This window comes from Carex rostrata, chromosome 14 (assembly GCF_964058835.1).
Source record: "Carex rostrata chromosome 14, lpCarRost1.2, whole genome shotgun sequence".
Classification (NCBI taxonomy): Eukaryota; Viridiplantae; Streptophyta; class Magnoliopsida; order Poales; family Cyperaceae; genus Carex; species Carex rostrata.
The window spans coordinates 1,102,227-1,241,161 of record NC_135931.1 but is presented as its reverse complement, the minus strand read 5'-3'; the positions used below and the strand labels follow the sequence as shown (position 1 = coordinate 1,241,161).

General features: G+C 34.2%; 16 protein-coding genes and 3 long non-coding RNA genes across 31 annotated transcripts; 15 read left to right on the top strand and 4 right to left on the bottom strand.

The window, feature by feature from the left end:
- Positions 1–1,379: 1,379 nt before the first annotated feature.
- LOC144565828 (protein PHLOEM PROTEIN 2-LIKE A9-like) lies at positions 1,380–3,168 on the bottom strand. The gene is made up of 3 exons (XM_078315676.1): positions 2,992–3,168; positions 2,685–2,770; positions 1,380–1,911 (listed from the first exon to the last, which is right to left on the bottom strand). The coding sequence occupies exons 1-3, from the start codon at positions 3,052–3,054 to the stop codon at positions 1,527–1,529; spliced, it is 534 nt and encodes a 177-aa protein (XP_078171802.1). The 5' UTR covers positions 3,055–3,168; the 3' UTR covers positions 1,380–1,526.
- An 8,354-nt stretch (positions 3,169–11,522) lies between these two features.
- PEX1 (peroxisome 1) lies at positions 11,523–23,534 on the top strand. Of its 3 annotated transcripts, none has more exons than XM_078315184.1 (17): positions 11,523–11,874; positions 12,420–12,593; positions 13,473–13,572; positions 13,845–14,288; positions 14,730–15,356; positions 16,252–16,343; positions 16,494–16,567; positions 16,899–17,118; positions 17,607–17,700; positions 17,825–17,979; positions 18,460–18,696; positions 18,955–19,155; positions 19,921–20,046; positions 21,118–21,179; positions 21,396–21,513; positions 22,201–22,491; positions 22,999–23,534. In XM_078315184.1, the coding sequence occupies exons 1-17, from the start codon at positions 11,665–11,667 to the stop codon at positions 23,035–23,037; spliced, it is 3,264 nt and encodes a 1,087-aa protein (XP_078171310.1). In that variant the 5' UTR covers positions 11,523–11,664; the 3' UTR covers positions 23,038–23,534. The 3 variants fall into 3 exon arrangements, 2 of the variants coding, with proteins under 2 accessions (XP_078171310.1, XP_078171311.1); XR_013514891.1 differs by having other exon boundaries at positions 11,525–11,874; positions 21,118–21,190; XM_078315185.1 differs by having other exon boundaries at positions 11,525–11,874; positions 17,613–17,700.
- A 659-nt stretch (positions 23,535–24,193) lies between these two features.
- On the top strand, positions 24,194–28,389 carry LOC144565779 (uncharacterized). 5 transcript variants are annotated; one of them, XM_078315614.1, is made up of 7 exons: positions 24,194–24,387; positions 25,264–25,399; positions 25,757–25,953; positions 26,470–26,550; positions 26,971–27,204; positions 27,478–27,555; positions 27,775–28,389. In XM_078315614.1, exons 2-7 carry the CDS (start codon positions 25,285–25,287, stop codon positions 28,048–28,050), a joined length of 981 nt encoding a protein of 326 aa, XP_078171740.1. In that variant the 5' UTR covers positions 24,194–24,387; positions 25,264–25,284; the 3' UTR covers positions 28,051–28,389. The 5 variants fall into 5 exon arrangements, with proteins under 5 accessions (XP_078171740.1, XP_078171741.1, XP_078171739.1 ...); XM_078315615.1 differs by having other exon boundaries at positions 24,194–24,397; XM_078315613.1 differs by having other exon boundaries at positions 24,194–24,477.
- A 5,901-nt stretch (positions 28,390–34,290) lies between these two features.
- Positions 34,291–40,198, top strand: LOC144565426 (protein CHUP1, chloroplastic-like). Its single transcript, XM_078315179.1, has 8 exons — positions 34,291–34,447; positions 35,273–36,121; positions 36,786–37,802; positions 38,094–38,225; positions 38,563–38,744; positions 39,219–39,330; positions 39,484–39,627; positions 39,740–40,198. Exons 2-8 carry the CDS (start codon positions 35,336–35,338, stop codon positions 39,821–39,823), a joined length of 2,457 nt encoding a protein of 818 aa, XP_078171305.1. The 5' UTR covers positions 34,291–34,447; positions 35,273–35,335; the 3' UTR covers positions 39,824–40,198.
- Positions 40,199–42,130: 1,932 nt separating this feature from the next.
- On the top strand, positions 42,131–52,789 carry LOC144565427 (phosphatidylinositol-3-phosphatase myotubularin-1-like). Of its 4 annotated transcripts, none has more exons than XM_078315180.1 (19): positions 42,131–42,340; positions 42,450–42,506; positions 43,178–43,252; positions 43,482–43,550; positions 43,910–43,970; positions 44,376–44,425; positions 44,915–45,192; positions 45,541–45,614; positions 46,219–46,282; positions 46,432–46,497; positions 47,098–47,197; positions 47,384–47,497; positions 47,734–47,903; positions 48,332–48,416; positions 48,830–49,075; positions 49,990–50,049; positions 50,160–50,224; positions 50,791–51,070; positions 51,628–52,789. In XM_078315180.1, the coding sequence occupies exons 1-19, from the start codon at positions 42,290–42,292 to the stop codon at positions 52,108–52,110; spliced, it is 2,448 nt and encodes an 815-aa protein (XP_078171306.1). In that variant the 5' UTR covers positions 42,131–42,289; the 3' UTR covers positions 52,111–52,789. The 4 variants fall into 4 exon arrangements, with proteins under 4 accessions (XP_078171306.1, XP_078171307.1, XP_078171308.1 ...); XM_078315181.1 differs by having other exon boundaries at positions 42,155–42,340; positions 46,432–46,501; positions 47,102–47,197; XM_078315182.1 differs by having other exon boundaries at positions 42,155–42,340; positions 45,541–45,618; positions 46,219–46,278.
- A 1,704-nt stretch (positions 52,790–54,493) lies between these two features.
- Positions 54,494–59,127, top strand: LOC144565838 (BTB/POZ domain-containing protein At1g30440-like). Its single transcript, XM_078315685.1, has 4 exons — positions 54,494–55,039; positions 55,819–55,888; positions 56,738–57,976; positions 58,615–59,127. The coding sequence occupies exons 1-4, from the start codon at positions 54,981–54,983 to the stop codon at positions 59,023–59,025; spliced, it is 1,779 nt and encodes a 592-aa protein (XP_078171811.1). The 5' UTR covers positions 54,494–54,980; the 3' UTR covers positions 59,026–59,127.
- A 369-nt stretch (positions 59,128–59,496) lies between these two features.
- On the top strand, positions 59,497–61,666 carry LOC144565839 (large ribosomal subunit protein uL10-like). Its single transcript, XM_078315686.1, has 4 exons — positions 59,497–60,038; positions 60,367–60,465; positions 60,702–61,094; positions 61,322–61,666. Exons 1-4 carry the CDS (start codon positions 59,712–59,714, stop codon positions 61,466–61,468), a joined length of 966 nt encoding a protein of 321 aa, XP_078171812.1. The 5' UTR covers positions 59,497–59,711; the 3' UTR covers positions 61,469–61,666.
- A 377-nt stretch (positions 61,667–62,043) lies between these two features.
- AAE14 (acyl-activating enzyme 14) lies at positions 62,044–66,948 on the top strand. Of its 2 annotated transcripts, XM_078314802.1 has the most exons (10): positions 62,044–62,414; positions 63,097–63,169; positions 63,498–63,669; positions 63,989–64,087; positions 64,371–64,468; positions 64,883–65,076; positions 65,358–65,485; positions 65,592–65,983; positions 66,318–66,526; positions 66,659–66,948. In XM_078314802.1, exons 1-10 carry the CDS (start codon positions 62,206–62,208, stop codon positions 66,783–66,785), a joined length of 1,701 nt encoding a protein of 566 aa, XP_078170928.1. In that variant the 5' UTR covers positions 62,044–62,205; the 3' UTR covers positions 66,786–66,948. The 2 variants fall into 2 exon arrangements, with proteins under 2 accessions (XP_078170928.1, XP_078170929.1); XM_078314803.1 differs by lacking the exon at positions 63,097–63,169 and having other exon boundaries at positions 62,054–62,414.
- Positions 66,949–67,459: 511 nt separating this feature from the next.
- Positions 67,460–71,474, bottom strand: LOC144565142 (Actin-like ATPase superfamily protein). The gene is made up of 7 exons (XM_078314804.1): positions 71,150–71,474; positions 70,629–70,776; positions 69,572–69,763; positions 69,107–69,235; positions 68,592–68,761; positions 68,130–68,260; positions 67,460–67,665 (listed from the first exon to the last, which is right to left on the bottom strand). Exons 1-7 carry the CDS (start codon positions 71,328–71,330, stop codon positions 67,597–67,599), a joined length of 1,020 nt encoding a protein of 339 aa, XP_078170930.1. The 5' UTR covers positions 71,331–71,474; the 3' UTR covers positions 67,460–67,596.
- Positions 71,475–85,384: 13,910 nt separating this feature from the next.
- Positions 85,385–88,853, top strand: LOC144565728 (uncharacterized). Its single transcript, XR_013514947.1, has 3 exons — positions 85,385–85,606; positions 87,330–87,438; positions 88,591–88,853. It is a non-coding gene; the product is annotated as an uncharacterized LOC144565728 (long non-coding RNA).
- Positions 88,854–92,125: 3,272 nt separating this feature from the next.
- Positions 92,126–95,460, top strand: LOC144565837 (Magnesium transporter CorA-like family protein). The gene is made up of 5 exons (XM_078315684.1): positions 92,126–92,929; positions 93,118–93,197; positions 93,609–93,873; positions 94,470–94,749; positions 95,186–95,460. The coding sequence occupies exons 1-4, from the start codon at positions 92,215–92,217 to the stop codon at positions 94,727–94,729; spliced, it is 1,320 nt and encodes a 439-aa protein (XP_078171810.1). The 5' UTR covers positions 92,126–92,214; the 3' UTR covers positions 94,730–94,749; positions 95,186–95,460.
- Positions 95,461–99,455: 3,995 nt separating this feature from the next.
- LOC144565237 (SNARE-associated protein-like protein) lies at positions 99,456–101,819 on the bottom strand. 2 transcript variants are annotated; one of them, XM_078314940.1, is made up of 4 exons: positions 101,598–101,810; positions 101,158–101,319; positions 100,803–100,870; positions 99,456–99,693 (listed from the first exon to the last, which is right to left on the bottom strand). In XM_078314940.1, exons 1-3 carry the CDS (start codon positions 101,773–101,775, stop codon positions 100,818–100,820), a joined length of 393 nt encoding a protein of 130 aa, XP_078171066.1. In that variant the 5' UTR covers positions 101,776–101,810; the 3' UTR covers positions 99,456–99,693; positions 100,803–100,817. The 2 variants fall into 2 exon arrangements, with proteins under 2 accessions (XP_078171066.1, XP_078171067.1); XM_078314941.1 differs by lacking the exon at positions 99,456–99,693 and adding an exon at positions 100,260–100,479 and having other exon boundaries at positions 101,598–101,819.
- Positions 101,820–102,167: 348 nt separating this feature from the next.
- On the top strand, positions 102,168–103,751 carry LOC144565832 (uncharacterized). Its single transcript, XR_013514987.1, has 2 exons — positions 102,168–102,289; positions 103,476–103,751. It is a non-coding gene; the product is annotated as an uncharacterized LOC144565832 (long non-coding RNA).
- Positions 103,752–106,360: 2,609 nt separating this feature from the next.
- Positions 106,361–107,913, top strand: LOC144565833 (uncharacterized). Its single transcript, XR_013514988.1, has 2 exons — positions 106,361–106,522; positions 107,588–107,913. It is a non-coding gene; the product is annotated as an uncharacterized LOC144565833 (long non-coding RNA).
- Positions 107,914–110,544: 2,631 nt separating this feature from the next.
- LOC144565263 (hydroxyproline O-galactosyltransferase GALT2-like) lies at positions 110,545–115,850 on the top strand. The gene is made up of 7 exons (XM_078314973.1): positions 110,545–111,700; positions 112,204–112,436; positions 112,527–112,817; positions 113,127–113,255; positions 113,733–113,906; positions 114,375–114,482; positions 115,046–115,850. Exons 1-7 carry the CDS (start codon positions 110,902–110,904, stop codon positions 115,250–115,252), a joined length of 1,941 nt encoding a protein of 646 aa, XP_078171099.1. The 5' UTR covers positions 110,545–110,901; the 3' UTR covers positions 115,253–115,850.
- A 335-nt stretch (positions 115,851–116,185) lies between these two features.
- On the top strand, positions 116,186–118,183 carry CYP703A2 (cytochrome P450, family 703, subfamily A, polypeptide 2). The gene is made up of 2 exons (XM_078314974.1): positions 116,186–117,245; positions 117,442–118,183. Exons 1-2 carry the CDS (start codon positions 116,304–116,306, stop codon positions 118,078–118,080), a joined length of 1,581 nt encoding a protein of 526 aa, XP_078171100.1. The 5' UTR covers positions 116,186–116,303; the 3' UTR covers positions 118,081–118,183.
- A 923-nt stretch (positions 118,184–119,106) lies between these two features.
- LOC144565083 (non-specific lipid-transfer protein A-like) lies at positions 119,107–120,142 on the top strand. The gene is made up of 2 exons (XM_078314717.1): positions 119,107–119,483; positions 119,930–120,142. The coding sequence occupies exons 1-2, from the start codon at positions 119,143–119,145 to the stop codon at positions 119,937–119,939; spliced, it is 351 nt and encodes a 116-aa protein (XP_078170843.1). The 5' UTR covers positions 119,107–119,142; the 3' UTR covers positions 119,940–120,142.
- A 4,222-nt stretch (positions 120,143–124,364) lies between these two features.
- LOC144565082 (syntaxin-52-like) lies at positions 124,365–128,216 on the top strand. 2 transcript variants are annotated; one of them, XM_078314716.1, is made up of 7 exons: positions 124,365–124,485; positions 124,911–125,127; positions 125,526–125,627; positions 125,889–125,992; positions 126,467–126,567; positions 127,031–127,075; positions 127,536–128,216. In XM_078314716.1, exons 2-7 carry the CDS (start codon positions 124,913–124,915, stop codon positions 127,665–127,667), a joined length of 699 nt encoding a protein of 232 aa, XP_078170842.1. In that variant the 5' UTR covers positions 124,365–124,485; positions 124,911–124,912; the 3' UTR covers positions 127,668–128,216. The 2 variants fall into 2 exon arrangements, with proteins under 2 accessions (XP_078170842.1, XP_078170841.1); XM_078314715.1 differs by having other exon boundaries at positions 124,471–124,611.
- Positions 128,217–128,514: 298 nt separating this feature from the next.
- On the bottom strand, positions 128,515–130,983 carry LOC144565081 (glycerol-3-phosphate acyltransferase RAM2-like). Its single transcript, XM_078314714.1, has 2 exons — positions 130,346–130,983; positions 128,515–129,526 (listed from the first exon to the last, which is right to left on the bottom strand). Exons 1-2 carry the CDS (start codon positions 130,946–130,948, stop codon positions 128,648–128,650), a joined length of 1,482 nt encoding a protein of 493 aa, XP_078170840.1. The 5' UTR covers positions 130,949–130,983; the 3' UTR covers positions 128,515–128,647.
- Between the last annotated feature and the right edge of the window lie 7,952 nt (positions 130,984–138,935).

Sequence of the window (138,935 nt, the reverse complement as noted above, 5' to 3'; positions counted from 1 at the left end):
GACTGATACAGGGACTAAACTACAAAAGTGATTACACCAGCATGTAGAGCATTCAAAAATACATAGAATTGATACAAATTCCAATTTATTTGGATTTTTCTACAGTTAGTTATGAATTTCCAAAGTTGAGCTTTCGAAAAAACTTTAAACAGGCATAACTTTGGCTAGGAAAGTCGGATTTGCGCATATAACCACTTTTCGAAAAGGAGAGGATGAGACAGATCCGAATATTACCCAGGGATCACCCCCGGGTATCTAAAGTATCAGAATTTAAAAAAAACGTCGTTTAGTGCCTCAAAAACTAAGTTTAAGTTTTCGTTTGACGGTAGACATACAACGATCGGTATTTTGTTTAGTCATAAGCCTAAGAGATTATTCAATAATTATCCATATAATTATTTTAAAATATATTTACTATTTATTGTATTCTTTACCTATCTCCAAGCAAATAGTATATGTTGATAGTTAGCAAATAATCCAATTATTCTCTAAAAAAAAAAAAAAAAAAAAAGTTGACATCATTGAAGCAATTTAACTATATTTTCTTGTGTATATGTAAATAAAATAAAAAATTTAGAATCAAGGCCAAGTCCTTAATTAGTGTTATCTTTAAACTTGTGATATCCAACTGACAAATCAAATCAAAGTTATAAAGAATTACGACATCACTTCATAAATATATCAAATGTCTTATTTTTTGACATACACTCTAAATAAGAAAAAATTTCTTTCACAAAATTATTTAAATAAAAAATATTAAGATCTCTAAAAAAACCAAAAAGAGGACTGCCCCAGGCAGAGGTGGTCTGGTTGGGGTGTGGCCCGCCTCTGTCTGGGGCGGTCTGATGGAATTTTGGGCCGCTCCAGGTCCAGACAGTTAGGGCATTTTAAAAAAAAAACATGTAGGGACATTTTTAAAATTAAGTTTTTTTTGTGGTATTCATAAAAATGGCCGATTATGCTGGTTATTGTTGTCGCATATTCAGGGATCATAACAAAAGAACACAGGAACTGCTCACACAAAGGAAAGAATCGCTACAAAGCAGATCCAGAGAACCAATTTTCTTGGTTGTCTTCTACCTTTTTTACACCTCTTTTTATTTTCAAAACTTTTTTCTTCTCCTTTGTATCACTTACCAGATTTTTTTTATCAGAAACCCTCTAAATGTAACCGATTTTGGTTAATGAAAATGAGAGCCTGATCCTTATTGTTTCTCAAAAAAAAATTAAGAAAAATCAGCCTTCTGAAATAATATATAAAGAGCATTAATTACCAGCAGCTGCAATATCTAATAACAGAATACTATATATTCTGTTTTTCTCTTTATTCACTATTTAATAAGACCACAACAATTAATTAATACTGTAAGCCACAATAATTAATTCATCGAATATAAAATAGTTATTATTGACTCACAAACTATTTCGTTTCTTTTTATTCTGGCACACTATGTAGGTAGGTAGCGCAGATAAAATTATATAAATATTCTCCCAAACCACATCAATAATATATATATATATAATCACTATACTTTTGAAATTATCACCTCTTGTATAACCAAACCTCCCTTCCATTTCCTTGCCCAAATCTCAAAGAGGCCAAAGGTGAGCTTGTCGTCATGAACTGATGATGGCGTGGTGAATTCCAGAGTTGAACCAGATGGTATGATCAAGTCGGGGGAGCTTTTTTGTTCTTCCTTTATTTTGCTCAAATCAGTGTTCTTCCATATGTAACTGTTATTCTTGCCAGGTCTTGCCATGATGTATACCGGGCTGTTGTTCCAGCCGAATGCATCTGGTTTCAGCGTGACCTTGAACTCCAGCTTGTATTTGGTACTAGCCTCTAGTTTTCCCATGTCTAGTGAACCATTCACTTCAAGCCAGCTCACTTGTACCAGCTCTGCGGTGTTACTGTTTAAATAAAAAAAGACATGATTTTCTATGCGCCAAATCACTTCAAATATATATCTGAATGGTGCATAATTTTTTAGATCAACTGATTTTTTACCTATCTAAAAAAATAGTAATTTTTTTTTTCAAAAAATATAAAATTTGGTCTCCAAACAGATATTAATATGGAGAACAGAATGAACAGTTCGGATCGACCGTTTGGATTTTAAAAACTCGAATATTGAACCGTAGCACCGTAGTCCTCTATGCAACCCATAGCAACTTAGCCTTACACCCATGGATATCATGTTGAATGATTCAGATCGACCGTTACTATTTTGAAAAGTCAAATATTGAGCCGTTGCACGGAGGCTCTTTATGCTACGCGTACGTAGCACCGTAGCCAGCTCCTATATATATAATATATCCACAGATTCCTGGAGAATATATAATTTTTCTCAAGAATAATTGGGATTTAGCTAGTTGTTACTTAAATTTGATTATATCTTAGATGGTATATCTCTGTGCTACTTATTTGTTATTTTATATGTATAATATATAATTGATTTTGGATACTGGTAGGATCAATCGATGGCTATGAACGCCTCTGTAAATAGATTGATACAGAATCAACACCAGTATTTGTTTGTACAAACAATAAATATAGTTCTATTATTTTATGGCTAGAACTAGAGAAAATCAAGAAAACCTATATATATATATATATATATATATATATATATATATATATATAAAGGAAAGTTAAAAGAAAGGCAGAGAGAATTAAGGCTTACTTTTCTATGCGCCAGTAACGGGGGTCTTTTCCCCAGATTATGTCAAGCGCAAGGGGTTTTATAGTCACGTTACCATCTTTATTCACCTAGAGATCGATAGATCATAGAGAGAGAGAGAGAGAGATGTTATATACCACTTGAGCATATATAGTTATGTATAAATTAAGAAGACTTAAAAAAGAATCAAAACTACCCATGCATGCATGGAACGAAATTGCCAAAATCAATTCTCCTTAATTAAAATCACAAATTCTTAATCAATGTTGAAAAATGGTGAAAAAAAAGCATGATGTATTGTAGAATTTACATGGATATATTGTTGGGCATTTGGTTGGGTGGAACCCTTGTAATGAGGACTAGGACTAGTCATTGCTCCAAAAGCTCAAACAAGTTCTTAATTTGTGTGTGTGTGTGTGTGTGTGTGAGAGAGAGAGAGAGAGAATGGATGCGATCGATGAAATTACTTTGAAGGGGTGCAATTAAGAGAATGGATCGATGCCTTTCTTATAGAGATGGCGTCGAATATTAATTGAGACTTTCAAGTGGCTATTATGAACCATACAGAATATATATATGTGGTCCCAGGGAATAATATAATTGTCGTTTCATAAAAGGTGGTGGGTTAGGTATAATCACTTGAGCCGTCTGATCAATTCTCGATATCCCGACAGATGATCGATCCACGAGCTGATGCCAATCCGCATGAACCAAGATGCTCCATCACCTTTCGGCACTAGCTAGCTAGTACACTTGTACATATCCTTAATTAATTTATCTGTTGTATATATAATTGGATCCGTATTAGGGCGGGGCAAAAAAGCTCGAACTCGTAACTCGCTCATTTACAGCTCGTTTAATTCGGCTCATTTACAGCTCGTTTAACTCGGTTCATTTACAGCTCAGCTCATTTACAACTCGAGTTGGCCAACTCGTTTAATAAATGAGTCGAGTTCGAGTTGGCCCCAACTCGCTCATTTATAACTCGAGTTGCAAATTATTGGTCACAATAAATTCCAAAATAATCAAACTCGAATCTCTAGACTGTTATTTGTGCTTTGAGATTCGTGCAAAATATGTTTGAACTTGTGTTGTAATATTATCACTGGTTAAACGAGTTATAAACGAGTTGTGAGCCAACTCCAGTTGATAACAAGCTGAGTTTGAACTTGTGTTGTAATACTATCACTGGTTAAACGAGTTATAAACGAGTTGTGAGCCAACTCGAGTTGATAACGAGCCGAGTTCGAGTTGGCTCTACAACTCGTTATTACCATCTCAACTCGAGTTGGCTCGCTCGTTTATTAAACGAGCCGAGTTCGAGTTGGAGGTAACTCGCTCAAACTCGGCTCATTTACAGCCCTAATCCGTATTAATTTTAGAGGTGGCAAAAAAAGCTCGTATTTCATGATTCGATCGTAACTTGCACCTGACTCACTCGTTAATAGCTTGTTTGTTACTGGATCGAGCTGTTAACGAGCCAGCTCGCCAATAGCTCGGTTCAGAATTAACGAGTTTAAGTTGGGATCTAGATTGTTCGTCAGCTCGCGAACTAGTTTGACTAGGCATCAATTTGTGAATTTGTATGAATTTGTGTGCATTTTATACTGTTTAGCTCGGTCCTGCTCTGTCCAAAAAATTTGTAAAATTTATTTTATTCTTAAAACAAGATCTAGCTCGTGACGATTTTAAGATGAGATTTCAGCTCCGAACCGTAAAATCAGCTCACTCGTAACTCGGACAAGCCAACTCGCTATGAGTTCAAGCTGAACCCAACTCATAACGAGCCAACTCGTTGCCATTCCTAATACGTATCCATTTGGATTTGCTGAACGCCCAAACTCACCAGAACAAGGATACATAATATTTTATTTATTTTTATTTAGAACTTAATATAAAATAATATAGAATATTAGAATGATCGATGTCCGATGGATTTAGATGTTATAGATTAATTCTTGAAACATATCGGCTCCAAAAATTGAAGCCGAATATATTTTCAAATTTATCAAAGACAAGCAATATAAAGCATCACACAAAGTGTCACACAAAAATTTTCTCGAAATTTTTATTGATATGAAATAAAAAATGGAATCAATGGAAAGACGATCATGGTCTATGACATTCACTAGAGAGACTATGGAATAAGGAGTTCGCGATGTAATCAGTGCGTCATCGATGTTTTTGTAATGAAACGTTGATGCATCATGGCCGGAATTAACTAGGGTTACAATATCGGTGGGTCATCAATGTTTTTTACAATAAAAAGTCGATGTATCCCTTTATTTAATTTTTTTGTTCACCAATGGAGATTCTTTTATTTGGCATCTTGCCTCTCTTTTTTTCCGAACGTCATATTCTATGGCGACCAATTCCTACTTCTTTTTTTGCAAACCCCATTACAAGATATATCTCTACTGGACGCCATATACCATGACCTTTTTTTCCATTCTTAAATTTTTCTTTCTACTGGTCCCCTTTTTATTTTTATTTTTATTTTTTATTTTCTATTTTTCCATCGATAAAAATTTCAGAAAAAAAAATCCTCCCTCTCTCTGTGTGCTTTTGGAAAAAAAAAGAGTTGAGTTACCGATAGCTTTTCAAAAGCATGGAGAGAGGGAGGTAGAAGAATTTCTTTTACGGATTCATCTATAATCTCTAAATTCAACAATATTCTAATATCGGATATTATTTTATATTAATTTCTACAAATTAATTAAACATTCTCCTCAGCTAGCTAGCTAGTTCTTCTCTCCCTCCTCCCTCGTGATTATGAATTTCTATCATTAATGTGTTTCAAACAGTGTTGTAAATAACAGTATGCGGTCGTCAGACGGATATGATACTGCCAAGCGATTAATCGAAAATAATTAGTCAGTTAATTAGAAAAATCCATAACAATTTGATCACCGCCAACGACTAATCGGCCGATTAATCGGCTGAAACAAATGTTTTTTACAACACGGGTTTCAAATTTATAATGGTAGCAAGTAGCAATTTGTAAAACGTTCTTAATTCACCGGGAATCAATTAATAGGGATACATATTTTCAAAAAGAAAAAAGTACATTGAATTTGAATTAATAGCAACCACATTTAATTTAATTATTGCATATTGCAGTAGACAATTTGAAAATGTTGGAGCAACATCAAAATCGGAACCGAATAATAAAATACATTCACAATTTGCTTCTTTCTTTCTGTAGCTTTCACAAAATCAATCGGGTTCGGAAGCCGTAAATATAGCATCTTCAATTTCTAATTATTATTCGCTTCAGACGTCAATCCGTGTAGGAAAAGGAAAGGAAACAATGAACGTCTAAAATTCATTCAAAAAAAATGCGGAAAGGAAACGATGAACGTGTAAAATTCATTTAGGATACGTTAGGATGAAACAAAGAATAGAGCTAATTTTAAATTTGAAAATAATAGCTAATTCAACTTTTGGTTGAATTAGTAAAATAGCGAGCTAACCCATATAAGACAAATAAAGAATAGTGAGTTAGTGTTATTCTTGCTCCATCCAAACATCGAATAGCTCAAAAAATAGTGCTATTCTTGTTTCATCCAAACGCACCATTAAAAAAAAGAAGAGCAATCGCTGATTTTTTTATTCATATAAAATAAGGAAAGGAAACAATGAATGTATATATAAAAAAAACAAAGCAATCGCTAGTTTTAGACTGAATTATCGCAAAAAAAAATTACGGTTTGGATAGATTTCGAAAAAACATGAAAACCTGTGTAGTTTTTGAAATTTCATATTCTTTTTAATATTAATAAAAATTTCGGATTTTTCTAAGACAAGTAATTGACATACAACTTTTTAAAATTGGTTAGCTCCAGTCTTTAAGATAAACAAATGAGATGGCATTTTTCTAAATTAGTTGGTTTAAAAAGGGCATGACTCATTTATTCGACCTATATCGTATTCGAAAACACGGGTAATAATATATTTTTTTTATTATAACTTATCAGGTACGGGTAAGGGTAACTATTTTTTTTCTGTTATTTTACCTGTTTTCATATAAGATAATTTAAAAAAAAAATTATATATATATATTTGTATAAAGATGATACACGATACAATAAAGTTTGTATTTTATTAAATTTTCATAATACAAATTAGATTTCGTTAATATTTTTTTTCTTGTTTTGAAAAATATTTTATTGAAAATACAGATCGAAATGTCAATGGTGCTTTTTTATCCGTTTACCCAACTCGTACCGTATTAAAAAAAACGAATAAGAGCAAAAACTTTTTTCATTATCATGACAGGAACGGATATAAAAATGCCTCTACCCGACTCGTATCGTATCCATTGACAGCCCTGTATCGATGGAAATTCAATTTGTCCTTGGCCCCTCAATTGTTGTGTTTGGTTCAGTTAGGTCATGTTTGGTTGTGGACTAAAATCAACGAGGCATAACTTGGTTATTCCAACTTAGGTTGATCTAAATTATTCATGTTTGGTTGATATCTAAAGTTATACCTTGATTTAAATTATTCCTTGTTTGATAAGAATTTGATGGCTTAAGGCATGATTTGATATTATAAATTATTTTGTCCTACAAAATTTGTAATAGCAATAATAAAACTCAAGGTTCTAAATAGAGCGCTATAGCGCGGAATAGCGCCACTATAGCATTTTCGAACCATAAAAGCTATGACGCTATCAGCGCTGCTATTTGATCATAGCGCTGTTTTTTTAGCCAGTCCGCTATGACGCGATAAACACTATTTAAAGCTTTGATAAAACTATTCTTTGTATTTTTTTTTTCTTTTCATTTTGATTGAAAAAAATTGTACAAGAAAATGAGTTATGTATAAATTAATTCTATATCTTAGAGAAGCACATTGTATTTAATGAATCTTATTTAATTAAAGTTATATCTGTACTAATTTATTTGTCAAAAATGTATTAGGTTGATGAACAAAAAAAATATTATTTTGTAGTACAATTTAAAAAATATTTTATTTAATTATTTTTCTGGATTGTATATTTTGTTGATTTAGAAAGTTATGTCATTTAAAAAAAATATTGATTCTATAATTGATAAAGTTATAAGTTTACATAAATGAAAAAAATAATTGTTTATTTTATATTTCTTAAAAAGTGGTTAAAAATAATAAAAAGTTAGGCCTCATACTCAATTAAAATTAAACCATCTAGAAAGGTGGTTTAGTCTAAGTCAATTTAGTCCTGCCTAAAGATCGGCTTATTCTGTCTTAGTCCGGCTCAATTAAACCACGTTTGGTGGAATAAGTGAGGTGACATTCCTTGGAGGAATTTCGTGTATGTCCCTAGAAAATTTTGAAATTATGTATTCCTCCCTCTGGAGTCTAGAGTACATAATATCATAGTTACCCTTCTATATTTAAAAATTTAAAAATTATTTATTTTATTGCCTTTTCAATTAAAACCCAATTTAAAGAGTATGACTAATATAACATCAGTGTCATTTCAGTCTATATAACACCAACTTCAAAACCTATCAAATCGAATTCAAATGATGAATCCAAACCGTTCAAACCGATCTACTTCATTAGTTGTACGTTTACATGTAAAATTTATAAGTTTTTGAGTTTATTTTGTATCAAGTCAAGCGGTCAAATGTGTGAGTTTTTAAATTAATCTTAATACATTCATTTTTCAATTTTTTTGCCGCTTGATTTGATACTAAAATAACTCAAAAATATAAAAAGTTTGCATGTAAATGCATCACTCATAAAGTAAATTAGTTTGAACGGTTTGAATTCATCATTTGAACTCGATTTGATAGGTTTTGGAGTTGGTGTTATATAGACTGAAATGACACTGATGTTATATTAGCTATACTCCAATTTAAATTCATCAAATACTTATTTTACTCTTTATTAAAAAAAGATGTTGTATTTAAATAAAAATATTAATCTTCTAATTGATCAGTTTTAGAAAACAAATGATTAATAAGTAATTTCTCCCATTCGCTTACACAATAATTTATCAACATTAATTATGACTCGAACAACACTTCCATTGCACGTGTTAAACTTCTAATAGGGAAAATATTAAATGTAAAAATAAATCAAGTATTTTTATTTTCTATTCAGTTTGGTAATTAGTAATTAACTTCGTGAATTTTTTCAAAAAATAAGTCTGATTAGTATCAACACTGCAGCTAACAGTGAACAAATTTTATATTTTTTGCATCGATAATTATAAGAAAATGGAAATGGAAACTCCTATAATAAGTAGATAGAATTGTAAATTAATTGAGCAAATAATCAATAGTCCGAAACAACACCGATCAACTACAGTGAGAGAAAAAAAAATTTAATTAAACAATTTTAATTTTTATTAGCTTTGATGATAAATATCTTCCTTTTTTATGCACGGCTTGAGTTAACTCGAAATTTGAGTTAAAAATTTGTATCGTCTGATCTAAATATGCACTAATATTAAAGGCCTCTGTGTGTTATATGTGTGAACTGGATTAATCTGAATTATAATCATACGGTTCCAAAATTAACTCAAACAATACGTTAATGCAGAGGATGCGGATTTGCTTGAGCATTGGAGTCAGAATTATTCTATGTTGAGTCTAATAATGTGAAATCGTATTTAAACTTGATTTTCTCTGAGCGTGAGAACAAGGACGGGTTTGGATTAATTAAGTCCCTCTATAAATAGAAATTAGCAAATTTGTCCTTTTCATTTTATAATTTTTGTAAGTGAAAACACCTTTGAGTCTTCTTCACATTCATTTTATACATTTACCCAATATTATATTAATATCCAAGTCTTTTTTAGGAGAGAAGAACATGAGAGGCTTTTCGCTTTCATTTTGGTTCTACACTTTTTCTAAGTAATACCAGTGTTGTAAATAATAGTATGCGTTTGTTAGACGAACGTGATACTATCAAATAATTAGTCAGAAATAATTAAAAATAATCAGTCATAATCAGAAATAATAGACCAATTAATCGAAAAAATGTGTGACAATTTGATTATCGTCAATGAATAATCGGTTGATTAATCAACTTCAACGGACATTTTTTACAACACTGTTAAATACATGAAAATACTTTAATGAATTAAGAAAAATCATTAGCTCTGATAATTTTTTTATTTTTTTGAAAATTCTGACAGAGGATGTCAGCGTTAAATAAACAAATAAATTATCCATATAGTATAGAATCCCGAATTTTTTATTAATAGAAAATAAATTAATAAAATATCGAGATTGGAGATCGGTTTTGATTTTTGTCGAGAACTAAGAAGTACGGGCTACGTTAACCCGTCCAGCGGACGGGTCTAATTAACCCGTCCGGGTTACATCCCTAATTAACCAATTCCTAATCTTAGCGGTTAAAAAAACAAAAAACTCAAAACCCGGACGGGTTTACCCTTCCCGTCCAGACCAGGAAAAAAAAAAAAAAAACCCAAAACCCGGACGGGTTCACCCTTCCCGTCCAGTCCAAAAAAAAAAAAAAAAAAAAAAGCAAGCCCAGACGGGGAAGTAAGACCCGTCCGAGAAACTTCACATTTCAAACATCATGCTTATATATTTTTTGTTTTTTCTATTATATCATTATATTATATTATATTATATTATATTATATTATGATTTTATATATATTATATTATATTACTTTTTGTTTTATATCGAATATAATAATATAATATAAAAAACAAAAAATAATATAATATAATAACATAAAATAATATAATATATATAAGTAGGGCTGGTAAAAAAATTCGTAGTTCGTGATTCGATTCGGGTTTGATTCTAGTTTAATTCGATTCAAAATGGGTTCGAATTGAAACAAATCAAACCAGGTTCGATTTCGAAATTAATTCAAACCAAACTCAAACCTAGCCTGGTTCGATCGAAATGGGTTCACGAACTTTGTTTTTTCCTGGTCTGGACCGGAAGGGTGAACCCGTCTAGGTTTTGGGTTTTTTTTTTTAACCGCTAAGATTAGAGATAGGTTAATTAGGGATGTAACTCGGACGGGTTAATTAGACCAGGCTAGGTTTGAACCCATTTCGATCAAACCAAGCTATGTTTGAGTTTGGTTTGAATTAATTTTGAAACCGAACCTAGTTTGATTCGTTTCAATTCGAACCCATTTTGAATCGAATTAAACTAGAATCAAACCCGAATCGAATCACGAACTACGAATTTTTTTAACAGCCCTACTTATATATATTATATTATATTATTTTTTGTTTTTATATTATATTATTATATTCGATATAAAACAAAAAATAATATAATATAATATAATAATATAATAGAAAAAACAAAAAATATATAAGCATGATGTTTGAAATGTGAAGTTTCTCGGACGGGTCTTACTTCCCCGTCCGGGCTTGCTTTTTTTTTTTTTTTTTTTTTTTTTTGGACTGGACGGGAAGGGTGAACCCGTCCGGGTTTTGGGTTTTTTTTTTTTTTCCTGGGTCTGGACGGGAAGGGTAAATCCGTCCGGGTTTTGAGTTTTTTGTTTTTTTAACCGCTAAGATTAGGAATTGGTTAATTAGGGATGTAACCCGGACGGGTTAACGTAGCCCGTACTTCTTAGTTCTCGACAAAAATCAAAACCGATCTCCAATCTCGATATTTTATTAATTTATTTTCTATTAATAAAAAATTCGGGTATAGAATCCGTATCCTCCCAGGTACCTGACTCAACACAATTGAAACAGACGGTTGAGATTTACACTCAGACGGTCGGGATTCGGGATGACAGAGGGGCAGGATTATTTGTGCTTTGAGATGCGTGCTAGTCCATTTTTAGACCGTCCAATTCAACTCTACTCAGTCAGGTAACTGGGATACGAATTCTATAGTATATACCAAGTCAAGTCAGAAGTCGTCCCTCTTCCCAAGTCCCAACCCTAAAATTAATTGTTTTTCTTTTTACTTTTTTTTTTCTCAAATAATTTCCTTCGTGTATTCTATTCGCCTCTGAGGCGAGACCGAGAGAGAGAGCACGAATGGAGGTCGAAGTGAGATTGGTGGCTGGGGTAGAGAGCTGCTTCGTGTCGCTGCCTCTGTTTCTCATCCAGACACTACAGAGAGGTTTCGAGAGAGACAACGGAGGCTTTGACTTGCCTCCGATTCTTGCTTTGGAGCTCAGTTGTATAGATGGCCACAAGTGGTTTCTCGCATGGTCTGGTTCTTCCTCCCGATCAAGTTTCATTGAGGTAATATTCTCTCGTTTTAGTGAGAACAATAATTTGGTGAATTTGTATGAATGCAATGTGTTCTTCTACAAAGAATCTGGCTGCTTGTTGGTTTCCCTTGGATAGGTGATGAACACTGTTAAGCCTTGTTGGCCCTGAATTGCAATCCACCCTCAATTAAATCCAAGTTTGCCTCAATTGTTCCTAATATGAACAATTCTACCTAAAAGAAGAGTTACATTTGCTTTAATTGTTTTGATTTAACAATTGCACAGTGCCCTAATTGAGAAATTTAACATAAAGGTAACGAGTTGAAATGGAAAAAAAGAAACAAACTAGTACCAGTATACCAAAATCCGGCATTTTGATCATTTTTGAGTCTTCAGATAGGCATGTGTAGAAGACCTTTTCTTTTTCTTTGTGAGTGTGGGAGGGTTTGGGGGTTGAGGGTGCGGGTGGGGTTTTGAGCTACATAACCAGCTCATAAAATCTTACGTGATATATATGTGGTTGAAAATTTTGAAGTATAAAACTTAGAGCATATGATAATGAGAGTTGCTCTGCAGGTACCCCAAAAGCTGGCAGCGTGCATCTCATTGCCAGACAAAACAAAAGCAAGATTGAAAGCAATTCCAGAACTGTCCAAAGCCCTTACAGTTAATATAGAACCCGCAACTGAAGAAGATTGGGAGATTTTGGAGAGCCGTCCTGATTCTGCTGAAGAGATTATGTTGACCCAGGTTAGTCTTTTATACATTCAGATGCTTATTGGTATCTCAGGTATTTGCATAATCTAAATAACGCCAAGCAGTTTTTTAGTGTGTGTGTATCTGCGGGGTATGGGAGGTTGCGTCATTTATTGTTTAGCGGGTTTTTTAGCAGCTTAGCAGTAGTTTAGTGACGATAAAGCAGTCAATATCATGATAGTATTTCTTTATAATAAGATTTTTTTCATGCAGCTTTAAGAAAAGAAAAGATCTCTTTCATGCTTAATTAATTTGAAATTGTCAATAACTCCTGGTAAGTATAAACGATTGACAGAATACCATTTCTACTACAATTCCATTATCCATACTGCATGGAGTAAATATCCTTCCGTAGTTAATTAGAATTTCTCAATTTTTATTTGAATTCGTGCCTTGTTGATTTAGAAAATTTGAAATAAACATACTACATGCTATATATTGACATATATGCTCTTCAAATAAGCACATTAATATGAGAGATCTAGTGCTAAATCCCACATGTTATTTACTCTGTATTAAGATTATGTTAGCTTCTACAATTGGGCCCACTTTTACAAAAACCTTTAATCTATCCCAAATTATTCAGCCTCAATAAAGCAGTGTAGCCTCCATAAAGCTCTAATTATGATTTGTGCCTTAATCCAACCCAAGTTATCCCAGATAACCTAAATGCTGTGCAAGTGCTATAATGCTTGTTTCATATCAGCATGTTACTCAACTATAAACATTCACTGATTTTGGCATGTATTAATGACTTCCAGTTGATAGGGACCATGCCGATAATATGTTACTCATGTATACTCCGACAAATATGTTATTTGTACTTTTATTGAACAATTAGTTGAATTGACAAACATGTTTGGCTCTCAATAGGTTGGTGTTGTTTACGAGGGGATGAAATTCCCCTTGTGGTTGTATGAGCATGTCGTGGTTGAATTTCTCGTCATCTCTTGTTCTCCTAACAAGTCTTTGGGTAAGAGAAAAGGCGTACTAAATTAATTAATTTTTTTTACACCAGAATTATCCTTGTTACCATCTGTTTTGCAACTTTCTTTTTCTTTTTTTTCTAATAGCATGTGGTGTTATCAGTATGGTAGGGCTAAAATACCAGGTGTACCGTAAGATTTAGGGCTACTCAAGCTTGTTTATGCAATTTTACTTTGGTTTTAATCTGGAAATAGCGTGGTACAAATTCTTGTGTCCTTTTATTGTTGATAAAACTAACTTGTATATCTCCTTTCTTAGTGCAACTTGTACCAGGTACAGAAATTGTAGTTGCACCAAAGACACGCTTCAAGCCCCCACCAAAACCTATTCCTCAAATCGAACAAACCAAGTCAAAAGCACTTCTTCGTGTACAAGCTGGGGATAATAAACATGTCCACCAATTCAATTATAGAGGTGTTGAACTTGGAGTATCTCTCACCAGCTGTGTCTTCATCCACCCTCAAACAGCATTGAATATAGGGTTTGGTAACCTTGACTTTGGTATAGTGTCAGCAAAGGTGGTACCGAAGGAAGGTAGCAAGAACGGGAAAGGAGAGATCAGTGTTGCAAAAAAGGGTTTGAATTCTAGAGAAAGAAATAGACATATTGCTGTGCGAGTGATTTATTCAAATTCAGTTGCGAAGGGTCATTTAATGCTTCCACAACCTACAAGGCATTTCATTCGAGCTGATGTCCATGAATGTGAGTTTGAAATACTTTCCTACTGTCATAATTACTTTCATTTGTTCTTTTATCATTGTTTGTTATTTTGTCATCATCATTCATTATGTGTAGATGCTTTTTCTATGTTTGCATCATTATCATTGATAACAAGTTAAAAGAATTAAATTTTCTGAAGGCTAAGTACTGATGCTGGTGCATGTACCACTTTGCTTTATCTCTCTTTCTTTTGTATTTGATGTCTGTTCATGTAAGTTTTCTAATGTCTTTATTCTCTTTGTTCATTTTTTTTATGATTGTACTTTATTCTCTTTGTTCATTATGTATTTGATTTTTTATTTGAGAACTTTATCAAACTGAAATCTTGCTGCTAGCTATGAGACCATACTTGTTTTAGTATACAATTTGTAAAAGAATTGTATAAAAAGTTGAATTAGATCTTTATTTTTCTTAAATTTACAGGGGTTTACATGAAGAAATACATCTTCAGTTCCAAGAAAGGTTCTCCTGTACTTACCATCTCACCTCTCCGGTTTAAAATCGCAAGGAAAAACAAGCCTGAAGAAAATACTGATTTTGACCTTAATGATCGAGAAAATAAGAACACATACCCAAGTAACAGTAATATCCCTCTAAACCTCATCGAAGACTTAATCGCTTCTCTTTCTAAAGAAGAAGGCCTTATAAAGAAAGATAAGGAGTTTCTAATCAAGTCATGGCTTATTGGCCAAGTAAAAGCCATTACCTCACAAAATGACGAAATAGATGCTCAAACTTTTGTTTTTGCAAATGAATCCTTGCTTCATTTCGAGGTACTAGATCACAAGTTCGGAAATAGAAAACTGGAGCTGATGTACCTTCTGGCTGTTCAATTTGAGGGATTAAATGGTGGGAGTTTGAATGAGAATTTTGAAATTGGGCTCGAAACTGATGTGGCAAATTTGGAGTTCGAGCCTGGCCTTGGGAAGTTGGAGTTGGGAGACCCAGTTTCCCTGGAGACATCTGTAGAGAGCAAACTGAGTGGAGGTTTCAAGTTGGATGTGTCTTCTCTGAGCTGGATGGAGATGACTATTTCAGATGTTAGCAAAAGTAACTCTCTCTCTCTCTCTCTCTACCCTCCCCTCCTCCCTTCATAAATGTTTGTTTGCCATATGATATGTACCTTTAGTTTAATTTTACTAGTAGAAGAGTAGAGTGATGAAATATGGCTGGTTTGAGTCTTTTTAAGAGGATTGAGAGATAATAGAAGGAAAGAACCAATTTCCTTTCGACAACCAGTTCTCTCTCCACAAAACTGGTGATATTTGCTCAGAAAAGGACTCGATACTAATTATATCTCATTTACACTTGAAGCAAAGAAAGTTCAGAAAGATGTATGGTTCCCTCTATTTTGCCCAACCAAACTTAATTATATCATATAAGTAATATTTATTTCCCATTTGCACTTGAAGCAAAGAAAGACCAGAAAGATGCATTGCTTCCTCTCTTTTACCCAAGCAAAGTTAATAAACTAATTTCTTTTGACTCTCATCATGTCAACCCTAGAACAAAATTCTACACCAGCAGTGACTAGCAAGGTCTTGTGCCTATATGGATGTTATGGTAATACGCATGTACTAATTGATTAAGTGCAAGAGATGTGCACATTCTGATGAGAGTTTTCCATATTAAGAACTAATTCGTGGGGAACAAACTTTTTTTTTTGTATAAAGAATGGGAAAAAGAAATAAACTATACACCTAGATCTACAGTCTAAACATGATTCAGTAGATTTAATCTTGGTAGTAGAGCCTTCTATCGAATCTATGAATAAGAGGCGATAAGTTTAAAAGAGTTGGTTTGTTAATTTGCATGCCTATTGTCTTTTAAGTTCAACTTTTGGAATGTGTAAAGCATCCATCACTCTAAATTTCTGGAGGAATGTGATCATGCAAAGCATCAATCACTCTTGTTTCTTTTAATCAGTTGTAGTTTTCTGTTTCAGGGGTATTCGTGCTTCTGTCACCGTTTTGTCGCAAGTTGTTGAGAAAACTGAACTCTTCATTGCCGGGGCATGTTCTTGTACATGGGCCTCCAGTAGGTGGTTGTTTCATTTATTTAAATTTTGTGTCTTTATCCTCTACCGCACCATTGTAATGTTTTCTTCTTACAATTTCTTCTGTATTCTTTATTGTATATATGTTACTATCATCTGCCTATTACGATTTTCATGTGTATTATTTTCAGGGCTCTGGAAAAACTACATTGTGCAAGGCTGTTGCAAAGCGTATGCAAGAGCACGGACAAACCTTGGCCCACATGTAAGTAGCATATGACATATTTCTTTCTTTCTTTTATTTGATCTTTGATTACTATGATAAAAGAATCACTTAGTCTTCTCCATTACCTAATAAATGAGATAGCATTTGGTGTCTGTAAACCCTAGAAGTTGAAAATGTTTGTGAAGTGCACCTCAAAAAAAAAAATCATTTTGGCATTTTGAGCATACTTTGGATTTTTGGAGACATTTCCAAGATGATAAAAGAATAATATATACCCACAGATAACACATAATGTAAGACCAATTAAACATACACAGGCATGCACATGCACAAAAAGAACCCGTACATATGATGCTTATTCTATTTGCAGAGTCCACATAAACTGTTCAAAACTAGCAGTTGAGAAGGGCACAAAAATCAGACAATCAATTTCAGATTACCTATCTGATGCTTTGGTCCATGCACCATCTGTTGTAATTTTTGACGATTTAGATAACATAATCTCAAACCCGTCTGATTCAGCTGAGGGAAGGTCTCAATCATCCAATTCATTCACAAAATATCTTACCGAACTGATTGATGAGTATAAGGTGAGGATAATTTGTATGGGTTGTTATGATATTATTACTGGTTTGAGTAATATCTGGTTCTTTTTGGGAGCCTTATTTTGGGTTTATTTATCTTTGTTAGCTCCATAATTGAAGATAAATTTCTTAGGCAAATTTCTCAATTGGAGAGAAATTCATTGAGGCTTAACTGCACAATTCAATTGGGTTCATTGAGGCTTAACTGCACAATTTATGATTCAGTAGGCAAGTTTGAGAGCACAATTGAGAATGGTTTGTAGAGGCTGTATTGTTATAAATTAGAAGTAATTTTTGACACGAATGAATAAGCTAATCACTCTCTACAAACACTAGCTGCTGTTATTACTAACCTTCACATTTGTTTCTTTTCTTTTACTTATTACCGTTCATTAATTAGTTGCAATTTTTTTATCACTTTGCAGTAGTTTACTTTGTTTCTGTTATCATTAGTTTTTTTTTTTTTCTATTTATTATATTTTTGCATGTTGAAGGAAAAGAGCGAGAACTTGTGTGGATATGGTTCTCTTGCATTTTTGGCTACAGCACAATCTTTTGGGAATCTACCTCAAGCGTTGACTGCTTCAGGTAATCTTACTCCCAACTCCCAACTGCCAATACAAAAATAAAACAAATTTGAAGGTCGCAAAGGCATGCCTTTTATTCGTGATGCCTCGTGATAGTGATTACTTATATATGCTTTTTCCTGTAGGGAGATTTGACTTCCATGTGCAACTTTCTGCACCAGCTGTCCCAGAAAGGCTTGGTATTTTGAGGCATGAGGTGCAGAAGCGCAGTTTACATTGCTCCGATGAGGTTCTTTCTGAGACAGCTTCCAAATGTGACGGTTATGATGCTTACGACCTGGTAATCATTTGCCTTTTTTCTTTTATAATTTTCAGTTAAAGGATGACTACAAAACCCCTAGTTCATCATTTTTCTCTATATAGATTAGTAAGAATGAATCATACTCTGGGCAACTTTTTTTCTTGGTAAAGTAGGAGCTTGGTATAGTGTGGAGATTCACCACATTTTATAGAGTTATGTTAGTTGTTCTCGATTTTCAGGGGTATGATTGATATAGCAGGGTTTGTCACGAGCTATACAATATATTTTTTTTCCTGTCTTTTTTTGGTTTTGTTTAATTATAAGAAAACTAGTTGTGGAAAGATGACCAACATCCCAACGGCACTCTCTTCATTCCTAGAGTGTGAAAAGAATAAAATAAAGAGCAAAGGGACAAGTAATTTATTGAGGTGTTTCTCCTGTTCTAGGGATGACATGACAATTTTAAGGTTTTTCATGGTTGAATTCTCCTTTAAATTATTTTTTATTGTTTTATAACAGGAAATATTGGTGGATAGAGCTGTGCATGCTGCCTCGGCTCGCTTTTTGTCATCTCCACGGCATAGTCATTATAGAGAGAATGGAAGCCCAAGTTTAGTAAAGGAGGATTTCTCAAAAGCAATGAATGGTTTCCTACCAGTTGCTATGCGTGGTATTTCAAAAGCTTCGTCAGATGGTAAAAATGCTGGTTGGGATGATGTGGGGGGGCTTACTGAGATCCGAAATGCCATTCAAGAGGTGAATTTTATTATTTTCTAAAATATAGTGTGATGGATATTTTTTTTCTCTGAAATAGTGCATGTGTTGTATGTTTGTTTAACTGCAATTTGTTGGAAAAAGCATCTGTAGAACATACTATTTGAATGCAACACCAAAATTTCAGCCAATACATGTTTGCTTGGTGTGGTACGGCATTTTACCACGCTTAATTATAGTGTTATTTGGCTATACATCATTTCATTTATTTTGATTTATTTATTTATTCCTTGTAAGCAGACTCTTGAATTGCCATCCAAGTTTCCCGACATATTTTCACAATCGCCCCTTAGACTTCGCTCAAACATTTTGTTATATGGGCCCCCAGGTTGTGGGAAAACACACATTGTTGGGGCTGCTGCAGCAGCTTCAAATCTTAGATATATTTCTGTCAAGGGCCCTGAGCTACTAAACAAGTACATTGGCGCATCTGAGCAAGCAGTATGTCTCTTTATTTGTCTTTTTGTTTTCTTGTTGCAAATTCAGAACTTATTTAGTTTAGTTTGCCAATGCTACCAAGCAATTCTCGTATATGGAAAGCATATTCCAGAATTTTCCAGAATATATGCAAATGACACCCCATCTTAAGTTTACACAATGGGAGACTTACATTCTATTGTATGTTGACCTTTTTGCTTCTAGCCTTCATGAAAATACCCCACACCCCCCCAACCCACCCCTCAAGGATATTTGCACCAACTCTTCTCATATTCGCAAGTGCATCCTGGCAGTTTGCAGGATATTTGCAAATGACACCTAGTTCTTAAGTTAGTGTTGCTGAAGGCACAGTGATTGCAACTATTGAAATAGATGAATAGAAGCAACTAAGCAGCCTTTAGGTACCTTTTTTGGGATTCCTGTTGTTGGAAGATTTCAAATTTGGATTAAATGTCTCCACTTTTTAAATACTTCATAACAAAAAATTTAGAACTCAAATAACAAAATAAAACTTTTAGATGTAATACATATTACCTCCTCTCCACGAGTATAAAAATTCGACATTTTGACTTTGTTTAAATGGGAAATCAACGTCCAGAAATTGTCCACTTCAGTGGATATTTATTTAAGCTCTCATTCCAATCAAAACAAAATCAAAATGTCGTAACTTTTTGTGTATTGAGAAATAGAATACAGGTGAAATTAGACCCTTTTATTTATTATTATTTATTTCGTTGATTCTCAGATATAAAAAATAAATAATTTCAGGTTAGGGACCTCTTTACAAAAGCTGCAGCTGCTGCTCCATGTCTTCTGTTTTTTGATGAGTTTGATTCAATCGCACCTAAGAGAGGTCATGACAACACTGGAGTTACAGACCGTGTTGTCAATCAGGCTAGTTCTTATGCTTCACCTTTCCTAAGTTATTTTTAAGGGCAAACTTTTTTTTTACATCACATGTATAATTGCAAAACATCAAATATTTAGTCTACCGTGCTGAAATCTCCATTCTTACATTAAGCACGTAGATGTCTTGATTCGCCAACGGCTGTGATTAATAGATGAAATTTCAGATTGAATATCAGCCTTCCAATCAAATAGTCTGCCTTCTTTTGATTCTATGCATCCTTTTGTTGTTTTTCTATGTGTAGGAAGTCAAAATTTATTTAGACAAGCACTCGTCACATGCAAATTGTATCATCTTTCTGATTGATCCTCATTTCTTTCCATTTCTTAAATGTCATTTAAGGAATTTTTAGATTTTGATAATGGTCATATCTTCATTTCTTTCCATCTTTTTTATATCATTTAAGGAATGTTATTCGTCATTTAATGTCATTTTGTATGAAAATATGTCAAAAAAGGATCAAAAGTTATTAATATGTCATGTAACGAATGTTATTGATGCGTAGATGTAATTTAATATGTCATTTAGTAATGTTGTTTGTTATTTAGTCAATTTTTTTATGAAAATATGTCATTTTGTTTGAGAATTTTCTTTTTTTGTTCTCTTATAATGTCCCCATTGCAGTGCACGGGCATCATACTAGTAATTTATTTCATATGAATACATATTAATTAAGGAAAACTCTGTTCGTCTTTGGCAAATGCCATAATATATACATGCACCAGAAAAAACGAGTAGTGCATTATGCATCCCTTATAAATATGCAGTTGCACTCCCTTGTCCACAACTCCACATATTACCCCCATTATTTTTGCAAAAGTGAAAAAAACGAAGGTGTAATTTATTTATTTTTGAAGAAATTAAAAGAGGTGCATCTAATTAAGCATTTTACATGTCTTGGTGGGGGCTATCAGAGATTACTTATTGTTAGGGGCATAAATTTTATTTTCACATGTATATGAGCAAATGCCCAGAACTATCCATTCTCTGTGTTACCCATTGTGTGATACTTCTAGCTTGCATGTCACATTTGTGTTATTTGTTTTGTTTTTCAACAGTTGCTAACAGAGCTAGATGGAGTGGAGACCCTGAACGGCGTGTTTGTCTTTGCTGCCACTAGGTTAGTACTTTGTAAGTGCAGATTGCATTTTTCTACTGGTCTCATATTGGCCCATGGCCTTACTGGTACAGATTGTAACCAGTATCAGCAATTTAACTTGTATAAGTCTCTATTATGTGATAAAACACCAACTGCCATAGACAAAGAACGGGAAAGTTATTATGTTTTACATTTGGTGCTATTAACTGTTTTATTAATTAACTATTGTTTACCCAGCCGACCAGACTTATTAGATGCTGCGTTGTTAAGGCCGGGTCGGTTTGACCGGCTTCTATTTTGCGATTTCCCTCAGTGGCAGGACCGTCTGGATATTCTCTCTGTTCTCTCCAAAAAGGTTCTATTCTTACTTTTGGCTATTTACATGACATTTTCTGAGGCTTGTGCCTGCCATTTTTATATAGGAAAAAATGTTTGTGTTATGCGAAATGTAGTTTCGTCCCTATCTGTATTGTGCCTTCCCTAAACCCATGTTTAATTCAAACCAAGAATATTCTAATGATTTGGTTATGAAGTGATGCAGTCTGTACAAATTAATTTTTTTTTTTAGGGTAGGGTGGTAACTTGCCATCCTACATTTTGATTAATAAGAAAGTTTTTTACAGAAGCCCAAGTGGACTTAATAGTAACAGCAATATATACATTATTTACATATCACTCTACACTCCTATTGTATAGAACGAAATAGGAACAAAAATTAAACTACAGTATGTAAATCAGCAGTGACTCACCCACTGTTGAATGTCCATAGCCGCCTCGTTACAAAGGATGTGAATGGACTTTGATTTATCATTGAAGATTCTATTGTTCCTCTCTCTCCAGATTGTACAAATTAGTTGAGTGATAATTTATTATATCCTTTCTATAAACCGCTAAATGCTATTTGCAAAAACCCTATATTGGGTTCTTGTGAAAAATATGGGAATTGTTATATAGTTCTTCCAAAAGAGAGGTGTATTCCACATGCTATGAGAATGTGTTGGCATAAAATCTGATATTATTTTCTCTATAAACCCAATTTCAGCTTCCTTTGTCAAGTGATGTGATTTTAGAAGACATAGCCTCTGTCACTGATGGATTCAGCGGTGCAGATCTTCAGGCACTCCTGTCAGATGCACAACTGGCAGCCGTGCACCAGCTGCTAGATAGTCAAGAGAACAATAGCAGCTCGTCAGGAAGCAGCCCTGTGATAACCGACAGCATTTTGAAATCAGTGGCAACAAACGCAAGGCCTTCTATATCAGAGTCTGAGAAAAAGAGGCTCTATAATATTTATACGCAATTTATGCACTCCAAAAAGTCCCTCTCTGCTCAGGTAGTTTGTTAGATTAATGACGCACTGTGTTGGCATCAGTCCAGTACCGTTGTTAGTAGTGCAATGTTTTTTTAGTGAAAACTTCACACCTTATGGCGCTAGCAGAGTATGTAATGTAACTGTGTTCTTTGGGGAAAGCTCCATGGCATCAGATTTCACAAATTAAAAAGGATGAAGGAAAATGGCATACTTATAATAATAGATGTACTTGTATTCATACTCAATACTGTTCTGTCTCTGGTATGGTCAGCAGCATGTTAGTTCCAAAGTCTAGATTAAGACAAAACAAATTGTTAAATTGAATTAAAAAAGACTAGTATATGTGTACCCGAGCCAGTATCATCAGCGGGCACCTTTTCCTGATGTCGTTATCTTCAAATATTACCTGTAATAATTGGGGCAAATCAATTATTTCGAACCAGTTTAGAATAAAATTGTGGTCACGATGTAATAGTGATATAATGTGGAACTTCTATTCTTTCTTTATCTTTTCATTTCCATTTTCAGATGAGGGATGTGAAGGGGAAAAGAGCAACGCTAGCTTGAGTGTCCATGAAAAGGAGAATAAAATGACATAATAAAACAGCAGCATATGATACTGTATGATCTGATTTTTGTCATATAAAATTTTATAGTGAAGTTTCTTATTTCTTTAACAAATAGCCTTATGCACTTGGACTATCTTTTTGGGTTCATTTAGTATTGTATACTTTCTAGTGTGGACTGGGGATTTCCCATGATCCATTTAGATGCCAAGTTGGCTCGGAATTGGTTTGAAACTGTTTGTAATGTACCACCCTGTAGGCCTTGCACCATGTGGTACCATGGTATTGAGTTTATTGATTCTGTGACAAATTTGTATTTCTAGGTGAGATAAAAACAACAGAAAGTTAAAAGTACCTTGTATGAGAAGAGAGTGCTTTCTATTTTGCCTATTTTATTTTTAGAAAAGAGAGTGCTTTCTATTTTGCCATATTATGTTGCAACCTTGTATGAGATGTACATATAATTAAAATAAATGGAAGAGAGCAAGCAATATTGTCTGAGATTTTGTTTTCTTGTAACTAGTATATATGTAATTTCATTTTGGTTCCAATATTCTTTGTATGTAATTATTGTCTGAAATCTGAATGTATTTCACGAGTTTATTTTTGAAAAGAGATTGAAATGGTTTTATATTTGGTAAATGAATGTTTTTTTTTCCTTCTAAATCATAGGTTTAGTTAGGCAAAACGCAAAAGCAATATAGGAGGAAAATAAAATTATGTACGACACAAGTAGAGGTTTTCTTACAAAAACAAACTTGTTTTTGTTTTTTATTTACATATTTCACCAAAAGAGCTCGTTCGTTTACACGGAGAGTACTTTCTTTTATCGCATGGAGCGTTTTGCTAGACAGCATTTATTTGGTCATAAGAAATGGTGGACTTGTGTATTTGGCTATAGGTATAGGTGCTCTTTTAGATTCTCTCGGCTCAGCTCTCGAGTCTCGACTATAATAAATTTCCTTTCCCGCCAAGCGAATAAAAAATTTACATTCCCAATTTGTTCTCTTGCGATATAGAAAGATAGGAATCTTGAGAGCACTCGTCTTCCCGCCTTATTTGTCCCCCTTATTTTCCATTCCCGGGCTTTTTGTTGGGCTTGCCTATCCCTAAAACATTAAGTTGTCTATCTTTGACTCAGAGCTCACAGCCCAGCAGGGAGATCAATTCAAAGAAAAGAAAACTAAACCCTCAGCAGAGCGTCTGGGACGCGGAGGAGAAACGCCATCTGAGAGGCGAAGGAGAAAGGAGAGACGCGAAGGAGAAAGGAGAAAGGCTGATCGCCGCTTATGCTCACCTCCGCCTGTGCACAGACAATTTTCACAGAAAACCAGCACTTCTGGGTGATCTGGTGAGTGGAGGTAAACCAGCACTTCTGAAACAGAAACTCCGCCTGCGCACAGACAATTTTCACAGAAAACCAGCACTTCTGGGTGATCTGGTGAGTGGAGGTAAACAAATTATAGTTTGCCCTTTGAGACCTTTGGAGTGCATCTATGAAATTCTCAGGCACAAACCGAGGAGCCTTACCTGTTATTATTGGTTTTGAACAAAAGTTAACTTACACGATTGTATGAATTTTTTTTTTCTTTTTTGTTGTTGTTTCTGCAACTAAACTTATTATGTAAATGGTCTGCATAAAGTCTTAAGTTAAATTCTCTTTCATAAGCAACCGTTGCACATAAAGAAATCATGGTTAAAACTTAGAAACTGTTGAATTGATTAAATTCTTTTTTATTGTTGCTCAAATCTCTTTCCAATTAATTTCATTTCAGTTGTTATGCAAATAGTTGTTTCGACTAAAACATTGCTGAAATTGATTGAACATTTGGTTTTCTGCACATGAGGTGCAAGAATTGATAAATAATCATTATTTTCTATATTTTTGGACTATGAATCTGTTCACACAGGAAAGTGAAAGATAGTGATAACAAATGACCAAATTTAAAATGAGGAGTTAGTGGTTTAATCTATGTTTTTATAACTGTAACTTAAAGTATTTCACTACATATTTCCTGTGATCTCAAAAAGTTAAGGCAATTCATTTTCACCTTGTAGTCTAGCTCACTGATATCCTGAAGTTCACAATCCTTTTTGAACTTTCTGTGCAACAAATTCATTTAGCAGCGATTTGAGTTAGAATTAGAGTGTCGCATGGAACAATGAAAAAGTTTGTTAACTGTATATTCGTCTGTATATGTTTGCCTATCTCGGACAAAATTCCTAGCTTCGCCACTGGGAGGAGGCAATGAGTAATCTTACATGGAGGTACCACACGCTAATACAAGCGCTGTTGTCTCGTGGCCCCTTGAAGGAGGAGGAGTTCCATGAGATTTTCATCGGCGTTAGCGGGAAAAATCCAGGTACTTTTCTTGCTTTCCATTTTTTCTGTTTCAGAAACTCTTTTCTGAAAACTTTTCATTTTTCTTATATTGGTAATCTAAATTCGAGTCTTGTTTGAATTTGTTGCTGCCTGTTCATCTTGTTTAGATTTCGATTGTTTAATCTGATGGGTCTGTGAGTTCGAGAATGTCAAATATTTGATTAGGATGCGGGTTTGCAAATCATCCAAAATTTTATTTCTTGTCTTTTCTTTCTTGGGTGGGCTGGGTTTAATGATAAAATCAGATCTCTCAGGTGCCAAATACAAAATAAACATTATTAAGTGGATACAATTGTAAATTACCACTACTATTTTAACTTTGCATTTTGAATAACAGTGAAGTACAAGGATATATTTAATCAAGCTCTTCTCAAGATAAACGATGCACTGGCCTATGTGCAATTCGAGCTGAGAGCATGTAGAAATCAGTACGATGGACAGGTGTATTATGGTGTGGTGAATAATGTGGCTGATGAGCAGTCAAAACTCGGCACTAAGTATTTGGCTCCTCAAATCGCCTTCTACAAGGGTGTGGTATGCAATTTACTATTACAACATTGTGGGGGTTCTTTGCAAATTATGCCAAACACTAGTCAGATCTGCAGCTTGGAAGTTTTTTTTTTTTAAAAAGTTGCAAGAATAACTGACTGTTAGTTAAGTTTGATATGAGGAAGTAGTACAATTAACTAAATATTGACAATATTTTTCCCAATTTGGAATTACCTTGCATTTTTTTTTCCAAAGCATGAATTGAACAGAGAATGAGTCATGATAATTTTCAGGTCGTACTAAGAGGAAAAAATGGTAAATAACATAGAAAGTCTGGGAAATTGGGTCATTTTTTGTACTGTCGTTTGTTTTAAACTTTTAATAGAATTCAAATGTGCTGAACATTATTGTACAGATCAAAATTGTCTGCTTGTTTTGCAAATATTGTAAAATTATTGTGTATATTTTGGGAAAAAAAAACTTCCCGATGGAATTGTATATAGTATAAATTGTTAGCAAAACCTGACGAAGTAATTTCTGCTATGCTATCTATTGTCATAGATTGAAGCAATAAATAATGATGGCGGAAAGGAGGGAATGATCTCTAATATAGATGCTCTTAATGTCCGCCTTGAGAATCAGGTACTATGTAAACTCGGTACCATTTCAGGCCTTCAAATATTTTACCTACCCCTCTTTATGTTCTATAGTAAGCACAAGTCATGAAACACCCCTTGTGTACTTATGCCAAGGATGTTATATTTGGTACATTTTGTTTCTTTTATCATTGCCAGATAGTTCCAAGCAGGAAAGGATATCTGGTAATGTAATCCTTATTTAGTTTTCATCGTCACAATCTGACAGCACCTTGAAGTAATTTGAGTAGAGTTATTTCACTTGATTGTACAAGGACTGTTTGGGGTCACTTTTGGTACTATTTTTTTTTTTTTATAATTATGAAGCTTAGGCAATAAGTAGTATGGAGCAATTCCAGTGAAAGTGCTCCTTTTTCCCGACAGCTTATTTTCTAACAGAAAAAATGTTAATGGGGTCTTATTTCAGATTGTACTGAGTCAGGCTTCACAAGATTGTGGAGCAAAACTCCCCACTGCCTTTAAACTCTTCAACATGTCTCAGAAGGAAAAAACATTGCAAGAATTAATAAAGGACAAGTGGCTTTGTCAGACTTCCTCTGGCCAGATCGGCCTCGGCATCAGATCATTTTTTGACCTCAGAGGCTGGTTCCGTACCAACGAGGTTCCTTCTTGTGATGTGTGCAATGAGGCTGGTGTGAAGGTACGCTGTTTTAGCTAATCTGCTATGTGTTTATTGATTTTTTGTCATACTTGCATGAAAACCGTAACTCCTCTAATATTGGAAACACCAGCAAGCTGCTAAAACCAAGGTAGAGCCAAGTGAATATAACTTAACTGCACCTGATCTTTTAAGTGAACAGTCTCTTTATTAACTCAACTAAATATGCATCAGAAATCCAGAATTCATTCAGGTTTAACAGTTGAGATCTTTCATTTTTCATTTCATACTTCTTTTTCCTCTTTTATTTTACAGGCCTCTGTTTGTCCAAAGGAAGGCTGTCTCGTCAGAATACACGATTATTGTCTGCAGAAGAAATTTTCTAATAAAATGGTACCCGTTTTTTCATTCTAATTTTTTTTACCAAAATCATATTGCCAGATTATACTTTTATCCCTCAAATTGGCTAACCATTTTGTGCTTGATCCTTCTTTTTACCCCCAGTCACCCATTTTAAAGCTGGATTACTAGATATTAATAGAACATTTTTTTAATTTAACAGCACAAAATCACATTAATCTTATTATAAGTACACTTGAATGCATCAAACAGGGCTCGAGAGCTTGTCCAGGTTGTGGGACTGAGTGGCCTTTGTCAGAATACGAGTCAGCAGAAATCCATGAAAATAATACAACTTCACCTGATGAAAGCCAAATTACATCTGCTAACCCTGTTCCAAGGCATCTCAGAAGCACAAAAACCGAGGAGTGTGACTCAGGCCCGGCGCAAAGTCAGAGTAAGAGAAAAAGGCGCAGGCCATGCAAACCTGAACCGGCCGACACACTGGAGCCTTCTCAAAGATTAAGACCCAGAGTGCGCAAAGCCTAACTGCTAGGAAGTGCAGTTACATGCCACTCTTTGTGTATATTAGATGTTTTATGCCATGTTTTGTTGAAAAGTTAATTTTTAGTTTATCTTTTTTTTGAAAGAATTTTTTTTTTTTGCACTGATGAAACTCTTGGAATGCATATGGTGGTTTATGCTCCACCTACTGATCAAATTGTTCCTTGATCAAAACCATTGCAGAAACATCTGGGGTGGCTTACAGGCCAAATTTTGTTTGTCTTACTTTACCTCATCCCCTTTGTGAGGCTTATATCAGAGTCTCTGTCTATTTTTACTATGTGGTATCTTATCTGTGTTGCAAGCCGTGCCTATGGCTTTGCATTTTGCTGGGACTTGGTGATTAGGGTAACTCTAGGTTTAATTGCATAACAAAACAGTACTGGTTGTGTGATTTAACTTTCTTCAATGAAGATGAGCCTTGAGCCTTTATATCAAAAGAAAAAAAAAAAAAACAGTCGGTTAAAAGATTTGAAGCCTTTTCCTTTAGAAAGCAAATATTGCTAAAAGTATCTCCTGATATTTTTCTTAAAATCTCTTGAGAGCCTTCAGTCGGCTCAACCGCACAGGTTCCGGTTTGTTGGCATTAATTTTTTAGTACCGTTTCATTTGGTTTTCCAAAAAGATACCATGGCACAAGAATGTTTATTTAAGTTTTTAAACATCCATCTTGGTGCAATGCTCGTCGCTACAGTCATGTCAAATCTACTGCAGTTTCATTTGCAAAAGAGTATACAGAAATGTTCATTCGACATTTTGGAGCCTGTTATTGCTGTTCATTTAATAATAGACTATCAATTTCTGCTCTACAATTGTTGCGCATTATCAAGAATATATATAAAACTGCGGTTGGGATTGGTAACCATCATCAGAATATATATATATATAGGAGGATTCAAATGCATCCAAATTTTTGTGCACCCAAATGCACCTTATCTTTTAAATTTTTTTTCTCCGTTTTCAAAGTCCGAATAGTCAATCCGAACCGTTAGATGCGATCTATATATTAAGATTTGCTTGGAAACCAAATTTTATATTTTTTGGAATTTTTTGTTTATTTATTAAGCCACTTTGAAAATCGCTGATTTTACATTTTCTGGACCATTGGATCAGCGATTTTCAAAGTGGCTTAATAAATAGTAAAAAAATTCCAAAAAATGTAAAATTTGGTCTCCAAGTACATCTTAATATGTAGATCGCATCTAACGGTTTGGATTGACTATTCGGACTTTGGAAACAGAGAAAAAGGATAGGGTGCATTTGGGTGCACAAAAATTTGGATGCATTTGGACCCTCCTCATATATATATATATATATAGCATCACCTGTTGGCACGCTGTGAAATATGTTACTGGCAATATGCTGCACTCCAGGATCAATTAAACACGCTTAATTGTTTGTGCTTGTCACTGTATATATATGTACTTGCTTCAAGTTTATTAATGAATATATATATTGTTCTTCTGTTTAGGTAATTGTTTACTACAACAAAGTAGACACTTTTTGAGAGGGAAAAAACGCATTTATTACGGTACTCTCTCGCGAAAAGTACCGTCGCAAAAAAAAAAGCTGAACAATGAGAATAGTCCGTCGCAAAAAGTTACTTTTTTATCCTCGCGAAAAGTGTCTCATTCTTGTTGTATACTAAGATGATCTAAAAATCACAGCCCAAACAGAAAAGAATCTAGAATCAAATGTACTGTGCTAGAATTATAATATTTATCGGAAAGATAAAAATTTACAAGATAAAAAAACATACAACTTTGTCTAATAAATCGCAAGTTTTGAGCGAATGGAACAAGACCTTTTTATGTGTTCTCTCTTTGTTTGGTAAAGAAAGGATTTAGTTTATATATATATATATATATACATACATACATACATACTCCAGTTATAGTTAGATTTTGAGCATACGATAAATCACACAAATTATTGTCGTGTTCTCTTTTTGTTTGGTAAACAGAGAGGATTTAGGTTTCTTATATATATATATATATAACTTCAATTATTGTTAGATGTTGACAAGTCCAGCCCAGGTACAGGGCATCCAGTGTGCTGGGCTCCAAAAAAAATTTAGTTTATATATATTAAAAAAATATTAATATGTAGATATTTAAAATAAATAAAATATTATGACTCAAACTTTGTATGTATAAAGGATCTAAACTTTTCTTCCGCTCTGAGCATCAAAATCTTCAGAACCCTAGATGTTAAACATAGAATTTATCACACAAAAAAAAAATATATATATATATATTTTTATGAAAAATGCGGGAGTCAACCTCCCATATTTTTTATATATGGGACACTAGAAGTGTCAAAAAAGTTACAAAGTTCAAACTAAAATTACAAAATTATTTACCGTGGCCACTCTTTATACTTTCTGATACCAACTTTTAAATTCTGTTACAAACTCAATTTACAGTTGTGGTAACAATTTCTCATCCTGTTATAATATTCTCCTACACCTCTCCTTTCAAATTACAAAGCACATTGCATTGTCAGGCTCATTTACCTAACCTTCAAGGAAACAAAGTTTAGAAGACATTTATGGAATTCTTTCCAATAGATGCTTATTTGGTAGTTTTGAAAATTGAAATCAAAATCAATAAAATAAAAATTAGAAGAATGAAACAGTTTAAAATCAATGTGAAGAAAATGACAAATAAAATTAAAATTTGCAATTGCAAAATAGAGTTCTCAGTCCAACCAATAAATTTTTCTGTGGCAGCAGAAAAAAGTAGTCACAAGAAGCACTGAAATATAGATTTTTTTTTATGGTACTAATATATTTATCTACTTCAAAAGAATAAAAATATTATATTTATACTGTGCTTCATAAAATTAAAATAATTACAAGTACGAAAGAATAATAACTGTTAGGGGTGCACAAAAAGTTTCGTAGTTTGTTTAATTGAGTTCAATTCGTAAAAAAATTCGGTTTGAAACGAATCAAACCAGCTCTGTTATGAAACGAATCAAATCCAGTTTGGTTCAAAATTGATTCAAATCGAATTTGAACTGAGTCTGACTCGGTTCGAAACTCTTCTTTTTAGTTCTAACCAAGGTTCTAAATAGCGATTATAGCAGCATAGCGGGGAGACAAAAAAAAAAAACTACTGCGAATAGCGTAGCTATAGTGAAAGCTATCATACATAGCGATTTTCCCTTTTAAAATTTTTTATTTTATATTTCTACTAATTATCAACATAATTAATATTAGAGAATTGATGTAACAACTAAATGACAACTAATTTAAGTTTATTATTTTTATCAATTACGTAAATAAGAAAAAAAAATCTAAAAAGTAACATTATTTAATAGTTCATACTTCATAGTATTACATATTATAATAGACAAAGAGCAATTAATTTTATAAGGTAAATGAAGTCAATATACATATTTAAACATTTGATATATTATAATAATAATAATAATAATAACAATAATAATAATAATAATAATAATAATAATAATAAAAATCAGCTTTCAATTGAAACGAACGATAATAATTTTACAAATAAATACTATGCGAAAAGCAATCAAAATGAAGAATTAACATTTGAATATTTCTCGATATAGAATGAGAGAATAAATCACAAATAAAAATAAAAGCACATAGTTTGGTTTAGCATACTTTTCGTAGAAGACCATGTAGCATTAGAAATAAGAATAGAAGTACAGAAGTTTATATAAATTGTAATAAAAAGTCAATATAGCATAGCGGCAGCTATAGTGGGTCGCATATAGCGGTAATAGCGGTCAGCTATTATAGCTATAGCGGTCGTAGCTGAGTTAGCGCATTTTTATCTCATAGCTTAGCATTTATGGTCCGGAAAAGCTATAGCGCCGCTATAGCTAGCTATTTAAAACACTGGTTCTAACCCTACTTCAATTTCAAACCAGTTTGGCTCAAAACTGATTTGAATCTCATCGAATCAGACTCGAACTCTTCTTTACAATTCGAAACCCTAGTTCAACTGGATTAAGTTTGATTTGCTTGCAGTCCTAATAACCGTACTTAAAATTTATCAAATAAAGTACATGGTAAATGATCAAATCTATCATATTCCTGCCCTTGTGAAATCCGCTCTACTTTGTTGTTTGTCTTGGCAATTTTTAGAATAATAATTGCTGAGGAACAAACATTCCAGAGAATTTGGAGCGGATCACAATCCGACACGGGCAGGCTTCATCCACTGACAAAAGGCGCTGACCAGTGTCCTTCGCTTTTTTACAATATACTTTTCAAATTTCAAATTTTTCAAACAATACCCTCCACATCTCCAGCGCAGCATCTACAGCTGGACAATCGGACCGTTATATTTTTAAGGAATGCCTTGAGATTTGCGCAACCCGCATGTTATACTCACTAGTAACCGTTTGATTCGGAAGTATCGTCCTCCATTTATTGGAGCAAACCGAAGCAGTGCTCCATCGCTTTCTTATTCTTTTTGTTCTCTCCGTTTTGATCGAACTGGAGAAATCCATGCCTACGCCTTAAACAGCTTTCCACGTTGGAGAGTTTTTAGTATTTTATCCATCCAGATTTGTTTGTAATACCGAAATTTTTATATTTATCATTTCAAAAAAAAAGATAAACCAATAAATCACGATTTAGTGAGAACGCAACGATAAATGACGGACAAAAATTGAGTGTCTGCACCTTCATGTTACAGACAAAAACTTTTCTTTTATCAACCGCTTTGATAAAAAAAAAGGCAGAGTTCGTATCCTCTCAGCGCATTTTAATTTGGCAAAAAAAATTGAGTACCTAGTTTTCTACATGACCAACTTATTAAGTCATTTATCAACATGACAATTAGCAGGGGCAGAACTGGAAATTTTTGAGGAAGGATGTTGAATATTTAAAATGTACAATATGGTAAGTGAGATTTGAACTCAAAAGCTCTAACCACTAGACTACAAATAAACATTTGATTATTATTGAAGGGGACTGAAATATATAGAAAGTTTTGAAAAAATAAATTTAATTAAATTTCAATATACATAACTAGAATTTTAAAATTATAGGGATGACTTAACTATCTTTCTAATACATTGACATCTGCCCTGACAGCTAGATTAAAATAGCTACAATAGATTGACTTAATTTGTCCAAGATATATTAATAATACTTTTGATTGACTATTAATCACTCTAGCAATAATAGATATGACCTAAAGAACTAAAATTTGTATGAGTAAACTTATCAAGAGAGTCTGTGAACTTAACCTTCAAGAAACAATAGGGGCCTGTTCGGCGCACCATCGGGAATGGGCATGGACACAGGAATTGAACTGATTTTTACTGCTTCTGTGGGAAAAAAAAAATCAGTTCCATTGAATTTTTATTTTCCCACAGAAACAGTAAAAACGCCGAACATGCCCTAGAAGAGACAGTTGGCGTTGTTCTATTGGAAAAATCAGACAATTACAGTATAAATTGTTTGTTTTGTATAAAATTAAAATGGTAAAAATATATATTACAAAAATAGTACACAGTAATAATTTTTTTTCTTTACATCTTTATCTTACACAAAATAAAATAAAATAAAAATAAATAAAGATTTCAAATGTAGGGGCATCTTGGCCCTCAATTATATCAAGATCAATAGTATTTTTTTTAAGCTAAGAGATTTCTTGGCGATCTTAAATGGCATCTCAGTTTCTGTAGTTTTTTTAAGCTAAGAGACTTTTTAAGCTTGGCCTTCAATAAATTTTGTTTGATAAATTTTTATTTTTTATTTATGGTTTCTAAAATAAATTCCAAAATACGGGGTTGCTTATCTTGACTATCTCATGCAGATCTGATCGTCTGTTTCAGATTAAACGGTCCTGATCAACTTTAAATGCCGGATGGGATTGGGAGGTGAACTCAGGAAATGGAGAGGATAAGTGGGTTAGTTTTTAAACTTCTTGGCTCAGCGCTCAGGTCGCAGGTATCCGATTCCCTAAAGTAACCCGAAATTTGTGTTCGAATTATGACCGTCCGATCTACTATGGCACGATATTAAAGGGCGTGTATTATAATCAGACGGTCATGATCTGATCACAAATATCGGGTTACTTTAGGGGGTCTGGACCCAAGTGGCAGAGCATAGTAAGTAGAAACACAAACACAGAAGAAGAGGCAACAAGTCCAAGATCCTCGAAGTAGGCGCTTTCTTGTCTTGAAATTTGCTCGCTCTATTATAATCTAAAGAAAGTAGTTCAAGACAGAGAAGAGAGAGAGCGCTCAACTTTTAACTTTTAAGCAATGTTAGCTTGAAATCGATGAAAGGAGAAAAAACCCACGCCTCACGCCTCCGTTTTCATCTTTTGAGCTGCTCTACTTGAGAGATTGAAGAAAGAACAGAGAAGAACTTGAGGAGATCGATGAGGTAAGAAAGAGTTTCTTAAACTGTTTAGCTTGCTTAGAGTACTAGCTAATACGAAGATTTGGCTATACTTTGTTTAGCTTGCTGGTTTTCTAAAGAGTTGAAATGTTTCTAGCTTTTTCTGCTGCTTTTAATCGGAGGTATAAAAGGTGCCCTTTACGCAAAGGAACTAGTCTTGCGGTGATTTTTGTGGTTCACTTTAGTACTAATCAAATAGCTCAACAACCTACATTTTTTCTCAAAATGGTGGTTTAGTCTCCTGATTTATTTACAAGGCTGAGTACTTACTAAACAATATTTTAAAAAATAAGAAAATGGCACAATGACAAGGAGACTAGAATAAGAAGAATGATATTAATCAATTAGTTCAGTGTAATCAAACTTATTTTGTTTTGTTAGCCAAATTTCCTATGTCTATGCTGTTTATAGGGTTTTTGGTTGGAAGTTTAGTAAAGTGATTTATCTCTACAATAAAACACATGAATTGTGAAAATGACTTTCCAAGGAGCTTTTCTGTGTTTGTTTGGGTGTGTTGGTATCATCTATTTATAGTTTGACTTTCATTTTATGTAGTCTGGCTCGGACCTATGTAGGATTTATCCACCAATCCCTCTCAGCTGTTAATATTGCTCAGCTGTTGATACGGCATGCTCTAACGAACTAGTTTCCAGATAAAATAAACAAAGTATCTGTAACCATTAAGTGCCATACTATGAGTATATTGCATGCCGCTCTTGGATCTGCCCATTTCAGTTCCTACAAGATACTGCAATCCTTGTTCTAGTAATTAACTACTGACTTACTAATCCTGTCTATGTCTTTTCTCAGGTACTATCTGCAAATCAAACTAAGTGGATTGAATTAACTCAGTTCCATTCTCGAGTTTAGAAAATGAGGGAGGATATCATGTTCGACAACCAATCTAAACCATGCAAATACACACAAAATTCGAGTCTGAAACCTGATTCGAAAACAAAATTTGGTTCATCTTGGGGCTCTCAAATTGTAAAAGGATTTGTTTCTGACAAAAAAAGCAAAAGCCGAGCGCCTCTCCCTACTTTAAGCAAGAAACCGCCATCTATACCGTGCAATGAAAATTCAAATTCAAGCTCAAATCAAACAAGCCGAACTGCGCCATTGCCGCCATATCAATCGAGGGTTAAGAGATCTCTGGTTGGAGATTTCCCTTGCAATGTGAACACTTCTCAAGTGCATCCCCAGGGGTATGATTCAAATATGCTAAGGTCACCGGCCTCACGTGAAATTTTTGCAGAATTAGATCACTTGCGGGAGCAATTGCGTGAATCGAAGGAGAGAGAACTGGCACTGAAGTGCGAGATTCTGCAACTAAAGGAGGACCCTAGGGATGCAGAGCTAGAGAGAGAAAATGATGCTAAAAGGACTGAAATTGAAAAACTGAAATCTGCAGTTAGCTTGTTGGAAGCAGATAAATTGGGTTTGAGGGAAGAAATTTCAAATTTAAATTTGATCATGGAGAGAGAAGGCAATGTTGGGAATATGAATGGAGAAAAAAATGGGGCTGATTTCAAAAACTTGGAGGTGGAGGTTTTAGAACTCAGAAGGGTAAATAAGGAACTGCAATTCCAGAAGAGAAATTTGGCTATGAAATTGTCTTCAGCTGAATCCAAACTTGAAGGAGTTGCAAAGGAAGTCGAGGTACATTTTTTTTTACCATTTCATAAGGAGACAATCATCATACAGTTTAAAAATATTTCAGGTTTTGTTCTATTTATTTTCTTAATTTTCTGAGTTTTTTCAAACAAAGGTGTGCATACTGAAATGCAATTCAGTTCAATTGAGGATACATGATCCCTAACTGCTCCATGAGCTAACTTAGTTTAAATTGGAGCTTAAATATATAATGAGGGTTAATCGAGGGCTTGATACGTTATTGACATAAAGGAAAAGGTTGGGACATTCTCTGGATAAATTAGTCTTAACTGAGACATCTTTTGGCTAAATTGCCTAGTTGAGGCATAATTTGGCTAAAATGAGGCTTAATTATGGCTCGATTGATGTTAACTGAGCATGACATATTAAGGGTTAGATAAGTCATTCCTTAACACAAATTAGGGTTCATTGAGCCAAATCTAGATCGGTATAATTTCTCTAAATGGATGCTTAGTTGACATAATTGAGAATTAATTGAAGCATGATTTGGCCAAATTGAGGCTTGATTGACGCAACGAGGGTGAGGATTTGGCTAAATTAAAGGCTTAATTAATAGGACTCAGGGTTTTGATGGCAAATTATGGAGTTTGGACAATAAAACTTTGTTGACAAACTGAGGTTAACCTGCTTTCTTTTTTCTATTTTATAGAGTGGTATTTTGGCAAAAATTCAAGCCGAAGCATCTCTCCTAAGGAACAAAAATGCAAACTTATCTAAGCAAATTGAGGGCTTACAAATGAGCCGTTTAACCGAAGTAGAAGAGCTTGCCTACCTTAGGTGGATCAACTCGTGCTTGCGGCATGAACTCTCTAATTCTGACAAAAATTCCCCCCAAACCTTAGATATAAATCAAGAAATCACAGTACCGGCATTTGACAAAACTAATAGCGAGTGTAATTTTGAGGCCTTCAAGGGTGAAAAACTCAGGAGTTCAAGCCTCGAGGCAATGATCCATGCGGAATGGACTAAAACACAAAATGAGCAGAGCCCGATAAGGAGGCACTCAATTAGTGGGCTAAATGAGTCAAGGTCGGGAGAAACCAGTACCAGTTCTGGTGGTACAGTAAACAAGAGGCGACAATCTGATAATTTTATTACTGCCCACAAAGAAATTTGCAATAAAGAGATGATACCAATCCAAACAAATTTTGAGAACTTCAATTTCGGCTTTAGCGTCCCTCAAGTTTCCAGATTACCTGCCAACAAGGCTGAGATGTGCATCGAAAAGCGTGCTGTGCGGATCCCGAACCCGCCTCCTAGACCCTCTTCAGACTGTTCTAATGGATTAGGTTCTAGTACGTCAAATGGATCAAACGGGTTGGATTTGAAAACGCCTCCTGTGCCACCGCCGCCCCCACCTAGACCCTCTTCAGACTGTTCTAATGGATTAGGTTCTAGTACGTCAAATGGATCAACTGGGTTGGATTTGAAAATGCCTCCTCCGCCACCGCCGCCCCCACCCCCGCCGCCAAAGTTTTCTAACAGGGGTGTGGGAATTATGCAAAGAGCACCTCAGGTTGCTGAGTTGTACCATTCTTTGATGAAGAGGGACTCAAGGAGGGATTCATGTGGAGGTGCAATTTGTGATAGTTCTAGTGATGATAGTGCCAATGTACGCAGTAGCATGATCGGAGAGATTGAGAACAGGTCCTCTCATCTATTGGCGGTAAGCTAAACTAGAGAATGGAAGATAAAAAGAGACTAAAAATAAAATAAAATAAAGAACATGGAATTAGGATAGAGAAACTGGTAACCATGAATACTGGAAAGGTAACTGTGCCTTGAACCCTTGTTCTTGTACAATGCACCTTGTCACACCAGGCATGGTATGTAGAGGTAAAAGAACTAAAATGTTCATATTTTGCTTCTACCAGATTCTGATATGCACTACTCGAGGTTGCTGCAGGTTTGCGGTTTGCATATTAATCGTTTTCTTTTCATTTTCCTTTTATTTCAGATAAAAGCTGATGTAGAGACCCAAGGAGAATTTGTGAAATCACTTATAAAAGAGGTGAATGATGCTGCATACCAGGACATAGAGGATGTAGTTGCATTTGTCAAGTGGCTAGATGATGAGTTATGCTTCTTGGTATGAGCAATTTTTGCATGTCCAACCTTTAAACAATTAAACATGTACACTTATATAGTGTATTTCTTCATCTTTTTTTTTTTCCTCCCTTTTGTTCACATATTGAAGGTATGAGTTTTACTAACTACTAAGATATGACATGCATCTATGTGCAAGTGGCTGAAAAAACGTAACTCCTGAGCTATAGAATTCTATTTGCATGTGGCTGAAAAATGCAACTCTTTGCCCTGATGGCACTTTTGCATGTTATCTCAGATGGTTTGTCTTTTATGACCCTTATAATGTGTGATAATAGTGCTTTATTAACTACTTTTCTTTCTTCCTCTTAATTGTAAAGGTGGACGAGAGAGCTGTCTTGAAGCACTTTGATTGGCCGGAGAAAAAGGCTGATACCCTAAGAGAAGCCGCTTTTGGGTATTGTGATATAAAAAAATTAGCAAGTGAGGTGTCAAATTACGAAGACGACCCTCGTCTGCCTCGTGACATTGCTCTGAAGAAACTGGTCTCCTTATCAGAAAAGTAAGGGATATTATTTTTTAAGGCCTAATTTCTTGATCGACACAAAGGATTACAATCTCTAGTAGCATAGATATAGAGCTTTCTTGGGCCAATGCTTTTTGAGTTTTTGACATTAGGTGCTCAAATACTACAAGGTCCCAATTTAATTAGTACCGTGACAATTGTTTTTGTCTGCCACAAAAAATCACTTCTGTTGATTAATACTTATATTTTCATGCTCGGAATCTATTTTACCAGGTGACATTCTTTTTAAATTTGTTGTTTGGTGATTTTTTTGGTATTCTTGTGCCATTGTTACCAACACACTTTATTTCTTTTGAACATTATATCCAGTGAGCAATTTTATTTACTAATGACATGCTTATTTTCAAACAGTTTCTTTTATGCTTTGGAATCTATCACTGACTCTGAGCCCATTTAATATAAGTAAATGAAACATGTTGTTAATTTAACTTATTGTTGTGTAACTTTTAGGATGGAGAAAACAGTATATAACCTGTTACGAACGAGAGATGCAATGGTGCGTCAGTGCAAACAATACAGCATACCAACTGATTGGATATTAGATAATGGCCTCATTAGCAAGGTACAACATTTGCACATTCTGGTACGATACCAGTACAGAACAAGCACGCTAGTATAGTGCTGCTTTGCTATTCAAAATTGAACTTGGTTTAGAACATTCTGGAGATTTTGGAATGCATTTTTCTAAAACACTAAATTGCCTCCTTTCTGCTAGATAAAATTTGCCTCGGTAAAGTTGGCCAAGAAGTACATGAAGAGAGTGGCAAATGAGCTTCAAGTGATGGGTGCATTAAACAAGGACCCAGCTTTGGAGTATATGCTTCTGCAAGGTGTCAGATTTGCTTTTCGAATTCATCAGGTAAAATTTTAAGACTTGTCAAATGTCCTTGAAAGTTGATAGTCTCTGCATGAGAAATCTTGTTTTTTTTTTTTTTATATATAATTTTTCTCTGTTTTTCCCTGAATTGCAGTTTGCAGGAGGGTTTGATGCTGAGACAATGGATGCATTTGAGGAGTTGCGAAACCTCGTCCATGTCAGAAACAAGGCCTCTTGAAGAAATTAAAAATGAGAAACCAAAGGGACTTTGTGGGCACTATATGAAAAGAGATTGGCTTACTTCCTCAGTAAGTTCAAAAATGAAGGAATCATATGTATGTTATTTTTGAGATATGATTTCCTTGCGTTCCAGTTTAATTTTTGTTTTGGTGTTGTCTAACAATTGAGATTGATTGTCTTCATCTTCTCTTGCGTGCAATTTAAAAAAAAAAAAAAGAGGCGTGAAAATAGAAAATGGTGCAAAATGTTTATTTTCTGTTATATATTTTTTTCTCTTCTGGAATTACTTTGGATGTAGAGGTAAATTTCACTGTGGTCATTTATCTACACCACTTGTTTCTAATTCTAAATCTCAATATAGCACTTTGAATTAGATATCAGGTTGCCAAGAAATAATTAAGAAAAATAGAAATAAAAATTAAAAATGCAATGTGATTGGTGATGAACGACCTATATACTGTATAATCGGAAGTAGCAAACTTCTATCGGTATAATGACAATTACAAACTAAAAAACCCTAAGATGGATTCCAGTAGTGATAGATAGCACAGCCAATTTCTTAGTTTTATAACAGAAGGCCGATTGGTCTACACTTCTAAACATGAATTCGGATTCCAATAGTAACCCAAATTTTGATTTTGAATCCGGACCGTCCGATCTGCTCGGCATGAAAATAAAAGAAAAATATAATCGGTCAATAATCCGAATACAAACTCAATATTTGAGTTATTTAGGATATGTTTGGATGAGAGTTAGAATAGTTAAATTTGAGAATAGAAAAAAAAATAGTGATTTTCGTATCAGTATGAAAATGGTGTTATTCGGATTAATAAAAATGTTATTTGGATTGTACATTTAGAATAGTAAATAGCTGTAACTGAGAAATAATAGTGTTAATAAGATACTAATTAAGAGAAAAGATAGGTAAGTGAAATTTTAAACGAATTGTCACGATGTGAAAATAACAAAAGGAGTATCAACTTTGTTATTTCAGAATTATATTGACAAAAATTCGAGAAAAAATATTTTTTCTCACTTTACATTTCGAAATAATACCTATTTCAACTTTTACAAAAAATAACAACTATTTTAGCTATTTCGAATAACAAAAATATTATTTAAATGCACATTGCTATTTCAAATAGCCTTTTTTTTTTGTACATTCAAACATATCCTTAGAAATCCGGACCGCCCTTCCAAGAAGAAAAAATATATTAAAAAAAAGTACATTACTTGGTCTTTTGAAATCTTAGACACGTTAAATACATATTTTTTGGAGGGTTATCTTTATTATATTTTTGGACGGTTTTTACTTTTTACGAGTTGCTGCGTCTCTTTGTATGTCTTTATAATTTTTATAATGTCTTATAACGGTAAATTTTTTTTGTACTTTTCGACAGTTAAAAAATAAATAGTTACGTCTGTAGGATTTGTTTTTGGTTAGTTTGGTACCAGTACCTGTGTTCTATACGTTATGTTTCTAGCGATTTGGATTGCTTGTACTTGTAGGTATTTGTTTGATATATTATGCGTGAATACTGAATACTCTCTGTTTTATCCCAAAAGTTCCTTTAATTATAAATATTTTATTGTAGAGGCCTCAAACAAGAACGGTTGAAACAATGCTTCTTTAATCTTTAGAATGAAAACTTATAATAATGTGGGTCTTTCAATCTTTTGTCAAATAAGGAAAGATTTAATTGGAAGATTTGTATTGGAGAATAATAAATTTTGAGTGAGTCTATAGTACCATGCATATTACATGTTGGTCCATAATACAGATTAAGATTTTCGTTTTTAAAATTCTAACGGTCGATCTGAATCGTTCAACACGACCCTCATATAAATATATACTTGCATACCGAATTTTATATTTTTTAGAATTTCATTACTATTTTTTAAGATAGGTAGAAAATTACTTGATCTGAAAATTCTGGACCATCCAAAAACAGTGATTTTCCACCTATCTTTAAAATTCTAAAAAAATATAAAATTCGGTCTTCAAGTATATATTCATATGAAAATCATGTTGAACGGTTCGGATTAATTGTTAGAGTTTTAAAAACAAAAATATTGATCCGTATTACGAACCAAATTGTGCTATGCATAGTACCACAGACTCGTTCATAAATTTTTAATCAAGTTACTAGCAAATATTAATATACAATTTTAGACTTTAGAGGGGTCAAGATGTAAATATCGGATGTTTTGTATATTGTATTGAATAAGATAAGACTGATAAAACTAGAATATTCTAAATAAATCAGGGTCCTGATTACAAACATTGAAACATACATACAAGAGTAGCCTTACTTATTCCTTTATTTACAACGATACCATTCTTCTGTTGCCTCTTTCGTAACGAAAGCCCCAAAATTAAAAAAACAAACAAAAAGGCAGGACAAATTGGCAAATCTCACGGCTATCCTCTCCGGCGTGAAAGCACGAATTTCGAGCCTAAGCTATGGCGGATGGCGTCGAAAGCTGGAACGTGCTAGAATGGACCCAAGTCACTGTTAGTCTCTATCCATTTCCATTTTTATTCTATCTCTGTTAACTACTATTTCGTTTGAGGAGACTAGGCTAGGGTTTTTTTTTTTTCAAATTTTTGTTTGTAATTGCAGACACCTAAGCATGGATTGGAAAAGTTCCTATTGGAGGCTGAGGATGTGATCGTTCATGTTTGTTTCTCTCACTCAATTCTTAATTTATTGTACATTGTACTTTCTTTTTGAGGTTGGACCTCGTTTAATCAGATTATTGGGATATGGTTTATGGTTGGTACCTGTAATTCCATGCGAAAGAACTGTGTTATTGGGATAAAATGGGTTATTAGTGATATTATCTTTATTTCTCTCTAGAGTCTAGGGTTATTTTATTCTGAAATGGAATAAATAGGTCTTTATTTTGAGTCCGGCTAGTATGACATCGGTGTCACGTAACACTAACTTCAAAATTGATTGAATAGACTTCAAACGACTAATCCAAACCATTCAAACCAATTACTTTATTAGTGATGCATTTACATGCAATTTTTTTATATTTTCGAGTTATTTTAGTTTCAATTCAAGCGGTAAAAATGTTGAAAAATGAATGTATTAAAATTAACTTAAAAACTCACATATTTGACCGCTTGACTAATGAAGTAGATCGGTTTGAATGGTTTGGATTCATCGTTTGAAGTCGATTTGATAGGTTTTGGAGTTAGTGTTATATTAACTGAAATGACACTGATGATATGCTAGCCAGACTCCTTTATTTTGTTTTACTTTGTGACCTGCTGCTATTTTATTAGTGATATTATTGTTGCTGTTTTGAAAAGCTCCTACTTGTTTTTTGGTGATTGTCACAGAATACTGGTGTGGTTCTGCTAAATACAGGCGAAGCTGGTGCACTGGCTGTCACAAACTTTCGACTTCTATTTGTGGTAACTAAAATACATTACTGATACCGTATAGTTTCTAGCACAATTTGGTAAAATATTTTGGACATGGATGGAGCTGAAAAACTGTGGAGTCTGAATTACACCAAGCCATAATAACAATATAGCGCATGACAGGATATGGAATTTCCGTTTTTATTGTCTGCTATTTTTTTTTTTCATTTGCAACTTTGAATGGTTTGTTTTAACTTTTAAGTATGATTATTATATGCAGAGCCAGGCATCAAAATGCATAATTGAACTTGGAACAATTCCATTGACCGCAATCGAGAAGTTTACTGATGTAAGTTTTGCTTTTCTGCATAAGAGGACAACATGTAAAGTGTGTGCATCACTTGGTGCAGTTCTCAAACATTATTATTTGAAATTTTTAGTGTCTTATTGTGACATCACTTAACATTACAATATTTGTCAAAAGAACCTTAATCTTTTATTCATGAACACTGGAAGCAACTGAGTTGGGATGTACATACATCGTCGGTGAAGGGACTCTCAAGTAATACGACAATACAGCTCATGTTTCCTTTTTTTTGTCCAGAAATTTCATGAATTGGAAACTATGAGCTTGAACAAATTTATTCCTGAGTTGTAGTCCCCCCTAAAAATGTTTTTTTTTTATTATTTAATTTTTTCAATTTGTAGGATGTAAAGCTTTCTTCGGTGCTTCGTAATTCAGAAAAGCGCGAGCTTCTTCAGGTTATTGGTATGCTTTTTATGGTGTATGCATACGTTTACACCATTCCAATGCTAAAATGAAGGTGTAGATGTCCTGTATTATGGGTAGGATGGTGGCTTTATACAATTATGCCTATACTGACTTTGCCTTCAAATCAATGGTTTGCAGGGTTTGCAAAAACTTCTAGAAGTTTTAATAACCTTCTAGTGGATTGTATACTAATTCAGTTTTAATCAATTTTATCGTTAAAAGTACCTGAAGCTACTGATCCTATACTCGCAGAACATTTTTTTGAACAATGATTTGGGCATAATTTCAATTTTGCTGTTAAATATATAATATCTCTGCACTAAAATTTAATAAAGTGTGTTTTTGGAAAATCTTGTTTAAGTTAATATATCCTTTAGTTAATTTCCATTGTTGACTTTTCAGGTAAAGATATGCGAGTAGTTACCTTTGCTTTTCTGCCCAAGACCTTGCAGGTTAGTTTCATAGAAGTCACCTTTGCTTTACATGAATTAAGTACCCTTTTGGTATCCTATGGTTCATAGGCCATTACTTAATAACTGTTGATTGATAGAAATGAATAGTTTATGTGCTGCCGGATTATAGATAATATCTGTTTTGGGACGTTTGGTGATTTCCAGCTACACATTTGCATTATTTCACATGTATTAGGATCTGTGGACAATGCACTGACAATCCTTGTAAATTAATATTTGATTTAAAGATAGATGAATTTTGAAGCATATGCATCATTTACACAGAACGATTTCAGATTTTCATCAGCCCAAAGTGTCGTTTAATGCACTGTTGAATAATACTCAAATTGCAATAAAAGTGATATAAGCTATCGATATCTTTGACAATATTTCGGTTCTTTAACTTGCTTGACTCAAATGTAGAATATAGTTGAGACCAGGTTATTTAACTTGCATTAGTTTAGTTTTTAAGTTTTGTTTTGTTTACAGAGATCTGCCGTCATGAATGCATTAAAGCGATGGACAAAGCCATCTCAACTGTGGGACATGTATGCCTTTCAATGTGGTCCCTCAAAGTTCAAAAATTCTAATCCCAAGTTGCGGTTACTGAAGGAGTATTATCGTTTTTTTGGCAAGAGGCTCGTACATCTACCGACAGACGAGTCATATATTATATTAAATGATCGATGGAGAATTACAACTATAAATTCTACCTACACACTCTGTCCGACCTATCCTTCCACACTAGTTGTACCAAGGAGTATTAGGTAATTTTTCTTGCTGTTTATTTCCAATTATATTTCTTTTTGGTAGATTGTTACCTATCCATGTTAGATTATGCAGCATGTGTCACTTATATGTGTTAGAAAGGCAAGTATCCAATATTTTTTTAATGCTGAATATCTCATGATATTTTGGGATCATTTAAATGATCAAGGTTTTTTTTTTTTGTAACAGTGAGTAATATAGTCCTAAATGTACACAAATAAAGTTCATTTCTTTGGCTCAACTGGTTTTAGTCCCTTGAGCATATTGGAACCCATCAGAATCTCTTTTTGGTATGATTATGTGATACACTTTATTTTTTATCTGATTTTGTTCAATTGGCACATTAGTGATGAAGAGTTGTTACAAGCTGCCTCTTTTCGGACGAGTAGACGCATACCTGTCATCTCTTGGTGTAACCCTGGTAGGTATGCCTTTGCCTTTGTCATGGTCTCTCCAGACAAAAGAAAAAAAAAAAGAAAGAAAAAAAAGCAGCTCTTGTCTTTTCTGTTTGTATTTTGTGCAACATGTATTTTTGTTTATGTTCATATTATATGGTTTATTACGTAACATAATGAAACCAGCGTAACTGGAATCAAATGCATATGGCAGCACCAGTCCAGTACTGTGATCCTTGGTCAAAATAATTATAGTCAATTTTAAATCATTTTCATCCTTTGTTTGGGTCATCAATACTTGATGTCTATTTCATCTATTTTTGTATAAATATCTTACTATAAAACAATGAAAAGTCAATCAGTAATAAAATGAGAGGGTAAAAAGTCTCTTCACCATCACTAACCCCTACTGGTCTCTCATGATTGGAATTGGCTACAAGTCCCAAAAACAGTTACTTGGTTCAGTGAACCCAAATTCCTACCACAACCGTATTAAACGAAGTTGCACACAAAAAGGTTTCAAGGCCAGTCAGTATTGGTACCAATCTGTAGATGTCTGTTGTGAAATCAGAGACTGATCTCTTGTGACAGTGACAAGTATCCCTACTAACATGTAATAATATATGATAGGCAGTGGAGCTGTCCTTGCACGGTCTTCTCAGCCACGTGTTGGACCCTTCATGAGCTCTCGCAAGTAAAACAAAATTTTTACTTTCCTTTTTCCTTCTTTATGATATTTATCTTAGCTTGTAGTTATTTGTGTTATACTGTTATGCACCGTACTAGTTGAATTGGAAAATTGCAATGCTTGTTGTTTTGAGCTATGTTTGATGTTTCTTGTAGTCACTCTGATGAGAGGCTTGTGACTGGTCTTTGTAGCAGTAGTGCTGATAGCAGTTCATCTCGAAGGCTAGTTTCTTCTCATTTTCAATAACACAATATAAAAATAAAGGATGAAACGATAATTCTTTATTGTTTTGACAAATTTAAAAAATTCAGCTCTCATATTAGTGGTTCTTCTTCCCCTCACTTATCTTCAGTTCCAATGTGGATAGAAGCCTGCAGGTATGTTTGGATGAAGTGACAATAGCTAGAATAGCGAAAAAGTTGGGATTAGGCTATTCTACGTTTGGTTGGCACTAAAAAGTTGGGTTTTTGCTATTCTCTATTCTAACAAAAAGTTGGGTTAGGCTATTCTAAAAGTTGGGATTAGGCTATATGGAGTAGGCTATTCTAACAAACATCCAAACACACCCGGCAGAACTTGGCTTATCTTACTGGTACAAATTAGTAGTCTTGGTATTAAGGATGCCGAAGCTATAATTGAAATTCCTTTTCTAATAGTAAGTAGTAAGTCACGTGAACAATTGAATTCCAAATCCTTATATCGTGTGCTTACCGAATTAGTCTGGATTCAAACGTCTCCTACAGCAATTATGTGCAGATTTGAAAAATTCTATTTTCCTTATAGTTTTTAAGTTTTCTATTGATTGCGAGTTTGTGATGCAGGAAGCTATATATAGTTGATGCCAGGCCTATAGCAAATGCTCTAGCTAACAATGTCAAAGGAGGTGGCTCTGAGTCTTCTTCTAATTATTTTAAATCAGAGGTGTACCTTCTATTCTAAACTTTTTTCATTTGGCTTGACAAAATAAATAGGAAAGAGACAGCAACACTCTTTTCCCTCAAAAAATGCCACAAAAAAAAAAAAATTAATTTGCTGTGCAAAATTGGTGATTACACTGGTTGGACCCTCTCTGTCTTTATAATATGAATTTTCCAATCATGAGAGCAGGTAGTGTTTTTGGGAATTGATAATATCCATGTGATGAGAGAAAGCCTATCTCGACTCAGGGAATATGTTGATACTCACGGCACAACCTCTTCTGAAGGGACATCATCTTTCTTGGTGAGTTGAGCCATATACAAATAACCACATTACAGATGCATTTGCTGGTGCTGGTCTAGTGCTAGTACAATGCTGCATATTCTGTTGTTGTCATATTCATTATATGTTTAATTTTTGGCCTAACTTCATCCTTAAGTATTGTACCATTTCATTCTCCAACGATTTATTCCAACTTTAGTTTTTCTTACCAATTAGTTTAAATTGTGCAACTCATCTGTCCCTCTCATTCTCTGTAGAGAAATGGGGGATCAACATGGGGAGGAGGGAACCTAAGTAGCATGTCAGGTTCAGCATCTACTCTGGGTGACACTGGTTGGCTAACACATGTTCAAAATGTACTCTCTGGTGCTGCTTGGATTGCTGCTCGCATCGCCTTTGAATCTGCCTCAGTACTTGTACACTGCAGGTTGTGCTTTCTCTCTCTTTCTGCATCCCTTCTTCTGTTTTCTGTTTCTTTTTAACTCCCATAGCCCTTACATCCCCCCATTGTTTTTTAGATAAAGTTGGGGGGTCGAGCCTCCCAACTCTAAATATTTACAAGGGATCCCCAGCTCAGATTTCCAACTTTACATCCTCCCATTTTCTTTATATTGTTTCTCTGTGCGTAAAGAGAAGAAAATTATTACTATTGTTTTTGGAACCTGTTTATCCAACCATGCAGGTGATAACTTGAATATACTCTAGGCTTTATATATTTTTTTTCTTTTGAGATGGGATGTACATGACTTTTGGTGGTATGCATCGGTCCATAAGAAATTCCTTATGTGAGATCTTTTTCATGCATACAGAAGGCACGTACACTTGTAATTAAGTTTTTCTTTTCCTAACTTGTAGTGACGGATGGGACCGAACTACTCAGTTAGTCTCTCTCGCCAGTCTATTACTTGATCCATACTACCGCACATTCAAGGGATTCCAGGTATCTCCACCCCATCCCCTCTCTGTCTCAAGAGAAAAAAATAAAATAAAGAAGGAAAGAAGATTTTATATGAACCAGGACCTATTAATGGAACTACTACTTGGCTTCCAATATAAATTAATCTCTCTAAATATTCATTCAATTGGATACACGACGGATATTTGAGACCATAATTATACTTTTTGGAGCTAAATTGATGACTTGATATTGATTGTGGTGTGTTATTGCTGTGTTTTTCAGTACTGAAATCACACAAGTATGGTACTGAATTTGAGTTATTACCTGGGGCCTGTAAATATTTACTGGTATTTTTATAATGGAACTTTTACTGGAATTAAACATCAGATTTCTGGCCCAAAAATAAACATGAATAAGGGCTGTAAATTACTTGTGTAATTATCTGCTTTCTTCAGGCCTTGGTAGAGAAGGACTGGTTAGCCTTTGGGCACCCATTTGCGGATCGGATGGGGATTCCAACTGTAACTGATTTGGCAACCTCATCCTCCACCGAGATGCTCACCAGGCAGTCTTCTTATGGAGGAAACCCATCGTCTTCTCCTTTGCGCTCCCAATCAGGGTCGAATTTGCCGGGTGCTCGAGGTGGGGCAACCCATGGCCATGGCCAGGCTTCTGACAACATCTCTCCCATACTCTTACAGGTTTGACTGTTAGCAATTAGGTGCAGTTCAGACAGTAATAGTAAGCTTTGTGGTCTGCCTTTTGTTGTTCTTATTCAATTGAACCTCATTGAAGGTTCAATTCGCAACACTGGGTGATTAACACTATAAAGTAGTCCTGATCAATTCTCAGCTAACCCTTCTTATTGCAAATAAGCCTGAATTGAGCGTCCATTGCCTGATTGAAGCCTGTATTATTAGAACTTTATGCAGGGATTTGGTCTTCACTGAAACCTAGTTTAACCAGCATATGTTTTTCGTGTCACATGAAGCCAAAAGAAAGGAGCAAAAATAGGGGAAACAAATTCTTTAATTGAAAATTTTGAGGTTATGTATTAAAATGCTTACCTTACAATGTTATGAATGAATAAACCATGTTTTCTTGAATGTAAGGTTTTATACTTCAAATCTATATAGGTATCTAGCCAAAAATTTTATTCAAATCCACAATTCAAAAATAATTACATAAATGCCCTAACATTTTTTTTTAAAGTGCCCCAACCTCTGAGAAAGCCAGCGATTCCCTTTTTTATTTTTGAAAATTCTCAAAACAAATAACATATGGATGGCGGTTTTATTCTTCAAATCTATGAAGACAAACTGCTAATTTTCCCAGCAGTTGGGGCACTTTTTAAAAAAAATTGAGGGCAGATTTGTTATTTTTTTCCCTGATGATATGGATAAAACTTTTGGGTTATCAAGAGATAATAGTTTTGATTTTTTATTTTTAGTACAAACACAATATGGATGTATTTTCCTATTCACTTTCTTTCACTACATAAAAACAAAATATTAATGAATGCTGCTTCACAAAAGGAAGGAAATATCAATTTTTTTTTCAGCTTGTTCTTATCTCTTTTTTTTTTCTTTTTTTTTTCTTTTCTTGTTATTTACAGTGGGTAGATTGTGTCTCCCAATTGCTACGGCTGTATCCCTGTGCATTCGAGTTCTCCTCGGTACCTATTATCTGCTTTTAGAATCTCAGTTTCAATTTCATCATTGAATTATAATTTTTTTACTATGGCCTTGCTAATAATAATCTATTTTATTATTATTTTTTTTCCAGAATTTCTTAGTTGATTTTTTGGATGCTGTGCTGTCATGTCGGTTTGGCAACTTCCTATGTAATTGGTATCGAAATTTATCACAATCTATGCTTATTATCAATACAGAGTGACAACCATTCATTGTGGAATTACCTGTTATTAAAATGACATCTTTATGCTATGAAATAAATTGAGCTGTTAATGAAGAAAATTTGTTCAAATATTGTAAAGAAAACTCAAATAAAAAGAATGATATATGAGAAAATAAAATTTTGGTAACAATAATCTACAGAATTAATATTTATAGTGAACATAGTAGATAAATATCGATCATTGATAAATGACTTGTTCTCTTAATTTTAGTAGTCATACCACCCGCTCTCTTAATTTTCAAGTTTGTTCACTATAATGTGGAATAATATTGGTCCTAGGTCTTTTAGTTGCTAGCATAGGTTTCATGGAATTTTAATTCAGAAAATCCCTCTCCTATGCGAGTTGTTCTAATAACTCAGTTGGTGAAAATGGTGTTTGTTTAATTTTTCACTCGGCGACACATCTACAGATCTACTAATGTCGTACTTAACTTGATCAGTACTTGACTGTTCTGTCTCTGAGAATGATTAAATAAAAATTAAATTGCAAAAATTACAGTGAAAGGGAGAGACAGCAGGCTAGTGCCTCTGAAGTTTGTGGCTGCATATGGGTATACCTGTCAGACCTACGTGCCATTGGGGGCAAGTCCCATGAGCATTTTAATCTCTTCTACGACCCAGCTCGGCACGAGGAACCCATTCTACCCCCTGCTGCAGCACTGGCCCCCACCATCTGGCCTCAGTTCCATCTGAGGTGGGCCTGCCCATCTGAGTCCCATGCGAGCGAGCTTGAGTCCATGTGGCGCACCATGAATATCAAATACTCTGAAATGTCCAAGGTATTGTTAATTCTTGTAGTCGTCTTATTTTGTTGGAAAAGACAACTGCTGTAGAAGAAATACGATATTCTAATAATGTGCAGCTACGTGCTTGAACCAGCCAGGTCAGTTCCAGTATGGCCTCAAATTTAGTTCTTGGTTTGGTTAACTGAATGTTCATAATGATACTTTGCTAACCTAAAATCTTGAGCACTTGAACCTAATGTATCAGTCCAGCAAGTTACCTGTCTGCACTAATCAGGTCAGGCAAAATCCTGTATTTGCAAAGTAATGTGAGCTAGATGGTACAGTATTCTAACAGTGTTGCAATATTAGAATTTCTAGTGCTCCCTTATCTAAAAAGATAAATAGATTTTATGATTTAAGTGTTGCAATATTATGGGACTTGGTTCATAGTGATGCTTTTGCTACCCTAAATTATGAGCACCTTGCAAACAGTTCTAATATGTATCTTGTGCTACAATATTATAACTTTTTTAAGTGTTCCAGTAGATAAAAGGATAAACAAAGCCGAACTGCATTAACTATTTCTAAAGGAAGTGCTTTTCTCCTTGCAGGTCAAGGAGGTGTCCGAGTCAAAAGCTAGAGACCTAAAATTGAAATCTGAAGCTCTCTCAGCTGAGCTACTAAAGGAGAAACAAAAGTCCAGCTCAGCTCTAGCCACTGCAAACCGTGTCCACCGTGAGAACCGGGCCATCAAACGTGCAGTCCAGTCCCTTGGCTGCAGAGTGAACCTCTCTACCAATCAAAGCCGTCCATCCTCGGATTTGATAGCCAGTACATATTCAGATGACCCATCTGATGACTCACCTCATGATCTCTCGGTCTCTATTTCGGCCATAGAGGATGCAGGTGGGGTTGCCGGTGGCAACCCGTTAAGCTGTGTTTGTGAATCAATGTGCCCTTTTAGAACCAAAGATGGGTGCAAGTGGCCTAATGAGCAGTGTGCTCAAATGGGCAGCCAATTTGTTGGATTGAAGGCAGATTTTGATGCCTTTGACAGGTTATCGATTTATGATCGGTATTTTGACACAGATTAGGGGGGGGGGGGGGGGGGGTATTGGTGGAAATTCCAAATAAATAAATAAATAAATGAAAAGTTAAATAAAAGATTTGGCAACCTCAGTTTTGCCATTACTGACGGAACCTTGCTTTTTATGGTAGTTGTGTCTTACAAACAAGTCCTCTGTAATATCTATCAATTTTATGTCTCTCCCCTGAAAGTTGTAGTGTTAACACCGGCTTTGGTCTAGGTTTTACACTTTAAAATTGTAGAATACACCCAATTATGATTCAAATACAGTACCGATAATAAAAAATTTAGATGTCAGATGTGTGTCATTTTGTAGTTTTTAAGGGGTGAAATATGAAGTTGCAGAACTTATGAGGATATTTGTGAAAGAGATTCTTTCTTTCTTTTACAAGAATGTGAGCTATGTATAAGTTTGTTATGGTTTGGGGTGCAAATATCCATAAAAGCAAGGGAAAGTCTGTAATATTTGTAATAAGAGGGTGCTTGATGAAATTTAATCTTTTAGTAAAGATTAATCAAATAATGTTAGGCATTGTGCCACGGCTGGCCAGAGGTTAAGAAAAATTGTGCATAGAGAAATTTATCGGGATTTTTTCATGTATTTACAAGCATTTAACAATGTGTCAAGTCACTTTTAGAATGTAAATTGCTAACCTTTAGACATGAAATTTCTCTTCAAATTCTTGGAAGGGCCTTACTGCCTGGGAAGCTTTGTATTAATTCTGAAAAAATGCATTCAGTCGTCGTAATCAGGGGACTACCCCATGATTTTTAAAATCTTAGTCATACATATTAGAATTTAATGGTTTTTATTTTTTATTTATTTTTGGTATGTACTAGTTCTCTTATTAGTTATTTATCCTTGTGTTTTTTGAATTTCTTTTTTGGTGCATCACAGTAAAATATTTTCTAATGAAAGATTTTGTTATTTAGTTTAATGACATGTAATTTTGGAACTTTTAAAGTAATACATAATAATTAATATGACAGTTTTAAAGAATTTTTAAGTAAAATTTATAACGACTCTTTATTTGTTTTTCAAATGACTTGTTCTTTTTCAAATGGCTATTTTTCACCCTCTTTCTTTTGATTCGAAAGGAAAAAAAGATGGTTAAATTCAGAAAGCAACTAAGCAAGAACACAAAGTGAAATTCATTAATATAAAATATCTTTGCATGTGCCCCTTCTTTTTAGGTTTTTAGTGTGAGTAATTTGTTATTAACTTATTATGCTAGATTTGAATGATTTCGTCAATTAGGTAGAAACTGGAAAAAAAATAATGATTTGGAGGAGTGTAGATTTTCTATTGATCAAGTTTGTTTGTAGTGATCTCATTTAAAACGAAAGGAAAAGAGGAAGGGACTCGATCCATAAAATGATGAATATAAACTGGCATCAATTTCTGAGAGCTATGATCATTATCATGCATTTGGTTCCTCTTCAGTTGTATGCAATAACTGCTCTATATTAATATATGATGTATATAAACAATAATGAATTTTTTTATGCAAGATTTATTCTTTATAATATGACCTAAATTTTGTACTATATTATATTTAACAATTTTTCATGAAAACTCATACTTACATTGAATAAGGTCTGACACAACAAATCATGAGGATTATAAGGCTAACATAGATTCTATAATTATTTTTATAACCTTTTAATTTGATTGAAAAATATTGTCAAAATCATCAAATGAATTAATTCTCAATTATCCAATCTTTTTTGTATAAATTTGACAAATGAAATTATATTGTGTCCACTAATTTCTAACTTGCACTAAATTATGAATATTTGCTCCAAGACAAAATCAATATTCATTCTTTGTGAAGTAGGGATAGTGGTAAAACTATATCTTTATTTATTTATTTATTTTTTTACATTTTGAACACGGATGCGGAGCAAATATTAGACGGATATCAGATTGAATATTTATTAAAATAATATAAAAATATTAAAGTTTATAATAGTGAATAACATAATTTTTTTCATAATATATATTAGAATACGAATCGGATATATTATCCATACCGTTTTCACCCATACAATGTGAAGTCATTATGAGATATTTCATCAATAAATGTAAGATGGATATTTTGCACTTAAGGTCAAGGAACCTGGCCCAATAGTGGTGCCCAATTATTAAGTAAAATATTCTCTCGTTTCTGATTCTTAAATTACTACTTTCTACAAACTGCTTCTTTGATTGCTTTTCAACAACTATCGGTCCAGTTATGGTTCGCCACATCATCACTTGTGCAGCAGTTCGTAACTTTCGCCTTGTCAAAATTAAATTATTGAAAACCGTAAAGCCGGACAATTATTCTTCCTCTGTTTCTTTCTATTTCTTTCCTTTCACTTTGTCTCTATCCAATACCACCTCGGTATAATAATACATCAAAAATTGAAAGTACTAAGATATCGAAGAATTATAGCAGCCAGCCTTGCTTCCTTTTTGTCATTTTGAACTTTGGATTTTGTGGGTTTATATCTTCTAGGATTTCAATTGAGTTCTCTTGATAAGTGGTGTTGTGGGTATCTCAAAAAAATTGGGGTTTTAGAGCTCAATACTTATTTCTTCAGCAAATGGCAAAAATCATAACTTATTCTATATGTTTGTGCCGATGTGGTATTCTTGTGTTACTCAATTAGTTAAATCAATAGAATTGGTTCATTTGCTTACTTTGGTTGGGGTTTATTTAGTTGAAGATACAATCATGTGCAGCTTTGTTTGGCTTTTTGAGGTTCTATGGGTGGTAATTAAGACATTATTTGATCCCCAACTTTAGACTCTGTATACAATTGTATACATGTAAGTTAAGATTTTCAAAGTTGGCACCAAAATGCTCAATTTTGGGATTAAGATTATCTAGTATGGCTTGTATGAAGCTGGGATCAAGACCTGGTACCTTCAGAAGAGAAGGAAATTACTGGTAAATATTTCTCTCGTCTTTTAAATTTTTTAATGTATATATTTGGAAGTTGTTGCAGGGAAGGTTTATTATCCTTAGTGCATAAACATGTAAAAGAATCTTTTGTACTATCTATTTATCATTTTTTGAAATAATGCCTTAATTGATCCTATATGGTTCTTTTTCTGTAGACAAAGGATGGGTTAAGGAGGGGTAGTTTGGGAAATGTGAGCTGTTGTTTCATAAATAGTGCATAAAGTCGATTTGTATTGCCTATGCAAATTGGTAATGCTGAATAATGCATGATATTTTGTGGTTTCGTTGGGGAAGGGATTTAGAATGTTCCCATTTCATTCTCTTTAATACAAGTGCAGTGTTCACTGAATAAAACAATATTGAAGCAACATTTTGTGGGTTTATGGTCTGATACAAAAAATGCTGATCTATCTTACTGATAGTCTGATACAAGTGCAGTGTTCTTCACTGTTGCTTCATTTAATCATTTAGTTGTATTTTTTTAATATTTTGTAGGTATAACATAAAGTACATATTGTATTGCCAGTGTAAATAAATAATGCTGATAAATGCATGATAATTTTTTATTTTCTTGGGGATGAGATTGAGAATGCTCCCATTTCTTTCTATCTTTAATTTTTAATCAGGATTCACGTTACAAAATGCTGATCTATCTTACTGTACGTGTGCAATGTTCTTCACTGTTGCTTCATCTAATCTTTTAGTTGTTGTTTTTTTGGTAGTGGCTTGTCTATTATTGATCACTATGATATATAATGTTGTAGGTATTGCAAAACAGGGCTCAAAAGCGACATAACAGTAAAGATTGGTGAAGCAGTTTTTTATCTTCATAAGGTAAATATCTTTTGCATGGTTGTTATTTTTATTTGCCATTGCAGCATTGCTAGTATATGCCTATATTACCTCAGTGGTTCAGTTTCAATAACCTTTTATGCATGCATGAACCTTTGACTAAACAATAAAAAACCCAAAAAAAAGGAGGAAAATTGCAACAGCGACCGGGAATTTACAGCAATGGTACCAGCATGGATATTGCAAGAATTTACTGTTGTGGTACCAGACATGGAAGGAATAATGTATAAGTATGATACCAAATTATTGGTGAAGGGTTTGACATTGAAATAGTTGATGTACCATACAAGTCAATACCATGTAGTTATACTTGAATGATTAGCTTCACATTAGAATGGGGTGGAGCTAGAAAGAGGGGCAAAAAAGAAAAAAATATATATATATAGATAATTTTTGTTGCTACATTTGCTTATATAAAACATTTATTAGTACATAATAAAAAACACAATTTAACTAATATAGTGAGGTGTAATTTCACAATTACTTTGGTTCTAGTTACATGTTTGTGTGTGTGTGTTTAAATTACCATAGTAGAAACAAACTTTTTTAACTACAAATTTTAAGTGCGGGGTGTGGCAACCTTCCACCCTGCATCTCTTTGGCTCCGCCCCCGGTATTAGGGCTGGTAGGTTGCTGTATATTATTGCAGGTACAAATACTGAACTTACCAGTGACTGTACCAACCAAAAAGTTGAACTCTAGGGGGTAATTTGGAATTCAGTGCTAAGTTAGCTGAAGGTGCATAATTGGGTAGACTGAAAGTTTCTGTACTGTTGTCATCCGCACGTTGCAAACTTTTATATTTACATTCCTTTTTCTTTCTTCTTGCAGTTTCCTCTTGTTTCAAAAAGTGGCCTATTTGAAACCTTAATTGAAGAAAGAACCAAAGAAGGAGAAATAATTTCTCTCTTAGAGCTACACGACTTTCCCTTTGGAGTTGAAATTTTTGAGTTATGTGCCAAATTCTGTTACAATTTCAAATTCGAACTGAATGCTACAAACGTGATTCCTCTCTTTTGTGCCTCTGTGAACCTCAGGATGGGGGAAGAAATCTCAGAGGGAAATTTGAAAGTTCAAACCCACAAGTTCCTTCACAATTCAGTTTTGAAAAGTTGGAGAAGTTCAATACAAGCTCTCCAATCTTGTCATAATAATTGGATCAAAGCAGCCAAAGACTTGCAACTTCTTGAGCACTTGGTTAAATCCATTGCTGAAAAGTGTTTATCAACCCAACAAGAATTGGTAATTCAGCATCTCAGTTGGAACGGTATCCAACTGGTAAATACAGCTCCAACAAGAATTGGTTTGGATATGGGTCCAACAGATACTAGTATAAATTGGTGGTATGCTGATGTGGCAACTCTACCTCTTCCTTTGTTTGTAGCAGTGCTATCTCAATTGGAAAATTTGGGGATGGATCAAGAAAGTATTACTGGGGCTGTGTTTTATCTTGCAGAGAGGTGCATACCAGGTCTTAATAGGCGGGAAAGTAGTACCGAGCTCGGTAGGCCGTTATTGGTGAAAGAAGAACAAAGAACCTTAGTAGAAGAGATTGAGAAAATACTACCTTTTCAAAATGGCACAAGTTCATGTAAGCTTCTCTTCGGCCTTCTTAAAAATGCAAAACTTTTGAATGCAAGTGATGCTACCATGTACAACTTGGAGAGGCGTATTGGAATGCAACTCCACGAGGCAAATTTAGAGGATTTATTGATGCCAAACTTCTCTAATTCAGTAAATGATGAAGTAATGTACGATGTGGGTTGTGTGCATAGACTACTTCACCATTTTCTGTCCATGGATAAGATAAATAGTGGAGGTATCCAGTCTGAAGGGATCAATGGAGATGTCCAGTTGTTGGCGATAAATGGAGGTGTTCACATGGCAGGGTCCGATGTCAATTCAAATGCTCTAATTAGGGTTTCGTATTTAATTGATGCATATTTGGCTGAGGTGGCATCTGATTCAAATTTGAAATTTGAAATATTTAGATCTTTGGCTGCAGCTATACCGGAGTATGCACGGCTGACATGTGATCTGTTGTATAGTGCTGTTGATATATACTTTAAGGTAATTTAGAATTTTAATTTTGAATGTGATGGGACGTGTCACTTTCGAGTATATAATGTATGAAGCTTTACAGTTCCTCAATTTAGTATTTTACAGTAGAAAAATTGTTTGTGAAGTGTTGTCCCTATATGAGACTCATGTGAAAGTTTACACTTTTTAAAATTGTACTAAAAATGTTCCATACATACTAATGTGTAGCAAATAGCAATTGTGTATTTATAACACTTTGGCTGTTGTGTACAAGTACCAACATAACTATCAAGTTTCCATCCTGAAACTTCATATCCCAGTACTTACCAGCATGAAAAAACTAGCCCTTTTAACATATAAATGTCTACTATCTACTATACCTATTGTCTTTAGCTGCTTATGCCAGCAGTGGTCTCACAAATGCTTGTGCTTTTATTATGGTTTATTTTTTTTTATCATTTTTCAGTCAGTGAACATTAGCAAAACAATAATCAAGTCAAGAAAAGGTTAACTACGTCAAAATATCGTATCAGTACAAAGGAACACAATAGCATACAACATAAAAAAACTCAAATCATGAGGTATATTGAATTAAAAAAGATTAGATTTTCAGAGGGCCCATGAAGTTAGAAGTTCTGTCATCATTTTTGTTACGTTTTCATTTATAGGCACATCCATGGCTCACGGATCCAAAGCGTGAGACTCTATGCCGACTCATAGACTGTGAAAAGCTCTCTCCAGAAGCATGCACACATGTAGTGCAAAACAACCGTCTACCTCTCCGCACAGTTGTTCAAGTGCTCTTCTTCGAGCAGCTGCGACTGCGCAGATTTGTCATGGATTATCTGCCTTTATCTGATGAAAACCCAGGCCATGGATACCAGCAAGCTGGGTTAGGGCTGAACGGGGATTTGGTATCCATACAGGCTCGGGTGGTTCAACTTGAGGAGGAATGTGGGGTAATACACAGGGATATAGAGAGGTTGGAATGTAGCAGGAGTGGTCGAGGTTTACGGTTAGGATCAGGGTTTGGTGCTTGTGGCAAAAGAGATGATGCGGTTAGCAGTAGTGCCGAGTAGAATTGGGTTTTGGGTTTGGTGTACAGAGATATATGATAAAGCTTTGCTTATGAAATTCTCATCACTTTATTTGAAAATATTATTGATGATAGAAATTTACTGTGAATGGCTTGCGAAAAGTGCTTGCTTGAATTGATTTTACTGATCCTTTCTGATGTTTATAGAGAAACTGTGGGCGCTGAAGCCAGTAATCTGTGAAATGTGACTCAAAAGGAAGAGCAGGGATAGATCCTCTGTCTGTTGAATGTGAAATGTTTAATTTTTTTCACAATTTGTGAACACATCCTGCTTAATCTTTTCTCAATTCTCTACCCCTCTTGCCCCCCTTTTCATTTCCTTTCTCCTAATTTGATGTGGTCCATTGATCAGACAGTTGAACGCATCGAATAATGTCAAGGACCCAAACCCAAACCCTCTTATGACTGGACTCTTGAGTCTAGACCCAAACCCTTCACGTGAGACGCACGTGTTAACCGCCATGTTCCTATAAAACCCCACCAAGCCGCCATTTTTAACTTAGGGTTTCAACTTGCAAGAGAAGAAAAAACCCATCCCTCCTCCGAGGTTAAAGCGACGGCGCTCCTCCCGTCCGCCTTGGCCTAAGCTCCTCCGCTTAGCCTTGGCCCTCCATCCTCACTCTATACTCTATTATTTTTAACGTAGCTAGATTTTAGATTTAGGTTTCAATGGCGATCAAAATGACCAAAGCAGAGAAGAAGGTGCAGTACGACAGGAAGCTCGTTCGTCTCCTTGACGATTACTCCAAGGTGCTCATCGCCATCGCTGACAATGTGGGCTCCAACCAGATGCAGGGCATCAGGAAGGGCTTGAGGGGCGATTCCGTGGTTCTCATGGGCAAGAATACGCTCATCAGGAGATGCATCAAGATTCACGCTGAGAAATCTGGCAATTCTGATTACTTGAATATCCTTCCCTTGTTGGTTGGGAATGTTGGATTGATTTTCACCAAGGGAGACTTGAAGGAAGTCAGTGAGGAGGTTGCTAAGTACAAGGTTTGTTTGCGTCCTTAAACAAGGATTTCTAACTTTTACTGGTAAATTTTTGTGTAGTTTTTATATGTATACTACTGGTCAATTTAGTTGTTGATTGCCAAATTGTGTCTGAATCAAATAAATGCTCAACTCTGTCATCTAGTCATAACCAAGACCAAGCAGGTCTGAGTATTGAAATGAAGGTTCAGTTAAGCTTCAATTAAGCTTCAGTTGTCTTTTAGGAAATCAGTTAAAACTTAATTTTGATATTGTAAGCAAAGCAAACCGAAAAAGCTGTTTGTTGAACCTTCTCTCATTTGATTAGATCAATAAATTTACCCTGGATTAGGTTGGTGCACCTGCACGTGTGGGCTTGGTAGCTCCTATTGACGTGGTTGTGCCACCTGGCAACACTGGATTGGATCCATCCCAGACCTCTTTCTTCCAGGTTAGTTCCTTCTTTCTAGTCTCAATATATATTTTTGTCTGTTATGATATTAATTTCTGCATTCTGTGTTTGCTCTGTTAAATTTTATAAAATTACCTCAAGAATTGGAACTATTATATTCCAGTACTACTTCGTAGAAGTGTGGTCTAGTAATTTATTTGAACTTTGCAAAATCCCAAAAAATACTCAATATCATTCCATTGTATTTGACTAATTATTCTTACTTTTATATAAAGGTGCTTAATATTCCGACAAAAATTAACAAAGGAACCGTAGAAATCATAACCCCAGTCGAGCTTATCAAAAAGGGTGACAAGGTTGGATCATCAGAAGCTGCTCTCTTGGCTAAACTCGGTATACGCCCCTTCTCGTATGGCCTTGTCATAACCTCAGTCTATGACAGTGGGTCTGTGTTCACACCTGAGGTGTTAGACCTTACTGAAGAGGACTTAATAGTGAAGTTTTCTGCCGGGGTGTCAATTGTGGCTTCTCTCTCCCTGGCCGTGTCTTATCCTACACTAGCAGCGGCACCGCATATGTTTGTTAATGCGTACAAGAATGTTCTTGCAATTGCAATTGAGACCGAGTATAGCTACTCACATGCTGACAAGGTCAAGGAGTATCTCAAGGTAAGCAGCATGTATATATATATATATATATATATATATTGTGATTGCATAAATTCTTCTTTGTTCTTGGAATGTAGTACAGAAGTCCCCTTTTTTATGGCCCATGCCTCTTTTGATTTTAAAACTTCAGTATATCTATGTGGGCTTTTGTTTAGAAACATTGGTTCTTACTTGAGATGTAATTTCCTACTATATTATTGTTCTGAAATATTGAACTCCTATGTTAGGATCCAACCAAATTTGCTGTGGCAGCCCCGGTTGGTGTGGTTGATACCGGATCTTCGGTGGCACCAGCAAGTGCTCCTGAGGAAGAGAAGAAAGAAGAACCAGCGGAAGAGTCGGATGATGACATGGGTTTCAGCTTGTTCGACTGACCTTCTTGAACTTATCATAGTATTTTTAAGTTCATCTTTTAGTTTGTGTTGAAGGGATTTTTGCTTTTGGGCACTTTTGAGCATTTTGGTTTAGGTTTTTTTTTTTTTTATTCTGATAATTACTTTGAGATGGCAACTGCTGTTTTGTTTGCTTATCTATTTATTCTTTCCTTTTTCATTTAATTTCATATTTAGAAGTATGCGTCTCTTACAGCTGTTTTATAGTAATGAGCTATCCTAAGTAGGTTGTTATCGATTAGTCTAATGGATATCGATCTATAATATAATACTAAAACGTTAAATTTATAACATTGGTTTTGATAATTTCTTTTTCATAACTTGTAAATAATTTTGACAAGACAGGTCTATTAATTGTGTAAATAAAATAATAGATTGCGTAAATAAAATAATACATACGTTTATTATTTAATTGTGCTAAACGTACGCAGTGCTTCATCAAATTAAAAAAAAAATTGTCAAGCGGAGATGCACCACTTCATCAAATATTACTGGTCTAAGCACAACGCTTCTCAACTCTAATGCATTTATTATAATATGAATTTCGGCGCCACTTGTAAAAGACAAAACTATGAGAACCACACCTTTCTCATCTCCTCCTTTCTCCTTCCTTTAACACCATCAAATGAAATGAAGAACAAAGTGGAAATTTGAAAGAAATTTAAATGGCAACATGACTTCTGAGCTCCACTTAGAGAGAGAGAGAGAGAGAGAGAGAGATGGAAGAGGAAGATTATCCGAGGTCCCACATAGCCCATTGCCTGAGGCGATACATGGCTGTGAGACGAGACTCCGAAGCAGTTGCAGCGGTAGGTGGTTGCAGTGTAACAGGTTTTCGACTGGTAGAAGGAATCCATCAGCTTGCGACCGGTCTACTCGAGGCGGGTGTATGCCGGGATGATATTGTTGCAATTGCAGCCTTAAACAGGTACGCATAGTTCCTTGCTTAGAGCACTGCAGAGAGTAAACCTCTTATGAGGTCTTTAAGTTGCAATAGTTTCACTTCTATTTTTTTTTTTTTTTTAAATTTTTTTTTAACTTTTAATTGAAAGTTTGAAACAATTGGGTAACAAAAGATTAAGCTTTCTTAGTTGTTTAATCCTGCCGAACACTGATTCCTTAGCGCGGATTAAGCTCACCTCCTTCAGTCTCCTTTTGTTCAGACGTTAAGGCATCTCTATCCCTTCCTTTAGCTTCCTTAGCTTTCACCATTCAAATATCAGTTCCTTATGCTCTTTAGGCTCTTAATTTTTCACTCTTAATATCTTATTGTCGAACATCTCCGAAGTGATTAAATTTCTTTGTGAAACGGTAATGCAACATCTTGTAAATTCTTATTGCCGAACATCTCCGAAGTGATTAAATTTCTTTGTGAAACGGTAATGCAACATCTTGTAAATTCTTATTGCCGAACATCTCCGAAGTGATTAAATTTCTTTGTGAAACGGTAATGCAACATCTTGTAAATTTTAAATGACAACATTCATGAGATGAACTTCCAATTTTAAACTAAGACAACTTTTTATGGGTTTTAAAAATAATATTGTGAAAGAAAACAACAATCAATTGGGAAAACAAACCATAATTAACAAAATTCTTTTTGTATACAGTTACTACTATATAGAGTTGTTCCTAGCAGCAACATACATCGGCGCAATTGTTGCCCCTCTCAACCATCGCTGGGTTTTTCTTTCTCATTCTTTTTTGGTTTTTGTCTTTTATTTTATCCATATTACTTGAAAAAAAATACTGTCTTTCTTTTATATTTGTAAAAACTAAATCAGCATCATAAACAACACAAATGAAAGAAACAACCGGATTGCTTTAATTTTTAGAATGGAACATAATTTATATTTATTTGGATTACAAGCATAATTTTAGATTTTTTTCTTTTCAAAAAGTCTATAGAGAAAATAAAGAAGATAAATATTTTTCCTATGGCAGTAGCATGCAGGTTAAGTTTTTCTAAGCATTTCTATTATTTAAAATGCATATATCTTTGTAACTTCAGAGCTTTGAGGAGGCAAGAGCAGCCATTGATCTTGTACAACCTAAAATGATAGCCGTTGATATAAGTCTCGTCTCATGGGCCCAAGAGATAAAAAATAAAAAAAGTTTACCATCTCTCCCGCTTTTTCTACTCCTCGGCGATCCTCTGCTTAGCTTGAGAAGCAATTTTCCTTGTAATCTTTCTAAACTTAGCATATATTTTACATTGTAAAAATTCTGAAACTGAAATATCTGTGTCTTTTTCAGATTAATAGGTTATGGTTGAAACACTTCATATTTACTATATATGAACAGCTAATATGCAAGTACCCACCATCTTAAGGTTACTACTAAACTGGTTGAACAAAGGTGATTTTTGAAATTTATAGAAGATGCATCCCGGATTTGATATATATAGATTTTGAGATCAAGCTCACCAATCACCTCAGTAAATTTGAGTTCATGATGCTAACTGCAATAAAAAAAATATAATTATTTTTTGTACCATTGCAGTTTTATCAATTGAGGAAATAAAAAAGAGTAAAAGATGCTTAGCCCTAGGCGAGCCTGTTACGGGAACAAACGAAATAGCTCTAATATGTTTCACGTCTGGTAACATTTTATTTTCTAGAGAATACTTCTTTCAATCTTATAAATCATTCATGAACTATGAACAGTTCTTATTGTAGTTGTTTCATGTTTTGTCAGAAAAAGAAATAAAGAGATTAAAAGGAAATGCTTTGTTTCATTTTTATGCTGACAGCACCCCGGAAAAAAAAAAATAGTGGAACCAAAAGAAAAAGTAGATTGTTGTCAGGAATTTACATTCTTATTTATATACTGCTGATGTTCAACTAGTTGTTTGAATCTGAAGTCGAATGCTGTGCAATTGTAGGAACTACTGGTAAACCGAAGGGGGTGGCTATAAGCCATACATCATTAATCACCCAATCTCTCGCAAAAATAGCTATTGTTGGCTATGCTGAAACTGATGTATGATTTCAAAGCAATGTATATTAGCGGTACTTAATGTATTGATGTGTTCTTTTCTATCACTACCTATGTTAATTAGCTGACTATTAGAGAAGAGTAAAACTGATCCCTAAAAGCATTAAGTGTGATTGTCACCCATCCTTCATTTTAGTTCCTTATACATTATTGCCATTAATAAAAAAAAAAACGATATTATTGCCAATGGCGAGTAACAAAGAAATTTTCAAATACCTAAACATGAATCAGTGGTACTAATGTTGAGACCTGAAGAAAGAACTAGCAAAATACAGATTCCAACCCCCTCGCTGACTCAATCACAATAAAAGAAAAAGAAGAGAACATACTGGTACTAGTACAGACTTGAATTGATATCATCCATGCGATTGAACATATAGCATTTCTTATTCATTTCAGGTATACTTGCATACAGCTCCTTTGTGCCATATAGGAGGAATATCTTCATTTTTAGCCGTGTTAATGGCCGGTGGATGCCATGTCGTGACACCGAAATTTGATTCAAATTTAGCTTTCCGAGCTATTCTGGAATTTAAAGTGACATCTTTCATAACCGTCCCAGCCATCATGTCTGATTTAGTATCATACTCGATGTATGAACTCTCCTCCATAAAGAGATTTTTTTTTTTTTTTTACAAACTGTTGAGGTCATGAATTTGCAACTGTACCCTAAGAAAGCTTTAAGAGTTCTTTACTTGCACTGCTATTGGCATTTTGTTAGGCTATATAATGGGAGGAAAAAATATAACAGAATTTCAAGTTTCTTATTTTGTAGTAGAATACTGATTCCATGGGGGAAAAAAGGGAAACATCACATCTCTATAAGATTTTTGCATGACAAGATAACTTAAAAATGTCTGATTTCGCTTATCAGGAAGGGAAATAAATTGGGCAGTAGTAAAAGCGTGAAAAAAATACTTAATGGAGGTGGAAGCCTGTCAGAAGATTTAATTAAAGAGGCTACTGTATTATTTCCTAATGCCACTATATTTTCAGCTTATGGTATGAACTCATCCGTTTTTTTTTCGAGGTTTGTCTTTGTGTTCTTTATAAAAGGATTTGTTGTTATCAACTCAACTTTATCACTTCTTTGCAATTATATGTACAGGCATGACCGAGGCTTGTTCTTCTCTCACATTCATGACCCTTTGTGACCCCAAATTTAGAAAATCTCAAGACACCCCCCTGCACAAATCCCTAAATCAATCCAAATACCTCCAAATGGGCATGCATGTCGGCAAACCGGCACCGCACATTGAGATATGCATAGGCAATAGTAATTCCAACAATATACCATCAATTGGTAGAATATTGACCAGAGGCTTGCATGTCATGGCTGGGTATTGGAGTGCAAATAAAACAATTTGTACAGGTAGGATTGAAAAAGGTTGGTTTGATACAGGCGATATTGGATGGATTGATGAGAATGGTGATCTATGGTTAATGGGAAGGGAAAAGGATCGAATCAAGAGTGGTGGAGAGAATGTTTACCCTGAAGAGGTACGAGTTGAGAATCTTATACTGGTACATACCAGTATTATAAGTGTTTCCTTTTTCTCCATTTTTTTTTTCTGGTTTTATGGATGAACTGAATTATGTATTTCACTGTACCTCTTTTCTTGGTGTATGCATGAATTTAGTCTACACAATTTGATCATACTTAACAGTTAGAATTACCGTATATGATTGTATATAAATTACAGACACTTCTAATCGAGAAATATTGTTATATTAACAGCATTAGTCAAGAGCACTCTTATTTTTTTGAAAACCCTTGTACAGAAAATGGATATCCCTTTTTATAATTACTTGTTTGAATAATATGCTTGTTTAGGTGGAGTCTACACTGTCCCAGCATCCTGCAATTGCTAAAGTGCTGGTTGTTGGCATACCCGATACCCGCTTGTCAGAGAAAGTAGTGGCTTGCCTAATAATTAAAGATAAATGGAAGTGGGTGAATGCAAAACCCAACAGTCTATTATTCCAAGATGAAGTTTCAGATGAGACACTTAGATATCATTGCATAGAGAGAAATCTGACTCGGTACTTTGTCGCTATCAATTCTCTTTTCAAATTCTCACCTATGCCGATCAATTTATAATGGAGCACTACCTATGAAGAGTTTGTTCTATTCTTTGCTGATTCATCTCTCTCTCTCCCTCTGAGTTTTCACAGATTCAAGATTCCAAAGAAGTTTCTTGTATGGAGTAAACCATTTCCTGTGACAAGCACAGGGAAAGTTATGAGAGATGCTGTCAGAAGAGAAGTAATGGTCACCTTGCAGTTGCAGAGTAATTTGTGAAAACAATTTTGATTACTGGACCACCCTGATTAACAGCATCATAAAATTGGGCTTTTGAGACGAAAAGTTGCACATAAACCCGTTAACCTTTTTTTCAACTTTGTTATGCAATTTCTATTTGTAATGTAATGCAAGAAAGAGTAATTAAAACTATTTCCCATCATCACTTTCGAGCCACATTGAACCTTTTAATAGGAAACAAGTTGGTACAATAAATTTTACCAGATCATGATTATTTTCTCTCTTTACTTGCCTATAATCACTACATACACCCTTCAAATTATCCAAAAGAACATGAATAAGAAATATCAGATTCTGTTACTAAATCTTTTCATACCACAAATTCTCTTTTGCCTGAATATTTCAAGATAGTATTCTGTTATGAGCAAAGAATGCACATTCAAAATCTTTGAATTTCCATGATCATTTTGTACAACATCAAGAGGCCTAAAAAATTAAATACACTATAAAATTTATCCATTGTAATTCAAGTTGGTGCATTATTTTCTGAACTCCTGTGCTTGTATAATATATTAAAAAAAAATGGACATGCACTAATCACTTGTGGCATGGGACAAGATCAACCTTTTGAGTTTATTGTTTGGGCTTTAAGATTTTAAATATTATGGCAGAATAGAACTTGTGGTAACTTCTAGCAAGAAAAGACACATGAATTATAAACAATTGATATATCTATTCCTGATATCAAACTCGGCAAGCATCTATTGCTTTTATTATAAGAACTCTTATGTTAATTTTACACTGAATCATTCTCTCAAATAATCGCAAGAAGCCAACAATGCAGCACAATTCAAGTATTACATCTCATGTAGTTGCACCTGTGCCAAGCCAACAATGCAGCACCTACTGCCGGTTCAACCTGCACCATACGCAGTTCAAGTATTACATCTCAGATAGTTGTATAGTCTTGTACTGCATGTGTTTTGTTGCTGCCATTGTGCAGTCTGTCTTTTTACCTTACTGCTATGATGTTAGCACAATACTTACTTTTAAACTGGTTATTGTATTTATATAGTTTTATTACCAAAGGGATCAGTGACCCAATGAAGTCACTAATTTAGAAAAAAAAAACATTACAACTCAGATTAAGTATGCTAGCATGATGTAACAGAATGAACCATGAAGAATATCTCAATGCTGTAATTAACGCCTAAAAAAATCCAATGTTTGCAACCATCAAGACCTGACTTAAGCTAATACCAGTTACTACATGGGCTTGCGCAGGTCATATGGTTCCACTGTGAATTTTTTTAGTGAAAACCATTCCAATAGAAGAAACTGTAAGAAAAAAAAAAAAAAGGAACAAAAACATTAATTCAGGACCTCTGGATGGATAGGATCTACACCCGGGTAGACTTTGGAGATGCATTTGATAACCTCCCTTCCAATGTCCCATTTCTTATTGGACTCCAGCACTCCTCCCACCATCACCAGAGGAAACCGCCCCTTCCCATCTGCAATTATTTGCAAAAATCGACAATTCTAGAATTCTCTCTCTTCCAATGTGTGTAGCTTAACTACTTTTCCTGAGTTACTGGTTACAACTTCAGTTAGCATTCGGATCAGTGTAGCTATCAAGTGAAACAAACAAGTATTCTCTCGTTTGCCTGTAGGGCAATTCCCTCAAAAAATTTAAGATCAAACTTAACTATTTGCTCAAATGGAATCTCATTTCTTTATAATTTAACTAACTTCAGTTATTTAGTTTCTTCTTTAAGCGTGTAAAATTTCTATTATCATTGTTGAAATCTTCATATAAATCAATAAGAAAGGTAATAACTACACCTTCGCCACAGAGTTGGAGCCGTCTAACAACAGCAGTAACACTCTCAGCAAGCTCGTGTACTGACTCGTGTAGAATTTTGTTAGCTGCCTCATCACCCTCTATGGCGGATGATACCACTACTGGTACCAGAGCTGCTATGCGTGCCCATGATGGATCTGCATAAGTCCACCTGTGTCCAAAAGATAATAATATGATGGATAAAAATAAAGAAATCAGTAGTTGTCCTGTCAGGGTTAGGGTTTGGACATAGCCACGACTAGTACCAGCACAGTTGTACTTAATATAATAGAAGAAATCAGACCATGTTCAAAGAAAATAGAAGTGTAAAGAACATAAACCATAAAAGACAAAGATTTAGCATTACCCATTCTAGTACCATCAGCCCAAACCAACAGGACATGTCAGGTATATGGCATGCCTTGTCTATCTGACTACCTCTCTTTCTCTCTAACCAAAGGGGATAAAAGGGCAAAAAGATATGTATTATTTGCAATGAAAAAGAAAAGAAAGATACCCAATTAATTCATCTGGAGAAGAGAGCTGGAGCTCCTTAAGGATGTTATCTGTGAGACTGGTTAGTGGGCCACGGCCATCATGAGCTTTTATGACGGCTGTCAGGGCTTGAGCAGCAATGCCATACCCACTGCATAATGCAAACGTCTAGTATCATCAGCATTAGCATGCACCTCAAAACCAAAAATTAGTTTTAGTAGGTCCAAATTTTTTTTTTTCTTCTTGTAGACAAGTAAATTCATTTTCTAATAGTAAAACAATTAGCTGGAACAGAATCCTGTATCGCTGAGCTCTCTTACTGAAAGACTGGTCAAATTTACCTAATTTTAGACAGTATGACAATCCTTGGTGGCTCTATCACTGCATCTGTATGAAACATTCAGTAGAGCATCATTCTAAAATTGTTACGTACCTGTACCTGTATTATATCAGACTAGAAAACATAAATGACTCAAAGAGAAACTACCTTCCCCAGTCACCTAAGATAGGCCCTGCACCAGCAGCTCTAGCTTCTCTGCCCTTGTTATTGATACCATATGCAATGGAACCTGTACCTGCTATAAGAACACAACCATGTAGCTTTCCCCTTGTCCCACTCGCTAAAGCAGCAACAGCATCATTCTCTACATACAGCTTCACATGACTCGGGAACTTTCCTCTGTTAAGCAAAATATTAGAGGTGCCCATTTTACCCAATTATCCAGTCAATTAAGGTAGGTATCCTTCCAAGAATACGTCGAGATAAGATAATGGGGATATCAAATATGTATGGATCTAATAGATTTTAAACTGAAAGTGTACTGGATATGAACAAACACTGGATAAAAAGTAAAGTAAACATATGTTCTAAACAGTTAAGTGGTTTTTTTTTTTTCAGAAAAGAAATACAATTTCACCTACTGCTAATGAAACATGCAATCACGCATACCACTACTTATCTGCCCAGTAATATCTAAATCCAAATTTCATTATTTATAAAGAAACAATTTATTTATGATTGGTGTATTGAAGTGCGTAAACAAGAATTCAGAAGAAATTCGGGTCTGGACATGGACCAAACTTGACCACTTAAGGGCACCCGAGTACATGGTTCCTATCTATATCCAGATCTGGCCTATGTAAACAGTGCATATGGGACATTTGAACCCAATGTATGGTATGAGTATGAGTATAGTGGTACCCCCAACAGACCTGATACACATCTATAAAATAAATGTATGATCTAAAATTTATACAGTATGAGATTTATAATTTCCGACATAGAAACAGTGCTGGTACAACGAGGAGACCTCTAGGACTTGTTTCTTTGAGATTTTAAATCTGTGAAGAGCTTACTACAGTCTAAGCTAAGTACTAGTTTAACCAAAATAAAAAAAAATAATAAAACAAAACTGAACTTGTTCTTGTAGTTGACCGTTACAAGTGCCAGCAGATACGGGTTATAATATTCAAGTCTTAAATCCTACTTTGCCGAAACTAGTCTAAAATTAGAAACCAAAATATTATTATAACAAGAACTTTACCTCAACCAATCAAGAAGCCGCTTTTGATCAGTTGGATGGTTTACACCAGAGACAGCTAAGCACACTGCCTGGACCTCAGAGCGGTCCTTTCCAGCCATTGACAGAGCTTCCCCCAAAACATTGTCTAAGGTCTCCATAGCCAAATTCTCTGAGTTGATTACATTAAGAACATAAACACTAAATGACTGATACTCTAAGAGCTTAACCTTTTCTTTTCTGTTGGTTGCGTTGTGTCGTGTCAGTGTTTAAGCCAAGAAAAAAAAAAAAAAAATAGGTCCTAACAAAACCTGAATGGATTTGTGTGTGGTTCTGCAAAAAGGTAAATTGAGTCCAAACAATGGATTACTTGCAGAACAGAGAGCTAATTGAGTCAATTTGGCTTTACAACATGGCCAGCTCTACTGTGTCTGTATCTGTATTGTGGTAAATTACTATTTAGGTGTATTGGTACCATTCAGTACCAGCTATCTAGGTGTATTTGTGTGTTTGAGAGAGAGAGAGAGAGAGAGAGAGGTGCTGACCACCGACTGAATTGCGGTTAGAGCAGCCGGCAACAGCCCGAGAGAGGCAGTTGACGGGTTCAATATATCCATGGGGAAGACATACACACACTGTACTGGTGGCCCCACCATCCACACCAAGCACGACTCCCGAATCTTCTTCCCCTTTCATCCGACCGTTCGAGTTCGAATGGTTATCCATCTAAATTCAATCTTCTCGCAGCAGGATCTTGCCACAAAAATGCACGCTTAGGAATGGTAGACGCCGATGATTGAACTGAGATCTGGAGCACAGCTTAGAGAGAAAAGTTGATTCACCTGTCCTGAACAAAAAGATTCGATAATTTAGCGTAGAATTGAAGAAGAGATGAATGCTTCGTTGCGACACTGACACAGGGGATTCTCTGCGTTACGCTTAAGCGAATTCGCATCCTCTGAGATGTCTCTTATTTTGCGTGACTTTTCGGAAAATCTTAACCGTTCAAAGACGTTCTGCACGAATCTCAAAGCTCAAACAATACCAGCCCCCACAATATCCCCGAATAGGCACCGGACACGTAGGTCACGCAAAAGATGAGATTCAGGGGATCATGGGATGCGCACTCCGCTTACCACGGACCATGCGACTTCAGATCCAGTGTGGTACCTACCGTGTAGAATTGTTATTTACATCGTCCGTTAACCGGGCATTGCCTGAATCTTAAAGCAGGACGCGGCTTGCACGAATCTCAAAGAAAGATCATGCAAAAAAAAAAGTAACAATCCGTCCGATCTGTTTTACTCAACAGTCAACAGTGTTATGCCAAAAAAGAAACGTAACAGGGCAACACTGCTTGCACGTACACAGACACCGAATTAATTGGATGTGTTGATGTCATGTTTTTTGAGGTGTTTTTTTTTTAATTTTTTATGAAAATGTCCGTAAGCTATTATTATATTTAAAGTTTACTACAAGAGAACTGATGAATTGGTACTAACCACTACTACAAAAAAAACTTTTGCCATTTGTTAGAATTAAACTTTACGATATGTTTTTGATCCGATGCATATCGACGCGATAGGATGTTTTTGATCCGATGCATATCGACGCAATAGGAAAGATATGTACACATCCCATCGGTTGAAAACAAATGGCATTGACTCATTTACCATTGGTTGAAAACTTATCCACCGTTGTTGAAAAGTTGGAACTCCGTTAATACCTTTTCACCATCGCTTTTGACCGATGGTGTTGATTTTTTTTTTTTTGTTTTTTGTTTTTGTGAAAATGCTTATTGCATATTATATTAATAATACTGGAATGTCTATTTTTTAATATGTTCTTTAAATGCTTCGTGCTAGCAAATAACATTCACCAATCACAATTCCAACATCATCAAATTATATCAACCATGTCAATAAATAACATAATAATAACAATGAATTATCAAAATATCACAATTACACATAATCATCTAACTAGCATTTGTACACTAATTTACAACTGCCTGAACTAAAGCTTCTTTACTTAAAAGAAAAATTTGAAATCGTTAAACCTTTTAAGGCTTGGTCCAAATTTCCTCGTGAGATTATCAGCTCTTGATTGATCACACTGCAAATAACCAAAATAAAAGATAACTAATAACCAATTATACACCAGTTATATATATATAGAATGGCTAATATCAAAACGTTTGCACCACGCCTCCCGTGCAACCGATTCATTTTCCGATTTTTAAAGTCCAAATGATAAATCTAAACCGTTAGATGTGTTCTCCATATTAAAATGTGCTTGGAGACCAAATTTTACATTTTTTGGAATTTTTTTACTATTTATTAAGCCACTTTGAAAATCACTGATTCAACGGTGGCTTCTGATTTTACTGTTCCAAACAGCCACCGTTGGATCAGCGATTTTCAAAATGGCTTAATAAATAGTAAAAAAATTTCAAAAAATGTAAAATTTGATCTCCAAGCACATTTTAATATGGAGAACACATCTAACGGTTTAGATTTATCATTTGGACTTTAAAAATTGGAAAATGAATCGGTTGCACGGGAGGCGTGGTGCAAACGGTTTGATATTAGCCATTCTCTCTCTCTCTCTCTCTCTCTCTATATATATATATATAGGGTCCGACTAATTTGCTGCCGGCAGCATTTTAGCAGGAGGTGCTGCCACTGTTTTTTCTATTTTTTGATGTTCAAATGACAAATCTAAACCGTTAGATGTTTAATCTATTATAATCTACTTGGAGACCAAATTTTACATTTTTTGGAATTTTTTTACTGTTCATTAAGTTGGTTTGAAAACCGCTGATTTCAGTAAATTTCTGCAGCATTGAAATCAACGGTTTAATAAATAATAAAAAAGATTTCAACGGTGACTGCTGATTTTACTATTTTGTTAAGCCACCGTTGGATTAACAATTTTCAAAGTGGCTTAATAAATAATAAAAAATTCAGAAAAATGTAAAATTTGGTCTCCAAGCACATATTAATATGGAGAACAAGATGAACGGTTCGAATCGACATTTTGACTTTTGAAATTTTAAATTTGGACCGTATGCATATCAGGCCATATGCATATGAATGCACATTAGTCACTCTCTCTCTCTCTCTCTATATATATATATATATATATACACTAGTATCGTGCCCGTGCGTTGCAACGGGACATTATAAGAAAAAAAAATTAACAAAATTTTTTTATTGACATTTCACCCAAAATTAAAAAAATAAATAAATAAATAAAAAACGCAAATGAAAATAAAGTAGTAGTTAATCTATGAAAATAGAATAACTGATCATTACCACCAAATATAGCAGTACGTAGTTGAAGGAGATTTTGTAATTAAACTATATTACGTCTGAAAAGTACTTTTAAAACAATTAATAAGAAGGGCAGTTGCTACTATAATAGTGTTGTTGTTTGGGGCAGCTTAATTAATATCTTTAATACATAAAAAGCTAATGTGTAAAATAAAATAAGACTCGAGCAGGTACTAAGTATTCACGTCTTATCAACAAGAAGGACGTCTCTTTTAGGAATTTGCTTATCACCGGATTACTTGTAGTAGACTGGACCAGCCTCTCTGACCATGGCCATCACATTTACAGACAAATAATAATATAATTGCAATAGAAATCATATACTAAATTGTGAACTAATAAAATATATTACGAATAATGTAAAGAAATCCATGAACCTACCAATTAAAAGACGCTTATTGCCTTCAAAAGCATGAAGTTTGTCAAACGTTCGGAGTTTGAATGAAAGCATGGGAATATTATTGTCATTGTCTTCCTCCTCTATGATAGTTTCATAGGTCAACAAGTATTGAATATTGAAATTTACCAATTTGTATTGCGTCAGAGCATTCTTTATATCTACAACTGTGAAAGAATAGATCTTTCCTTCCTCAACTATATCTTGAAGTCGATCCACTTCACCATCATACATGGAAGCCTCCAATTTTGTTCCATATAAACACTTAAATCTATCTTCTTGTGCCAAAAAAGTGTAAGAATGAAGAAAAAAAAAATTAAATAAAAGAAATATCACCTCCACATCAGCAAGCAGTAGTTTCATTCTTTTCTTTGACTGATATTGCTGAACATTAAACTTTTGCTCAACTCGTGCACACAAATTCCAATTGCAGTATCTATAGGGATGAAGAACAGTAAATGGAGAAAAGGATTTCTTCGTCTTCAATCTGTGAAAATAGCAAAAAAAATAAAAGAGACCATGAACAATAAGTAAAAACAGATGACCAAATCTCTCTAAGTTGAAAATAGCAAAAAATAAAAATAAATTAAGAGACCATTAATAATAAGCAAAAATAAATTATATAATCTTCCTAAGTTGAACTTTCATAAAGTAAAAGTACCGTTCATCTATCTCATTTTTTTCCTTCTCCAATTTAATATCTGTTGTAAATTTCTTTTCTCCACTCGGGTTATTTTCTCCTATAGTAATTGTGACAGATGGCTCAACAATATTGGATTGTAGGTTGCTGTCAATGACATCTTCATTCACATGAGATTCAAAATTAACAATCAAGATATCATTGGTTGTCATGTATAGCAGTACCTAGTGAGTTATGTAGTGATTAAGTAGTAATTACTCGAATTCACAAAAGCTGCATATTTTTTTGAAACCTTAATAGTGGCTATCAAGTATAATTTTTATTAATTAAAACGTAAAATACATCCATCGTTCTACATCCAAAACATCATCCAAACTACATCGACATTTAAAATACATCCACATCTAAACATCAACATCTAACAACACAAACAACTAAAATAACAAAAGAAACAAACCATATTCTTTAGTATTGGCTGGCTAGTTACCAAAAGCTGCATATTAAAATAGAAGAAAAACATCAATTACTAAATATTTAGAATTTACCATCCCTCCCCAATTATTGTACAAACCCTAAGCGTCCTAAATTAATTTCCAAAGCTAGCAACTAAAACCAAAATTTAGGCAACATCAATATACAAAAATAAGAAGCTTAAAGTCATAATAAATGAAAAAAAAAAAGCGGAGCTTACAATTTGAACATGATTCGAAACCCTAATTCGTCAGGCAAATGAAAGTTGGCGAAAAGCAAATTTTTGTACTAATATAGATCACGAAATGAGGAAACAAGTTAATTTGAAAAAAAAATATATATATTCTTGATTTTCTCGATTACAGGTGGCGGGGTAATTTGTATAGAAACAACTACAATCAAATATATTCAAGATCTATATAGAAACAAACAAAGGGAATTATGGAAACAAAGCAAAAATGATTTTCATTATGTCAATTGTGTTGTGATAAGTTGTACAGAAACAAAGGAGATATAGGAAACCAAAAATAAGGAAACGAAGAAGTTGCTAAAAGTTGGAGAAATAAGGAAACAAAAACTAAGGAAAGGAAAAAAAAATGGTCCTATATTCAATTTTAATTGTAATATATTGTGTGACTATACGTATAGCGAGTATGATTTTAACTAAATATAGACCTCTACCCTTAAAAAAGATGTATTTAATCAAAAGAAGATAAATTATTTAATTAGAGGTTGAGATTAAATCTAAAATTTCATCTTTCAATCGTAGCCGTTGGCGGATCGGACACCCAACGTGCTTAATAATAAAATGGAGATATAAATTGATTTTCTATTGGTATGCTCTCAAGTGTACAGTACTAACTAAAGCAGTTTTTCTATTTGTTTAGTTATAGGCAGAATAGAAAAATGCTGGTATAGTTGGTATATGCTCTCAAGTGTATAGTTTTTCTGTTGTGCTCTCGGCATGGTCTTCCATCGAATGACATAATAACAAATCTCGAACAAACTAACAAATCTTTTGTGCATATTCTATTTCTGTCTGAAATTCGACCAATTGCTTGTCTCATCAACTCCCTGGTTACACTGCAACCTAACCACAAAATTGACAGATGGATCTCATCAATATCAATTGTAGAAGGTTGAAAAATACCTCCAACCCCTTCTTCCCCTCTCCTCCCCTCCCCTAAGCATACATGAAACATGAAAGTATGTACAAAATTGATCTCATTTTCTGGTATCACACAAAACTAAAAGAAGAAAATGCATGCCATGGAATGAAGTTGTATTTAAATTAAAAGGATAGTAAGAACAAGAAGAAGAAAATATTTACTTGACTTAAAGAAAAATGCTTCTCTATCTTGCAACCTATAACTAAACAAAAAGAGATAACAACTCAACATGATTATAATTAATTTCTCCTTTAAGAAATATTTCATAATGAATAATATTACAAAGGAAAACTTTATACCTTCAATAATACTAAAATTCTTCACCCCAACCTCTGATCCATTGAGAATCCCCAAGCAAATATTTCCATATTTCTGAAAATAAATGAAAGGGAAAAGAGAATGGTCAAATGTAAAACTTAGTGATGCTTACACCATTTTGAATCACAAATTTGTCATCAATAGCATAGTTCCAATCTACTTGTCTTTATAAGAACAAGAATATGTCAACCAATTCAAAGTTTACTCGGCAATTTAAATCTTACCGTCACAACTAGATAGTTCTCAGGAGGTATGAGAAGACCAAATTGCCCTTAATATTTTTATTCATATAATTTGACTACAGATAAGCAAAGAAATGTTGTTAGTATATTAATCAAATTTGCTTCTACAAAAAATATTCAAACAAAACGAGAATGCAACAGAAAAAAAATTCAAAATAATTGAGAAACCTTGTGCCCAAAATGCTCTTAGAGATTAGCACTAGCATAGCATTAGTGCGCCAGTGCTATGGGGTTTTCTCCAACTGAGTATTTGCTCCAATAGTACTGCTCTTACTTCTCATGTTTGACAATTTCTGATTGGAGTTCTGGTATTTCTTTTAGAATATCTACAGATGAAAGAGTTGTATATCAGAGTTACATGTTGATCGAAAAAGTAAGATAGTGCATACCACTAAATCACATGACTTTACAGGTTGAGGTAATCAGGTTCCAATTTGAATTATGTGGTTATGGGGTTTTTGCATTATAAATGCAGTTGTTTCTCGCTCGGCATATACACCATGTGATATTTGCAAATAGGCCCCTCTGTTCTTCATTTAAAGGTTGTGTAACCAACAGGTAGCATGCATACTATACTGCATCAACACGTATTTACCAAAAGCTCCGTTAAGAATTTGAAAATTTTATTCATTAATTTATAAAAAATAATAAATCCAAATCTGAGGCTTGAAGGCAAGTAAAAGGATTTGTGCAGATTGGACCTTCACTGTGATCTTGTTTATGAATTTAATTACATTTAGCACAGTTAAGCAAAAGTTTCACCAAGAATAGAGAAAAATAAGCAATTTCATATAGTGTAGAGTCCTTTTTGCAATTTTTCATGTACATCATAGGAGAATATGTAAATTGCCTTTTATCTTATAGTGTCTTTTATTATGTTCAACTTGACTTGTTGAAGGATATCCTAGAGCAAGAATAATGTATAGATTATAAGTAGGTGACTTACAGCTGCAATTTTTTTTCTCAAGGACTCTAACTCAGTGTCAAGCTTCATGTCAGGTAGTTCTACTTCAATAGCTAATTTTTTGGTGGAATCGTTCAAGAAAACAAATAAGGACAAGTAAATTCAATATGTAAGCAATGTATTAACCTATTAACCAATTGATTGATACCAAACATAGCCAGTTGGCATCAACCTCCTTTGGCAAGTCAGAGAATTTGATTTAAGGATCAGCTACTCACATATTCTGATAATGAAATTTTGTGAGAAACTACAACCACTTGCTTGAATCAAATTTCAAGTCAGAGAATGTTCTTTCCTCCAAAGGCGTTGAGTATAAGGTTTAGGCAAATATGGTAAAAATTTCACTCAATAAATAAATAGAGTACGAATCAAATAAAATTTGAACTCAAGCCCTTAAAATTTGATGTGTTGTCTTGATTTATCAATGGACGTACATGCATCTGTTCAATTCAATAAACAGTTGGTATTGATTTAGCCAATACTAACTGCTCATATAGAAAACCGTTGGCAAATATATATGCATCAACACCATCGGTTGGTTATCTCAACCGATGGTGTAGTGTTAGTCTTTACCAACGGTTGGACAAAAGTTAACCGATGGCAAAAGAGGGGGTCTATCAACGCCATCTGTTTTTTTTTTTTTCATAACAGATGATAAAAAGTTCAAAGTAATTACAGCGTTGCCACTCGTGATGTACACCATCTGTGCGGAAGCACATTCGATAGTAAATGGGCGATGGCAAAAATATTTTTTGTAGTAATGAACATTCGTACAACAAAAAAAATATAGCAACTGATACGTGCTAAGATTGCATACTAATGCATATCAGTAAACCTATCATCTCGTACCGATATACATCAACTCAGACTAGTACATATCAGTGTTGTAAAAAACAGTTTTAACGGTCAATTAAACACCCATTTAATTGTTAATGGTAGTCAAATCGTTATGAATACATTAAATGAAAGCTTATTAACGGATTTTCCTGATTAATCGGCCGATTATTCTCAATTTTATTTATTTCCGTAATCACCCGTTTATTCCAGAGAATATTTATTTTTACATTGTTTTGTTTTTTCATTAACTGTGTGTGATAATAAGTTTTATAAATCTTGTATTGTAGCTTTATTTGTGCTTGAATATGCATCTGTTATTTTTATTTTTTCTTCTTACTTTGAAATTGAATAATTATTCTATTATTTATATTTCATTTTTTTTTTACCTACTGATGTAATTTTTTCAATTAGTACGACATGTTCATATATAAAATTAAGTTGTTATCATAAACTAAATTTAGTAATTTTATGTTGGAATGTCTTATTTCTTTCACATAATATGTTATTAGTACTTGAAAAATATAATTCTCGAATTTATTTTTCATTAAATAAATGTGTTACTTACGCATGTAAAGTGTGTAGTGTCATGTCCTAATAATAAAACTAAGTTAAATTAAGTTTATTTGATAAGTTTGATGAGTTAAATAAATTATGAATATATACACATAATTTTAATAAAAACAATTAATCGTTTGCATAATTCTGATTAATCAGTCGCAAACCGATTAATCGCTTAGTGATATCACATATGTTCAACGATTGCATACCGTATTTACAACACTTGTACATATATACTACAACTAGACCCCCTATGACATAAACAAGCGAGAAAAACATAAACAAAAAAACTTGTACATGCTGATATTGAGTTGTTAGTTCGTCATGCTCAGATGGAGACTGTTTTAAAATGCGGTTTTGTTCATGCATGCGGAAGGCCACTGCATACCGCATATGTGGTATGCGGACGCATATGCGGATTTTAAAATAAAAATTCACGTATATATATATAGAGTACGGCTAACGCGCTTCCTCTAGTATATAGGTCGAAATGCTTCCGGTGGAAAGTTGAAATTTCAAAATCCAAAAAGTCGATCTGAACCGTTCATCTTCTTCTCCATATTAATATCTACTTGGAGACCAAATTTTATATTTTTCTGAAATTTTTTACTATTTATTAAGCCATTTTGAAAATCGCTGATCCAACGGTAGCTTCTGATTTTTACTGTTTGGTAAGCCACCGTTGGATCAGCAATTTTCAAAGTGGCTTAATAAATAGTAAAAAATTTCAGAAAAATGTAAAATTTGGTCTCCAAGCAGATATTAATATGGAGAAGAAGATGAACGGTTCAGATCGACTTTTTGGATTTTGAAATTTCAACTTTCCACCGGAAGCATTTCGGCCCATATGCTAGAGGAAGCGCGTTAGCCGTACTCTATATATATATATAGAGAGAGATGGGCTATGGTGCATTGCAATGCATGAACCCCCTTATGCATTGCACTATAATCACGGATTTAAAGTCCAAACGACCGATCCGAACCGTTAGATGTTTAATCCATATTGAAATGTGCTTGGAGACCAAATTTTATATTTTTTGGAATTTTTTTACTATTTATTAAGCATTTTTGAAAATTGCTGTTTTGCTGTGAACAGTAAAAAACAGTAAAATTTTCTGGACCATCAGATCAGCGATTTTAAAAATTGCTTAATAAATAGTAAAAAAATTCCAAAAAATGTAAAATTTGGTCCCCAAACACATATTAATATGAAGAACAAGATGAACAGTTCGGATTGGTCGTTTGGACTTTAAATCCATGATTTATAGTGCAATGCACAAAAGGGTTCATGCATTGCAATGCACCATAGCCCATCTATATATATATATATATATAGAGAGAGAGAGAGAGAGAGAGAGAGCTAGGCTACGGTGAGTTGCGAAGTAAAGCGACTATTTTACTTTACGCTCATATTTTGCGATTTTAAAGTTCAAAACGTCGATCCGAACCGTTCATCTTGTTCTTCATATTGAAATGTGCTTGGAGACCAAATTTTACATTTTTTACATTTTTTGGAATTTGTTTACTATTTATTAAGCAATTTTGAAAGTCGCTGATTTGATGGTTGATATCTCCATATTTGATCTATTGTTCCAACCAATTCTTGTACCAAAATATGCGTTTTAAACCACCAAATCGCGTATTTTACATTGAATATCCGTAGAATGTGGTACTGCTGCGATTTCATTCTTATTTTGCAGAAAACGGGAGAAATCAGGGAAGTTACTGAATTCTGAGACTCTGCACGCGACCCTCATCACATCTGACGCGACCCTCATCAGAGTCGATGCGGGTAGCATCAGACCTGACGCTGGTCGCTTCGCGAGCTTCCAGAGCAGACAGCAAAGGCCCAATTAAGGCCCAGAATTGAAGCACTCGTTTTGAAATGTCTATAAATAGACCACCCCTGCTACCAGGGAGGGAGTTCCGAATTTGAAGATTCAAAACCTCAAGAATTGGAGTGCTGATCAAGAAAGAAGAGAGAGATTGGAGATCGCTTGGAGAAGAAGAGAAGATTGCAAGATCCTCTCCAATCCACCTTGGATCTTCGAGCTTCATCATGATATCTTCTCTTCTCCTCTCTTTTATGCTTTCTTTTATCATGTTTGAGTAGATCTTTAGTTCCTAGGGTTAGGATGTAGTCTCTAAACTTTGTCTTTGAGTTGCATGTTGTTTTGATCTAAGTTTGAACTTGTGTGATTCTTTGTTTGAGTATTCATTGATTGCTTGATTTTGATTGCTTGATTGATTCTTGATTGTCTACTGTTAGATGTCTATAGCATCTCTTCTAGTAATTTGACCTTGATGTTTCTTGCAATTGTGATTGAGTATTTGAAGTAGATCTAAGATCAATAGTAGCCGAGAGGTGAACTTTCCATTATCGAAAGGTTGTTGATACTTCTAGCAAACCAGACAATCAATTTAGGTCAGATACCAGTAGGTGAGAGTTACAGGTTGAAGCCTCGCACAAGAAATCAACTTAGATATGAACACATGTCAGCTCTGCTCGAGGACCATGCGACCCTCATCAGAAATGATGCGAGTCGCATCAAACGGGTCGCATCAGAGATGATGCGAGTCGGATGATAGGTCCAGAGAGGGCAAAGTTTGGGATGAAACCTGAAACCCTGGGAGCGCCTTTTATCATTGTTCAAAACTAAAACCTTTAATTGCTTTCATTTACTGTTAATTGAATTGTCACTTGAAATTAGGAAATATAAACAAACCAAACCCAACTTTTCACACTTCTAGTACCTAACTCAGATTAGTAAGAATTTAGAGTCGAATTATACCGTCCCTGAGGATCGATACCTTATTATACTATACGGATAGGATTGTGCACTTGCAATCTTAGACGAGAGTAGATTCAAGGTTTAAACTGATACAGCTAGCTGTACCTGAAACTTTGTAGCATACTTTTGTGCGAACAATGGTCCAGAAAATTTTACTGTTTTTTACTGTTCACAGCAAAACAACAATTTTTAAAAATGCTTAATAAATAGTAAACAAATTCCAAAAAATGTAAAATTTGGTCTCCAAGCACATTTCAATATGGATTAAATATCTAACGGTTCGGATCGGTAATTTGGACTTTCAAAATAAAAATACAGCGTGAAGTAGAAACGCGTTTTACTTCGCAACTCACCGTAGACTACCTCTATATATATATATATATATATATATATATATATAGTACGGCTAACGCGCTTCCTCTAGCATATGGGCCGAAATGCTTCTGGTGAAAAGTTGAAATTTCAAAATCCAAAAAGTCGATCTGAACCGTTCATCTTCTTCTCCATATTAATATCTGCTTGGAGACCAAATTTTACATTTTTCTGAAATTTTTTACTATTTATTAAGCCATTTTGAAAATCGCTGATCCAACGGTAGCTTCTGATTTTTACTGTTTGGTAAGCCACCGTTGGATCAGTGATTTTGAAAATGGCTTAATAAATAGTAAAAAAATTCAGAAAAATGTAAAATTTGGTCTCTAAGCAGATATTAATATGGAGAAGAAGATGAACGGTTCAGATCGACTTTTTGAATTTTGAAATTTCAACTTTTCACCAGAAGCATTTCGGCCCATATGCTAGAGGAAGCGCGTTAGCCGTACTCTCTATATATATATATATATATTCATATTCATATATTTGAATTTATTTTCACATATTAACATAACCAACAATAATTTTTTGATTTTTTTAATATAAATTTTAATTAAAATACAATCAAATTATCAAAACCGCATGAAAAAACTGTATGGCCGCATATTCAGACCGCATGACCGCATATTCAGACTGCATGGCCGCATTTTTAATCCGCATGACCGCATATTCGGACCGCATGGAAAAACCGCATGAGTATTCTGAGCACGACTGCCGATCGCATACGCATATGCGGCCGCATTTTAAAACACTGGATGGAGACCTAGTAATCCTTTTATCATCCTTACCCTCAACACGAAAGCAAGATAAGGGTGTCCACAGATGACAGTCAATTTTCCTTTTTTATTGTCAAAAGAAAAGAAAAAACGTAAAAAGAAAAATGAGGAAACAAAAAAAAATAAAAGAAAATGAGAAAATAGGAAAGAAAGAAGAAGGAAAAAGAAAGAAGAAGAAAAGCGGAATAAATAAGAAGGAGAAAAGAAGGAAGGAGAAGCCGGAAAGAAAGAAGAAAGAAGAAAGGAGAAAAAGATAGAAGAAGAAAAGCAAAATCAATAAGAAGGAGAAAAGAAGAAAGGAGAAGCCGGAAAGAAAGAAGAAAGGAAGATGAGAAGAAAGAAGAGAAGCAGCATCGAGAAGGAGATGTAAACCACAACATCATCAACAAGACAAAAGAAAATAATACTAAACTATCATCTAGACGGAGCAGATGAGCATCGAGGCAGAGCAAAGGAGTGACAACCAGATCCGAATTCTAGGTGAAACATTTCCAATCTCTTCCAATATTGAAGAGGAGAAGAAAAACCCGAACCCTAGGCGGAAGCATTTGCACGGCAAGAAAAGGTGGGAGAGGTGGAGGGGAGAAGGGGGTTAAGGTTGTGCTCTGCAAACGCAACGCAGGGAGGAAGGGGAAGGAAGAGCCCGATCGCGGTTCCCCTCGCTACAGTAAACTCTACACTTTGATTTGGGGTTACGAATTTCAGAATTTTGCACAACGGTTTCCCCTCATCACAGTAACTGTTATATCCCATAAATTTAAAACATGATTAATTATACTAATCTAAAAGTTTTACTCAAATAATTTATTTTATTCTATTTTATTTATCAAATTAAAATATAAACTAGAAACCTTGAGATATATACATATATATAATTTATGAAACTTTGAAAATAAACAACAAGATTGTGTAAATAGATAAATCAATCAGGATTTAATTAAATGTACAAGGATATGAGTTTTCACGCAAACAAAACTTTAAAAGCTACAAATCTCGTTCATAATAAATTATATAGCCAAATTAGATTTTTATATGCATAAATGAGTATTATAACAAATTTTCCCAAACCAATTTTCATTAGAATCCAATTATTATATCCAATCATATTCATTAGAAACCCCATTTTATTGTTAGATTGTTGTAACCCTTGGATCTCTTCATAGCACTGCATTTGAAGTTATCTAAACCCTTGATGTTGAATTAAATAAATTCATATTGAAATTCTGAATTCGTTTGGACCTTTGGATTAAATCTAGCACGAATCTTGACTTAATCCCATGCCTTGTTTTTGAATCCAATTGAAACTAAGATTTAATCAAATTGAATAAAAATTTCGGATCCATGCACATATCACTCCTGCCTCCGTTTCTCTCCTTTTCTTCTTTCTTCCACTGACAACGGACCCCACCCCCACAGACCTTTCTCTTTCTCTCTTTTCTCCCCTCCCGTTCCCCTTCTTCTCCCTTTCGCGCAAGACAGAGGCGCCCCTGCCTCTTCCTCTTTGTTTCACTGAAACCCTAGGCCCACCCATCTCCTCTTCCGCTGACTTACGGGCCCCCTCCCGTTGCTCTCTCTCTTTCCATTTCGTTTCATGGAGACGAAAAAGAGGAGGGAAAAATCCCGCCTTTGGTTCGAGTGGTCGCGATTTTCTTCATTCTCCACCTGCTCCCATCGTTTCACCCTCGTGGGCGATGACCTCGGCAGCACGGCTGTCAGATGGTTGTCCCTGCAAGACTGACCCGTCCCCTCGTGTACGAAATGGTGTGAGTTGCTATAAATTCCCCTCTCAGCTCTCTCTCTGATTTTTCCCTTTGTTTTTTTTGCCATTGATAGTGATGCCCCTGTGCCTTGTCTCATGTGTTGAGAAAAACTTGCATCTCCCTCTATAAATTTATGTTTTCCCTCTGAATTGGTTGTTCTAGTGTGAAAATTTCGGTGCTAAGTAGTGACTGTCTTGGTGCTCGCTGATTCCATTGTCTCGGTGTGCTCTGATTTCCTTTGCTTGGTGATTGTTGTGACTGTTCTGACTGGCGCTTGCTTGGTGCCGTGCTGGTGTTGGCCCGGTGCTGTTCTGGTATTCGCTTGGAGCCGGCTGTTCTTTTCCCAATCCATCTCGTGCTAGCTCAATCGGGTAAACTCTAAAACACTCGTTTATGTGATCGGATTTTTGGCCCTTTGCTCGAGTTGTTGATTTTCTCGGCAAAGTTTTGACCTGGGGGCTGTGTTAATTTACGCCTTGCTGCTACCTTGTCAGTGTGTTATGTTGCTTGGCTTGTGCTTTGCTACTACCCTTGTGAATTGTTGTATGATGCACTTACCCCCCCTGCATTGTTGTATTGATTGGTAACTGGTACTGAATCGTACCAGTTCTGTTTTTTTCCTATCTGCTGTGATGCTGGTTGCTTGTTGTTTTCCCTATCTGGTGCTGTTTGACCTCTGTTCCGTGCAGCCTGGTTGTGCTATTTTGCTTGAGTTCTGGTACTGGTACCAGTCGGTACAGACCTAGTGTAATTACTGGTAACCAATATTGATCTGACAGGGACCCCTTTCGTGATGTTCTGAATTGTGGGGGTTGTTTACGCATAATGTAGGTCCTTGTGATAATTGAAATTTAAGAAGGGATTGTTTTGAAAATATGTATGAAATTGGAATTGGGCCCTTGTAAAACAAATAATAAAAGGGGGCCTTATGGGCCTATGGTTTCTGCTGGGCCGAAATCAAGTTATTAATAAATTGAGGAAAGCTTGGGCTTTCTTTATGGGCCTATGCAGAAATTAAATAAAAGAATGTGGGCTTGGCTTTATTAATAATTATGGTATTTGGAATTTTTCCAAAAAGCGTAATTGTCGGATTTAAAACGTGGCTTTTTAAGTTTAAGTTTTATGAGGAATCGAATTAAAATCGAATGCTTACGTAAACTTTAACTAGCTCGGGAAATGATTATACCGTCCAGGGTCTGATGCCTCGATGATGACTCATAACATAATTTGAGCAGATACTATAATAACCCGATTGGACACCTGTATGATCCCGAAACAAACCCAACTAAAACACCCAACACATTAAAATAAAAATAAAAGTTTCATAAGAGGTTTTTAAAATTAAAACATTCCTTTTAAACATTTTCAAACTTGTACGAAAACTCATTGCTAATTAATAAATGACGATTAATTAGTAACAGAAAAATATTATGTCTGACTTAGATTCGAAACGACTAATTATACGTAGAATTAGATTAGTTATAAAATAACGAACTGCTCGACTTAGAAATAATTAGCAAAACACGTAAAGTAGGTAAACATTTCTTTTCTAAAATTTTCGTAAAACAAGTTTACGTATCTAAATTTTACTATAACTAAAGACATATTATAATACTTATTAGTTTAGTAATAATTACATAAGTTATGCACTTTTATAAGAATAGTAATATTAGGAATTTTTAATAATAAATTAATTCTTCGAAAATGCAATTCAATTGGTTAGAATAATTATAGTTAAGTTAGAATAAAGCAAATAGCTAAGTAATTAGGATATACTAATTAGGTAAGAACATGTAAAAGATTTATGTAACTCACGAATAATAATTTTACGAATATTTCGACTTTAGAATTTTTTTTTTATAAGCAACTTATCTTCAAATTAAATTATTAAAACTATAAATTATTTAGAATTAAAATTTGGATAATTTAAATCAAAGTAAATAATTAATATCCGACTAACTGGTTCAGTCGGGCTGACTGAATCGATAACCTTTATAAAATCGAAATAATTGATAATTTAATTTACATATTAACTGGGGCGAGGGTTAGAATAATTTAGCGTAGATTTTAATTAGTGTAATTTCGTGATTTCAGATCAGTCGACTCCGTACGAGTCTGATCCGTGGATCGATCCGACTGACCCGCAGTTCGGAGCATACGCGGAGCACGTTGATTATTAGCGACAGAGACTCCAGCCCTACAGGTGTGGGATATCTGAATTATTCTTTTCGTGGGCGTACTCTTACCAGTCGATCCATCTGACCTGACATCCGCACTTTATTTTTAAGTAGTTGCCTTAAAACTGTAGAGCATGTTTATCCTTTCTGCACTGTAGGTAGAATTGCATGAACCCTGAAAAACTCGAATTTACTGTATTTTAAGAGTAGAGTAATTAAATAATATTATATATGTATCTTATTAGAATATTAGGCTATTAGCTGTCTTCTTCTCGTAAAAGACTATATTATTATTACGTGCATACGCATGCGAGTTCTGTGGCACGATACGATTCGGGATTTGTTCCCTCCCTACATTAGGAGCTACTTTGCCTAGAACGGGATTCCAAGGTCGAGCTACGGGAGCCTACGGGAGCTACGGGAGTCTACGGGAGTCAACGGGGGTCAACGGGAGCCTACGGTTGTGCCGGGCTCAAGCCGGACCCAATGACCGGACTCATAGCCGGACTCATAGCCGGACTCAGCCGGTCTCAGCCGGTCTCGAGCCTTGTGGAATCATGCGTGGTGTACCTATTGGACTGGCCAGACGGTAGAGTTCTCTTCTGCTCATGAGGAAGGAGATTAACTTTTTACGACCTGCATTGTATGATTTCTCCTATTGGATATGTTTGGGTGACGAATCGTTAGGCGAGATGACACATTGGATTTGATATAACCATCGGCTAGTGTGCTATTATCTTGTGGAGCAATGCTCGATGTCACTAGGCAACGTGTATCATTGCACTCTGATCACAGTCCTTGGATTATATTGTTTGGATCTTTTTGATCCTATTGGCACGGCACGGGGTGATTTCTTTATCCATATTATTATTATTGTATTTGGGCACACAGTGCAAGGAGTACTGGATTCCGACTTGATTTATATCCGATATTACACCTTGATTTTATTTTGGGTTTATTTCGCATGTTGGCATAATAGAATAATCGCATCATGGCATCATTCAAAAGTATTGCAAATTCTATTAGCTATTAATATAAGTTCACACATGTGCATATTTTTAATTGCATTCATTTTATAAATAAAAGTGCTTTGACCGTAGAGGATCCCTGAGGGGATAATTCTGGGTCACATACTGGGCGATTCGTCGCTCACCCACAAGTTGTTTCGTGGGTTTTAGGTACAGCATCTGGCGATCCGCAGCAGGAGTTGTCAAGAGTTGTCCCCGATGGCCCCACCGTTTGATTAGCTAGAGTTAGACTTTTGATCAGGTTTACGAGTCTCGTATTTCCTGTGTTATATATACGAGCTCGATAGATCATGTATCCCCTTCTATAGATGGTGTTATTTGGATCCGAGATGGATCGAATTATATGTTATGTATGTGTATGTTTATTTATTTGCTATGTGACTGATGCTTGATATTTATATTATTTTTGCTTCCGCTGCTGTTTGATTTATTATTTATGGTTAGCCTTGCGTGCTTAATGATTAATTAAGCACGAGGCGAGGTTGATCACATCTTAATCCAGAATTCTTGGTTTGGGGTGTGACAGTAACGCATTCCTCTCATTCCCTCTTCGATTACCTTCCTCTGAAGCGGGATCGCGATGTGGGCAGACCGTGTTCTTCTTCTCTGCTCCTTCGTTGCCGTTCCTTTCCTTTAATGAAGGGATCTCTACCCTCTCTGGCACGACCTTAATGATATAAATGTTTTTTTTTTCTTTTTTTAATGTATATATCTTTTCTTAACGAACTTCCATTTGTAATGATTTTATTTTTTCAAAATGCTCGCTTTATTTTTCTGAACAAAATGAGTCAACTATTGGATATGTTTTGCGAATGTTTTGACAGCCATTTATTTTATTTTGTAAATTATGCATAAAATATGCACAGTTGTATTAGAACTGATATGGAAATGATATACATCTGTCGCTTCTAATTTAATATTTGATTATATAATGTACAAAAATAATATCATTAATGTTGGTTGCATATTTATATTGATAATAAAACAAAACATGTAATGTATATTGCAAACTTTTTGTTTACATATCACAATTATAAAATGGTAAAGATAATATGCGTTTGCTAAGTACAAAATAATTTATCTAATCATAATTTTATTTATGACTTTAGTATGATATACTTCGATTCTTTATGTTTACATAATGAGATGGAACTTGTCCATACATTGCTTATTTGATAAAAAAAAAATCAGAAAATCTGTAGGGAAAAAATGATTTTTATAGTTTTTGTCATATATTTTGTAGGTTGAATTTCGACTTAAAATAAACTATTTTATCGGTGTTCGATATTAACTACATAATATAAAAGGGAGAAGTTAATGTACGTTTTATTTATACAGCTTCAAAATTTCTATACAAAAGTTTACATTTTTTATTATGAGCCTGATAATTGTATCCCAAACAAAATCTCCGAGTGTCTTTCCGAAAAAACTTCCAATGTTATCTAACTTTCATTTCCAGCGCTAATATCTAAACATTTAAAGCTATGTTTATAACATTTTACAATGCTACTGCAAGCATTTAAATCTCTGTCTGCAAGCATTAAAATTTTAAATCTGTATAGTTTTAACTCCTAGCTACTTTTATTTTCAAGCAAAAAACAGAAAAATTCTTTCACCCACTTTTTTTAAAAAAAATTTCTCTGATCATTTTCATTTATTTTCTCGACGATTCGTGATGAATTTTGCGAATCTAAAAATATAAACGTTTTTTATCCGGTTTTCTCTTTCAAATGTGATCCATGAAGAATAACTTTTGAGTTATATTTGTGTCGTAATTTTTTTTATCACTTTAAATCTTTGTGACTTTCATTTTTTTTTATTTTGCTTCAAAATAATTTAAACCTCTGTTCACAAGCATATAAACCTCATTAATAACACTTTAAATCTCTAGAATAAAACATATAAACCTCATGTACAAATAATTAAAACCTCAGCGATAACATTTCAAAGCATATAAACCTCAACAATAACACTGCATTTACAAAGCTCATTTACAAAGCGTATAAACCTCATGTACAAAGAATTAAAACCTCAACAATAACATTTCAAAGCATATAATCCTCAACAATAACACTGCATTTGCAAAGCATATAAACCTCATGTACAAAACCTTGAAAATTTTAATGGTTGTAGACTGAGATTTAAAAACTTGAAAATTTAAAGTGCTCATGAGTTTTACTTTAAAAAAAAACAAATGCCTTTAAAATTACTCAAAAATATTTCTTCATGGATCTTATTTGAAAGATAAAATCGAATATAAAATGTTCGTATTTTTAGATTCGTAAAATTCATCATGAATCATCGGGAAAATAAATTGTAATGATCAGAGAAAAAATAAAAAAAATGGGCGAAATGAATCATTCCGTTTTTGACTTGAAGACAAAAGTAGTTAGGAGTGAAAACTATGTAGATTTAAAATGTTAATGCTTTCAGATAGAGATTTATATGCTTACGAGTAGCATTGTAAAATGTTATAAATATAGTTTTAAATGTTTTGATATTAGCACTGAAAATGAAAATTAGACAACATTGAAGGTTTTTTCTGTTAAACTACTCGGGGGGCGCGTTCGGGTATGATGGCTCGGGTACCAAAACATTTCTCTTTTTATTATTTAGTTTTGTTGATTTTTTTTTTTGATTTAAAGCCCGTAGTTTTGTCGAATTTTTTTTTTTGAAAACCTTCGCAGAAGCTACGAAGTCATGAGGGAAAATCTAACTCTCGACCTTTGAGTACAACAAGTCTAGGACTTTTTCCCAGCCAATTGCGCTACCTCCCCTTTCGTAGTTTTGTTGAATTGATTTTGAAAAAAAAAAACTAGTAAACTTTTATTATCTTTAAAGAACACTGTATACATATTCTATCAGTTTTTAATATTTTTATCAATTTTAAATTTACAAAAACTAACATTTATTTAGTTAAAATCTTCCTTATACACAAAATTTAAAAATATACGAACTCTCTAATTATATAAAAATGATATAAAAATGATATAAAAATGATATATTTTTTTAATTTTAACAAGTAGGCAATACAAATCCTTGTTAATGAATATCACGAGTCAACGCGGCTTCGAAATTAATTGGGTGTAACATGGTAAGGTGTTTTAAATTTTGTCTTCTTTTGACAAAAAATAATTGCTGTTTTTATTATTTTAAAAATTACACCGGCACCACACCGCACCGAATCACATCCTCTGCGTTAACGCAACGTTTGAGTTGATATTTTAGGACGCGTGGTGTGCTGTGAGCACGCTTATAACGCGCAGCGCCTTTAATATTAGTGCAGATTAAATCGGACGCTCCAGATCTTAACTCAAAATTGAGTTGACTCAGAAGTTACAAATTGGCAGACACAAGGCACCTTCCCTAATAACTACTCTCTTTCTCCGAATTCACATCTCCCCGTTACCCTACAAGGGAATCTTTTATAGTTAGCGAATCTGGACCGTTATTTGTAACTTTGAACGAATCTCAAAGCCAAATAATACTGCCTCCATCACAAGCCCGAATCTCAAAGCGAATGAGAGTCAATCTCAAACCGTAAAGTGAAGGGAATCTTTTACCTATATTGGAGAGGATAGTTGTTCTCTCCTTCTCCAACCTCTGTCGCTGACCAAACCAACGCATCCCACCTCCACCAAAAAAAGAAAAATTCAATTCAATTCAAAACACGAGAAAAAAAAAGAAGAAGAAGATTTTAAAATAAAGCACTACTATGCTCAAATCTCGCCTTCATTACCCGCTGCTTCCTGACCTCTCTCTCTTTCTCCTCCAATGGCGGTCTCCCCTTCTTCCTCCCCTCCTTCCTCCCCTATACCTCCCCGTCGCCGCCTAGAAACTGGCGAGGTTCGCCGGAGATCCTACCTTTTTGATGGGCTCGGCTCCTTCTCCGACACCTCCTGGTCTCCCTGCTGGTCTCCTTCAAACCGTAGCACTGACCCCACCCCTTTCTCATGGCACCACGTTGAACTCCCTAAAGGTGGGCCATACAAACTGACACACTATGCCCAATCGCTGATCGAGCTTCTCTCCCCTCCGTTGAAGCTATATGAGATTCTCGATCTCGCATCCAATGGTCCGTATTGCGCACAACAGCTGGATGGCACCTTGATCTTTCGTGTGAATTCTGGGGGACCAATTGCCAGCGAGTGCGCAATTCGGTTAGCAGTTCGGGTCACAGAAAACTCGGTCATTACAGTCTCTGTTGGGCGGGTCCCACGGCTCGGGTTTTCAGACCAGAATGGAACCGGTTCATTGTTAACCGAGATACCAACTGTTGAAGGGGAGAAAGAAGGAAGAGTGGTAATAGCAGAACATGTATTAGAGGATCTATTATTGATGAACCACTCAGAAGAGGCTGATAATCCGGTACCAACACGGGTTTCAGGTTTAGTTGTGCATATAATAGATACCCATGTCGACCAACTGCATGATATTGTGACCAGATTTGAGATGGAATTGGATGCAGTCGAGCTTCAATTGGATAAAGGTGTGTACTTTCCTGTTTAATTTGTTTTCAGATGGTCAATTTTTAAAATTGGTTGGATTGTTGGAATGAGTATAAATTGATCCAACATTTGAAATTGGAAAGTTGGGGGTACAATATAATGATTTTGGCTTCTTTTTGTGACGTCCTTGTAACAAAAATAGTACTATTGTTTTTGCCCCTATATATAGGTGGTTATTTGCTGAGAAAACAGATGCTGGATGACAGGAGATTTCCCAAAATGCATCTTGACCTACAACGCCTTTTGCAAGTAACTTTCTCACATCTTTTGGATTGAATAAAAGTTACCACATTACTTGCACTGGTCCATGTTTATATCAGTACCTTGTATATAACTAGCATGTTTATCAAATTGGTAAATGAAAACTTGACAATACAAGAACCTTATTGTCAGCGCTACTATTACCCCATCCAGTACGGGGTTTGGTACTTCAGTATCTGTGCTGTTCAGTAATAATCAAATTATGCATCTTTTCTCCCTTATCACACATAGATTAGACTTAATAAAGGTAATTTGGGCATTTTTGAAAGGAATGGAGGGAATATTGTAAATTATTGATATTTTGTAGAATAAGATGATATTTCCAAACTCAGCACGGCACACATGAAATTGTCTCATTCAGTAATTTCTGTTTGTAACTGTTTTCATTCATGATGTAAGGTTGTTTCTCATGGTGAACAAGTCTTCCCTCGAGTAAAAGAGAAATGTGCGAGTAAAAGCTGGTTTGCTTGTGAAGATATATCTGCTCTAGAAGAACTTATCGGTCGATTGAGGAGGCTCAAGGAAAATCTAGGTTTTCTGACAAATAGAGTGGCAGCACTTCAGGCTGGGCTTGACAGCTGGCAAGCCGAACAGATAAACCGAAAATTATATTATCTCTCCTTCCTCTCCATCATATTCCTTCCTCTATCCATTGTCACTGGGAGTAAGTATTCTCTGTTTGTTAGCTTTGAACATGTCATGCAACTTTTAAGTAACTTGGAAAATACAATTGGCTAGATTGTTAGCTTCATCAATTTGTATCTAAATATAATATATTACAACATTTTGGATCTGTTTCATTGGTATCAAATCCATGACACTCATCAAAAGGGATCAAAATGTATTAACATTTTAAGCATGTGTACAGAATTGATGGGATCACTTACTGTGATTTTAGTTTTTTGTTTGAGTTTGACGCATGGAGGCACAGAATTTGGAGGCATTTGATAATGCACTACTTTCTATATAAAAGATTTAAAAAAAGAAAAAAAAGGATTAACAGAGGAGACTTTATTGGTATCAACTTGAAATAATCTAGAAGCAAAATAATTAAGTAACTTTGTGTTTCTCAAAAGAAAATTAATAATAATAAAGTAACTTTGGGAAACAATTTTCTTGAACTCTGACCACAGTGATCATTTTTCAGAAATAATAGCATTGAAGGAGTATTAAATTTGAAGACATGAAAACACATGATAATTTGCTACAACTTTGATTAAAGTTGCTAATGTTGCCTTCTTTCTTCGCCCTTTGATTTAGTTTTTGGGATGAATGTGGGTGGTGTACCGTGGACCAACCAAAGAAACCCAGAATTAAAAGGTGGGTTTATGAACGTAATGTTTTTATGCGCTGCGGTTGTGTTGCTTCTACTGCTGTGCTTCATGTTCCCTTCTATCTATGTTTGGTTTTTATCTTGGCGAACCAACTCCGAGTTGAAGCGGAATTCGTCTTTCAATAAAAGACCAAGGCGAAATGTTTTAAATGGTAATCATAGAGGAGGCGGCTATGTTCGTATTTGAAGCAGAAAAACAGCATAAAGGTACCTTATGCATTTCATCCAATGGTTTCATGCATCATTTGCTTTAACATGTATTTTTCTAAGAATGCGCTGATGAATGTTTGAAATTAAATTTATGCTTTTAGTAGTAAATAATAAGATAGTTAAGTAGATAGATTAGTAGTAAATTTATGCTTCAAAACATATATTAAGGAATGGCTTTCAGAAGCAACATGAAGTAATTTGGATAAATTTAAACTGCAGCAATATAACATGACTAATGGAGCCTGGAAATTTGTTTTTATATCAGTAGAATTAAATTTGTGTGAACACCTAACCTGTTTTGACCCAAGATAATTTATCTATGTTAATCTATATTTTTCTTTTGAAGACAATAAAGTTGATTAAAAGGGATCTCATTAAAAAAATAAACTTTCTACACCATTTAATTCTTCTTATTGTCTATTGATACTTGCAGGAAAACATTGTATTTTCGATATCTTTAGTTGGAATCCAGCTCATTGGCTGCTGTGTAACTTATGTACACTAGGTGTTATTTTATTCTTTTTTTTGTTCTGTGAATTATTAATTGTATTATGTTCATACATCCCCTTGGGGAAATAGTTTAGTTTGTATTACGGAGAATGGCTGTAGTCTAAAATCTTTTGGGTATGCTACATGTATACACTATACAGTAATATGTTTCAGCTACTACAACAAAATAACTACAATGTTACATGGAAAGGATATATATATGAGGAGTAGAACTAGGGTGTTCGTAAGTTCACCAAGAAACTTGGTGAAATCAAGTCTAAAACTCGTCAAATCGGTTTCAAATAATGAATCTGAACTGTTGAAATCCATCTACCTTACAACTGATGTGTCTATATGTGAAAATTTTAAACATTCGAATTAATTTAGTATAAAGCCAATCGGTAAAATTTAAAAGGTTAATAAATTAATTTTAATACATTCATTTTTTGAATGTTTTTTAATCACTTGATTTTATACTAAATTAATTTAAATATTTAAAATTTTCACATGTAGACGTATCACTCGTAAGATAGGTGAATTTTAACATTTTGGATTCATCATTTGAAGCTGATTTGACGGATTTTAAATTTGAGTTCATCAAGAGGCTTAGTGAACTTAAGAACACCTTAGTTCACGAACTAAGAGACTTGATATATATATATGCCGATATAATATTTTGTTACTTCAATGTCTCTTATAAATAAATTAGTTAAACTGTTAAAACAATGTTTGAATGAATCAACAGTTGAAAATAAATGATACGGTAAACGATAGGGATGCACGATATTGGGGTTAGTGTAACAATTATGTTTAAAAAAAAAATGACCAACTCGCATAGTATGAAAATAGTGTTGATTTTGTGTTATTCGAAATAGTAAAACATTGTTACTGTATGATTCGAAGTGCTAATCTAAAGAGTACTAATTTTATTATTGGATGATTTGATTGGATTAGCAAAATAATTTATTGGACGATTTAGCAACAAATAATTATTTGGGTCCAGCAGCGGAACCGTCCGTGTATAGGTAAGGGTAGATTTATACATAGTCTAGGGTACTAAACTACAACATGATTTTAATTTTTTCAATCATTTAGAGCATCTCCGACGGTGAAAGCTTTTTGCAATTTCAAACAGCACAATTGTAATTGCAATTCATTTTATTTTCACCGACTCTACATCCGTAAAATTAGATCTAATTTCATTTTGACTGCCACATCAGCGATTTCTTTTTTTGATTGACCTTTTAATTTCTTCTCCATGCATTTCGGTTCATATTCTTCTTTCGTGCCTTTTTCTTCTCTCCTTTCTTCACCTAACTACTTCAAAAAACAATCATCTCTCTTCTCTCCACGATGAACAACACAAGCCCCCTTCTCCCTTCTATCTCCTCTGTCTCTCCTGTCCCATCTCTCTCCATACATTCTTCAATGAAGAGGCCCATTAAATTGGAACTAAAACATGAATTAACAACAATGAATGTAAAGTGGTTATTTTCATGAGAATCAGACGATACTATAATTAAAAAACCAGAATATTCATTATATATTCAAAATGTTATACTTCATGTAACTATTTGAACCAATTAAATTGGAATTAATATATTTTCGCAAATTGGTCCAAACAAACATATAATTGATTATTGCTAGAATTAAATTGCCTCGTTCAACTCAAAAGGTAAGAGAGGAAGTTCCACAGAAGGAGCTCGATTTGTTGTACAGTATCTCCTAAATCAGTGGTGATTTGAGGTGAAATTGAGGAAGTGGACAGATGCGCCTCCATTTAAAAGATGGTATCACGGTTTTTGATGCAAGTGAAGAATGATTACAGGAGGAAGAGTCACTCCGTGTCTCATTGGAAGAAAGCTTTATTAACGTAATAGTTTGTGGAGAAATGGGAGGGAAAGAGTGGAGGCGGCAGATCCGGTGACAGCGGAGGAATGGGAACGAGAAGGGGAGAGGAAGAAACAATGGAGTGTAATAGCTTCGTTTGGGAGAGGAAAGATGGGGAGGAAGAAGGGTTTGATCCATGGAGCGAATTTGATTGGCTATTGTTCGCTAGCCTGGAAGATTGAAAGCGAAATGAAATTCGGATGAAAGCTTGCGAATTTGAAAGGACTGCTACATCGGTGAGAACTCAAATAAAATTGACACGTCGGAGCCACGTCGGTATTTGCAATTCCATATGCAAGCTGTTGGAGATGCTCTTATATTAATATTTAATTGAATTTTTATTTTTCTTAATATTTTACATAGTTAAACTCTTCTCATAAATTATCATATATATACATTGCATGTTTGCTTATAGTAGGACTGTAAATAAGCTAAGTTTGAGTGAATTATCCTCAACTCGTGCTCAACTCATTTAGTTAATAAGCGAGTCAATTCGAGTTTGGATGACAATGATAAGTTGTAAAACCTACTTGAGTTGGTAAACAACTCGTTTATAACTCGTTTAACCAGTCAATTTTCTAATTAGTTATAGTTATATACTAGTAAGAGTTTATCTAAACACAAACAATTCAAATAGCTTAGTAAGAATTTATCTAAATACAAACAATTTAAATATAATTAACAAGACAACTAACAAAACATATAATCCAAACAATAGCTTATGAGTCATTTAGAGGGCATAGCATTTATTATGACGAATTTTGTACAACTCAAGTTGGTAATAAGTGAGTTGAGGTATGCTCAAACTCAGCTTATTTATTAAACGATTCAGCCAACTCGAGTTAGAATTGACTCGAGTTATAAATGAGTGAGTTAAAGAAAGCAGTTAGCAAGCGAGTTATGAACGAGTTACGAGTTTGAGCAATTTTGTATAGCCTTGTAGCTCAGTAGTTAGGATTATAATTTGTTATTGGAAAGATTTGGATTCAAATCCTGATCATGTATTATGCATTTTGATTTTAGTTTTTTCTATCTAAATTTTTTAGTTCTGCACCTGCGGTGTACAAAAATTTGTAAAAATATTTTTGATTTGAAAAGTAATCACAGTGTTATGTTCCATTGTACAAATATTTTGTATGATATCATACGAATATACTGAAAGCCATACATCTGTTCATAAAATATACGAATATACCTAATATATGAAATAATTATAATATTTTGCCCCACGGTTTTACCCTAGTTTATTTTGCACAATTATATCGCGAGGAGGGATCCAATTACATCTTTTTTTGTGATATCGAATTACAATCTTCATTTTCAAAATTTTCAAAGTTCAAATAGTCGATCCAAACCGTTCAACATAATGGATATATTAAAATGTGCTTGCAGATCAAATTTTACATTTTACATTTTTTTTATTTTTTTTACTATTTATTAAGTATTTAACAAAATCGCTATATTCATACCTTTGAAACTTTATATCCATCTTCATAAATAGTAAAAAAATTAAAAAAATATATAAAATTTGATCTGCAAGCACATTTTAACATATCTATCATGTTGAACGATTTGGATCAACTATTTGGACTTCAAAAATATAAAATATAATCCAGTGTTACCAAAAAAGGTTATAAGTGGATCTCTCCTCTTATATCTCACATGTTGTCCTCCGTCCATGTTTACATCGCGTCAAAAGCGAATCTACATTCATTCACTATTATTTTAAAATTTTAATTATGTATATCAAAATTGAGGAGGGCACAAATGCCTTGCCCCAATTGTACTTTCAATATTTTTATCTTCAATTTTAAAATTCAAACAAACAATTCGAACCACTCAACATGATATCCACATTAAAAAAATGATTGGAGATCAAATTATATATTTTTTGAGTTCTTTTAACTATTTTTGAGATAGGTACAAATCATTGTTTTTTTAGAAAATTGACCATCTAAAATATTGATTTTGTACCAATCTTAAAAAATAGTAAAAAAATTTCAACAAAAATATAAAATTTGGTCTCCAATCATATTTTAACGTGGATATCATGTCGAGAGGTTTGGATCATCTGTTTGAACTTTGAAATTGAAGATAAAGATGTTGGGGTACGATTGGAGCATGAAACAATGGGGCATTTGAGTCCTCATCGAAATTTAACTGAAATATATTTTTTGAAACTTTTATATACTGCAGTCTCTTTCTACAATATCAAATAATTAATAGTTAAAAATATTATTTTATAGTTGTAGAGACTTAAATTCAAATTTAACCTATCATCTGTTGAACATTTAAAATTTTAACCAAATCTGGAGATGTTCTAGTTCCAAAGCACATCCCAACACAAATAATGTTACTATTGTCAGATTAATGCTATCTGGGTGCATCCAGTATCTGTATCCCGTATTCTCTTCAATTAAAAACAACACAAAATGTTTAACCCTTTGATCCGAAAGAAAATTTCTTACTGCAAATATGAAACAGGATTGAGAACCGATTCAGCGATGTAAAATCTCCTCTCTTTCTTCCCTCCATTATAGTGCATCCATTTTTTCTTCTCCACTGAAAGGTGCAATGTCAATTTAATGTTTATTTAAAAAAAGTAATAAGTCCAGGAACGCAACAGACAGATCCTGAGAGAACAGGCATGTTTCGAGACTATTTCACAAAGTATCCATTACTTCACCAGAGTTTTGGGGGGTGGGGGGGTATCCTCTGAGATATCTCATATTTTGCGTGACCGGTGCCTATTCGGGATAGCACAGGGGGCCAGTATTATTTGAGCTTTGAGATTTGTGCAGAACGTGTTTGAACAGTTGTGATTTTCCAAAAAGTCACCCAAAATGTGAGATATCTTAGAGGATGCGAATTCGGGTGGGGGGGGGGTTGGAGTACGGACATACATTAAAGGAAGAATGGAAACTTGAAATCTAAGCCAACAACGTGACATGTTAAATCTGTTCAAAATGTATACTTCCTCATTCAATTTGTTCCGATCAATTAAAATTTCGATTCAAAATCTATTTGGTTGAACTCTATCCCATTGAAATCAATTAAAATTTTGTCAAGAATCTCAATGTGAAGTTCAGTTGACATAGACGTTGCCAAACTATGACCTCTATAGCAAGTAGCACAAACAAAAACTTGATTCATATGTCTTGACACAGAGGTCAGTGACTGTTCACTCCAACAATATCAGTTAAAAGTTTGAAACAAAAGAATTGTACTCTCTAAAGAAACATAACACAATGCACATTCTGTCCTTTTTTCTAATGAACAAATAATGAAGAATACAACTGTAACATGTTCCCTGTTGTTAGCCTCTAACACCAAAAGTTTTCACTGAACCTGTTGTATATCGTTGACGTGTGTTAAAACAAGTTCATGCATACGGAAAGCTGTTTGAAAAGTACAATTTTGTGGCATTGCAGGCTTATCAAGTAGACCTAGCAACTTCTACATAAGAACCTACTGTTTAAGGACATTGTTCCAAATAAACAGGCTTTGGCAATAGGAGAAAATTGAGATGGGGCGGTAGCACAGTTGGCTAGGAGAAAAAGGTCTAGAACTGTGGTTCCCAAGGGTCGAGAGTTCGAATCCCGCTCACGAACATTTTTTTAAAAAAAAAAAGACAAAAGGAGAAAATTGACCCAAATAACAATGAAGAGTACCTATAATTTTATCTGTCAAGTAGTTCCAGAAGCACCTCCAATAACACTTGTACCAGCAGCTATATTATCTGGCAAGAGTTGCACAAGTCATATCGACAAATGTTGTGCCCAAGCACTAGGTAACATCTAACAACATTATCCAAGTTGCTTATGTATTGCTTGTAAATCAACTTATTACTAAGAAACTTTCTATAATTTTGTGAGCTGGTTTAAATTATAATAAAAACCTATACGACATTAGTGGGTTATACTTATTGAAATTGGATGTTAACATGTAAAAATGAATTGTAAGGTGTAACATGACCTTACTGGTATGGTACCAAAGTTCAAACAAGATAATGGTAAGTATTAGTACCTGTGGAACCAGCAGAGACAATTTGATCTATTCTATCTATGCGCCTTTGTATGGATTTCAGAAGCATATTTAGTGATAGGACTCTCTTGCGAATCGATGAAATTTTAGCAGCTTGTTGCATAATCAGCGGTACTGGTGCCTCTTCTAATAGTTTGTCCAACTCTTCAATTCCCAAACACAAGGAAACAAATGAATGAATATTCAAATTGATATCTTGGAAAAGCAGCACAAGTACCATTTTTGAAATTTTACTGGTAGAGCTGGTACAATACCAGACTCTTGAGGTAACAGTTTCCGAAGCAAGCAATTGGACAAGTATAAGCCTAAACTAGCTCACTCTCAAGTGTGAAAATAAGATAGAATTGCTAAAGGATACGATTGTACTGGAGAGAGAGAGAGAGAGAACGAAAACGATTGAACTGGAACAAGAATAATCGAACCTAAGGTGATGCGATCAAGAGAAAGCGAGAGCTCCTCCTGGCTCCGACCAACGCAGTTTGCTCTGGCGTCGAAGTCTCTGATCGCGCCACCAAGCACCGCCGCAATCGCCTCCGCAAGAGCATCGCATCGCACCTCTCCACCGTCCGTCAATATCCCTGCTTGATCTCCACCGTCCATCTGGAAGAGCTACCCATCAAAGATGCACTAAACTGGGACAAAATGATTTATTCGTTCTCCACACCCAATTCAAGGTGAAATCGCATCCTCTGAGATATCTCATATTTTGCGTGACTTTTTATAATATCTCAACTGTTCAAATAAGTTTCGCACGAATCACAAAGAACAATAACACTGGCCCCCGCGCTTTCACCGATTAGGCACCGGACACGTCGGTAACGTAAAATATGAGATATCTCCGAGGATACGCGTTGATTCAAGGCCTGATTCAAGCCCAGTCCATTAGAGCACATTCGTATGGGCCTCCATAAAAAAGGTGCTAAACACGTGTATTGGTTAGTCTTTAAACAGAGGCCTGGCCCATTCAATATGGCATATTACGAAAATGCTCATACGGGTCGCTCTATATATAACCAAACCCTAGCTCCCATGAACCACAAGCGCCGCCTAACAAGAGAGGCAGAGAGAGAGGTGAGATCGGAGAACACTACTTTCGCGCACGATGAGGGCTAAGGTGAAATCTCTGAACTATCTCTTAGAAATAATCGTAGATTCTGTATTCATTTGTTCTTAGACGGAGAAATCGCGAATTATGTTTGAAGTTTTAATTTTCTTTTAGCTAATTTGCTCTAGTTCATTATTATACGTAATTTCCTGAAAAAAAATTCGGCTTTTTATCATGCATATCGCCGCTGAATCTTTTCAGTGCTAAATTTGTAGGATTTTTTATAAATAAATCACAAAATGATATTGATTTACAATCACTATATATGTAATTTTTGGTGTTTTGTGAAATTTTTTTTATTAAAATCCCTGAGCAAACACTATCCTCTCAATTCTTTATTTGTGGTTATGTAAAAATGGTTAATATCTCTAAAAACCTCATTATTTGAACCGTCAATAGTTTTTTTTTGTAGTTGATCAAGGATATATTGTAGTTATTTATATGTGTGGTAAACATTCAATAGGTTTTTTTACTCGTTATTCTATATTTGCGATAAGTCTCAACTCCTGTTAAGAGACTAATTATCATAGTTTTTGTAATGTATTATATCTTCGTAGAATATAATTGTTTGCTATTATTGTTCTCAACGTTACACTTGAAGTTGTCATAAAGTTAATTGAACAAGTGCATCCTGTGGTGCAATATTACAAGTAAGAGGTTCAAATTTAGCAAATATTAGCGAGAAGTGTTGTTGCATATGGCCATATTGATTGGTACAAGAATTAAGCAATGGGATATTTTGTGTTATATTTTATTGCTCAGTTTTGTATGTTTTACTAATGGCTGAACTAGAATTTCCCAATGCGGGCACTAATGAAGTCATTATTATTATTTTATCTAAATCAAGACTTTGTTAAAATTAGGAGTTGATATAGAAATATTTGAGGTTTTTGTTAAAATTAGTACAGTTATCTAATTCCCATTGGGGCAGAATTATTTGAGGTTTTATTTAATTCAAGACTTTGTTAAAACTAGGATTTCCCAGTGCGGGCAGTAATTGACCCCATAAAAAACCAATATCTGTTTGCCACTGACGAATGAGTCATGCTGGGTGCATAAGCACTAGTGAAGTGTCATTAGAAGCGGTTTAACAGAATCCTGTGTATTAATATCTGTTGCTGTTCTTTGTTTGTATACAAGCTACTATGGCTTTGCATGCTTGAATTTAACTTTATTTTTTTATATGTAATTGCAGTGGAAGAAGAAGAGAATGAGGAGGTTGAAGAGGAAGCGCCGAAAGATGAGGCAGCGATCCAAGTAATCTAAAATCTATATCTGTAGCCTCTCAAGTTACTGGTTGAGGTTTTGTTTGCTGTTGGCCTCTTATGAATTATGTTAGTTTATGTTGCTTGAGACTTTGTAGGTCTCTTTTGTCGTATTTTAGTATTAATACTTGCTGAGGTTATTGTACTGCTGAATTTTGTTTTATTGCCATGTGGTGTTTAATATTTTTATTTCAACTTTTTAATTACTGACAATGTTTTTGAATTAGCTGGACAACTGAGTAATATCTGTTTCTTTGCATCTTTACCTGGATAATAATTTCTTATCTGCATCTGTATAAGATGTAGTTATAGGTAGGCATTTGAAAACGGTTTGGGTCAGGTAAGGTTGGTCCAGACCTGGCTGGGTCCCATTTGGGGGAGTTGGCGCAAACCCGTGCTAGACCCTTGGTCCAAAATTAGCACTGGTCAGGTCGGGTGCGGGTTGGGTCTGGGTCTGTTTTTTTAAAAAAAAAAAAAAAAGGAGATCCCCTCACAGTATGTTCAGTGGTCGTATGTTGAAACCCATTAATAAGAAAATGTGTTTTTGTGGGGGTACTGTATGAAAGTTTGTATATATTTAGTAGTGACCTAGTGGTTGGTTGTACTGATAAGAAATTATGATTCATATATCTTAGTGCTTTTCTTTTTTTAGAGAAATCAGTGTATTTGTTGTTGGATTGTTCTATGACTTGTGGTTTTGTTTGTATATAGTATTACTTTTCCTCTATTTAATGAGTTAATAGATCTGAATTCTAGTTTTTATTATATAGCATATCAATTGAAGAGAATGTATACTGATCATAGCCTCTCCACTTTCACAATCTTTTGTATTGAAAAAAGAAAAAGAAAAAAGAAAGAGAGGAAACATGAGAGAGAGAGGGGGTCTTGTGCTGGTCATCGTGGAGAGTTGTTTATTTAAGTGGTGAGCGGTGGCTGTATTGTCATTTTTCAAACAAATTAGTGTTGAGCGGAGAAAGGAGCGTACCAGGAACAAAAACTCACGGGAGAAGAAAGAAAGAGGTCAGCCCAAAAAAAAGAAGATATCGCTGATGTGGCAGTCAAAATGAAATTAAATCCAAATTCATAAATGTAGAGCGGTTGAAATTAAAATGAATTGCAATTGTAATTATTTTATGACAGTCTGTATGCAATTGCAAAGACTTTCACCGGTGGAGATACTCTTAAAAAGTATTATTTTGTAGTTGTAGAGACTGACTAGAGCTGGCTTTTTTTTGCGAAATTCCTGTTTGTTTACTTTCATCTGTTCCTTCGGAAGAGAGATCTAAATTCAAATTTGACCTATCGTCTATTTTGAACATTTAAAATTTAAGCCAAATCTCGAGATGTTCTAGTTCCAAAGCACATTCCAACACAAATAATGTTACTATTTTCAGATTAATGCTATCTGGATGCATCCAACATGACAAGATTCACATTTTATTCGCGTTTAATTCACAAATAAAACGTTTTTCAGAGGTTCTCGCACCGAACAACTAGGTGCGAACAACGAACTATTCCGTTGACCGAATAAAACACAAATTTTACGAGTTATTCGCGTTTTATAAAGAATTATTCATGATATTTAAATAAATTTGATTTTTATGGGCCACTGCAAGAGCCCAATAGGCCACGAGTCTTCAGTTGAAAAGATGACTCATTGAACCAATTCAAATGCAAACCCACCCTCATGCATGCCAACCTTCTTTTATAGGAACCTTAGCGCTTTTATCATATTGTTTCTTGCATGTGGGACTAAGCAAGCGCTGGTACAAGTAGAAACCGGACAAGATTTTTGCTTTAGTTTTACAAGGTTTATATATATATTTTTTATGAGTAGGCAAAGGCTGTCAAATAAAATTTTATTATACAAAAGTAAATAATTACAAGCTGCACTGATTTAGGAATAATTTCGAATTAAGAATTTTTTTTTTGGAATTAAGATTTCTGATTTGAACACAATGTATAATTTCGAATTATACCCGAATCACAAATTTTTGATCTCGCCGAACCGAATCCGAATAATTCATTTGTCACTATGGCATCCAGCATCTGTATCCCGTATTCTCTTCAATTAAAAACAAGACAAAATGTTTAACCCTTTGATCCGAAATAAACTTTCTTACTGCAAATATGAAACAGGATTGAGAAACGATTCAGCGATGTAAAATCTCCTCTCTTTCTTCCCTATTAGAGCATCTACATCCCTGAAACTCTTGGAGTTTCTAAATAACTGTTAACTAATTTTTAGAAACTTTATCTCTGAAAGTTTATAAATCCTCACATCCCTGAAACTCAAAATTAGAGTTTCTTAATTGCCACATCAGCAAATAAATTACAAGAGAAAAGAATTTCAGCGAATTATTTGGCCACGTCAGAGTTTATAAACGGTTTCTTATTAAGAAACTTTGGAGCAAAGTTGCTAAATAAGAAACTCATCTGCATCCCTGAAACTGGTTTAGAAACTGCCACATCAGATTAGAAACTCAAAGAGTTTCAGGGATGTAGATGCTCTTATAGCACATCCGTTTTTTCTTCTCCACTGAAAGGTGCAATGTCAATTTAACGTTTCCGACATTTAGATTTTTTTTTTTTTTGGCAATCTCGTTCAATACCATTTAATGTTCATTTAAAACTTAAAACAAATAATAAGTCGAACGAACGCAACAGATCCTGAGAGAACAGCATGTTTCAAGACTATTTCACAGAGAATCCAGTAAAGCCCAGTTCAAGGCCTGATTCAAGCCCAGTCCATCAGATTCGTATGGGCCTCCATAAAGAAAGGTGCTACACATGTGTAATGGTCAGGATTTAAACAGAGGCCCATTCTATATGACATATTACGAAAATGCCCATACGGTCGCTCTATATATATAACCAAACCCTAGATCCCATAAACAACGTGCGGCGCCTAAGGAACAAGAGAGGCAGAGAGAGGTGAGATCGGAGAACACTACTTTCGCGCACGATGAGGGCTAAGGTCAGATCTCTGAACTATTTGTTAGAATTAATCTTAGATTCTGTATTCATTTGTTCTTAGACGGAGAAGTCGCGAATTATGTTTGAAGTTTTAATTTGCTTATAGCTAACTTGCTCTAGTTCATCATATGCGTAATTTCGTGGCATATTTTTCAGCTTTTAATTATTCATGTCGGGACTGAATCTTTTCAGTGTTGAATCACGAAAATATATTTGATTTACAATCATTAGATATGTAATTTCTGGTGTTTTGTGAAATATTGTTTATTAAACATCCCTGAGCAAACACTATCCTCTCAATTATTTATTTGTGGTTATGTAAAAATGGTTAAAATCTCTAAAAGCCTCATTATTTGAACCGTCAATAGTTGATCAAAGATATATTGTAGTTCAATATATGTGTGATAAACATTCAATAGGTTTTTTCACTTATTCTATATTTGTGATGAGTCTTAACTCTTGTTAAGAGACTAATTATCATAGATTTTGTAATGTATTATATCTTTGTAGAATATAATTGTTTGCTATTATTTTTCTCAACCGTACACTTGAAGTTGTCATAAAGTTAATTGAACGAGTACATCCTGTGTTGTAAACTTGCAATATTACAAGTAAAAATTTCAAATTTAGCAAATTTAGTTTACATGTGTTGTTGCATATGGCCATATTGATTGGTACGAGAATTAAGGAATGAGATATTGTGTTACATTTTATTACTCAGTTTTGTATGTTTTACTAATAGCTGAACTTTGATTTTATCTAATTCAAGAGTTTGTTAAAATTAGGAGTTAATATATAAATATTTGAGAGCAAAACAGAATTGACCCCATGAGCCACCCTTTTTTTTTTTGAGAAACACCCATATCTGTTTGCCACTGACCAATGAGTCATGCTGGTGGGTGCATAAGCACTAGTGAAGTGTTATTAGAAGAGGTTTACAGAATCCTGTGTATTAACATCTTGTGTTTCGTTGATGGGTCAATAGCAGTTGCTGTTCTTTGTTTGTATACAAGCTACTATGGCTTTGCATGCTTGAATTTAACTTTATTTTTATATATAATTCCAGTGGAAGAAGAAGAGAATGAGAAGGTTGAAGAGAAAGCGCCGAAAGATGAGGCAGCGATCCAAGTAAAATCTAAAATCTATATCTGTAGCCTCTAAAGTTACTGGTTGAGGTTTTAGTTTTGTTTGCTGTTGGCATCTTATGAACTATGTTAGTTTATGTTGCTTGAGACTTTGTAGGTCTTTTTTGTCGTGTTTTAGTATTAATACTTGCCGAGGTTATTGTACTCTTGAATTTTGTTTTATTGTTATGTGGTGTTTAATATTCTATTTCAACTTTTTAGTTGCTGACAATCTTTTTGAATTAGCTGAACAACTGAATTTTTATTTGGTTGAAGTGGTCAGTGATGTGCTCCTAAAGTTGTCATTATTAAAACTTGTTTTATAATTGATGTAGTTTTTAGGTTTTCAGTTAATCCTCTTACAGGTTTAGGTCTTGTTACTTTGTGTTTGAACCGGGCATGTTTTCAACTGAACTTTGTATGATATTAACAATGTTTGGGGGGGGGGGGGGGGGATTGAACGGGTAATATCTGTTTCTTCTGCATCTTTATCTGTATAATAATCTGTTATTTGCATCCATATAAGATGATATAGGTATAGATAGTGGTTTCAAAATTTTATATTCCTCTAGTATCTATTCAAATTATTATAATGTTTATTTGTGCATTTTAAGTTTTAGTTTCTCATCCTTTCCGTGTGAACTATAAACTATAAATGGCTATATCTGAGACAGCAAGTCCTTTGCCTAATTTATAGTTGGGTTATGTATATTTTATATGACACCAAGTCCAAAATGTATTGAATAGATTTCAAACTGTTAAAATCAATTTACATAATGAATAATGCTTTATATGCAAAATTTATATTTTTTCGAATTATTTTAGTACTAAGTTAAGCGGTCAAAAATGTTAAAAAATTAATGTATTAAAATTAATTTAAAAACTTTCACATTTGATACTAAAAAATTTGAAAAATTATAAATATTGTATGTAAACGCACAACTACTGAAGTAGATCGTTCTGATCGTTTCAAGTTAATTCGATAGGTTTGGAGTGTTATATGAACTAAAATGATAATGATACTGATGTTATCGTAGCCGGATTGGACTGAAATGATGTTATCTTAGCCGGATTGGACTGAAATGATAATAATACTAGACTCTAAACATTACATGCCAACCAAAAGTAATTTAATTTCCGTCTGATATAAACTGTCTCACTAGAAATGTCTAACATTACATTACATGTCATGCCGTCATGATACCAAATATCTATTGTTACTATAATTTCCAAAAGAAATACACAGTGTGTGATTTTCATAACCTATTTATCCGTGAAACATGGACTGCTCTTTCTCCGGAATTAGAATATTACTTTGCACATGTCATTTTGCTAACTATGATTAATGATGATTGATAGCCAACTAATTTCTCGACATCACATTGCATGCTAGTAGGTGAAGTAATTATTTCTTTTCAATGTCAATCAAGCAATCATTCTTTTTGAAATTACATGCAATTTTTCTACAGTCCTAGTTAGTAGATTTTATTAGACTAAAAATCATATTTATTAATAATCCTTCTTACTATTTATTTATTCGTATAATTCTCCGGGATAGTCAATGTTAAAAAGCATTGCTATATCTTGCTCTTTAATTAGGTAAGAATCGAATTGGGAAATTTTTAATTGAAATAGAAAAGAATTGAAAAAAATTAAGCGATAAGTAGGCTAGTATTTCTCAGTGTTGTAAAAAACGTTTAGATCGATTATTCCACCGATTAGTCGTTGGCGGTGATCAAATCGTTACGGATTTTTTCGACTAATTAGCCGATTATTCCCGATTATGACCTATTATTCCTGATTAATTTTTTGATGATATCATATCCGTATGATGACCGTATACCGTTATTTACAACACTGGTATTTCTTTTGACAAGGAAGACTGCAAATATTGAATATTTCTAATTTTCAAAAGCACGTTTATCCTCACAGAACAAAGCGAAAAGTCCAATATTTTGCCTATTTATTTGTCATGAAAAATTCTTATTTTAGCACGTCAAAGGTGAGCTTCATATATCTAGAACTGTAAATCCATTAAACGTAGCAAACTTTTGTTTGAAAAATCTGTAATAAATAATATCCTATGTCAAGGATGGATTCATGATTTTCGTTAGAGGGTGAAAAAATAGCGAATCAAATTTAAATAGCTAATCGGATTTAAACTCATTAACTAATTAGATAATCGATAAAAAAATAATGTTTAACTTATACTTTCCAATTCTCTGATTTAGTAATCATTATTCAAGAAATTCATTTTTTTTTTAACTCTAAATTCAACTCTTACAAGTCAGAAAATTTAGAAGGGAGCCAACAAATTTCAGAGGGGGAATAAAGTTGATCGAGACGATAGATCTCCATTAAAACTCAAAATTCAGAAGGGTCTTGATTTCATATGGGTTCGCTTCTGTTCTATACGAAAGTAGTGTAGAAACGAGTAAAGCTAAGTTGTGTTGTACTCACCAAAGAATTTAGTAGATATAACATTAAAATCTATCGAATTGTGATACAAGAAAAAAAAAATGTTTACTTTAAAGTTTATTTTATTAAAACAGAAAAAAAAAATGTATGTGATACAAATAAGAAATACAAAGCAGGGCCACACTATGTTCCCGAGAGAAAAATTAAAAATTAGTTAATAATTTTTATTCAAGAGCATTTTTGTTATTTAACTAAAGAAAAGGAAAGAGGATGGAAAATGGTAGACATTACCAACTTTTTAAAATAAGAGAGAGAGGCTGTTTGTTTGTTTGTTTCTCCTCGTAATTTTGTATAAAGGACTGGACTATAAAGTAAAAATAGTACACCTTCCTTGCCTCCGTGCTTTGCGCTGTTTCCTTTTCCATTGTCACTTACTCGTCAACTCGCCTTTTCCTTTCCCATGAGAAAGGTTTCTCTCCTCTCAGAAATCTAAATTTCTCATTTGGAATTATTCAGAATTGCTTCAATCAATGAACTCCTTATTCTCGCAAGTTTAGATCTTTATTCATTTATTGAACTGAGAAAGATCCAACTTTTTTATTTGAGAAATTTGCTCAGCTCAAATTCCTCAAGCGTCAATCTTTGATGTCATTTCATATTCTCATAACTGAAATTGTGCATAAAAATATTCAAACTGTGCATTTTGGAACGAATTGTCAATCTTCATGAAATGGTGTTGGATAAACTAGATCATGTCTCTAGGGTTTCCTAAAGAAGAGGAATGATTCAGACTTCCTGCTAGTTTTTGCTAGATCATGTCCCCATAAAGATTAGTCCAATGAGAAGGTGGAGATTATCCCATGTTCTACTTTTTGTTGGATCTCTATATCTCCTCATTCTCTCCTTTCAATTTCACAAATTCCTTGAGATTGCTGTCCAGATCAGTGGTGATGATACCTTCACTGGCCTAGACACTCCTGCAATCTCCATGGAACCGATGCACCGTAACACTTTACACCATAGGATACTAGAAAATACACTCAGCCTTGGTACACACCGCAATCACTCATCTACTGTACATCTCCTACCTGTTAGACCTGTTTGGCACCATAACAAAAACACACAAAATGAAAGCTTAAATTTAACTGAACTGGAGAAAATGGCCGAGGAGGCATGGATCCTTGGTCAAAAGGCATGGTCAGAAATAGCAAATTTCGAACTAAATGGTTCAAACTTCCGTGACCAACTATCCAATTTGGGTAGACAAAATGACCCTAGCTGTCCTTCTGGTGTCTCAGTAACTGGTACAGAGATTGGTACTGACCGAATGGTCTTCCTTTCGTGTGGATTGTCTGCTGGGTCTGCCATAACCCTGGTTGGCACACCTCGTGTGGCTCATGAAGAATTTGTACATGGTACTGGTACTGATACAGTGATGGTATCTCAATTTGCTGTGGAATTGCAAGGGCTGAGAGCTGTTGATGGAGAGGATGCACCGAAGATACTCCATCTTAACCCGAGAGTAAGAGGGGACTGGAATAAGAGGCCTGTGATTGAGCACAACACATGTTATAGGATGCAATGGGGACACGCATTGCGATGTGATGGTTCCCCCTCACAGGACGAAGATGACAGAGGTACTAATGCTGCCAATGGTACTTGTACCAATTTCTGGTACTTGGTTTGTGTTGTATGGCAATTTTGCTGTGGTACTGGTAACACTTGTTTTGGTACTTGATTTTGGTCTAGTCATACTTGTTGATTTTTGTCTGGTGTTCAGCACTGGTGGTAGCTGTACTTTGTTTGTGGTACTGGTGTGTACACCAGTCAGTACCAGATTTGCACTATGGTGCCGCTACTAATCATACATATCATTCAGATACTGTGTATATCTGTCTTTTCCTGGCACATACTATTTGCCAATTCACGACCATAACTATAAATTAAAGGTACAGTTATAGACAGGATGGCCATTTTTGGGTTCTTTAATGATGTAACTTATTTTAATACCTTTCTTTTGAACCCTGATGGGGGATCTCTTGTAGATATTATATAGTTGGGTGGCTTGACCTTCAACCCTTGATAAAAAAAATCCTCTCTTTTAATTGCATTTTTAAAAGAATACAATTTATGTGTGTAGTGGATGGGTTCATTAAATGTGAGAAGTGGGCCCGAGACGATGTTACGGATTCCAAGGAGTCAAAGTCAACTTCATGGTTAAAAAGATTTATTGGCCGAGCAAAGAAGCCAGCTATGACTTGGCCTTTCCCTTTTGTCGAGGGGAGAATGTTTGTACTTACCATACAAGCTGGAGTGGAGGGTTACCACATTTTGGTTGGTGGCCGGCACATCACTTCTTTTCCCTATCGTCCGGTAATTCTTATGTTTTTATTTTGGCTGCTTTTCGTGACTAAAATAGTATGCATTTGAACTGCCACTTATAGTTTCTTCTATCACTTCTAGGGTTTCTCACTAGAGGATGCAACTGGATTGGCGATACAGGGAGATGTTGACATACACTCTGTGTATGCAACTGCACTTCCTGCTACTCATCCAAGCTTCTCTCTCAAGCAAGTCATAGAAATGTCAGATGAGTGGCGTGCGCCACCTCTGCCAAAGGGTCCAGTGTTTTTGTTTATTGGTATTCTTTCGGCCTCAAACCACTTTGCTGAGAGGATGGCAATAAGAAAGACATGGATGCAATACAAGGATATCAAATCTTCTAATGTGGTTGCAAGATTTTTTATTGCTCTGGTAAGGGAAATGGTATGGTGTTGAGCGGCTGATATGTACCTTCTTGGGGCTTTTGTACTGTTAAGTGGAGGTAAAAGAAGCATTTACTGGTACTTATTGTACATGCTGCTATCCACAAGGACTGTGTGCTTTATTCCAGTATGGATTGGTACATAATAATGCTTAATGCGCATAATTTGACTGCTATCATTTTGTTCAGTCTCTATATCACTTAGTTGTATACTGGTACCATAGACAAGGTCCAATCAAAATCATGACCTCTTGGGTAATATCCTTGTATTGATTTGTTGGTTTGCAATTTTTGTGCAGAATCAGAGGAAAAAAGTGAATGCAGTACTGAAGAAAGAGGCCGAGTATTTTGGAGATATTGTGCTTTTACCATTTATAGACCGCTACGAGCTTGTTGTTCTCAAAACCATAGCCATCTGTGAATATGGGGTCTCTCTATCTCTCTGTACTTTTTTCTACATCGATTGATCTAAATACTCGCTGTTCATACATGATATACTAATACAAGATTAAACCAACAATAGTAATTATATGCAAAATGGGAAAGTATCTTGTATGCTGATGGATAAGACATGAGAAATAAAAACCGTTTGCAGCTTCTTTTTTTTGGTTATTGAAATGATCCAAAGCAACCCCTCTTTCCTTCATCTTTTCTTGGGGGAGGATGTGAGGTGGGAGGGGTTGCTTGAGTAATCTTTTCAAGATAGAAAAGACCAAGGAAATAGGAGATGTTATTATATTTTAGGAGGCCTGTTGCCATAATATATGTATTGCACAGTTGAGGTGATATTATCAGCTCTTGTGGGCTACCAGGTCCCTCCTTATAGAATGAAATAGATGTGAATTGATCTGTACAACACCAAGACTCATACAACTTATTAAGTTTACAGAAACAAATACTTGCAGGTGAAAAACATCTCTGCGGCATATATAATGAAATGTGACGATGACACATTTGTTCGCGTAAATTTCATTATGGGAAGAATAAAATTAATCTCTACTGAAAGACCCCTTTATTTGGGTAACCTCAATCTCTTGCATAGGCCCCTTCGATACGGCAAATGGGCTGTCTCTTTTGAGGTACAATTACTCTTTCATTGTTGTGAATTACTTTTATTTTTTATTTTTTTTCTGCTTTTAGTATGTTTTGTATTTATTATCACTAGTTATAGCTGTCCTTGGAACAACTCATTCAAAGTCTTCCTAGGAAAGAGCAGGTTGATTAAAAATATTACAGTTTTGGTTGGAGTGATGGGAGGAACTGACATTATTTTGCCTGACCCCTACTAATATTAAGCTGACTCTTGGTAGTATGTGGCGGGTCGGATAAAGTAAAAGCTCCCTGTCAAGTCTCTCTCTCTCTCTCTGTGCAGTCACTTTTCAACTTATTCAAAGAACTGTTTTAGGAGTTCATAGTAAAGCTGAAATTGGTCATTCGAAGTCTGGCATTTTGAGTTTCTTTCTATCTTGTCACTTCAATCGACCTAACAATCTCTTCATGTTAAAATGGAACTCATGCACACTAATCTTTTTGAATGCTTAATGTAGGAATGGCCAGAAAATATATATCCGCCATATGCAAATGGACCTGGATACGTTATTTCATGCGATATAGCCCAATTTATAGTTTCTCAGCATGCAAATCAGAGCCTAAGGGTCAGTCTCTCTCTCTCTCTCTCTCTCTCATGGCATAACAAGAGATCTCAATTGTCCGACAACAAGCATCGAGAACATCCCCCAATGATCCCTTCCACATTGTTCATGGACATTGAAAGACCAAGTTGCCCCTCAATCTACGTGAGAGAACATGTAATGGGGGGTAACACTGGCTTTCTCTTTTCTGACAAATTGGGCATGAAAACAGTGTTAACTTCCGTTTTGTTGGTTAATGCCCTCATAAAAATAAAGAAATATGGAAGAGGATTTTGTTGGGGCCTTGCACAGAGGGTCATCTCAAAAGTATGTATACCCTCACAAGCATTGAGGACATCCTCTGTGCTTGTAACTCCTCCAATTTCTCGAAAAGATGGTCAAACTCCTGCATCTCGTTTCTATTTGTTATTTGTTCAGATCTTTTGGAAAAATTATGAGAGGTGGCAAAGATGACATATTCCATGCTATATTATGCAACATATTTTGTGTGATACAACAGAGAATTTCTTGTTTTATTATGTATTTATTTATTAATTTATCTGTTCATTGTTCTGTATGTGATGTAGTTATTTAAAATGGAAGATGTTAGCATGGGTCTATGGGTGGAGAAATTGAACTCTACTGATCCAGTCCAGTACTCCCATAGTTGGAAATTCTGTCAGTATGGCTGCTTGGAGAACTATTTGACTGCACACTACCAGTCCCCTCGACAGATGCTCTGTCTATGGAACAAATTGTCTCATGGCCGGGCCCACTGCTGTAATTTCAGATAACCCCTCTCAAACCTCGCATTAGGTTACTTGTTTTGGTTTATTGAATTGCTGTAGATATATGAAATTGTGAATGTAACCCATCAATGTGTAGTAGCCGGAATATGGTTATTGCAACGGGATTTGTGTCAGCTAAAGATAAAAGAGTGGTTTTCTTTGCTTCTGCTCTTTTATTGAAGAGGGGTCCTGTACACGGGTAGATTGTCTGTTTTGGGATCAATTTTGCAAATTGGAGAAATTGCAAGATTTCTCTATTATTAAGGTGGAGGAGATTCTACAATTGAAGTTAAAGGCTCTGGTGGTATGAACAATCTTTTCTAAATATTTTAATCAAATATTACTTGTTATCTTGTTATTTTTTCCTCAATTTGCCCCAAGGGGTAGAATGACACTTTTACTTTGTAAAGTTAAGAGTTACGAAGAGGGGCAAAATTGCTGTTGGGGGCCTTCTCTGTGCCATTTTTAATTTTTAGCTGGTTTGCCTTACTAAGAAAATTATATGCATATGTAATTAACTACTGACACGCCTAGAATTCATGTTTCAAACATGACTTTACAAAACAAATTTTAAAATTTCATTTTGGGAAGTTAAACTGCTGACTGATTGCTATATTTTTCTCTAGGAATTTGAGAAAGTTACATGAAATATATAAGCTATGAAAGCAAGGAATTGTTTGAATATACGACAACATCCTATAGATACTAGAAAAACAAAAAAAGGAGAAAATTTGAACTTTAAATTAGTTCTACTTCAATTTTTTTTGTAATAATTATGTTATTGGATTTTTATTTTGACCCTCGTTGACAAAAACCAAACCCAACTTAGAAACACTGACATAATGCATGCTATGACAAAATAGCATTGATTTAATATTGTTGTACCCTCCATGCCAAGATTATGTCCTCTTTTAAGGTATCATCCTTCTCATGGGAACTAACTACATTGACAAACACATAAATCATGACAAACCTCTACACAAATAATAAATCCTCTCCAAGAGTGTTTCTCTTCTCTTTATTGAGAAACAAGTAAAAGAGGTTAATTCCAATCTACATGGATACCCTCCTTTTGATCATAGTTTTCTCTTCATTGATTCTTATCTCAAACATTTTTAGAAGAAAGTCTCACACCTCAAATCTAAGGCTACCACCGGGACCGCCTCGGTGGCCCGTTTTTGGTAACCTCTTACAACTGGGCCCCCTCCCTCATAGAGACTTTGCAAATTTTTGCACTGAATATGGCCCGTTAGTTTATCTCCAGCTAGGCAACGTTGATGCCATCACAACGGATGATCCAGATGTAATCCGAGAAATCCTTCTCAAACAAGATGATGTTTTCGCTTCCAGGCCAAGTACACTCGCAGCTGTGCACCTGGCGTACCGTTGCGGTGACGTGGCATTGGCCCCCCTGGGACCACATTGGAAGCGCATGAGGCGGATTTGCATGGAGCATTTGTTAACAACCAAGCGGCTGGAGTCCTTCTCGTCACATCGGGCTGAGGAGGCACAGCATTTGGTCAAGTCTGTGTGGGGCCAGGCCCAGAAAGGGCAGCCCGTTAATTTAAGGGAGATTCTTGGCGCCTTTTCTATGAATAATGTTACTAGGATGCTACTAGGGAAACAATATTTTGGTACCGGATCGGCGGGACCTAACGAGGCAATGGAATTCATGCATATAACACATGAACTTTTTTGGTTGTTGGGTTTGATTTATTTGGGGGATTATTTACCTGCTTGGAGGTGGATCGATCTGTATGGATGCGAAAAGAAGATGAGAGAGGTGGAGAAAAAAATAGACGAGTTTCACCAGAAGATAATCGATGAACATAGGGAGAGAAGAGAAAGAAAGAGGAAGAGAGAAGATGATGATAATGCTGCTAATGATCATGATAATGGAAACAAAGTGGAGATGGATTTTGTTGATGTGCTTCTTTCTTTGCCAGGGGATAATGGCAAAGCGGTCATGGATGATGTCGAGATCAAAGCTCTCATGCAGGTAGGTGATGCCATGCATTTTCTACTTCTAAATTTTGCACAAGGTTTTCACTTTAAAAGATAATGTTATCCATTGTTTCATTATATCAGAGTTAATCAAAATCATTTTTGGTCATGCTACAGATTAATTGTTGCCAAAATTAATAATGATATGAATATATAGTTAATAGTAAAAACGATATATATTTTTCATACAGGACATGATTGCAGCTGCTACTGATACATCGTCTGTGACGAATGAGTGGGCCATGGCAGAGGTGATTAGAAATCCTCATGTGCTCAAACGGGTCCAATCCGAGCTTGATTCTGTCGTGGGACCCAACCGCATGGTCCAAGAGTCTGACTTAGCTCAACTACCCTATCTACGATCTATCGTTCGAGAGACATTCCGCGTGCACCCTGCTGGTCCCTTCTTAATCCCTCATGAATCATTAAAACCGACCAAAATCAGAGGATATGACATACCGGCCAAGACCCGCATTTTCATAAATACACACGCATTAGGCCGAAATATGCGAGTGTGGAATAACATTGAAGAATTTAGGCCGGAGAGACACCTGGAGGATGGTGATAAGAGGGTTGAGATAAGCCACGGGCCTGATTTCAAAATTTTACCGTTTGGGGCCGGTAAAAGAAAGTGTCCTGGTGCACCTCTTGGTACGACGATGGTGCTCATGGCTTTAGCGAGGTTATTTCATTGCTTCGATTGGTCACCACCAGGCGGAATGCGGCCAGAAGACATAGATACACAGGAGGTGTATGGTATGACTATGCCTAAAGAGCAACCTCTCATAGCCATTGCTAGGCCAAGGTTGTCACCTAATTTGTACTGTTAATGGATCGTATGTACAATAATGGCCAAAAAAGAAAATCACATGGAATTCAACGGATTTTGATTTATGGGGTTTTCTTAATAATCTATAGATTGTCAAAATAATTTCACATATTTTAGGACCACAACAATAATAGTTTATCTGTTAATAACCTTTGGAGCAAGTAATACAAAAGATGTTAACTTTGCCTGAAGAGAAGGCTTATTGGACTAAATACAAACTATAAGTTTTCCTTGAACTAATTAATAGCAAGTAATAATAATTTGGGATTGAAGTTGTGGTACTATGCATAGTGCAGATAATTGGTTTGTAATATTAATCAATATCTCTATTTTAAAGTCAAAATAGTTGATATGAGCCGTTCAATATGGTTTCAATATTGATTAGATAGGTAAAAAATCTTTTACTGTTTTTTTGATAGGTAGAAAATCATTTGATCTAAAACTTGTAGATCATTTAAAAATAGTGATTTTCTAGCTACCTACCTAACAAAATAGTAAAAATATTCTAAAAAAAATGTAAAATATAGTCTGCAAATATATTTTTATATGAATGTCATGTTGAACGGTTCATATCGAATTATTCGAATTTTGAAAACAAAGATATTAATCCATAGTATGAACCAATCTGCGCTATGCCTAATACAATATATATATAGTCTCACTCATAATTTGGATAATAAATTTATAATTGGGAGAAGGTTAACTTATAAGCAAGTTTATTATAATTAAGCACACAAATTAAAAAGCAAAGTAACTAGCTAGCTAGCTAGAGAGCTCTAATTAATATTTATTCTTCAGCTTTTGTAACGAACATGCATTATCTTCATTATATCACCTTATCTTTCTTTCTGTTTTGAGAACAATATATAACCTAAGAAAAGCAACCTGTATGGTTCCATTTTACAAACAAACTCTATTTGGCATCATCTGCCCCCCTCACCTCTATAAATTCCCTGCTCAAAACAGACCTCCACCATCACTTCACAGTTCACACTTTCTGGACCCTCAAACAGCAGCAAGCCAGCAACACAGAAAAACTTATTACAAAACACACCAATTTATCATGAAGGGTGTCGCCGCAGCTCTACTTGTTGTCGTTGCAGTGGCCTACTTGGTTGCATCACCAACCCACGCTTTATCATGCGGTGACGTGGACCTCTGTGTGGCGCCCTGTGTGGGATACCTGACTGGGGAAGAGAAGGCGCCATCTGGGTCGTGCTGTGCTGGGGTCAAGCTGCTAACGAAATTGCCGAAAAACACAACCGAGCGCCGCTTTTCGTGCAGTTGCATGAAGCAGGCGGCAGGTCAAATCTCGGGACTTAAGGATGATGCTGTTGCAAACCTCCCTTCTGCCTGTGGCACACCATTGCCCTTCTCTATCAGCAAAGACTTCAACTGTAACAGGTGATCAATTTGTGTACACTAATTACACTTGATCGATTAGATGTGTACCAACTTTTTTAAGCTTGATAGGCTACCTAGCTAACCAAGCCCTTGGTTTAATTAGGTACATAACTTCTTGGGTGAGTCTATGGTACTATGCATATCATCGGTTGGTCGTAATACGGATCAATAATTAATTCAAGTTTAAAAATTCTAACGGTCAATCCTAACCGTTCAATATAATCTCCATGTGAATATGTGCTTGCAGACTAAATTTTATATTTTTTAGAATTCTTTTACTACTTTATAAGATAGGTAGAAAATTACTTGATTTGAAAATTCTGAACCATTGATCCGTATTACAGACCAAATCGTAATATGCATGCATAGTGCCATAGACTCACTCTAATTTCTTTATGTTATTAATTATGAAGATTTTAATTGTGGGTATTTTTTGGAGAATGCAGCATTCCGTGAACTACAAGAAGAGATCTCAAGTCAGAAGGAAAAGAGAATAAATTAAGGAGGCGGCATTACTATAATTGAAGTGATGAAATGAAAAAAAAAAAAAAAAAAAAAAGCTAGCTACTTGCATGTATTATTAGATATATGTATTGGAGAAACTAGCTGTCTAGTTTATTCTGCACAAAATAAAAATAAGATATAAAGATTTTGCTTATCTTCTTGGCTTAATTCTTAATCTCTCTCCTTCCGTATATTGCTCCAACATTTTCGAGTTTTCTCCATTTTTCACATGTTTGCAGTGTTTTTTTTTTTTATCATCAAACAAAATAACGAAAGAATAGTGGTATTCAAATTAATAGACAAACATAATGAAAAAAGTGCTAATTTAAATGAGAAGGATTAAAATGCACAATTGGTTTTGTGTCATAACTATACCCCACGTCTCTATCTTCGTTTACAAAGTTTAAATAGTCGATCCGAACCGTTCATCTTTACATATTAAAATGTGCTTAGAGACCAAATTTTATATTTTTTGGAATTTTTTTACTATTTTTTTAGATAGATACAAAATTACTGTTTTTGGATGGTCCAGATGCAGTGATTTTGTACCTATATAAAAAAATAGTAAAAAAATTAAAAAAAATATAAAATTTAGTCTCTAAGCACATTTTAATGAGTATGGCTAATATAACATCAGTGTTATTTTAGTCTATATAACACCAACTCTAAAACCTATTAAATTGAGTTCAAATAGTAAATCTAAACCTTTCAAACCAATATACTTCATTAGTTGTGCGTTTACATGTAAAATTTACAAGTTTTTGAGTTTATTTGGTATCAAGTCAAGAGATCAAATTTGTGAGTTTTAAAGTTAATTTAATACATTCATTTTTCAATTTTTTTGCCGCTTTATTTGATACTAAAATAACTCGAAAATATAAAAAGTTTGCATGTAAATGCATCACTTATAAAGTAAATTAGTTTGAACGGTTTGAATTCGCCATTTAAACTCGATTTGATAGGTTTTGAAGTTGGTGTTATATAGACTTAAATGACACTAATGTTATATTAGCCATGCTCCATTTTAATATGTAGAACAAGATGAACGGTTCGGATCGACTGTTTGAGCTTTGTAAACGGAGATATAGAAGTGGAATATGGTTGGGGCACAAAACCAATGGTGCATTTTAACTCTACTCAATTTAAATAGAGTAGAGAGAGTGTTGATTGTGCATTATTCAAAACAATATTGAGTTATTAGTAAAATCAGGGTTCTAAATGGCGTACTATGGCGTTTTTGGATTATAAAAACTATGGCACTATATATAGCAGCGCAATATGACAATAACGTTGTTTTTTTAGTCGTTCCAATATGACACGATAAATGCTATTTAAACTTTTGATAAAATGACACTAAAGTACAAGCTTAGTAACAATATTTTGTCGATTAGTTGCGAATTATTTGTTTTCAGTACCTTTGTAAGAGAATAGACAAATTAAATGAGTCTTCAAATTTTTCTCAATTATTTACGAATTATATCTGAATTATACTATTTTTTTTTGAATTATTTTCAAACTTATTTTATTCCTTAAAACTTTAAAATTTATATCAAATTTATATACATTATAAAAAAAATATATTTCACATTATATTTGTATAACTAAATTTCTAAACTTTAGTAAATTATTAATAAGAAAGGCACAATATTGGATCCCAATTGTAGAATGGAGTCTTGAGTGTGTGCGTTATGGTGTGAGTGAGGAGCTTATAAGACTTATCAAACAAAATAAAAAATAAATTGAATAAACCACACTCTGAAGCGTCTTTCCATCATATCGATGCGCTTCAAACTAAAGCCACGAGGATCTAGCAAATTAAGGGTCTGATCGGAAATAAAATCTTTCTTCGAAAATTTAATAAGAGGAGGGTTCAAATGCCTCCATTTTTTGTGTCTCCATCATGCTTTCATTTTTAAAAATTTTAATAACTCAAAATTTAAATCTTAAAATTCAAAATAAAACCATTAGATGTAATATACATCATTTTATCTATGCACGTGTAAAAAATTATGGCATTTCAACTTTGTTTTGGTTGTTATCTTGAGTTTGTAAAAATGTATACTAATATGGATAATTTTTAGGCGTTGATTTTTTAACTTATTGATTCACATAAAAGAAAAAATCAAAATGTGATAATTTTTTATGGACACAGAGAGAAAATAACATAGATCACATCTAACGGTTTTATTTTGACGTTTAAGTTTTAAACTTTGAGTTATTTAAGTTTTTAAAAATGGAGGCATGATGGAGGCACAAAAAATGAAGGCATTTGAACCCTCTCATTTAATAAATATGATGGATGTTTTTTGTAAATTTAATAAATATGATGGATGTTCGTTCTTTCTTCGAAAATGAAATCTTCTAACTAGTAAATGGCTTTTAATCAAAAAATTTCAAATCAAAATAATTTCTATTCATCTCTTTTCTAACAAAATAAACTCATTTCTCATATGCTCTATTGTTTCCGTTAAGAGAGTATTTTTTTTTTTAATTTATTTATGGTATGTGTAACATGCATCTTTAGGTTTGACAAAAATAGAAATCAATACTATAGTATAATTGATGTAGCTAATTAAGAACTGAATATATTGGAAGATAATCAGTTGCTTGAAATTTTCTGTTTGGACTTTTAAATAAAAAGCTATGTTGTATAGCATGCACTATTTTGTGTTACGTATTATAACAGATAATTTAGCATACTTTTTTCATTAGTATCTGAATTAGCACATTTTTATCTTATAATTTAGCGTTTAGAGTCTGAAAATACTATAGTGTACTATTTAGAACACTGATTTATTTAATCCAACTTCACATTATTTATTAACAATCTACTGTAAAAAAATATTTTGTCAATAAACATTTTATATATATTTTTTTTTTGTACAAAAATCACTAAAAAATATGATTACTTATATATAAATAACGTAGTAAATGTAAATTATCATGAATAATTTTCACATTTAATTTATGATTAAAAAATAAAGTAGAGTATAACATAACACTATAATATAAAACTTACATCAATAAATGCTATATTAATAAATTGTTTGTATTAAACTTATATTGATAAAATATTCTATAAATTCTCAATATCATATTGACAAGAAGTCCATAAAAATTGTTTTAAATGCTCATATATTTGTTTTCTTCATTAATGCTTAGAACATGATGATCTATAAAGAAAAGATCTTGTCAATAGATAAACTCATTACGTTGTTTTCAATCAAAATATTGTATGAATAAATTGACATTAATAGTTTGTGATGTCAAGTAATATATTCAGATCAATGGTATCAAAATTAAGAGAAAAAATTATAAAATTTAAACAATATATTTGATTTTGATCATTTTACATATTAAAGCGAGTGTATCATAATATGAAAATCTTTTAAATTTATAAACTTATAAAAATAGTTAAATACATACCTTGTCTGTTTGAAACTTGAATTCAATATGCTGTTTTGAAAATTGTGATGATTGAAATCAAACTTTAAACAATATATACAACAAGTTAAATCAGCTAGAAGCAAATTCAGATCATATCATGATTTTCAAACTATAAATTATAGCAATACAGACTTAAAAAAAAAAGAGAAAAAGAGTATCTAGCAATTATGGAAATGAAATTATTATTATATTATAACTATACTAATTACAATATAAACAAATATGATAGTTAGAAATACATTCAAAGAGAATTAAAATTGTTCATACATTAATTTTCTTTTAAAGTATTATTGTGTCGAGTATAAGTAAGATTCCATAACCAGAGTAGAACTAGAGTGTTCTTAAGTTCATCAAGTTCCTTGGTGAGGTCAAGTCTAAAACTGATCGAATCGGTTTTAAACGACGAATCCAAGTCATTGAAACCCATCTATTTTACGAGTGATGTGTCTACATGTAAAAAAAAAAAATTGAAATTAATTTTGCATAGAGTCAAGTGGTCAAAATACGTTAAAAAAAATGAATGCATTAAAATTAATTTATTAACCTTCTAATTTTGACCACTTGACTTTATATTAAATTAATTCGAATGTTTAAAACTTTCATATGTAGACGCATCACTCCTAAGGTAGGTGGATTTCAACAGTTCAGATTCGTCATTTGAAACCGATTTGATGAATTTTGAACTTTTAGAGTAAGAACACCCTAGTTCTACCATAACCATATGATTATTGTTATTTTTCAAATTAAAGAGGCCCACCGCCCCATGCCCATGAGGGTATTTTAGTAATAAATTACAATTACTGTAAATGTAAAGTAGGCTGGCAATCTTTATCTGTACCTCCGACAAAATTTAAATTTAATTATGGGCCATAATCCTGATTCATCAAGATTGACCCATATATTTGGGCCACTAATTAAATTAGTCGGCCCATATTTAATCATTGGAGACTCTACGGAACACGTGGCGACAAAGAGAGAGAGAGAGAGAGAGAGAAGGGGAAGATACCAATTCGCCTCAATTCGTATTTGTTCATCTTCCTCGAGAAACCAGGTTTGCGATTTATACCTTAATTATTGATTATAGTCAACAAAATTAATGCAGTCATACAGTAGTAATTCATGAACCAAATCAAATCTGAAAAATCAGTCAAGATCGGCGTAAATCGTCGGGCATAAGGTGAGTCTCTCCCGATTCAAGCGTTTATCGGATCGGATCGGATCATGGGCTACCGATAGATAGATTTTGCAAACCATGGTAGCAACGCAATTCAATGGAGTGACTATTGCTTGCTATGGTAGAAATGGGGGGTGACAATATAGCAACCTTCATTTCATCTTTCGAATTAGGACCCAACCAAGTATTAACTAGTCGTCGCTTGTGCAATTGATTATCAGCTCTGTATTTCTTTTGCAGGAACATTTGTGTTTTTTTTACACGACTATTATGTTCTTATTTACTTTATTTATTGTTTTCAGAAATGGCAAATCCTGCAGAACTATGGGTGAAAGAATACGGAGAGGCCAGTAGGCTTGCAGATGAGGTCAGCAAGATGCTGGCAGAGCGTGGGTCCCTTCCGCCATCTGGCCCAGAGACACAGAGATATCTGTCAGGCTTGCGCAGACGAATAACCATTCTTGGCACTCGACTTGCAAAACTGGAAGGGGATCTTTCCAGTCTACCAAGAAAATCCATGTAATATGTTTGCATTTTTTGTGCTTGATTATACCAGACTAACAGTAACGGTACAAACTGAGATTTCCTGTAATTGTAATGGAAATTTGGAATTTTGCATACAAATTTAGGATCTGCATTTTAGCTACATGACCCCAACAAGAAGAGAGGAGCCCAAAAGGGACAAAATAAGTTTAAATTAGATCTAGCAAGTTACTGGTTCAGAACATATTTTTTTTTTTTTTTGATTGAGTTCAGAACATATTGGTGCAGACCAGAGCACCAGTATTATTTCAGGCAAACCGGACATTAGGATATTTACTATGGGTTGTTTATTATACCAAATCATGGGCTGCAATACTTTTGGGCCATACCATAGAAAATTTTCACTTAATTTACAGATGGTTTTAATCTAATAGATCGGATAAAGAGATGCACAAGAGGCAGGAAATGCTCTCAAATCTGAGAGCAAGAGAAAAACAGATGGCTTCTTCTTTAAATATGACTTATGCAGCTAACAGGTTTGTTCTCTCTGTTTTTATTCTTCTTCCGTACCTGTACCGGTCACACTGTGTCATGTGGATTCTACTTTGAGCCTTGGCTAGACATTACTTAAAAGTTATTATCACTAGTTAGTAGTAAATATTTCTTATTGGTACTATACTTGACCTGACTGATCTATTACCGGTTGGTTTCTCAACCACCACAAAGGGCTTTGCTGTATTTTTTTTTTCCTATAAAGATAAATAAATGCTATTACGTTCGATAAATGAATGATGAAGGGAGGATTTGCTGGGATCAAGCAAGGGGCCTGCAGATGAAGTAAAGAGAGCTGCTGGGTTAGATAATCAAGGTGTTGTCGGTCTTCAGAGACAAATTATGCGAGGTACCATTTTGTTATATTGACCATTTGGTGAGATCCAGGCAACAAATGGCGGTTGGGTCATTTGGGCTCTGTTCCATTTTTATTCAGTCTCTTTTCAGATGATTGAATTTTGATTATTTTGAGTCTCAGGTAAGACCTTGGACATTGGGCTTCTCTGAGGTAATTTCAAGTTATTACCCTGTAAAGTCGATTCCATAATGATGTGGAGTTTCTCTATTTTTGGGGAAGGTCAGGTTATGTTAAATGTGGGTCTTCAAGTCAGTTGGGTTTTATGTTAGTTGTATTTGAGATCAGGATAGACCTTGTGTGTCATGTGGATTGCTTTGGGTTTGAGTTGGATTTCATTTTTGTATTTGGTTTGGGGTGTTACTTGGTGGGAAAAGAAATGTTTTTTTTTAAAGTGTTGTATTAAAACAACAGACTTTGTTATTTTCACCTGTTATATGATACTTATTGTTAATAATATATGTGCAGAGCAAGATGAGGGGTTAGAGAAGCTGGAGGAGACGGTGCATAGCACAAAGCATATTGCGTTGGCAGTTAATGAGGAACTAAGTTTGCATACCAGATTGATTGTTAGTATCTACATTTTCAACAGAATTTATTCAATTAGGAAATAATTAAATTTCATGTTGGTGTATTTCTATAGAAAGTAATAAATGAAAATAAGACCCTCAACCTTCGTAGTCACTAAATCCTCCCGAACAATGGTTTTTTTAATATGGATTAAGATCACCTCTTTGAGTCTCCTTTTGCCCCATTTCTTAATCCTTGCCTGGATTCTTGAGGTACTTGTACCCATAGATTAAACCTCCTTAGCTCCTCAGCCACTTTTGCCATATTAAGCCTCTTATCTCTTAATCCACGCAACCAAACACAACCTCCTTAGCATGGATTGAAATTAGATCCTTACTGAGCATCCTGACAAGCTTAATCACTCCATATCAAATTTTCTACTTGTATATGTGATTTATTTCTAATTAATGTTTGGTATTTCTAATTTGGTAATGTGGCTACATTGTGCTATAATTGGTACAGGATACCTTGGACCAGCGTGTGGAAGCTACTGATTCGCGCCTTCAGGTATTACTTTTCATTTAGTTTATCATTTTAGTTCTGTTTTGTCATACATCCATAGGGCATTAATAGTCTGGTATAGCAAATCTACTGTTGTACAAGTGATGTGGACCTACAAAAAGAGGGGGACGAGCCAAAAATGCAAAATATTAATTGGGTTTGGTGGTATGTATTACGGTGCCATCAAGTTAGCTGCATCTGCCAACTTATTACTATGCCTCTTTATTTGCACTACTAGTAATATTGTACCTGTACTATTGAAGCATTCTTGTACCAAAATTTGCGGGGAAGCTGGTTCGTCTTGTACAACATAGGTAGGAAGAATTACCATAGGAAAATATTGGAATTATTACTCTAGCGAGTTTTTCTTTTATTTATATATATATTTAAAAAAAAAGAAAGATATTCCTACTTCAATGTATCATTTCTAACAAATGAAATACTTTGAAATTTTTTGTGAGAACAGAGGGTGCAAAAGAGACTCGCAATTTTGAACAAAAGAAACAAAGCTGGTTGCTCTTGCATGTGCCTCCTACTGTCAATCGTTGCCATTGTAATTTTGGCAGCCATTGTCTGGATGCTCCTGAAGTACTTGTAAAAAGAAAGTACATATTTCATTGAGGTTTTAAACAAAACTGTGGCTTGCCTTTGAAGAATTTGTTGTGTACATGTTTGTTTTCTCTTGGTTTTATTTTGGTGGCCCGTTCAAATTTTTCTTGCCTTTGCTCTTGAAGTTTCTTTTGGATCATTGAAGACTATTCGGGCATGATCTTAAATATCCTGTTTTTAATCCAATGGAGTAGATTAGGTCTGAAGTCTACCTTCTCCAAGTCTGCCTAAATTAATGGGCCCCAGTTGATGTGGGACGAGAATGTATGATCTGAATCGAGTGATTAAGTTGATGCCAGTAGTCATGTGATTGGGAAAAAAAATTGGGTAATAAGCAACTATGCTAATCTTTGGAGAACGTCAAGTGTAAAGGTGTGATAATTTGAACGATGCCATTGCAGTATAGCCTTTTATGCATACTGATTATTTGTTTCACCCTTGTTTGTGTGATCTAGCACCCAAGTTAAGTGGTGCTTCTGTAAAAGTACTGTGTGCTGTTTGGCTTTGGAATGGAAGTTTCAATTGCATGTTCTGTGATGAATCAAGAAGATGTTTCCTTTATTTGTTTCTGTTCATTTGTGTTATTATATATAATATACCATTTGGTTATTCTCATTTTATTGTTACAGTTGCTATATGTTTTTTTTTTTTTAAAACTTGGATCAATAAGGTGCCATAATTCTTCTCAATAGAAGTTGAAGAAGAATTCCCTTTTGACAATGAGAGTCATTCTTTAGCCAAAGAAAGGTGTTTGAAAAAACAATTCCAGCATTTTATAAATCAAGCACAATATAGTTGAAGTAACTCTTAAAAAAAGAAAAAAGAAAAAAGAAATCAAGCACAAGTCACAATGATAGTCTAGCCATTAAAATGAAGTAAAGTTGGATAGCAGATGATAGCATGATATAATATTTTCAGTCTGCAATTACCAAGTTAACATGTTGTGCAGAGAGTAAAATTGAGAGCAACTTAGTTCCTTGGGTCTATACCATCATGTCCAGCAAGCATTCTATACTTGTCTCGGCGAGTTAAATTGGTGCACTCAAACCCCAGGGTCTGCCCCAACTGGGCTTGAATACCATTTGCTATGTCATAGCATAACTCGTTTGAATCCGGCCGGCCAGGCACCGGCTCATGAAGGGTCAGCTCATACCAAGGGCAAGGATTCATCAGGAAAAATGGCGAATCTAGCCACTTGAACCCCCTTGCGGTTGTACCACAAAACATGCTACTTCTAGCCCTGACTGCCACTGGTACAATTTTCTCAGCTATTTCGGCAAATAAAGGACTAAACCGGAGCAGGTAAGGCTCTCGGCAAGTGGTACCCTCAGGGCAAACAACGAGGTCCCCATGCTCAAGCATTGATCGCATTACTGCACGGTCCTTTAAGCGGTCTCTTGTCAATCGGACGGTAGGAATGGGAGATATCACCTCTGAAAAGCTGCTTAGGCTGTATGTCACAGCTGAGACCCTTCGAAGAATACCAGTTGACAAAAGCACCGGGTCAAGCAATGTCTGATGGTTGCAAACATACAATGTGCCTTTATTTCTTGCTGAGCCAACTCTTGATTGCGGGTCGGGCTGTTGTTTGGTCTCTGGGTGTTGGACTCTTATCCGGAACCCATTAAGAGCTGTGAACACCAAGATTAGTTTGTATGGGAGAACAATGCCTATGACGATGCGGGAGGTGGCCAAGAATACACCAAAGGGAAGCCAAAGGAGAACAACAAGGAGCATTAATGGATCGGGTCGGGTTACAAGCCGCCCGTCATGAAAAATGAAAGGTTTAGGGTAGTCTCTTCTTGCCAAGGGTGATGCATCCTCTTGTGGTGAAATTAGATAATGCTCCTAAAAATAATAGAAATAGATTAGGTGCTGGTAAATAAATTTTGCATATAATTTTGGTACATACATTCATTCCTGTGAGGGGGAAAACAGTAAAAGAAATGATTAGAGACACACCACCTTTTGTGATTGAGCTATTTGATTCGCTAATATTAGATATATATTACTTAATTAATGATTGAAAGTAACAAGTCTGACAAGAAAAAAAGAGAGACAGGTTTCTAAGTATTGCAATTTGTTTTGTAGATTGTGACCGCAGCTTTCTTGTAAAGTAAAACAAGTGACAGTTTTCAAATTGGTGCCGTTCTCTTTTTTCTTCACTGTCAAGTTATTACTACTGCAGATTTTAATTCTCTAAGCCAAATATCACAACTTATTTTGTACTGTTATTATTATTATTATTATTATTATTTGCATCAGAGCCCTCTATTCTTGTTTTTTTTTTTTTTTTTTTTGTTATAATCTTGACACAAAACATCACTTTGAAGTGGTTCATTTTTTTAAACAGCAATATAACAAAATTGATGATATGGCACGTACTCTGCGTTTATTTGTTTGTTTGTTTAACAAAAGGGCTAATGCCTATGTCGAGTTGATACAAAAATATGGGGGTCGATCATATAACATTTTCATATTGTATATTAGAATCAATTTTACACTATCCATAGCATTTTACTCTAAACTATATATACGTATTAAAAAAAATTATGAAAAATATTGCCTTAACAAAACTCAACTAGACGTGTATTTTTATTTTGTTTTGGGAGTTGATGTAACAAAGAAATAAATATTGTTATGTAAAAGAAAAATATAAACTAATACCTTGCATAGTAACAAGAAAGAATGATCATTGCTCCTAGCAGCTAATCCAACACCAATTAGCTGATCATCTTCACGAGCTGCCTTCAGTGATTGAAACCAACCCATATCCGCCATGTCGGCACCTGTTGGGACAACCAGGCCAGAGCACATTCGACCGGTTACTTTCAACTCTGTACCGATCACACAATCCACATCCAAATACTCCCTTAAAAAAGGTTCCGCCATGATCCTCGGGAGACATGTCAAAACATATTTTTTGCCTCCACACCCCCAAAAAACTTTGAATGCACTCTCCCGAAGGTCTTCCAAAAAGAACTTCGGGAGAGTTGCCTTTGCAACGGCTTTTATATTTTGAATTTTTAACCCAAAAGTGGAGATGAATATGATTGCATGAAGAGCTACGGTTCGATGATGTGTGAGGTTCAACAGCCAAAAAATGGGGTAAAACAAGAGAAGGGCAATTGCTCTGAGGAGCCCGCTTGCTTCGAGTGCAACTAGTACAAAGTATGGGAAGATGTCAGAAGAGATAAGGAGAGCCCCTTCAAGCTGAGAGGCAATGCTTCTTTGCCTGTTTCTATCTGTGAAGCATGAAAAGGAGGCCATTTTGTTCTTACATGAGAGAAGAAGTAGGGTTTGTTCTCTTGATGCTAAGCTATTATATATATAGGCAACCCCTTGGTCATTTATTTTGCACAGCCAAGTTGGTACTAGTCATGAGGTTGACTAGTGGTCTAACATTAAAATTTAAACTATGACTGTCACTTTTACCATTCATTTTTAGCAAAAGAAATGACCAATCAAAATAGGTAGTGTGGATCATGAGATATATGCCTTTGAATTAGCTGTACACAGATATAGACTTCATACATATAAGAGCCCCTTGTAACAAGTTTCACATGAGATATATAAATATTCCGAATGATATTTTTTCTTTTTCTTTTTCAATCGGTAAAATTTACCAGAAAAATGCAGCTTTCGTGTTCCATTCTTAATTTGACCAATTTAATTAAGTTAATTATTACCGTTTCAAAGTTTTATACTTATTCAGCGGAAAAATGTGTCGTGTTTAAGTTACTGACTTACTGTCGGCGTCACTGCACAATATTTCTACCTTTGCAGAACATATATACTTAATTGATTTAAATTTTAATTAGTGAAAGAAATTACTTATGTTCAATAGTTTGTCAGCACATAACACAGTGACAGGGAAGATCTGGAATTAAACTGCATCATTTGTGAAAACTTAGTTTAACTTGGTCTTTAGGGATCGATGCTAAGTACATATATATACATCCATATTCATGATAATCATATAGCAAGTTGCCAACCATATACATGAAGTAACTACAAGGTGAAATTAGGAGATAGAAGAACCATATATATATATATATATATATATATATATATATATATATATATATATATATATATATATATATAGTTATTAATTGCAATGCATGCGTCTACGCTTAATTGACTTGTTCATTTTGAATTAAAAGTCATTAATTTCTATACTTGATTGTTCCAGAAATCAACTGTTAAATGGCTCACACTATTGTTGTGGTAACAGTACTGTCCTATGGTTGGTGCGTAGCTAGGGACAGGGAAGGAAGCATTGTGAGGCTATGAAATTAATATTGCAATGATTTTTATTTAATTTAATATCAAAGGTTATTAATTGTGCTTGTAAAGTCGAATGTTATATATTAAGAATCCTATACAATATAATTTTTTTTTATCATGATCGATCTGTCGGTATCCATGTTTCAATTTTTTTTTTTTCTAAGATATATATACACTTAAAATTAAGGAATATATATACAAGTATGTACGTAGTTGACATATCGAAGTGTGTATACACACACATGGAAAAGAGCTTTTAAAGTTGGAAATGGTCTTTATTATCTTTAGGGGGTCGAGTTACCCTTTTAAATTCAGTTTTGTCAGCTATTCCTCTGTATTGGATGTCTATTTATAGATTATCCGCAAAAATTAGGCATAAAATAGATAAGATTCGAAGGAAATTTTTATGGCATGGAAGTAATTCTACTAGGAAAAAATATTCTCTGGTAGCATGGAATATAGTATGTAAAAGTAAGGATCAAGGTGGTCTCGGTATCTTAGATTTGAAAAATATGAATAAGGCTCTTCTAGCCAAGTGGTGGATAAGATTCTATGACAATTCTGTTACTGGTATATGGAAAGATATTCTTCACTGTAAATACGGTTTCAGAACTGCCCCTTCTGTATGTTCCTTTTTTTGGAAATCTATTCTAAAAGATCATGTTGTAATTAATTTAGGACTTAATAAAGAAATAGGTAATGGTAGAACAATTGTTTTTTGGCTCGATAAATGGTTTACTGAACATGCCTTGCAACATCTATACCCAAATTTGTTTTCAATTGTTTATAATAGGTTTATTTCTGTGGCAGATGCTTTTGATAACTCCTTCTTACAATTGTCTTTCAAGAGACAACTTACGGGTATTTATTTAGTGGAATGGAATGCTTTGCAATTTAGATTTCAACATTTTACTTTCTCCTAATTTAGATGATAGATTGATATGGAGATGGTCACAAGATGATCACTTCACTGTTCATTCTTTTTATAAATGGTTAGAGTATGGTGGTATACCAAATTCTGTATATGATACAATTTGAAAATCTTACATCCCTTTAAAAATCAAAATCTTTATTTGGCTGGTCCGACGAGATAAAATTCTAACTAAGATTAACTTAGCAACTAAAGGTTGGCTAGGGGATCTTACTTGTGCATTTTGTGACCAACATGAGAGTACTGAACATTTATTTATACATTGTTCTTATGTACGATTGATCTGGAATTGGATTGCATCCCACAATTCTTTTACCTTTAATTGTAATTCTTTAAATGATCTGTGGTTACTTGATGCTTCTATTCCCTTAAAAAATAAATTACTTGTAGAATTGCTAAGGAGAGCTATCTTATGGACTGTATGGTTAGAAAGAAATAGAGTTATTTTTAATGATGATACTACTCCAATTTTCGCTAAATCATTAGGTTTTAAGATAATATCTTTAGCTACTTTTTGGTGTAAATCTAGATCTGAAAACTCATATTTGAAATTAAGTCTAATGCTTTCATATGATGTTAATGACCTCCCAGATCAGATACTGGAGGAGGAAGAGGAGTCAACCTAGGTTTCTGGAACTGGCAGCCCTCTAGGTCAAATGTCTAGAGAAGAATTGACGGATGAAGACTTACTGGATTATGATTAGTAGTCTTTTCTTATGCTAACTGATTAGCTTTTGTGTTTGTTTACTTAGTGGTCTGTTGTTGTTTTGTGTAATTTCTATTACTGTGTTAGTTGATTCTTGTATATTTTTTATCTTTTGCTATGGACACTTTATTGTTGTAGACCTTTTCATATTTGATTATGATACCTAATTTGGGTCCCATATTAAGTATGTTTGATTTCAATAAAATCGGTGGAATTACCACTACTTTTCAAAAAAAATACACACACACAATTCCTTCATCACTTGAATTAATTATTAATTGAACTTTTCTTAAAGTCGATTAGAAATATTTTATCTAATATATATATATCCTACCTATTAAGGGAAATTATGTCACACAATGCAACTAATTAACTTTTTTCAACTATTCAAACAACTAACAGAAATCCCCCTCCATATATCTTTCCTCCACTAACACAAATAATTAATTAGTTATTAATTGTGTGCTATATTTATAAAGGATATGATATATATTATGGCTAGTTAATTAGCAAGCAATATTATCTCTTGCAGTAACGATATATCATGCATGCTGTAACTTCACCATGCTAGAATAAAATTAAATTACAATGCATTGTGGGTTGTTGAAATATATATATATATATAGAGAGAGAGAGGGGGGGAGAGAGAGAGAGAGAGAGAGAGAGATTCGTGTATGCCTGATCTATTTTTAAAATAGCTTCTTGGAACGTTGAAATATATATATATATAAATCCAACCTAGAAAGAATGAAAACTGAAGAGTAGTCGATCGTGTCATTGTCATATATATATAGAGAGAGAGAAATTCGTGTATGCCTGACCTATTTTTAAAATAGCTTCTTGGAACGTTGAAATATATATATATATAAATCCAACCTAGAAAGAATGAAAACTGAAGAGTAGTCGATCGTGTCATTGTCATATATATAGAGAGAGAGAGAGATTCGTGTATGCCTGACCTATTTTTAAAATAGCTTCTTGGAACGTTGAAATATATATATATATATAAATCCAACCGAGAAAGAATGAAAACTGAAGAGTAGTCGATCGTGTCATTGTCATATATATGTTAGCGAAAGAAAACCCTAAAAAAATGATGATTTCATTGCAAGGCTCTGCCATGTTACTCTCTAATTATTACGTGCATTTTCTATATTTTAATGTGAGTGGGTGTACCTAGAAGCTCTTTTGATGGGCATTAATTAACACCTACCTCATACAGACATACGGTAGCTGAAATCAAATCAAAGCTGAGATGGAATTAATTAATTCCGTTCCCATTGGTTTATTTATTATTTCTCTATATATACGTACGTAGAATTCTATGTTATAATTAGAGATGCAATTGGGTGCTTTAATTTATACCTGCAAATCTGCAATAGATTCTATCGCTTGGCACTTAAATATTAATTAACACACATATTTTCCCTTTTTTTGCATTTGTTAAATTTGATCAGACAATTCATAGGATATATATATATATATATATATATAGCTAGGTCAGGTTTCAAATCAAAGGTGGCAAAGTTAAGATTCCATTAACAAGGAGAGCTAGCTAGAAGCTTGTTTAGAGGTGCAAACAGCTCGGATACGGATCGGATAGTGGTAAAATCATATCCATATCCGTTTTTATTTTTCGGATACGGATATAGATTGAATATTATACGGATATGGATATGGACCGGATATTAAACGGATACGGATACGAATATTCACTTTTTATAATAATGAATAACATAAATTTTTTCATAGTATATATCTACTATTCGAATACGGATAATTAAATTTAAAACTATATATGTTTTCATATCGGCACGGATATTCGAATATTAAATATCTGTATCTAATTTTCGAATATGGATTCGAATATGGATTCGAATAAGTTAATGATTGCTACAAGCTGAATGAAAAAATAATGATAGCTACAAGCTGAATATTTGCACCCCTAGTCTTATTTGATTGCTACAAGCTGAATTTTTATTCGGATATTTACAATCCTAGCCTTATTTGATTGCTACAAGCTGAATGCCTCTGAAAATTAATGATTTTATTTGACTTGTCTTATAAAAGGAAAAATATATGACCAAAGATAAGTTAACTTGTCCAATAAGTTAAAGATCAACAATATAAATTTATTGTTTGAAACATATCCATTAGGTTCTCATATAAATTGATGAAGTTTATTGATTAACCGAAAAAGTAAATTCACTCAACTTAGAATTAATATTAAAGAGCAGAAACATACATATAAATTTTTTGAGCTAAAACTCAAATCAGTTAGCTTGCTGTCACCTTTTTCTGTATTGTTAGACCGCATTTAAAAAAAATAATTAATACCACCAACATGTTAAATTTTAAAAAAATTAACAACACTATATGTCTAAAACTGAGTATATATTTAACATTTTTAACTAATTAAGCCCATGTGCTTACTTAATTAAGACCACGTTTAAAAAATGAATGCGGTTAGGCAATGCTGGGCATATGCATTGATCTGAAGTTTAGCTTTAATTGAATACATAAATGCATTTAATTTGTTGAAGCATGCAGTTCTAGCTAGATGTATGTGTTCAAAACTGTTCGGCACATGTATTTCAAAATTAGTCATCGTATTATTAAATTTATAATTAAAATAAAGTTAATTTAGCGTTATTCTGTTACTTTAACCTCTGAGCGGAATATATCCTTACTTGTGGTGCATTTTGTGTTACTTTAATTTGATTAGAAATTTGGGGAGTAAACTTTAATGATATTCATTGACAACTTAATTATTAATTTGTTACATGGTTGAATTATTGAAAGCCCGTAACGGTGGGCCTAATAAAAAAGGAAGAATGTGCATTAATTAATATTGAATTAGAGGTTTAAAGTATCTTTCAGTATTTAACATTTTTGCTGTCCAATTCTATCTACAAATATTTCCAGTTATTACAATAATTAACTAAATACTAATAATGACGACGTCGAACTAATTAATTGTTATGAGATATATATTGACTAAAAAACCAATATATTTGTTACTGACATATATAGTGATTAAAAAGTTCATAATTTTAGATGTTAGATAATAATGGATCCTAATTGATATAAAATATAGGAGGAGGGCTCAAAATGTCCTGTTGCTTCATGTTTCAATTGTACTTCAACATTTTTATTTTCGATTTCAAAATTTAAATAAAAGATCCGAACTGCTCAACATGATATCCACGTTAAAATGTACTTAGAGATCAAATTTTATATTTTTGTGAATTTTTTTTAAGATAAATACAAAACCAATATTTTTCAGAAAATTGTGGACCATCCAAAAACAGTGATTTTGTACCTATCTTAAAAAATAGTAAAAGAAATTCAAAAAAATGTAAAATTTGATCTCAAAGCACATTTTAACGTGGATATCATATTGAGTGGTCAAGATTTCTTGTTTGGACTTTGAAATCAAAGATAAAGATGTTAGGAGTACAATTAGAGTATGAAGTAATGCGGCATTTGAGCCCTCCTCAATGTATAGATAGTTAACAGACATATGATAGAATTTAACTTAAAATCATGCAAACACATCTTTTATAAAATTAACTGATAAGTGCTAATTGAACATATATTTTGATAGAATTTAACTTAAAATTTTAACTAAATACTTTGTTTTTTTTTTTTTTCTAATCTAGTATTAAATATCGTGTTACTACCGTAGTTAATTGGGATTTTATAATTTGTAGGTGTGAAGAAATGAAGCAAAACTTGACGAAGAAAAGCTAAATAAACAAACTGCAACGAAGAAGCCGCGAAAGCAGCCTTTTCTTTTTATAATAAAGATTGAAGATCAAGCTACTTAATTATTGAATATTTATAAATAATTCACCTTCTAGGTACATAGAAAACATTGATTTTGTCACTATAACAAAGGCTGGTTCTCAACTCTTTACACGATAGAAGATATCAATTGAAGGAGAAGTTGGATACAAGCGAAGAAGCAGAGTTTCTACCTTAGACTTGACAAAGAAGTGCAGTAGCAAAAATCTGAAGACAAGAAAATTATAATTCCAGGATTTCACCTCTCTTCTTAATTTTATATTTTTATGTTGTATAGTACATGGAATTAATCGTTGTATCTTATGAATATATAGGGCTGCAAATATATAGATTGGATATATTATTCGTTCATATTCGGATTTGTGTTCAAATTTTTGCAGATTTGAATATTTAGATACAGATATTTTCAAATACAAATATGAATACATATATGATTTATGTAAATTCGGACACAGATATGGATGTGTGGTTTTAGTTTTCGAAGCGGATGTTAATACAAATATTATTTTATAATTATATATCTTTAGAGAGAAGTATATTATTTTTGTTGGTATATTTTAATTAAAAATATAGTTATGTTGATGATTAATTTTTGTTAAAGAGATATATCTTTTATAATGACATAATAAATTTAGCATGAGAAAAACTATTTTTGTTCAAGATAATTTTTGAATATCTAAATACTAAGTTATTTTTATTTCTAATAACAATAAAATTTATTGAATAATATGTTAATTTTGTTACAAGATTTAAATTAGAGATTCGAATTATATTCATATATATATGAATATTCATATTCGTTTAATATATTTTATTTTTATTTGTAATGCGTTTAATATCCAATTCGTATTCATAATCCATTCGATTCGTATTTGTAAATTGTTTAATATCTGATATGTATTCGTATTCATAATCTTGTTTTTTCAAACCCATTGCTTTTAAAATTGTTAGTTTACTTTGGAGACAGTGGCGAAGCTAGTGTATTATAGGGGTAGGCATTTGCCTACCCCTGGAAACACCAGCACACTTGAAATTTTTTTATCTAGACCGTTTGATATATAATTATGTAGAGATTTCATGTGTGTGCCTATGTGGTGAGAATTTAAATTTTTTCTATAACCACTTGGCTCAATACACAAAGGACGTTATTTATATGACAATAGCAAACAAGAAACTTCTTAATAGTTTCATTAAGCACCTAATATGTACTAAATAAAAATAAATAAATTTATTCATTTCTTATACAAGAGGAGATAATAATTTATACCTAAAGAGATTGTCAAATCTCTTGTTAGAGGGAAGTCGATTTCCCTTCTAGATCTCTTGGAACCGCCGTTCTCTTAGAAGTACCTCTTGGTTCACCTTGAACCTAAACAACGAACTACCACACCTCTTAGATAGATGAATGTGGAGTTCAAGGCTTAGATACAACCACATCTTAATATTTAAATCAACAAACTATTTGATTTCTTGGTGGCTAAACCTAACAAGAGAAGATGAGAGAGCAAGCTTCTCAACTTTCG

Excerpts from the sequence above, each read along its gene's own strand:
- LOC144565828 (XM_078315676.1), bottom strand. The coding sequence starts at position 3,054 with ATGACTAGTCCTAGTCCTCATTACAAGGGTTCCACCCAACCAAATGCC. Across the intron at positions 2,771-2,991 it reads ATGCCCAACAATATATCCAT|GTGAATAAAGATGGTAACGT; the intron begins GTAAATTCTACA and ends ATCGATCTCTAG. Across the intron at positions 1,912-2,684 it reads CGTTACTGGCGCATAGAAAA|TAACACCGCAGAGCTGGTAC; the intron begins GTAAGCCTTAAT and ends TTATTTAAACAG.
- PEX1 (XM_078315184.1), top strand. The coding sequence starts at position 11,665 with ATGGAGGTCGAAGTGAGATTGGTGGCTGGGGTAGAGAGCTGCTTCGTG. Across the intron at positions 16,568-16,898 it reads GGACAAACCTTGGCCCACAT|AGTCCACATAAACTGTTCAA; the intron begins GTAAGTAGCATA and ends TTCTATTTGCAG. Across the intron at positions 21,180-21,395 it reads TTTGTCTTTGCTGCCACTAG|CCGACCAGACTTATTAGATG; the intron begins GTTAGTACTTTG and ends TTGTTTACCCAG.
- LOC144565779 (XM_078315614.1), top strand. The coding sequence starts at position 25,285 with ATGAGTAATCTTACATGGAGGTACCACACGCTAATACAAGCGCTGTTG. Across the intron at positions 27,205-27,477 it reads GCAATGAGGCTGGTGTGAAG|GCCTCTGTTTGTCCAAAGGA; the intron begins GTACGCTGTTTT and ends TTTATTTTACAG. Across the intron at positions 27,556-27,774 it reads AGAAATTTTCTAATAAAATG|GGCTCGAGAGCTTGTCCAGG; the intron begins GTACCCGTTTTT and ends TGCATCAAACAG.
- LOC144565426 (XM_078315179.1), top strand. The coding sequence starts at position 35,336 with ATGAGGGAGGATATCATGTTCGACAACCAATCTAAACCATGCAAATAC. Across the intron at positions 36,122-36,785 it reads GAGTTGCAAAGGAAGTCGAG|AGTGGTATTTTGGCAAAAAT; the intron begins GTACATTTTTTT and ends TCTATTTTATAG. Across the intron at positions 39,628-39,739 it reads TTGCTTTTCGAATTCATCAG|TTTGCAGGAGGGTTTGATGC; the intron begins GTAAAATTTTAA and ends CCTGAATTGCAG.
- LOC144565427 (XM_078315180.1), top strand. The coding sequence starts at position 42,290 with ATGGCGGATGGCGTCGAAAGCTGGAACGTGCTAGAATGGACCCAAGTC. Across the intron at positions 44,426-44,914 it reads TTCTGCCCAAGACCTTGCAG|AGATCTGCCGTCATGAATGC; the intron begins GTTAGTTTCATA and ends TTTTGTTTACAG. Across the intron at positions 45,615-46,218 it reads CATCTCTTGGTGTAACCCTG|GCAGTGGAGCTGTCCTTGCA; the intron begins GTAGGTATGCCT and ends AATATATGATAG.
- LOC144565838 (XM_078315685.1), top strand. The coding sequence starts at position 54,981 with ATGGCTTGTATGAAGCTGGGATCAAGACCTGGTACCTTCAGAAGAGAA. Across the intron at positions 55,040-55,818 it reads AGAAGAGAAGGAAATTACTG|GTATTGCAAAACAGGGCTCA; the intron begins GTAAATATTTCT and ends ATAATGTTGTAG. Across the intron at positions 57,977-58,614 it reads CTGTTGATATATACTTTAAG|GCACATCCATGGCTCACGGA; the intron begins GTAATTTAGAAT and ends TTTCATTTATAG.
- LOC144565839 (XM_078315686.1), top strand. The coding sequence starts at position 59,712 with ATGGCGATCAAAATGACCAAAGCAGAGAAGAAGGTGCAGTACGACAGG. Across the intron at positions 60,466-60,701 it reads CCCAGACCTCTTTCTTCCAG|GTGCTTAATATTCCGACAAA; the intron begins GTTAGTTCCTTC and ends TTTTATATAAAG. Across the intron at positions 61,095-61,321 it reads AGGTCAAGGAGTATCTCAAG|GATCCAACCAAATTTGCTGT; the intron begins GTAAGCAGCATG and ends CTCCTATGTTAG.
- AAE14 (XM_078314802.1), top strand. The coding sequence starts at position 62,206 with ATGGAAGAGGAAGATTATCCGAGGTCCCACATAGCCCATTGCCTGAGG. Across the intron at positions 64,088-64,370 it reads TCTAATATGTTTCACGTCTG|GAACTACTGGTAAACCGAAG; the intron begins GTAACATTTTAT and ends GTGCAATTGTAG. Across the intron at positions 65,984-66,317 it reads AGAATGTTTACCCTGAAGAG|GTGGAGTCTACACTGTCCCA; the intron begins GTACGAGTTGAG and ends ATGCTTGTTTAG.
- LOC144565142 (XM_078314804.1), bottom strand. The coding sequence starts at position 71,330 with ATGGATAACCATTCGAACTCGAACGGTCGGATGAAAGGGGAAGAAGAT. Across the intron at positions 69,764-70,628 it reads CGGCTTCTTGATTGGTTGAG|AGGAAAGTTCCCGAGTCATG; the intron begins GTAAAGTTCTTG and ends TTTGCTTAACAG. Across the intron at positions 68,762-69,106 it reads TCTCCAGATGAATTAATTGG|GTGGACTTATGCAGATCCAT; the intron begins GTATCTTTCTTT and ends TTTTGGACACAG.
- LOC144565837 (XM_078315684.1), top strand. The coding sequence starts at position 92,215 with ATGGCGGTCTCCCCTTCTTCCTCCCCTCCTTCCTCCCCTATACCTCCC. Across the intron at positions 92,930-93,117 it reads CGAGCTTCAATTGGATAAAG|GTGGTTATTTGCTGAGAAAA; the intron begins GTGTGTACTTTC and ends CCCTATATATAG. Across the intron at positions 93,198-93,608 it reads ACCTACAACGCCTTTTGCAA|GTTGTTTCTCATGGTGAACA; the intron begins GTAACTTTCTCA and ends TCATGATGTAAG.
- LOC144565237 (XM_078314941.1), bottom strand. The coding sequence starts at position 101,775 with ATGGACGGTGGAGATCAAGCAGGGATATTGACGGACGGTGGAGAGGTG. Across the intron at positions 101,320-101,597 it reads TCTTGATCGCATCACCTTAG|AGTTGGACAAACTATTAGAA; the intron begins GTTCGATTATTC and ends TGGGAATTGAAG. Across the intron at positions 100,871-101,157 it reads TGTCTCTGCTGGTTCCACAG|ATAATATAGCTGCTGGTACA; the intron begins GTACTAATACTT and ends AACTCTTGCCAG.
- LOC144565263 (XM_078314973.1), top strand. The coding sequence starts at position 110,902 with ATGAGAAGGTGGAGATTATCCCATGTTCTACTTTTTGTTGGATCTCTA. Across the intron at positions 111,701-112,203 it reads ACAGGACGAAGATGACAGAG|TGGATGGGTTCATTAAATGT; the intron begins GTACTAATGCTG and ends TTATGTGTGTAG. Across the intron at positions 112,437-112,526 it reads CTTCTTTTCCCTATCGTCCG|GGTTTCTCACTAGAGGATGC; the intron begins GTAATTCTTATG and ends TATCACTTCTAG.
- CYP703A2 (XM_078314974.1), top strand. The coding sequence starts at position 116,304 with ATGGATACCCTCCTTTTGATCATAGTTTTCTCTTCATTGATTCTTATC. Across the intron at positions 117,246-117,441 it reads AGATCAAAGCTCTCATGCAG|GACATGATTGCAGCTGCTAC; the intron begins GTAGGTGATGCC and ends TTTTTCATACAG.
- LOC144565083 (XM_078314717.1), top strand. The coding sequence starts at position 119,143 with ATGAAGGGTGTCGCCGCAGCTCTACTTGTTGTCGTTGCAGTGGCCTAC.
- LOC144565082 (XM_078314716.1), top strand. The coding sequence starts at position 124,913 with ATGGCAAATCCTGCAGAACTATGGGTGAAAGAATACGGAGAGGCCAGT. Across the intron at positions 126,568-127,030 it reads GTTTGCATACCAGATTGATT|GATACCTTGGACCAGCGTGT; the intron begins GTTAGTATCTAC and ends TAATTGGTACAG. Across the intron at positions 127,076-127,535 it reads CTACTGATTCGCGCCTTCAG|AGGGTGCAAAAGAGACTCGC; the intron begins GTATTACTTTTC and ends TTGTGAGAACAG.
- LOC144565081 (XM_078314714.1), bottom strand. The coding sequence starts at position 130,948 with ATGGCCTCCTTTTCATGCTTCACAGATAGAAACAGGCAAAGAAGCATT. Across the intron at positions 129,527-130,345 it reads CTTTCTTGTTACTATGCAAG|GAGCATTATCTAATTTCACC; the intron begins GTATTAGTTTAT and ends TATTATTTTTAG.